The sequence below is a fragment of the Cavia porcellus genome, unplaced genomic scaffold (assembly GCF_034190915.1).
Source record: "Cavia porcellus strain 051 isolate PalLab524CR breed Dunkin Hartley unplaced genomic scaffold, mCavPor4.1 scaffold_11, whole genome shotgun sequence".
Lineage (NCBI taxonomy): Eukaryota > Metazoa > Chordata > Mammalia > Rodentia > Caviidae > Cavia > Cavia porcellus.
Genome location: NW_026947494.1, coordinates 60,007,683 through 60,129,120, shown reverse-complemented (window position 1 = coordinate 60,129,120; position 121,438 = coordinate 60,007,683). Strand labels below are relative to the sequence as shown.

Genomic DNA, 121,438 nt, shown 5'->3' with positions numbered 1-121,438 from the left:
AATTAGATAACAGACATTCTAACAGCAACACGGTATGTGTGTGTGTGGGGTACTTGTGCAATTGTAAAAACTGAATGTTGTGTGTATATCCCTGAACCTTTGCAAATATCACAATAGCTATTCTAGATATTGGACAACAAATCAGTGACATGTAAGATTCTAAAATCCCCTGGACCTCATCCTTATTCTCCCTATGGGAAGCCATTATTAGCTCTTCATGGTGGAAATCTCTGTTAATTGTACTCATAATTATCCTTTTTTTTTTTTTTTGTATCAGGGATTGAATTCACAACCTTGCATTTGTCAGACAGGTGCTTATGCTGCTGAGCTAGATCTTTGGCCCTAATTCTATTATTTGATCCATGCATATTTGTTTCTTTTCCTTTGTCTCTTCTAGACTTGAACTATATGCCTACCCAAGATAAAAACACCTGATATCTATTGAGGGCCTTTAGATAGATGCTCTGCAGAGTATCCCTGACTACCCGTCAACTAGAACCCCCTTCAGCCTGAAGAAGCTTGATAAGTCATCATCCATTATTTCCTCACGGCACTTCAAGTTACTTCTTCAGAGGGAGTACTGTTATATGCAACTGAATTAGATAAAAAAATATTACAGGCACTCAGCCAGAACTAGGCCCTCCAAGGAGCCAGTCCAGAAGGCCAGACAACTTGTAATCTTGGAGGGGACATTACACTTCCCACTGTGGGCCAGATCTCAAAACAAAAGGCAAAACAAATGCAAGCAACCCTAAGTATAAACATCAGGGGTTGATATTTTAAGCAGGTATGGATCACCTTGTGGAAGCCAGGAGTCACCATCCCAACCCCCTACAGGAAGAGCCACTGCTCTTTAAGCATGCCCACTTGCTACATGGCTCACTTCCCCATTTGTCCCTGAATCAGTCTTACCTGAACAATTAATCTTATTGGTTAACCATAGTTCTGTCCCACTTCATGCCCACCTGCCTTGTGAGTGTCCACTTTTTCTCCATCTTGGACCCGCCTTACCTCATGGTTTTACTCTATAATAAAGTCCATCGAAAACACAGTCTTTGGTAACCCACTCAGGACCCCTTCTATCTTTAAGACAGAAACTTTCTTTTTCTCAACAAATATATTCTGCTCCTGAAACACACACACACACACACACACACACACACACACACACACACACGCACGCACACACACGCGTGCACACAACACAAACACAAACCAGAAATGAATTAGTCACCTAAAATACAGCATATGTACATCTGAGGTGGGCTCCTTATCCGGTGATTTTTAGATACAATAGCTAGACATTAGGTCATTCTTAGCTCGTCATGCCTGTTAACCTGGAAGGCTGCGTGGCCTCTAGATAGAGATTCACAAAAGGCGGACCTGTGCAGTTTAGTGCTTTAGATCCAAAGTTAGTACTAAATACAGACTGGCAAGGTGTCTTTGGATCCAAATCAGGAATAGGGCAACAACAGGCCAGCCCCTCAGAGCTGACCATTCCCTAACTCTTACCAACTACCATGAGGATAAGCATGTTTCCTCATCAAATGATTTTGATCATTTGATGATCGAACATTTGATCAAACATTTTGCTAACTAATCATTTTACCTAGGTCTCATGATTTAGAAGACCTGGTTTTCAGATGACTACTAACAAGGTCACATTTCTAGAACAAGGGTATAGCTAAACATTAGACTGTTCCTGTCACCTTCACTCTTGGACAAGGAAGTTAAGTCTTTCTTGCAATTAATTGAAAGGCATAACAATGAGTGGTAGGTTTAAAGTTACAAATTAACAGAGGATTATAAAAAGCTTACCTAAGGGGCTGGGGATTTAGCTCAGCAGCATAAGTGCTTGCCTTGCAAGCAGGCAGTCGTGAGTTTGATCCCCGGTACCGATAAAAAGGAAAAAGACCAAAAAAAAAAAAAGAAAGAAAGAAAAAAGAAGAAGCTTACCTACCTATGAAGGTAGGACACACAAGTATTTTCAGTCAAAAATCTCCATGGAGGCTGGGCATAATGCCGCATGCCTGTAATCTTAGCACTTGGAAGGCTGAGGCAGGAGGATCATTCTGAATTTAAGGCCAGTTTGGGCAATACAGTGAATTCAAGGTCACCCTGAACATGATAAGAAAAATTCTCCATGGAGATCTTGAGTGTGGCTCAGCATTTGATTCCCAGCACTCACCAAAACAAAAAAAAATTCACAGGGCACTACTTGGTACCTGTGACTTACCTAGATGATTAGGAAGCAGCAGTTTATCTATGGAAGTTAATTTTACATGCTGGGTGTGGGGGAAGGGGCAGTTTAACACTTCATTAGGGAAAACAGCTCTTTTCTGGTTTCTTTTGGGAAGCTGACTTCAGAGATATTGATGATATCTAGTTATTTTTCCTTGACTGCGCAAAGCAATTCTAGCTGATATAAAGGTTTTGCAGTTATTCACATGACAAAATAACCAGAAGTTGACATTTCTAGGACTTTTATAATAAACTAGATAATATCTGGAAACTATTGAAGCCATATAAAATATGCATGCCTTGGAATGTTTATTAGGCTCCAATATTACTTCTGGTTACTGAGCTTGAAAATATTTGTATTTTAAAATTCCTATGTATTTGTGGCCCAAGGTTTTTTATCTTTCTCATAGTGTGCCTGCCACTCAAGCTCCTATTTTCAACTTTACAAATTTCATACAATGAAGAAATAAAGAAACCTGTTCCCATATGAGTCATTAGTAATGCTGCCTTGAAGAAGCAAGGGTACTACATTTGACTTCCAAGTTCTATAATTTCTGAGAAGTTGGGCTGAAAAGAGGCCATTATTGGTAATTACCTTGTAGATGTGTGAAATGTGTTTTTGCCGTGAGGAGGTTGAGACAAGATTTTACTATGTAGTCCAGGCTGGCCTCAAACTTGTGATCATGCTGCATCAGCCTCTTGAGTGCTGGGGTTACAAGCAAGCATCAACATGATCAAATGAATTATGCAAATTTTGAGGTGCTCACTGACCTATATACAGTGACATCTTCGGGAATGCTGACTAATCTTCAATTGGAGAACTGGCTGGGGTCTTTTTGTATCCCTGGGGTCTTTTAAATACTGGTTGCCATCAGCTAAAGTTGCAACTGTGCATGGACAGGATTCTGAGTCTGCTAAATACAATCACCAAGAAGCTTAAAGGCTACCTTACTTAAGCAGCAGCTGCAGTCTATCAGGACAATATGAAGTATGCTTAAGTAAGCCATTTGAATTGGCATGAAGATAGTTTCAAACTGCACTATTCACTTTCTGAAATTTTAAAAATTCACTCAATATTTTTAACTAATGAACTATTTGTTAACAGAAGGGAAAATAACATAAAAGCTAGGCTACTTTGTCTCCCCCCCACCCCCGCACAGTATTAGGTACTGAAGGCAGGGAATTTGTACTGCACTATATCCTCAGCCTTTTATTTAATCATCCATTTTGAGACAGTGTATCTCTAAATTATAAAATTCCCAGGCTGAGCTAGAATTTGTGATCCTCCTGCCTCAGCCTCTCAGAGCATTGGGATTACAGGCATGTGACACCACTCAAGGTTTGTAAGCTCACTCTTCAGGTTACTGTTGGGAATTTTGAAGGTGCAAATCAGTCACTAATTCATTAAGGTGAGAGTATTAAGGTTCTGAACTTTAAAAGGCTCTCAATTTTTCCTAAAATCTATCTTGTTTTTTTTCTCTGAATCATACTTTTTCTAAGAGAGTAATTTGGACTTGGGTGTGGGGGCACACACCTGCAGTCTCAGCACTCTGGGAGGCTAAGACAGGAGGATTGCAAATTCAAGCCTGGCTTGGCCAACTGTCTCAAAATAAAAGATAGGGCTGGGGATATAGCTCAGTATAAAGGCCTTGGGTTCAACCCCCAGTATTCCCCCTATCCCTCAAAAAGACAGGCAAGCAGAACGGCAAAATGTATTCTCAGAATAAACAACTGGTTCTGCACTCTTACATGAAATAAATTATGAGAGTTGGCCTTGAGACTGAAAAGGAAAAAACAGAAGAATGAAAAAGCAGCAAGAAAACGTCCATACTTAAAAACACCAAAATGCCATATACAATACTGGAAGACCAAGTGGAAAGCTAAGGCAGAGATCAGAATAAGGAAGGTCTTTATGTGAAGAGATCTTTGTATACTGTTTGTGTTAAAACAAAGTTCCACTCAGTCTAAAAGTTTCGAAATACAAAGTTCCTATAAATGTAATATGTACTCATGCAAAGTAAATGTAGACACACCAAACATTTACAGAAAAAAATCCCACTAAGTTCAGACACAACAGCCTGATGAATGTTTCTATAAAGATATATTCTGTCAATGTGTGGATTTCTATAATTAAAAATGGCCTATTCTCTTTTAACATTTAGCAATAATGTAGCAATATTTCAACATCAATGCCTATAGATTATTTTAAAATCTGCACATTTAACTCTTGCCAAATCTTTGTATACATGTTTACTTATTTTCTCCAAATATATTCCCCAAAGAATTACTACACATAAATTTAATAAAAAAGAGGTGTTAGAATCAAAACTGTTAGGTTATATCAATTTATTATCCTAAAAATAAAAAACTGAAACATTTTCAAATTCAATCTCATTGCTAAGTTTATACTTAAAAAAAATACTAAAACATTGTCTCTGCTTAAGCCATTTTTAGTTTTTTTGTTACCTGAAGTTAACATTTCTGACAGATAAAACTCCATATCAAAGATAAACAATGGTTTCTGGTTATCACAAATGATCATTCAGAAATAACTATTAGAGGAAGCATGGAGAAATCACATTTAAAAATAGGGATTAAAAACTACATATAACAAGAAAGTGTAGAGCACCTACAGAAACTTACAGAAAGCCACAGACACCATTAAACGCACATTTAAGGCAGGAACAGGGAAAGTAACAAAACAGTAGGGTACATGATAGAAGACTACTCTGTTTATCAATATCCTGTTTTCTTTTCCTCTTGAGCACATAATCAAACACCTCCCATTTTAGCATGTAGGTGATTGGACCTACAAGTTCAAGTTTTGGCTCATGGCAAGTGGATGGAGTCATAATCCTGTGCTTAGCACAAATAAAGCTTCTTTCCCCATTGCTGACCAAATGGAGAAAATCTGGCATAGAATCAGGGAATGGGAGGAGCCCACTATTTTATGAAGCAGAGCATACTTAGGATTATGATGTGAGCAAAATAGTATTGTGATCAGCACCTGCAACTGCAGGGTTATCATAGGCACTAGCACTCTTTCTTCCAACAGAAGTGACACTGGGAATAAGGAGAAAAAAGAGGATAAAGTAGAAAACCATAATGGGGGATATAGTATGAATAAGAGCACTATTTGGCCTTTTTAGCAAAGTTTCAATTTGACCAAGATAACTGTTCATATCTATATAGAGATTTGACAAAACTTTAAATATTTAGGACAAATAATTGTTTTTCCTGGTAGGGCCCCACCCAGCATCTCCCATCATGGGAGAACCCACCAGAAGGTCCCTCCAGGCCTTTTGGGCACTGCCCAGCAATCTCCAAATGGCCTGCAGGACATCGCTCATCACTTGAGCCTGGTAGGGCTCTGCCCAGCATTCCCCATCACCAAAGGACCCTTGGGAAGGTCCCTCCAGGCCCAGTTGGGCCCCATCCAGCAACCTGAATGCCTGGGAGCCACCTGGTAAGGCCTGACAACCTCCACTCCACTGGAGAAACTTCCCTGCAGTAGGAATAGGTATTCTCAACCCAAGAAACAACGGAGACCTTGCCTTTAGCTTCCCTAAGGGAATATAGGAAAATACAACCAAAGAGCAAAAGGAAATCTTAAACCTTCAGCCCATCCCAAGCAAGCCTAGGAGACATGGACATAGAAGAAAATGTAAGCACACCCCTGAACTCCTGAAATGATAGTGACTTAAGTAAAGAAACGACTCTGGGAAGCTATAAAAGAAATTAGGTCAGAAATAATCTCCCAGTTAAAAGAAGAAATAACTGTAATGAAAGAAATACTGAACACATCTAAGAGACAGTTAAAAAATTAGAGGAATACTACAAAAAGATGGAAATCTTGAATGAGCAATATAAGAAATAAACAATGCATGAAACAGATTCAAAGAGATATCTAGGAAATCAAAAATTCCATTGAAAGTTAGCAAAACTGCCTCAATGAAAGTGAAGATAGACTTTCAGACCTCGAAGACAAGATTGCAGCTAGTGAACAGGAAAGATCTTTTAAAAGTAACAAGGAATCAGGAAATAAAAATTCAACATCTGCAAGATGATGCAAAGAAAAACAACGTAAGATTGATAGGGATAAACGAAAAACGTGACAACACAAAATGGTATCAAGAGACTATTTACAGAATAGCTGAAAATTTCCCAAACATGAGAATGGAAGCTGACATATAGATCAGTGAAGCATATAGAACTCCAAATAACCATATGCAAAATAAAACTATACCCAAACATATAATAATCAACATCTCAAAAATCCAACATAAGAACAAAATAGTAAAAGCTGCTAGAGAGAAGAAACAAATCATCTATAAAGGAAAGCCTATCAGAATCAAAGCAGACTTCTTCACACAAATAATTAAGTCAAGAGCATGGAGTGAACAGTATTTCAGATCTAAAGGAAAACAACTTGTAACACAGACTGATGTACCCTGGAAACTGTCCTTCAAAATTGATGGACAAATAAGATACTTCCACAACAAAGAACAGCTGAAGAACTTCATGACCACCAAACCAACGCTAAAAGAATACTGAAGACATTCTAGATAGACATAGGAAAAAATCACGAAGCAAGGCAAATAATTAAAATGAGGGGAAAGGTAAAGAACCAACAGCAAAAAGATAACATGTCAAAAATAAACCAACTTATATCAGTTATAACCATTAATGAATAATGGCCTCAATTCACTAATTAAAAGAAATAGACTGGCAGAATGGATCAAGAAACAACATCCAACCATATGCTGTATACAACAAAGCCATCTAACCCAAAAGAAAACTCATAGACTGAAAGTCAAAGGATGGAAAAATGATACTTCATGCAACAGGACCACCCCCCCCCCAAAGAAAGCAGGGGTAGCTATTCCATTTGCAGACAATGTGAACTTCAAACCAAAAATAACCAAAAGAGATAAAGAAGGTCATTATATACTAGTTAGGGGAAAACTTTAAGAGGAAGAGATAACAATCTTAAATATATATGCACCAAATTTGCGAGCACCCAGCTATACAAAACAAGTATTAACAGAAATGAAAAATCAAATAAATAGTAACACAATTATAACAGGAGACCTTAACACCTCATTAACACAAAGAAACAGATCAACTAGACAGAAAATCAGCAAAGAAATAACAGAACTGAAAGACACCTATGAACAAATGACGTAGTGGACATATACAGAGTGTTCCACTCCACAATATCAGAATATACATTCTTCTCAGCAGCACATGGGACATTCTCTAAAATAGACCATGTACTAGCTCACAGAACATGCTTAAATAAATGCAAAAGAAATGAAATTATCCCATACATGTTATTGGATCATAGCGCTATGAAACTAGAAATGAATGAAAAAAGAAACTGCAAAAACTCCATAAACAGATGGAAATTAAATAATACACTCCTGAGCAATCAGTGGGTCATAGAGGAGATTAAAGAAATTAAACAATATCTATAGGCAAATGAAAATAAAAATATAACTTACTGGAACCTGTGGGATGCAAGGAAAACAGTCTTCAGAGGAAAATTTATTGCAGTAAATTCCCACATCAGGAAAACAGAATGAACACATATAAATAAACCTGATGCTACACCTCAAATATCTAGAAAAAGAAGAACACTCAAGCCCAAAGCCACAAGAAGGGAGGCGAAAACAGAATGAACACATATAAATAAACCTGATGCTATACCTCAAATATCTAGAAAAAGAAGAGCACTCAAGCCCAAAGCCAAAAGAAGGGAGGAACTTATAAAGATCAGAGTGGAAATCAACATTATGGAGACTAAGAAAACAATACAAAAAAAATCAATGAATCAGAGTTGGTTCTCTGAAAGAATAAAATTGATAAGCTCCTAGACAACTTTATTTTTAAAAAGTTAAGAAAAAACTCAAATTCATGCAATAAGAAATGAAAAGGGCGAAATCACTACATACCCTGTGGAAATACAGAAGATTTTCAATACCTACTTTGAAAACCTTTACTCTCATAGTTTTGATAATCCGGAAGAAATGGACAGATTCCTAGAAACATATGAATTACCAAAGCTGGGTCAAGATATAAAACTGCTGAATAACCCAATTTCAATTGATGAAGTTGAAAATGTAATTAAAACCTTACCAAAAAGAAAAGCCCAGGTTCTGATGGATTCACTGCAGAATTCTACAAGAAATTCAAAGACAACACTGACACTCCTCAAAATCTTCAATGAAATTGAATGGGAAGCAATTCTCCCTACCTAACTCATTCCTGGAAGCAAGTATTACTTTAATACCAAAACCAGAGAAAGATCCAACCAAAAAGAGAACTACAGCCCAATCTCCTTAATGAGCATAGATGCAAAAATTCTCAATAAAATACTAGGAAACAGAATGCAGCAAATCATCAAGAAGATTACAGACCACGACCAAGTGCAATTCATCTCAGGAATGCAGGGATGGTTCAACATAGGCAAATCAATAAATGTAATCCATATCAAGCCAGCCAAAAATAATAATCACATAATCACTTCTATAGATGTAGAAAAAGCTTCCACACTCATTCATAGGAAAAACTCTACAGAAAATCAGAATAGTCTTTACCTCAATATGATAAAAGCCATCTATTACAAATCAACAGCCAGCATCATATTAAATGGCCAAAAACTGAAAACTTTCACTCTAAAGTCAGGAATAGGGTAAGGATGTTCATCATTACCACTCCTATTCAATATAGTGCTAGAAATACTAGCCAGAGCAATTTGACAAGAAAGAGAAATAGAAGTAGTTAGGATACGGAAAGAAGTTGTTAAACTATCATTATTTACAGATGACATGATACTCTACATAGAAGACCCCAAAACTCCATTAAAAAACTCCTAGGTATAATAACTAAATTCAGTAATGTAGCTGCATACAAAGTCAATACTTAAAAATCAATAGCAATCCTATACATAAACAACAAACTCCTTGAGAAGCCACAGGCTACACAACATCATCCAAAAAAATGAAATACTTAGGAATCAATCTAACAAAAGAAGTAAAAGATCTATTCAGCAAAAATTATAGGACTTTTGGGAGAAGATGGCGGATAAATAACAGCAGCCATGGAGGCTCTCTGAGATTATCAGTTTAGAATCCAGGAGCGGTGCCGTGTGAGGAGTCCTACGTGAAGGGAGATGTACCCTGCTGACCCAGGAACAAACTAAGCTGAGAGAAACCAACTGGAAATAAATCCTGATGCTGTAACAGGATCAGATAAAATCTTAGTGCAGAAGCTGGAGCCTACGCCATTGGAAGCCGCGATTTGAATTTCCTGCTGCCGATACTGCATCCCAATCCACACAGCAGGGAGAGAGACACGCGAAAGCTCTGAGAGCTGGAACCGGTGAACCAAACAGCATTGAGAGCGGGACTCTCAGGGAGCCCTGCATCGACCTGTGGTGAGTGAGAGAAATGGGGACCCTTTCATAGACAAGGAGGCTCCAACAGAGGACGTTCTGGGAACGAGCAGACTAGCCAGAACAGGGCCCTGCAGTGACTTAAGTCGCATAGTCCTCTCTCAAGCGGGAGTGGTGGGGAGCGCTTGGCCTGGTGACACCACAGACTAAGATCCAGTAGGCTAGCCCAAATCAGGTCCCCGTGCCTGGCGGTGCACCCTAGCAGTGAAGCATTCAGTAGGTTGACCTGGAGGGGCAGGCCCAGCAGAGGCTGCCCAGGTGTGTGTCTCCCTAGTACACTGCAGTGGGCGGGAACACCTAGCTGGCAGATTCAAACAAACTGTAACAGACAAAGAGGAAAAAAAAAAAAAAAAACTGGGCCTCCTACATATGCTTGTATGGAAGGAACAAGAAGTATGGGAAAAGGGAGCAACAAGAAAGGGTCCTCAGTCTCCAATCCTGAGATCACTGATGCAGGAAAGTTAAATGTAAAAGAGAATGAAGACAGAAAACATGCAATATCAAACATGGAACCTATAGACATAAAGCAGTATCTCTGGAGCCTCATAAACGAGTTCAAAAATGAAGTATTTAATGAAATAAAGCAAGAAATAAGTAGAATAGTTAGAGAAATGCTAAGCACCACCCAAGAAAAAAACAGATGGTGGAATGGAAGAACAGAAAAAAAGGGGAGAATTGTTTGATGGAGAAAATAGAGAAAACATAGAATATGTGAAGCAGGTTCAAAGAGATTACCAGGAAACTAAAAACTCTATTGAAAGCTGGCATAATAGCTTGAAAGAAACTAAGGATAGATTATCAGAACTGGAGGACAGATTTGTAAGGTGGGAGCATGAAATGAAAAACTTCTTAAAAATAACAAGAAAACAAACAGCAATAATACAAAGACTAGAAGATGATAAGAGGATCTATAACTTAAGAATTAAGAACATAAAAGAAGAAGTAGGGACTCAAACAAATGAATTACAAAAGCTATTCACAGAAATAATCCAGGAGAATTTCCCTAATTTAGCAAAAGGTAAAGACACTCATGTATGAGGCATACAGGACCCCAGCCACCTACAACCCAAACATATACTAATACACCCAGGCATATAATAATCAAAATTCCAGAAACCCAATATAAGAACAGAATATTAAAAGCCATCAGAGACAAGAAACAGATCACTTACAAGGGAACACCCATCAGAATTACAGCAGACTTCTCGGCACAAACCATTAAATCACGAAGAGTGTGGGGGGAAATCATTCAAGCTTTGAAAGATAATAACCTCCAGCCAAGATTGATATATACTGCACAACTGTCCCTAGAAATTGATGGAAAAACAAGGTGCTTCCAGGATAAAGAGGAACTAGGGGAATTTGCAACCACCAATTCAACTCTACAGAGATTACTGCAGGATATTCTAAAAATGAAAAATACCAAGATTCCAGAAACAGTGGCAGAGAGGCCACAATGAATGGAGCAGAAAGCGAAATGAAGAAGACAAACTGACAACTAATGACAGAAAAAGAGCTCAACAGACATGAGGCAGAGAAGGTTGGATGGTAGGAACAGCCATTTTGGAGAAAACAAGATTTAATATCCTCTTGTTTTGAAGTCCCATCAAGCTTTTGTTCTTCTGTCTCCATCGGTTTTAACGTGTTGTATCTTATTGGATTTTATTAATGTGATAATATAAACAAAAAATTTTAGACAAGGAGATTATACATAAACCATTGTTCATTTTCTGTTAGTTGATTCTAAATACCCTGTAATACTGTCATTCTCTTGAACGGTTTTACACTGTCTTGATATGTTTGATGCTACAGTATACGAAGTTATATCCAAAGATTTTAAGGGAAGAGACAGTATGGTAACTACTATTATGTCGAGATTATCTTGTGGTGAAACACTATTTTGCTTAAATGGCAATGTTTTGACCTGCGCTGTTTTGTTGTTATGCCCTCTTTTTTATCTCAATCTCCTTTTTATTATCTATTTTTCATTTTTATCCTTTTAATTAAGGGAAAAATAAATAAAAATAGCAGGATATATTATAGTAACCCACTTTGATTTCCGATTAACTTGACTTGAAATCCAGTATTGCTCTCACCATCTTGTTTTGACTGATTTTCCTCTATTCTGTTATGCTAGATAGTACCAAGTTTGAAAGTATAGGCAACAACTATGAAGACAATAAGATTCATTGTGACACCCATTCTGGTTGACTATTATCTTCTTTTGAAGTGCTCTAATGTCTCCAATGTTTTGGTTTTATTGGTCTTATTCTTTACTGTTTTTTTCAATTTTATTATAACTGTTATATAGGTAATTCTTTTTAAGATAACAAGAGGCATTATGGTAACCATTGTTGATCACCTTGTATTTTGTTTTTACATTATGTATTATGTCCATCCTTTTGATTTGACTGACTCTGTCCTGGTATGTCACATTTGGTTTTACTTTCTTCAAAAAAAAAAAAAAAGTAATAAGAACTGTGGGAGTGCGGCTGGGGATTTAGCTCAGCGGCATAAGCACCTGCCTTGCAAGCAGGCAGTCGTGAGTTCGATCCCTGGTACCAATAAAAATGAAAAAGACAAAAAAAAAAAAAAAAACTGTGGGAGTAATAAAACCCAAAATGTGTAATTGTCATTGTACAAAAGAAAGAAAAAGAAAGTTCTCTAAAAGATATAACTGCATATATATTTAAGTGTATAAGATAGATAACCATATTACTGAGTTTTGCTGGATCATTGAACAAAACTGTTTGCAGTCTTACTGTTTGAAAGTCTTCTCTATATGCTTTAATTTTGTAACTTCAACAACTATTTCTTTTTCTTTTTTTTTTTTTTTTGTCTTTTTTTCATTTTTTATCGGTACCGGGGATCAAACTCATGACTGCCTGCTTGCAAGGCAGGTGCTTATGCTGCTAAGCTAAATCTCCAGCCCCCTCAACAACTATTTCTAAGACGACAATATATAGTTAATTAGTGATTTCCTACTGTTTTTTTCTGAAATTCTGTATAACTTGTACCCTTTTTTCTCCTTAAATAAAATTTAAAAAAAAAAAGAAAAGAAAATTATAATACCCTGAAAAAAGAAACTGAAGAGGATCTCAAAAAATGGAGACATTCCTTGTTCATGGTCAGGAATAACAAATATTCTGAAAATGGTCATTGTCCCAAAATTGTTATACAGATTTAATACAATTCCAATCAAATACAAATTATTATACAGATTTAATACAATTCCAATCAAAATACCACTACTCACAGATGTAGAGAAATCATTCCTAAAATTCATCTTGAACCAGAAATGGCCTAGAATAGCAAAGGCAATTCTGGGCAACAAAGGCAAGGCAGGTGGCATCACAATCCCTGACTTGGAAGTTATACTACAAAGCTGCAGTGATAAAATCAGCATGGTACTGGCAAAGAAATAGACCTGAGGATCAATAGAACAAATCAGAAGATGCAAACACAACTACAAACACACTGAGCCACCTTATCTTTGATAAATGGGCCAAACATGTTCACTGGAAGAAAGATAGCCTCTTTAAAAACTGGCTCTCCATATGCCAAAAACTGAAACTAGACCCATGTCTATCACCATGTACTAAAGTCAAAATGGATCAAAGATCTAAATATTAAAACAGAAACACTAAATCTGCTAGAAGACAAAGTATGCAGTAATCCTGAAGACATAGAGGTAGGCAGAGAATTCATGAACAAAAATTAAACTGCATGGGAAATACTTTCCAGAATCAGTAACTGGGATCTTGTCTTATTAAAAAGTTTTTGCATGTCAAAAGAAATCTCCAACAGGATAAAAAGGAAACCCATGAATTTTGAAAAAATCTTAAGTCAACTGTCCCTCAAAAGACTTCTGTCTAGAACATATAAAGAATTAAAACAAACAAACAAACAAAAAAAAAAAACCAGACCTCTGACATTCAAAGACCCAATCCAAAAATGGGCATTTGAGATGAAGGCACAGTTCTCAGATGAAAAAATACAAATGCCAAATACATGAAAAAAGATTCAGCATCATTAGTCATTAGAGATGTAAATTAAAACCACACTGAGATTCCATCTCACTACAAAGAATGGCCAGGATAAAGTAAACTACCAACAACAAATGCTGGAGAGGCTGCAGGGAAAAAGGAGCGCTCCTGCACTGTTGGTGGGAGTGTAGACTGGTGCAACCACTGTGGAGGTTAGTCTGGAGGTTCCTCAAAAAGCTGGGATTGGAAGTCCCATTTGACCCAGCTATTCCACTTCTGGGCATATTCCCAGAACTGAAAACATTGTATCACAGTGATATACATGCATCCATGTTTATAGCAGTACAATTTGTAATATCCAGATCTTGGAAACAACCTAAATGCCCATCAACTGAAGAATAGATAAAAAAGATGTGGTACTTTTAAACAAAGGAGGACTACAAAGAATACAAAGAATGTTCACATTGAGATTTTCATAAGTAAATGGATGCAACTTGAGACCATATTCATAAGTGAAATAAATCAAACTCACATGTGTAAATACTGTATTGCCTCCCTAGTGTAAGAAATGGTAAGAGTACATAAGATACAAAATACTCAATAAAACTGCTAAAGGGTAAGATTCAGCTCAAAGGGGAAAAATAGTATCTCAAGGAAAAGGAGAAAAAAAGGAAGAGAAAAGAAAATACGTCTAAATTTGTATAAACATACTTAAGATAGCTAAGATGATTGTGCTACAAATTCTATTAGTTCTTGGAACAAAACAGTTAACATTCATAGGACTGGGACAATTCTGCATGTTTGTGTCTGATGATCTGAGGAATTCTTTCAAAGATCACAATGTAAAATAACAACCTCGGTTATGTTCCTGCCACCTTGTTTTGAAGGCCTATATCATCACAGTTTTGGGCTGTTTGCTATTGTTGTCTTTCTTGTTTCTCTAGTAATTTGTTTTTGTTTTTCCCTCGAATGCAGAAAGAACAGGTATACATGTAGAGGCTTATATATGCCTAGAACTTCTAAACAGTTCATGAGAACCGACTGTATTATGCGTGATGAAATTAATAACTACTTTAAAGAAAAACAGACATTATGGTAGTCATTGCTGATTTCCTATTGTCATGCTGTGAAATCTAGTAATGCTTTTATTCTTTGTTTATAGTGGTTTTAGTCTGTTGTGTATTATTCAACATACATGAAGGTATGCACAACTATTTTGAAGTGAACAAGAGACATTATGGTAGCCATTGATTTTCTTACTGTCTAGTTTTGAAGATCTGTAATGCCTTGATTATTCTGTTTTGATCAGTTTTATACTATTTTGTTTTGTATGAATTCATTGTGTGAAGAAAGAGAACAACTGTTTAGAAGAAAACAAGAGACACTATGGTAGCCACTGCTGACCTCTTGTTGTCTTGCTTTGAAATCTGTGTTACAGTTTTCTTCTGATCTACTTTGTTCTGTTTTATTTTACCCTCTTTAAAATAAATTTTTAAAAATTCTTATTTTTCCTTTTTTTGCTTCCCTTTAAATCCACTGTCCTGGCTTGATAGTCTTGACTACATCTTTGGAACTATGATTTTTAAATTGTGTCAAGAAGAAAGTCTCTGTTAAAGCATAACATCAATTTAAATATGTGTAAAATGAGCCCCTGAAAAATAATTTCAGTATTTTACAAACATACTCCAATGAAATTTTCTCTGTAACTAATGACAGTTCAATCTGTCACAGGTATAAAGTTCAACCCCAGTTATTCATTTCTTGCCCAGATTGCACTGTCCTAAAGCCAACAACACACATCAGCTATCAACAGTCATACAAGACACATACGCCAAATGATAAATTATATATTACATGTTTATTAGGGTACAACTTTTATGTAAAATTTACATTTTATGAAAAAATCAAAAATATTTACAAAATTTTGGAAGATAGATGTGCATTGTTCTAATTACAACCCAGAGTAGTAAATAATCCCTAAAAACATTTGTTAAGAGTTCTGTGTTTACAAATTCTTGGTTAAAGAGATAGCTACAAAGTTTTATTACTACACATAAGCAAGAACCAGCTTGCTAGATACATTTCCCACTGAAAATCTACTGGTCTTTTTACATACCATTAGTGAATTTTTAAGTGAAAAAAAATTCAATAAAACTCATATGGCTTCAAAATTGTAACCTGTATCCAATATAAATTTCTGTATCAACACTTGGTATGAAGACTGGTAATTAACAAAGTGCAGAAGTATAACCATTTCACTAATTTGTACTTTTTTAGGTAATACTTGATTTAAAAAAACATGGTGAATGTAATAGTGTCTGATTTCCAAGAAAAAAATAACTATCCAATAAAAGCAGTGTGATTGCAAAGTAGATTTACAGTTAAAATTCCAGTAAAGTTTGTGATTGGCATTTAAAAGACAATAATGTAAGAGTTAGAAATTCTAAATTTGCTATTCAGTAAAGACTAACATTTTAGAAAACTGGTTTAGGTACTGTTTTAGTCAAATCTAAATTTAGAACTGGGCTAATGCTGAATATATAAAAATACACATGCTGTGTTATATATTGGGAAGGAGTGAGTTTTCTGCTATATTTACTATAGCAAGACATTATATAAATGTCTAGGAATAGGGGTTCTATTTTCTGTAAGGCTCAACAGAACAATTAGTGGTTTATATAAATTATCTTATATAGCACAAGTTATCACTTCAACTATGCAAAATGAAGGAAACTGGTATTTATCATCATAAATAATTTGCACCTGTGGATTACAAAACTTTTCCTATAACATGTCATTTCTTCGATTAACCAGAATTTGCTACCAAGTTAGGTTTCACACTATTTAGAATGTGCAGCCCATTTTAAGAAATGCTAAAGATCAATCTATCATTTTAAATAATTTATCATGTAGGAATTGAGTAACTACAAAAACACATGAATTGATAATTAACTGTTGAAATAAGTACTTAATAGTACTTCTCCCCCGTTGCCAAAATTAATCTTTTTAAAAAATGTATTCCTCATAAAATACTACAGAACTCATGTTTCACAATGTAATTAGTAAATAAATGTATAAATTTTCAATGGTAAACAAAGACAAGGGAAAAGGTAAATCGAGAGTTTAAATATCAGTTACTAATTTGCCATCACAATTTTTCAGAATTTATGAGTTTAATTTACTTTTGGTGAGGTTAATGTCAAATATATGAAGGTAATTTTTTTCACCAGTAAACATACTCCATTAGGCTTATTTCTCTTTTTTGTGGCTGCAGTGTATCACTAAAGAAGCGAGTCTTGGTTCTTAAATTATCCTTTAGCTATTTTCAATTCCCTTCCCAATTGCAGGCCAAAAGTATTCACAAAAATTGTAAATATCCTGCGAAAACTATTAGACCACTATAAGATTCTGAATAGAAACTGTAGACTATGAGAAAAAAAGTGAGGCACATTAATGAACACAAACGAGACAGGCACATTTCTGGCTTCTGTTACTGTTTTAAAAGGCACATATTACGCAATCCATATAAAAATAAATTAAATCTACAGCATTAATTCATCAAAACAATCACAACTTCTATAAAATTAATTAACTGCAGAAGTAAATTCTCTGCTGTCTTTTGCAAGCTTATTTGAAAACACATTGCACTTGAGAATTTTTTTAAAAATCATATAAAACACCATTTACACTTTATTAATATGAGAATCAAATTATACATTTTTTTGTATACCACACATACTCTGTTCTGATTAATTTATGGCACATAACTCAATCTGATTGAGTGCTGAGTCAACATATCTAAACCTTAGAATTCACATTGTTTGTATCCATTCAATATCAAACTTATGAAATCTCAAAACTATTTCTGACTCTAAAAATTTATGGAAAGCTAACAATTTTGTGCTTGCTCTCCTGAAATTTTAGGTTTGATATTACATTATAATCCCCTTTCTTCAATATAGACACCGAATTTAAAATTTCAGCTTATAAAAACTTCATTTTTATTGAGAATATAAAGAAATGTGCTTCCTGAATATTGCATCTGATCATCTGCAGTGTAAAAATCATTTCAGTGCTATATCTTTGAATGACTCACTTTAAAAGTGCAATTTAATGTTTGTAGTAAGTTCTCAAATATGTCTAAGTTTGAAAGACATATACAAGTTAGAATAGTGTTTTGGAAAGAACAGGTAATGCAGAATGGCAGGTTTGTACTACTCCCTTGAGCCACCACTTTCCCAGGTTGATCAACAATCTGCCAAGTATCGTCCTGAAAAACATCAAGAAGACCTTTGCAATTACTGGTTCAAATACACATTTCTCACTTCAATCACAAAGAACCCTAGTTCCCACCTGCTGTTTACAGTATATTAGAATCATATCACAGGTGTCTGGCTATAACAACAATGGAAATTCTTCTTACTAGGTGTGTCTGTAATTTGGCACTTTATACCAAGAGTCAAAAATTTTTTGTCATACCTTTAGATTATGAACTGCTAGACAACTGTTTAGTAACTGTTAGAATATGACTGTTTCCTACATACATTAAAAGTTCAAAACCTCCCAACTTACCAGTGGCAAATCGCTTCTTTACTAAGGAAAGTCTGTAGCCACTGCCAACAAGTTCAATATCAACTCCTGAGAGGGTACTTCCCTCGCTGAGAAATTGTACTGCAAGTGTTGTGGGTTTACTGGGGCCTTCTGAAAGATCAAATTTTGCTCTGAGGGATCCAGAACCTACAAGGAAAAAAAAAAAATAACTTACATGGGGGTGAATATACTCCAAATCAAATGAGCACAGACACTAAATTATTTCAGTCAAATGCTAATCATGAGATGTGTAAACAGTTTATTTCAAAATCAGATTTTATTCAGTGAGTCTAAATTTTCATTAAGTATGTAATCTTAATTCTTAATCTACCTTTTCTTTTACTTAATAGTAATCTTCAGAGATGTTTACTTTTTGTGACTCTGCATGTTTAACTGAATTAAAAAGAAAAAAGTAATTGATGACACGGAAATCCTGCTGAGTAGGGAAGGAATAGGCAGAGAAGGAGAAGTGGGCTCCTGTCAAGAAAAGCTGGTTAACATTACTGATTTTCTGTTTGCCTTTCTTTTTAAAATTTTAGTTGTCTGACTTTATGCCACACACACACACACATGTGCGCACACATGCATTTAGGTGGCATACCTCAATCTAAGAGCATGGCATAAATAGTAAAATAATAAAAATGAATGTAATAAATGCTGTGGAGGAGTTCTCAAGAGCTGTAGGCACAATAGCACAGATCTCTGTTGGAAGCTTTAAGTGGTGCTGGTGATGATGGTATGTATTTAAGGCGTAAGTAACTATAGATACAGAGAGTAAGGATTTATGCTACGACAACACATTTATAACTCCAACTATACCAGAATAGCTGGACAATGGACCCCAGTAGAAAACAGCAGCAGAAAAGAACAGCAGGAGAACATGGAACAGGCCATGATAAATTTAAAATGTAAGTATAGGGAGTCACTCAAAATACAGAAGAAGAGAATCTCTGACTAGTGTCCTAAAAGGGAGTGGAGGGGCAAGATGAAAAGTTAGGAGTCAAACTGCAAATCAATGAAACAATTTAGGACTTCAAGTAACAGGAGAAAGGGACCTGAACTAGGGCCAAGGAAAAGAAAGAATGTGATACGCTGAAAGATAGCTAGGAGTTGGAATCAAGAGGTAAGAAAGAAACAGGAGTTTACAAAACAGGAGTTTTGCTGATAAGACAGGTAGGCAGAGTTGCTGAACCTCTACAGAGAGGTCTGGCACACAGGGCAGTGTGGAACAAGATATAACACTCCAATTCACCTTATATTACTGTGCCTGGTGGCATACATCAGAATGGAGAGGAATTACTGCACTGTCCATTCTTAATAAGCAATTCAGTTCTGTCTAAAGTTTACCATGTGCATAAAGCAGACACCTTGGCAATCCTTAAACTTTGGAATTACATCCTGTCCCTTTTCTGGGAATAGCACCAGAATAAAAAGAGATTTCCATTTTACAGTATGTAAAGTTGGATTTTTTCTTTTTTTTTTTGCAAAGGCTCGACTAACCATATCAAAATCGTATTTTTAAGATTTTTCCACTTCCTTGCACAGACACATCTCATACCTGAATAGTAGAGGGAAACAATTAAAATATCTGGTTAGGAATCATACGTTAGGTTTGGGTCTTATAACTGACAGAATAAGTTCCTTTCTTGGTTAAGAATTTATAGTTACAGTACTGTTCTGTTAAATAGGGAAACATTCTCTCTCTTACTAGCTAGCTGTAAGCTGTCAATGCAAGTAAGATTTCTGATTTACTTCCAGTTTAAACTCAGAATTTCAGCATGGTTTCCACAAAGCCATAGTGCTAGGGTGTAAATCAATACATCTGATCACCTAAAAACTAGTAACCTTTAAGTATCAAAGAGCAAAAAGAAACTGCAGATAAGCTTAGTTATTTTACCCAAATTATGTCTTAGTGAGTAAAAATATGATTCTTCACAATAGGTACAAATGCCACAGACAATACAAATATGTTCATGGTCCTTTATATATAAATTTTAGAAAAACTTCCAATGCTACACTCAAAAGTGTTCAAAAAAGAAATCGCTGAAAAGCAAAAACAAAAAACTCTATTTGATAGAAATTACTGGACGTGAATTAGGCATTCAAAAGGACTCAAGAGGTTTATCTTTTAATTAAGAGAAAATGAGATTATCTACTGTTAAAAGATTTGATTGTCCTGGGAATTAGGTTCTAATTTTACATTGAGTAAGAGGAGATACTAGGAGTAATCAGCTAGCAGACTTTTCTTTTGCATTATAAACATAAAAAATTCAGGTTTTGTACGAAGGAGCAAGTTACTTGCTTCTCCTTAAAATATAATCATAGAATTGAAGCTCTTGATGTTAGTTCTAATGTGAGAAATAAACAGAGGTTCTTCTTAGCAAGATGTGACTAGTCAGGAGGCTTTTTAAAGCCTGCAGTTTCTCTTGGGATTCAGGAGGACATCACTAACAGAATGAATTAAATAGTGTGTTAAATCAGTTTTAACTAGTTATGAGGTTACCTGCTTGGGATAGATAGTTCCACGAGTCTACATTTACTTTATTAGGTATTTTTATTAATGTTGGCACTTAAATATAAGATGAATTTATATACTATTTATAAATAACAAAACAAGTTCTCTTTCTTTCAAAGAAAGCATTTTTGGTCTAGAGAGGAAAAATATCTGAATTTTAGCTGGTTCATTTCTTTTTTTTTTTTTTTTTAAAAAGCTTGTTCATTCTTATCCAAGGTATTAACTTCCACCTAGTGGTCAGTTCTAGAATTGAAGGCATGAAGCAGGAAAACACTTCCATGAAAATGCTGCTTGCGGAAGAGTGAAGCCAGGCTGATATTTCTCAACATGTACTAAATTAAAATTTTTAAAAATCTGATTAAAAATAAATTAATTAAAATAAAAATGGATCAAAGATCGAAACTTTAAAGCAAAAATATTAAACTTACTGGAAGACAAAATAGGTAAAACACTTGAAAACTTAGGTGTAAGAAAGGACATTCTAAACAGAACTTCAACTGCATAAGAAATAACAGCAAGAACTGACGAATGCTATATCAGATTAAAAGCTTCTATACAGCAAAAGAATCAACAAATACAGTGACCAGACAACCTGAAGAATGGGGAAAAAAATTTCCAGCTTCTCTTCAGATAAACGAATAGTATTCAGAATATATAATGAACTCAAAATAAAAACCATCTAAAATTAAAGACCCAGTCAAGAAATAGGTAGGTGAAATTACCAAGAACAAGCACCAATGGTCAACAATTATGTGAAAAAAATGGAGAAATGCCATTGTAGAAATGCAAATTAAGACAACACTAAAATTCCCTCTTACTCCAGAAAGACTGGCAATCATCAGGAAATCAAAAAATAATAAATGTTGACATGGCTGTGGTAAAAAAGGAACCCTCTTATATTGATGGGAATATAAACTAGTACAATCATTTATGAAGATTTCTCAAATAACTAAAGTTAGAAATGCTACATGATAAGCTATTTTCTAAGTATCTTCCCCAAAGAGTTTAAGATATCATATTACAGACACACAAGCATTCAAATGTTTATAACAATAAAATTTAAAATACTACATAATAAACTGTCAACATAGCTTTTTAAAAAATGCCTTTAAAGAAAGCAATCAGGCTTTGGGTATAACTCAATGGTAGAGTACTTGCATGGTATGTAAGAGACACTGAGTTTGATACCCAGCACCTAGGTAAGGGAAGGGAAGAGAAGTGGAGGGGAGGAGTCATAAGTGGAAGGGGAAAGAAGGAATGGGAGAGAGGGGGAAAGAAAGGGAGAGAAAAGGAAGGAAGATGAGAGGAGGGAAAAGGAAAGAGAAATACATTTTTTGTGATTTCACATTGCAAACAGAAATACATTCACACACTTACCTCCATTTTCTGATTTTTCTGAAATACCAGACAATTTCCAAAAAGCTTTCATTTGTTCTGCATTCCTGTAATAATAAGTATCTTTGGATAAAGTGTCTAATATAGTACTTTAGACATGGATGAGCATTTCCAAAATAAATGCATTTAAAATATTTTCACTGCCACTATAGTAATCAGTTTAAATAGTATGATATGATAAAAATGTATTTGATATCATATTGAGTAAAACGTTGTATTTTTCTCAATTAATGAAAGTTTTATCAAATTATAGGACTCTTTTCATTTCTCCTGGTCAGGAAAAGAAAAACAGCATGTGCATGTGGATGAGTATCTTCATTAGCCAAGAAAAACACTGTCATGAAATAGTAGAGCAAATACAAAGAGTTGTTAGAATGAATAATAGTATTTCTAGAGGGAACAAGAAAGGTATTAAGAAATGAGAGTATTAATACTATTTAACTCTAATAGGTACTTCTACAAATATGCCAAACACTACATTTAGCCCTGTAAAAATAATTATCATTAGTTTTAAGAGGTTAAGCAATTTATTTAAGGGAAAATTAGTAAAGAACCACTCAAATATGGCAGTACTTACAGTTTTGTTTACTGTGGATTGAGGCATATGGTGGCTTGACTAATAAAATTAATAATATCTTTTATAGCATGGATTCTATGGGAAAATGCACTAAAACTTTTCAAAATTACAACTTTTACAACTTGGATTTTAAAAGTAGGGAAATGATGGGCCGGGGGTTAGCTCAGCAGCACAAGCACCTGCTGGCAAGAGCATGGTTGTGAATTCAATCCCCGGTACCAATCAACCAATCAATCAATCAATCAACAAATAAATATAGGGAAATAAAACAGAAATGTAGCATGAATTCATAAATATATTTATTTACCATACTGCAGGGGGAAGGGACTGCATATTTGTGACTCCTCCATCCACTGGAACCACCACCTGTATATTGGAAAGCACACTAGGAGCCATCATGGCTTCTGGGTTGTATTTATAATCCACTCTAAGATCTGTGGTGCTGGTACTACATTTCCAATACGTTGCAAGATTCAAAGGAGTAGACTGAATGCCATTTGATGATACCTTTAAAGAGCAAAACCAAAAACTGTCTTTGGTTTGAAGGTAAAAAGTTCATTTCAGGACATAGACATTTGGACATAAGAATTTTACAGAACCAAAACTATCTAACAGGATTATCTGTTGCTAGGCAGAGTAAAAGCAGACTCATCTCAAAGAAGTAAAGGTTACCTCATTGGAAGGACCCAGGAAGATCTACATCAAAACTGCCATGGTGCTTGTTTAAAATGTGTGTTCCATGGGATTCAAGTGGAGAATATCCAACTCAACAGTTGAACAGTGGCCTAAAACTGGCATGTTATCTAGTGATTCTTATTTAATTGTGCAACATCTGAGAACCTCTCAATATTCAACATAGTATTCTAAGACTATGAATTACTAAGAGAAAAAAAGAAGGTTCACCATTTAGTTCCACAAGCCTGGAATTAGAATATTTTAAATATTTAATCATATGACCTATGATAAATAAAATAATTCCTCCCATTTCTTCAGTTCCTTGTATGGCTCCTTTTCAACTCATTTCAAAGGCCACTCTGACCTGGTTTAAATTTTCCAAAAAAATGGAATGTTCAATCTCCCTAATCTTACTTTTTACTTTTCCTTCATACCACTTACTTACTAACATGCAACATTAATATGTTTACTATCTTCCTGTCCTACTCCCAGCAGTTAGGAGGCACTGAATAATGTATATCTGCTCAATGAAGGAATAAAATGAATATTTTATAATAAGCTTCAAGTCAACTTACATGACAATGTTCTTTACTCTTACACACAGTATTCATTTTCTAAAGATATGCTATTTTAATTTAATTACCATATTTATTTCTTGTCCAACTTGATTTGCAACCCAAATCATGGGAAGAATTGAGCTTGTACACTGAGGTATCACTATGTATTTCTTTCTGTTTTTTATTCTGAGTATTTTTCTCTATTTTCTTTTTTAAAAGTTAGTAATTTTAATACTAATTTCCAAAATGGCTACTTTTACTAAATTCTATGTCATAATAGTTTTTCAGTCAGTTCTGAGTTTTCCAGAACTATTATCTCCTGCAAGTGACAATTTTGGGTCCACTTTTCCAATGTTTATCACCATTTATTCTCTTACCTAACTATATTGCTAAAACATCTGGAAAAACCTTCGATCTTGTTAATACTAAACAAATAATGAGTGTGTTTGCTATCTGACTTTAATTAACTGTTGCTATCTGACTTTAATTAACTGCTTTAGGTGTTTTGTTATTAAGAATGATTTGTAGGTCTTTGTGGGTTATGCTAAGTATAAATTAATGTACTTAGGGGTGGGGGGATTTAGCTCAGTGGCACAAGCACCTGCCTGGCAAGCATGAGGTTGTGAGTTTGATACCTGGTACCAAAAAAAAAAAAAAAAAGGATAAATTAATGTATATATCTACTCATGTCTATATAAATAATTTGGGGGGGGGGCATCTTTTTGAGACAGGGTCTCACTATGCAGTTCAGGATGGTCCTGAGCTCACTTTGTAGCCCAAGCTGGTCTCAAACTTGCCAGGATCCTCCCACCTCAACCTCTCAAGAGCTGGGATTACAGGCATGCACCACCACACCTGGTTTATCTATTCATTTATTAACCTTTTCTAATCTTGTAAAATTTCTGAACTCCTGGGATGAACTTCATTTGACAGTGGTGCATTTATTTAGTGATATGCTAGCTCCCAATTGTTAATGTTTTAATTTAGGATTTCACAAAAACGTGCTACTCACCTGATACTTTAATACATCTACATTATAATAGGAGGCAGCTGGATTTTGCTCAGATAGCTTCTTGAGGTAGAGAGTAACAGCCTGCATATTCATCCAAAAATCTTTTGTGTTGGAATCACACTGTGATGGGTCACTGCACATGTGAGAAACATTTTTATTATTTTACTGACTTATGTTTTTTCGTTTGCCTCTATGTAATAATTTGGTGATTTGAAAAAGATTAGTACAAGTGAGCCAAAAAGAAGGATAACGGAAAAGTAAGATTAGAGGATAAAGAATGGAACACAGCAAAAGCTTGCCTGAAAGATAAAGACAGAATGATACAACATAGTTTAAAAGTAACTATCACATCAAAAACAAAAGAACAGTACAAGGCTGTTTAATAATAATAACAACAGATAATTTTGGTATTATCTCCCATTGAATATTATCATTTCAAAGAAGGAAAACATTTATACAAACCTGAATACTAGTTGTGCATTTGGAAGAATTTGCTCAAGTCTGCTGATATTTTTCACCCTGAAGCACAGCACAGCCGGAGAGGGATTGCTAGTGAAGACTTTAATAACTCCACTTGGAAATGATATTGTCACATCACCAGTAATCTTCACAATACACCTGAAATTGAAGATATTGACAAGTTATTAAATAAGATGCTTTAATCTCCACTTAATGGATAAATAAGCAGAATTATGATGAAGAATATGTATATATTCATTTATTCTACTTATTTCTACAATTTAATTATAAAAAATATGCTGTGTAAAACGGCACACTCACCCAACATCATCTCTTCCTGGAATTAAACTCCAAACATGAATACAAGCACACAATTTGACTTTTTTGTGGTACCCATTTCCTGGATAACCTGTCGTCACTGCTCCCCTGATAACATTGTCCCTAGTTGTAGCTATTTCCCCCTCTTCCAGGCCACACAGAGCTGATGGTGGTGGTGTGGCTGTTTCCCTTACTACTCACTGCCTCTTCCAGCCTAATATTTCTTCTTTCTTTGAAACTCGTGTATCAGACCACACTACTCATGGTCTGAAGATGTAGCTTAATGGTTGAATGAGTGCTCAGCACGCCTGAGACATTAAGTTCAATTCCTAGCACCAAAAATGAAACCAGCCAACCACTCAACAAACCCCCCAAAACAATCAGATATTATTCACTAACCCTTTCCTTTTAATTCATCTTAAACACTTACTTGAGCTCCTGTCTCACTGCCAATGTCTCTGCTCTACTACTATCATGTTTAGTGATTTCAAATATATGCCCAAATGGTCCTTTCAGTAGTTATCACTAAGTTTTTCAGCCTTTTATCTCTAAATCCTGTCTTTTGGCTTATCTCACCCATGCTGCAGCCCCTCCATAATCTCAATTTCACACTTTCAATTCATCTACTCACCACTTGTCATTTTTGTAACTCATTCTGCCTAATACCATATCTTTAATAATTCTCTAACCTCATCAAAATCTCCACAATCCATTGTTCTTATCACCGTTTTCATTATTCTTCACTCACCCATCAAATCCTTATTTCTTCCTATCTTTGAATTCCCAGGTCCATCAGTAGACATTCTCCATTGCTTTTTCCACTGTGCTTGACCAAATTAAAGTCTTAGCTAAATCCAGCTCCCTACCCACATCTGAACAGCTGAATGTACTAGAGAAAACCTGACTGCATAGTCTAAACTCTTAAACAGCACGCATACTGTGAACTGTTAATTCAACATGTTGTCTGATCATTCTTCTGCCTTTTTTCACAGCTTCTCTTTGTCTTTTAATCTGCAATATCCCCTACTCTCTCTCATTTGGTGATTTTTGCTTTTAGTTTTATTGCAGCAGAAAAAGCAGGGGGAAAAGCCCCTTCTACTCTCTCTACTAAATTCCCAATCTACCTGGCTCTTCATTTGTATTTTCTGCCTTCCTGTTCAACAGATGACAGGTTTCTGTACCTATACCAAATCACAGAGTGCGCTCTAGGGGTCACCTCTCATCACATACCTAAAGCCTCCTCACTCATGCATTGTCCATTTTCCTTCCTGAAAAATGCTTCCAGGTAGCATTTTTCCCATAAATACTACATATTTCTCATTAGCACACCGACATGCAGAGACATATACCATTTGTTCAAAAGTTAAAATCCTCCTCTGATTCTGCTATCTCACTCCTTCCATTTCATTTCTCAGCTTTCTTAGAGCAAACATTCAAAGAATTACCTACATGTTTTTCTCAAATATAGTTATCTAAGTCTGTGTCACCTGTTCCCTTACTCACTCCAAGCTTTCATCTCCACCGCACTTTTACAATTGCTCTTGTGAAGTTTACCAGTATTTCATATTGCCAATAGCCAATTTTTTCTTGATCCGTTGGAAGCAAGATACAGCTGTACACCTCCTTTGATGCAATGATTTATGCATTTAACCTCTGGATAGTGTTGTATTGGTTCTTTCCTTCCTTGTCTTGTTGCTGTTCAAACCCCTATGCTGGGTGATCCTTGTCTTTCTGTTTTTAGCTCTGGAGAGGCAAATACTTAGTTCTCCAATCCCTTTTCCCCTTACTCCTGAAAGACCAACTTTAAGTAAGCATTAAGTATCTTTTATCTCTACTGACCAAACTCCAGAATTGTATATACAGCTACCTATTCAACATCTCCACTAACATCACAACAATTAGTTCAACTTACCATTCTAAAAAAGAAAACCAAACCACATTCTACTTCCTTAACAAATCTTGACAACTTTTCAAAACATATTCTGAATCCCACTCCTACTCACCACGTACTCTGCTAACACCCTTACTCAAAGCAACATCACCTCTCACCTGGACTTCAGTAACCAGTCCTCTAACACTCTGCATCTGCTCTGGGTCCTTCCAGTTTATTCTCTACACATGGCCAGAATGCTCCTTCAACACACAATCATTTTAACACTTCTCTGCTCCAAGTCCCCACTGGCTTCCCACCCGACTCAAACTAAATTCCAAACTCTTTATCATGACCCACAAGCCCAACTTGATCTGGTGTCACTCTGCATGCTCTTCATCTCTCCCTCTCGTTCACTCCAGCTCAGTGACATGGCTCTCCATGCTGTATCCCAGACATGCCAAGCATGCTTTTATGTCAGACCCCCACCCCGCACTTATTGGTTCCTTTTTTCCTAGAATGTTAATAGTTCCAGATTTTCATTGCTTGCTCCTACATATCTGTCAAATATTTGGTTAAATTAACCTCAAAAAAGTCTTCTCCTGTCATTCTGTCTAAAATAATAGCACTCTACCATTACTCTGCCTTCTTACTTTGGTTTATTTTTCTGTCAATATACAAACATACAGGTATCTGTTTTGAGTATTCTTTTTTCTTACTAATACAAGCTCAGCAGGAGCTTTGTTTTGTGGTGAAGAATCCTTAGCATTTATCACAGAGTCTTACATATAGTAGGTACTCAAGTATTTAGTGAAAAAAATATGATTTTCTTAAAAGCAAGCGATGAAATCACCTTTGCATTAGTCACACATTACTTTCCAGATCTTTCTGGGCATTGTGACATTTTCATCAAATGTGTCACAATGGTCAAACAGCCTGGGCAACAGTGTAAACAGAGTGGGGGACAAGCCATCACTTATTGCTGATTATAGTGATTTTTTTAAATCTGAAAGACAATCCCTACATAACTAAAGAGAAAGTAAAAAGCAGGTAACAAAGAAAATCCTAATGTACAAAAAGTTAAAATATAACTTAAAATTCACCACCAAGTCCCTTCTCCCAGCCCAAAATACGTATTACACACATATATATTTAAAAAACTAACTTGCTGGGATCTGCTCCTTTAAAGTAGGCATTAACAGATTCTGTGAGGGCAATTGCCACAGGTAAGGTGTCCTGATTCCCAAGGCTGACAGGGCTGGGACCTCGTGACACACCTAGAATACATACAATTCATTTGTTAAATCCTTCAGAAAGATAGATATTAAATACCAAAACAGGTTTACATTGTTAAATTATCACAAATGTTCCTATTACTAGTTTCAAACAGTATGAGCCAAGTAGAAACCCAGAGATTAATAAACACAGCTTAAAACAAATTGAAACATACTACACAGGGAAACAGAAATCAGGAATACATATCATACTGACTTAAATGGAAAGACACAGGATGGTTAAAGAACATCAGAAGGAAAAAGCCTTTAATTTAGAGTTAAAATTACCACTATGACTTTCAGAACCTTCAAATGCCAAATTCTTTCTGGTTGTATTAATCACATACTTCAGGGTATTAAACTAAATTTTTTGCATATAAGTTATTTCTGTCCCAGTAGTCATATTTCATATGGTACTCATATTCTAAAAATTTTCTTAAATTTGTCTTTGATGCTTACATAGGCTGAGTAGTCTTCATCTAAAACATTCTGGATCAGATTTATTTCAGATTTTGCAGTTCTTCAGATTTTGGTCAGATTTTGGAGTATTAACATAGAATTTACCAACTGAGCATCCTTCATCTTAATATTCAAAACCTTAAACTTTGAATACTGTAATATTCAAAAAGTTTCCAATTTTGGAATATTTTAGACTTCTAATGTCCAAATTAGAAATGCTCAGTATGTATTATAATCTCACATTATCTTGCCTCAATATTTGGTTAATTCCATACACCATTTTCTGGACTATCACCCCCAAGGCTCAGTATGCTCAGAGATGAGGCTTGTGGACAGTGATTAGATTATGGAGGAATTCAGCTGCTTTGCTATTAAGAGGTGAGTCCTTGAGGCTAAGATCTGAATAATTACTCTCTGCTTCCTGGCCACCATGACCCTCAGCGGCTCCTCTGACCTAGTCCTTCCAGCCTTGGAGTCAGCTGACTATATACTGAAAACATGAAACCAAAACAAACCTCTCCTTTACACTGCATGTATGAAGTATTGCATCCCCATGACAAGAAAATAACTCAGACAAACCAGCAAAAGGGAGTTGGAGCAGGGGTGGGTGCAGATGGGGGCAGAGGATGTGATTTTTCAAAAATTTAAAAGTTAATCCCTAATATGAGCTCACTCAGATAAGGTGCCTTTACAGTCAAAAATATCAATGTTATTAAAGCATAATAAAGTGAAAACAAATTTAATCTATGTATCTGTTCAACATTAAACCTAGATAAGTATCTCCCATAAAAGCTGCACTGCCTTTATCTTCACAAATGCACTCTTCCCATGTATGCTTCATGACTCTACTGATTTTCCCAAGCAGAGCATTTCTTCTCATGTACAGTAAAATATACAAGAAATTTTATAAAAAGTCAGTCAATAGTAGTTTTTAAATATAATTATTGATTCATATTCAAAGAAGAAAATAAATGAATTGGGTCAACACCTATCTCTGAAATGTATTTCCTTTTTGTACAAATGTTATAGAATGTTCATGTCACTACATGACTCTCATGAAAGAATGAAATTACTGTTAAGACATGGTGCTCTGGTTTGGATGTAGTTTGTTCCCCAGGGTTTTGTATGCTTTTAAACATGTGGTCTCCCAAGTGGTAGTGCTGAGGTGGTGGAGCCTTTTAAGAGGTAGGGACAAAAAGGCTGGTCTCCAAGAATGAGTTCCACTGAGAGCAAGTTGTTATAAAGTGCATGCCCTGTCTCTGAATTCCTCTCTGGCTTCCTGTCTCACCATATAATCACTCTGATACATGCTCCTGGCCATAATGATTCCTGGTGCCAGGAGGTCAACATCTCAGACTAATCAATCCAATGAAGTCACCTGATTTTTGGACTTCCAGTCTCTAAAACCATAAGCTAAATAAATTCTTCTTTATAAAGGACTCAGTCTTTTTGCCAACTGTCTCTCAGCAAAGGACTTTTATCTAGAATGCATGAAGAATTGAAAAAAATCAGCCTCCTCAAATTTAAAGACCCAGCCCAAAAACGGACATCTGAGATGAATACACAATTCTCAGATGAAAGAAATATGAGCAGCAAATAAACATATGGAAAAACATTCAACACCACAGGTCATTCAAGAAATGCAAATTAAAACAACCTGAGCTACCATCTCACTCTAGAAAGAATGGATAACATCAAGAAATTAACCAATAACAAAAGCTGGCAAGGGTGAGGGGGAAAAAGAAACCCTTCTCCATTGTTGGAGTGTAGACTGATACAACCACTATGGAAATCAGAACGGAGATTCCTTAAAAAACTAGGATTAGAGGTTCCATTTGACATAGCTATTCCTCTTCTGAAAACATCATACCACAGTGATCTACGTGCACCCATGTTAAAGCAACACAATTTGTAATAGCCAGATCTTGGAAACAACCCAGCGGCTCATCAACTGAGGAATGGATAACAAAGATGTGGTATTTTTATATAACGGAGTACTACTCAGCCATAAAGAATGATAAACTTGAGGCTTTTATAGGTAAATGAATACAACTAGAAATCATACTCATAAGTGAAATAAATCAGACTTGAATGTGTAAACACTGTATTGTCTCACTAGTGTAAGAAACTGAAAGAGTAAATAAGATCCAAGAATTACGATATACTAAAAATGAAAGAAACTGCTCTAAGAAAATTATATTGTTTGATCAGTTTTGCATGCCTGTATGTGGTAGCCTAAGCAATTACTTTTATGTTTGTTTGGCTTTTTTGGTACCGGGGATCAAACTCAAGATGGTGCGCTTGCAAGGCAGGCGCTTATGTTGCTGAGCTAAATCCCCAGCCCAACTTTGAGGATAACAATAGGCCATATAACCATCATTGTTTAATTTCTATTATTATGTTTTGAAACCCTATATTGCCATTGTTTTTGTTGTTGTCATTTTGCTTTTGCTGTTATTTCTTGATTTTTGTTTTCTCTTTAAAACAACAAAAAAATAGTACTTAGGCACTTGTATTTTGTTATGGTAACAAAAAACAGACTAGTTCACCTGGTAGACTGATGAAAATCACTACAAGCTGACACACTACAAACAGTTATAAAAGATGTTTCATTAGCATGAGTAGTCAGGAAGATTTTATGGTATTCCTGATTTTCAAGGAATTTTTATTCAGAAGGTTATTTATAGATAGAAAAAATACCTCACTAATGAAAAATGCATGTAGTTAAGAACTGCTGTTTGTAGGAAGGAAACTCCAAAATGAAGAAACTTAAAATTTCATGTGAAAGTAACAAATTCAATAATATAAAAACTTACTTACAAAACCATAATCATAGCTACTATAGACTATCCCTTATCTTAAATATATGAAATATATGAATCCAAAAGTATTTTAGATTTGTTTTTAATACATGCACAGACTTTACCAACTAAACATCCTTAATCTGAAAATCCAAAGTGCAAAATGTTCTGAAATATTCTGATTGAAGCTTCAGTGTTCAAAGTACTTAGGATTAAGGTTATTCACCTAAGGAGACATGAATCACAAGTTTTGCAAAGCACAAATATGTTCATGACTGAGGGATGGGCAAGCATACTAAAAAACCATAAAGATGAGAATGGAGTCATTTGTGATCAGATCAAGGGATGAAAGACCTTTAGTTTTATCCTTTCAGCACTAAAACTCTCTGACATTTAAAAGTAACATTATCAGGATTTTAAAAACTTTAGAACTATCACTCTGAATATAGAATGTACACTGTGCTGAAGAGAAAAACAAATGCTGACAAGACTTTAGTTATAGATCACGTGAGAGAATTTTAGATTAGGCAGAAGATAAAGACTTGATCAGGAATTAGTAGTTTTAGGGTACAAGCATGAAAATACTAAGAAAAAAAGTAGACTATTTGTAAGTTCACTGATCATACTGCATAAATACACATTTGTATACGAGGAAAATTTCACTGTAAACCTAGAGGAACATCAGAAATTCAAGAATGCACAGTTTCAGACAAAGATGTAGGCTACAATAATCTTTTCTCTTAATTTTTTTGTTTTAGACATAGGGTATCACTATGTAGCTCAAGCCGGTCTTGAACTCATGGCACTCCTCTGGCCTCAGCCTCCCAAGTTCTGTGATTACAAGCATGTACAACAGCTAATTTTTTTTACTGTGGCAAAAGACACATAATATAAAATTTAGGATGTTAACCATTTTTGAGTGTACAGTTCAGTGGTATGAAATATATTTATAATGCTCTCCAATTATCACCACCTTACATCAATTCATTTTATAAAACTGAAACACTATGTTCACTAAACAATAACCCCCTTCTCCCAGTCTTCTTTCTGTCTCTATCAGTTTAACTACTCTAAGTACCTAAGTGGAGTCAAACATTGACAGCACAATGTTCTTAAGGTTCATTCATGTTATGGCATGTATCAAAATATCCTCTTTTTCTGAAGCTAAGTAATATTCCACTCTATGTGTCTGTGTGTTTATACTTATATATAATATTCTGCTATCTATTTGTGACCATTAAGCATCTGTCAAACTTGACTGGCTTGGGAACTGCCTACATTAGCTTGGAAGCTGCCTAAATTAGTAAAGTACACTTCCAGGGGTTCTGGGTGGGTCATGGAGGTGTGTCTTTGGGATCTATAACTTGTCCCTGGCCCCTTCCTCTCTGGCACTCTTCCCTGGTGCTCTGCTTCCAGTCACCACGAAATGAATGGCTTTGCTCCACTATACCTTTCTGCCAGGCTATTTCTGTATTGAAGCCAATCAATCAAGGACTGAATCCTTGGAAATCAAAAGCCAAAAATAAATTCCCCTTCCTATAAATTACCGATATTGGGTAGTTAGTCTCAGCAATGGGAAAGCTGACTATTACGTTACTCATCTATCAATGAACACTTAGGTTTCTTCTATTATGGTTCACTGTGACTAACACTTACCATGACACAAAGGTGTAAAACTTTCTGAGACCTTGCTTTCAATTCTTTTGGGTATATTCCCACAAGTGGAATTCCTAAATTACATGGCAAGATTATTTAGAATTTTTTTGAGAAACAATCATACTTTCTTTTTCCACAAAAGCAGTACCATTTTACATTTCCACCAACAGTGCATAAAAGATCCCAGTTTCCTTCCATCCTCACCAACAACAGTCATTATAAAAAGTTTGGGTCCTCTTTCCCCATTATTGGGTATCCAAAGCTTCATGCATGCTAGACAAGAGCTCTATCATTAAGTAATACCATCAGTCAATAAATCTTTCTATTAGAGAAGTATAGAGTTGACCCTCCAAATACTATACACGGATTCCATATCTGCAGATTCAAATGTGGACTGAAAAAATTTGGCAGGAAAATGGTATCTAATGTATATGTAAAGACTTTTTGCCTTGTCATCATTCCCTAAATAATGTAATAGGTATCTATATAGAATTTACACTTTTATGCATAAAAACTAATCAAAAGATGTTAAAAGTGTACAGGACTATGTGTGCAGGCTATATGTAAATATTCTACCATTTTATATAAGATACTTGAACATCTATAGATTGTGGTATTGCTTAGAAGACCCTAATAATCAATCTGCTGTAGATACTAACGCTACTTGCATTTTCTTAAGTATAAAATTTAGATTTTCCCTTGAGTAACTCAGATAAATGAGTATTTACACGTAGTCAAGGATTAGCGTTAATGTCTGCTTTGACTATAGAAATAAAAAGAAACCTGTAAGGGTGAGATAACGCATAGTTGTAGAACGCTTGCCTGGCATACATGAAGCGTCATTCCTAGTACTGTTAACAGAGAAATAAAAAGAAACCAATAGTTATTCTTCTAACCCTCAATTTGAGCATCTACAATGAGAATTCTTGAAACCGTTTCCCCCATAAATTTATCATACCTGCTGAATACCAGCAAGTGAAATGCTGGAACATAGGGGAAGATCTAAAAGTTTACTTAACAGATGACATATCCACTTCTGTATTTTTTAGTTTTATTTTTTCTTTTGAGATCATATTTCACCTGTATTCTTGCAAAAATTAATTTAAATAGAAAATATTTACTCAAGACTCTAAAAAATTAAATTTATACTGATTACTCTATTTTTTAAAAAAATGAAAATACTTTGTACTCTTAATTGGAGTCTTCTTGTGGTGTTTATGTGAAATTCCTTTCAACTCAAGAGTACCAACCATTTCCTCTGTCTGTGCTTTCTAACTTCAGCTCACTATTCATGATTTTCCTATGACAGTTCTTCCTCCAGTACTTTAGGTATTACAATTTTTCAAAGCTGACATATTCTTTCTGGTTCTTTACTAATCACATTTTTCTTTGATTCTGACAATTTTAGAGTTCAGATATACTGATACTTCTTAATACTGAAGGAAGGAGAGAGCAGGCAAATGGAAGAAAATGCAAAACAACTATTATATTTTTGTAACTAGGAATTTGATGTCAGTAGGTCTTGTTTATTAACCAGACATAATTAGCACAAAACTAAGACAGTTAATCTTAGCATTATTCTTTATTTCTGAGATACTAGATATTGTAGAAAAGGAAAAACTAGGTAACAGAACACTTTAGACACATTTTAGGATCATTAGTCAACATGTATGTTTGTGTCTGATACAATACCTGAGGATGTCTCACAGTGCTTTTCGATTTGAGAGAGTGTCCCAATCAAATTATCATCTTCTATCATATTTAAATGAAACAAAACATTGCAGGAAAAAATGTTTTCAAGAAACAAAAAAAATGTTTTAAACAGAGTTGAATAAACATTGTGACAAAAAGGGAAAACAAATTTTGGCCATTCTAGGTCCTTGGGCATGCTAGGTAAGCACCCCCAGCCCTGAGCTCCACCCTCAACTCTAAGATCATGACCAAAAAAAGGAAAATTTTCTAGGTACAATTACAGAACCTCTGTTGTACAAAATTCACATTAACATGCCTTGCCTGTTTCACTACTGTCACCTACTGTTAACACTTGCTGAAACCATAAACAGGTACCTACTCAAATAAAAATTCACTGAAAAGTTTCTATCACAAAAAGAAAAAAAGCCTTCTGAATAACCTAGCCAATGAAACAGAAGTAAAGCTCATTTTGGTCACCCAGACTACTAGTCTGATTTCTAAGAGGGCTCCTCTCACATGTTTATGACCAAAATATAGACACTACAAGAAGAAAAATTAATAATGCCATACATACAAAAAAAAAACCCCATTAAATCAAATAAAAGGACAAACTTATTTATATATATTCAGTTTACTGAAAAAGATGGGGAAAATGTCATATATGAAGATATATAAAATAACACATTATTTTGTTTTAGCCTATGCTACTTACATGCTATTTTTATAATGGCCACACAGACAAGATACTTATCTCCTCTGTGGGCTCTGACAAACTAAACTAGTATAACGAAATCAGCTTTAGGGTTGTCACTCTCCAACTGGCATTCATCAGTATCCTATGTATCCCACAGCTTGGTAGCCTTCTCCCAGAACATGATTTTAAAATCTATTTCTAATAAGTACGAGGGGAGGCATCTGCTACAGATCCAAGGACTACACTTTGAGCACTACTGAAATAGTGCTGCCAGTGCAAATCAGACTGGCATTACCAAGGCTAAAGCGCTCACTACGTAGAACTAGCAACAAGAGAGCATTACTGAGAAGGTGTCTGATGAGAAGTTAACCACTTTTCCTAACACACTGTTGCTGTGTTTAAGTGGCTTTGTGCTTTTATTACATTAACCAGCAGTGAGAAAAGTAATGAACACCTGTACAAAAATCTGTGCAGATAGAAAACAAAAACTAACAAAATCTAGATGTATAAAATACTGAATTTGTTTGATGAGATGTAGGATTATACAATTATATGTTAATAGCTTTAAAATCTTAATTTTGATTTAAATTGATGGAAAAATATAAGTCACTGAAGTATAAAACCCCTTTCCTTTCATTCAATCAATTCTTTTTATTAAATCAATTCTTTTCAAAACACAAGTTTTTAAACACCACCTTTCTTAAGAATGCAGCTACCAGCTGACAGCAAAGAACTGCATTATGTATTTCCTTCAACTGTTTATACCGACAAATTGTTGTAAATTTCACTGATTCATCCTGTGCGTGCGTGCGTGCGTGTGTGTGTGTGTGTGTGTGTGTGTGTGTGTGTGTCTGTCTGTCTGTCTGTCTTTTTGAGACACACTATGTAGTTCAGGCTGGCCTTTGGCTCACTTGTAGCCCAGGCTGGTCTTGAACTTGCAACGATCCTCCTGCCTCAGCTTCCTGAATGCTGGGATTACAGGTATGCACCACCACACCCAGCTCTTGATTCATTCTTAATAATGCTAGCCACAATTAAAATTCTCCTATAGAAATAATAAAGACTGAAATAGAAAAGGACATAGTGCCAGTATGATATCACATGTGTTTCTAGAAAAATAAAATTTCTAACCTAAATTCTTCACTATATTTAAAAAATATATAAGCCTGATAATACTTTTATAAATTTTATAATCAATGATAAAACACTTACCTACTGTTGGAGTATTGGCAGCACTCAATGAAGCAGATGATGAAATAGAGGAAGAACTTTCTGCCCGGGCTAAAGGAGCAACGGGAGGTGGGCTGGTGTTGGAATTTACCGGTGGGCTAAATGGTCTGGGCTTAAAAGCAAAGTTATTTATCAAACACTACAATAATTTCTTGTCAGAGATTTTTATATCAGTGTAACTTTAATGCACCAAATCAAATTTACAGTTTCTTGTAACTTAAACTCAGATATGCCATATGTCAAATTGTTTTCAAAAATATACTGAAAGATGAAAGGTTATATTAAAATAATGTCAAGAGGGTCTTTGTGTATAAAATATTTTCTGTGCTTCAAAGAGTAGGGCCAGGGATACAGCTCAGTGACATAAGTGCCTATATGGCAAGCACAAGGTCCTGAGTTTGATTCCAGTACCAAAAAAACAAAAAGTATACTTAGTATACATTCTCAGATGCTAAACTACTAATTTAAATAGAGTGAAGGTTCTTCACATGTACTATGAAATGGCTTCCCAAAACAGTCACTTTACTGTTACACAGGAAATTATTTCTCTGAACTTTGTCAGAAATGAGTCACAGAAGAAAAAAATAATTTAAAAATTTTCCAATTTGATAGATGTATCTTTTCATTTTTATGAATTGTCTGATGTGAAACACTTTACTAATTCTTTACCTTATTTGTTACAAATATTTTCTTCTTTAAATACTATTTGTCACTTCTGATGTTTATAAATCTGTCCACATTTAATTCCTTATAAAGCTTCATTAATAAAGCTCACCTCATAGAGAGGGTTAAGAAAACTTTAATTGTTGCCTTTTTCACTTTTTCAGTTAAATATAAAAACAACAGAAACATCTCTAATTTATTTACTTTTTACCTGTGTGAATGGACTTTTTATTTCCATTTTTTTGTTTTTTTTTTGTTTTTTGGTACCAGGAATCAAACTCAGGACCTTGTGCTTGCCAGGCAGGCACTATGCCACTGAGCTATATACCTGGCCCTCCAAATTCTTAACTGTTCCAGTAACACACTGGCAATATTTCCTCAGATGTTTTACTTTTTTTTTTAAAGGCATATTTACCTTAATTAAAAATAATTGTACTGTGCTTCTAAAAGTAACAAGTAATTATTCAGTGACTACTATATGGCAGCCCTTGATTAGGTGCTAGTGAACAAAAAAGACACTGTCCTTTCTTATGAAAGACATAAAAAACAAACACATAAAACCTATAAGTAGTCCTACACTAAATTAATCAATTTTTCATTATATTAATATCAATGTACAGATACTTTCATGAAAATCAGATATTTAGCAAAGTATTTTATCACCTACCCATTTAACTATTTTTAAACAATTTTTCTAGAGTACAGCTTTCTAACACCATTACAGACAAATTAAAAATACATCCAGGTTGTAAAAATGCAGCCGTATATTTATATAGACAAAAATGGTAAAGGGCTGAACAGATAGAGAATTCAATAGTTCGCCCAAAATTTAAGCCTAGGAAAACATCTTGAGATCAATGACTGTGGGGGATTAGTCTCTGACTGCAACATGGCCAACATGGTGAATATGATGTGGACACATTTTTATAATGCATTTTACAATTCTTAAGGAATATCCAGAGGTAGCTAAGTGGTTGTATCCTATTTTCAGAATTGTGCTGTCTGGTACAATTGCCATTACAACTTGAAATGTGGCTAATCAAAATTAAGATGTGCTTATAAGATTATAAAATAGTCAACTTGGAAGATAGCATATATATAGAAAGAATATAAAATCTCATTCATTATTCTAAACATGTTTCCTGATACATAGGGTAAATAAGGTAGAATGAATTTTGCTGTTTTTAAATGTGGCTACTAGAAAACTTAAAATTATATATGTTGCTTGCACTGTATTTCTACTGGGTAGTATTGCTCTGAAACAGAGGTTATCAAAGATTAGTGTTCATCAGAATCACTTAGGATATTTTAAATAAACAATTGTTGGACTCCTCCCGAGTTTCTGATGTATCTGGAGTGGGGCCAGAGAAATTATTTCTACCAAATTCTCAGGAGATGATAATTCCACTGATCTGGGACTCCTCTGAGTGCAACTGCTCTAGAACAAAGAGGGATTCCCTTAGAGAGTAGGAAAGGTATGGCTCACTAGTAGACAAGAAGCAATAATTACCAAGAATCTTTTAAAATGCACACACCACTTAATTCATGAATTTCATTTTAAAAACCTTTTACTAAGAAAATAGTGTCTTCAAAGAAGCAAACATAACATTCCTTAAAACATAACAATGAAAACTTAGAAATAAACTAAAAGTTAAACAAATTTCTAAAAAACTTTTAGAAATTTAATTCTGATAACCATATAAAAGACAATGTTTATGCACTAAAATACTCTATCTACTTCAAATGTTGCTCCCTGATGCCCTCAGGTTAGTTTCTAGAAAGATCTCAGGGAAGAAGGCTGATAGGAAAGGAGGTTGATGTGAATGATTCAACTATAAAAGTCTGACTTTATTTTTATTTTACTTTGGAGAGGTGTGATGATACAGGGTCTTGGTATGTAACACAGACGGGCCTCAATCTCTCAATCTCTCCCTCTTGCCTCAGCCACCTGGATTATAGGCTTGTCCACCATGTCCAGCTTGACTTTATTTATTTTAATACATTTAAGTGTAAATTATTTGACAAAGGATTCTCTTGAAAACCATGAAACAATAATTCATGATTCTTTTTTATGAGACAGGGTCTTTCTGTAAGTCCAGGTTGGCCTCAAACTCACAGTGATCCTCCTGCCTCAGGCTTCTGAGTGCTAGGATTACAGGCAAGCGCCAACAGGCCCAGCAATAATTCATCATTTAGAAAGTCATTGCCAAAATATTTTCTAGTGAAAAACTAACTAGAAATATGAACAATATAACTTTTAATATTTAAAAATACAGGGACGGGGGCTGGGGATTTAGCTCAGCGGCATAAGCACCTGCCTTGCAAGCGCATGGTTGTGAGTTCAATCCCGGGTACCGATAAAAAATAAAAAAAAAAAATTAAAAAAAAAAAAAAACACAAGGTCTGGGGATTTAACTCAGTGGTGTAAGCACCTCCCTTGCAAGTACAAGGTTATGAGTTAGATCCATGATACAATAAATAAATAAATAAATAAATAAATAAACAAATACACACACTTTTCTAACCATACTGCACTTGACAATGTCATGCTTGACACTTGTTAAGTCATTTAAATTTCACAGCAACCTAGTATTATTATATGTGTTTTCCCCATGATCAAATGGGGACTCAATAAATAATGTGCCTAATGTTGTTTGGCTAATATGTGCCCAGTAAGTCTGTATTTTTATCAACTTTATTCTCTGGACAAATGCACATTCAGAATACAATGAAAAGAAATAAGTAAGTATCTTAACAGAATTATCTTTGAGTAATAAGATAGAACATTTTAAATGTTTTATGTTTTCTATATTTTCCAAATATTATAACATATTCAAGCACTATGCTTTTGTAATCAGCATAATTTTGTATTAATCAACTTACTAAGGTATAGTAATTCTTATATTACTTAAATAATAGCCATCTTGGCAGCCTGCAACTTGTTTTTCATTTCACTTCCAGTAAGTCATCTCACTCAGGAAAGTAAAAGAAAGATGACATTATGTATAACATGTGATGCTCAAGCCTTTTCATTTATTCATTGAACATTTTCTTAACTGTGGCCCATGGGACAGGCATTATTCAAAATACTGAGGATATAAAATTGGCTACAGCAGGTCAGTAGGAAGAACATAAAGAAAGACAACATAATGTGCTACATGCACTAGCAGAAATATAAGTACGTATATGGGAATAAGAGAATAATTAAATCTGCTGGAGTAGTGCTGGAATGATCAAAGAGGGTTTTATGTAGGTGATGATATATATTATTGGCCTTAAGTAAGCCAATCTGCTACAGATAAAACGGAAGGAACATTAAAATAAATGGATGTATCAAAAAGCATGATGTAGCTTAACAGCACAGGCCCTGGGTTTGATCCCCAGCACCCACACACACACACACGAAGAACAGCACATTTGGGAAATACTGGAAAGTTTCAAGTGGCAGGAACCTTGGTTGGAAACAGAAAGTTGGGCAGTTAGTATGGTGATGAAAGCTGCTGAGGCAGCTTTACAGAGTATTATACATTCAGTTAAAATGGTTACCCACTTGAAATGGGGTGCAATGGGAAGCAATGGAATAGTAGCAGTGGGAATACATACCAAGGAAAAAATAAGATAATGTTTGATCTTTAGAAATTTAATTCTGGCAATGACACTAGCAATTAGTGTAACAGAAGCAAAACATAACAGATCAGAAGCAAAAACGCTGGGAGGCCTCACTTGGAATATAGCCCAGTGATATTCTTACTGTGACACCCAGCTCTCCCCATTCGCAACCTACATAAGTTCTTTTATGTCAATTAACTGACGGACTCCAGTTTCCTACACATAGAATATAGAAAGCTGAATCAGGGGGCTGGAGATTTAGCTCAGCGGCATAAGCGCCTGCCTTGTAAGCAGGCAGTCGTGAGTTCGATCCCCGGTACCGATAAAAAGGAAAAAGACAAAAAAGAAAGCTGAATCAGATACATATCAGGATCCTCCTGGCAGTATACTTCTAACGCATAGTAACACAACCATTTCTTCCTTAATACTCAACATTAAGCAGAATTACATGAAAATTGCTTTGCTATTGTGGGACAACAGATACTGAATGGTATTTTTGTTAAGTGCCAACTTTCTCAGAAATCTTTTTCCTCCTGGACAGTGTTGTGAGTTCATATGTATGACTGATGAGGTTCTAAAGGAGAGCAAAGAATGAATCTGTTGGAGAAATTTTTCTGTATTTTGTGGACTCAAGTAGAAAACCAAGCAATTAACTGTACAAGTATATAGAGAGAAATATCACTTATATCTTAAATCAAAACAGTTATATACTTTAAAAGAAAAAAACCCTTGAGTACATACTATTTCATTAATTCCACTGAGTTTGCCTGAAGTAAGCTTTGGTCTGGAAGTAGGTCTTGGAGGTGGGACAATGGTGCCTACAGGAAGAGGAGTTGTGGGCCTGGCTGGTGGGGAGAAGGGAAAGAATTTGAAGAAAACCATTAGCATATAACAATTCTTACAATAAAGATAGTCTATTATATCAGAACTGTTAAGATTCATGTTTCTTTTCCAGGAGACATATATGTGTTAGTTAAAATACTGGGAACCTACCCATCAAATACACTTTTCTTAAAGCTATGATATTTCTGAAAAAAAAATCACTAACCTTTGAAAAAATTGACACACATACACAACTGTTTCAAGTATTTACACACATAAAATGCTAAGACTGATACATTTACTCCTGAAAATAAACAAGTTTTAGGCCAAAGGTCTTTAGTTTCTACCATACATATATACTTAATCGACAGTAATAAAGATCTTATTTTGTAACATGAATTCTACATAAAACACCTCAATTAAACTTCTTAATCTGATTTGCGTTGAAACACACTGTAACATTTTCAGTAATAATTAAGAGCATTAAAAATATTGTTTTCCAAATGACTAAAATTATTTTGCTAAATGTTCATGTTAATCTCAATTTTTCTTAAATCCTATACAAATTTAGGATTCACAGTTTTGCAATGCCATTTACAAATTTAAAAATTTTAAAAACTCATAAAAGGAGGCAGGGGTTAACGTGAGGTCATGAGTTTGATCCCTGGCGCACACACACACACACACACACACACACACACACACAGACTAAAAACTCATAAAGAAATTACTGAATGAAAGTCAAGCATACAACACCAAAAGTCACAAGTATTTTAGTAGAAAATGAAGAATGGAGGTAAACATGCTTAAATTATTGTTTTTTTTAATTTAAAAAAATAAAGGAGATTAAGATAAAGAAGACATAACACAGGTCAGAACAGAAGCTTAAATTATTTTTATAGAAATTAAAATGATTTCAAAACTGTTTAGTCCATTCCAAAATATGGCCTATCACTCAAAAACTAAAAAAACATAATGGGAAGAAATAGAATCGGCAAGTTTACAAACATGCAACATAAAAAACATCTGAATGGGCGTAAATATATACACAGGGAAACAAGCAATCAAGCTGAAGGCCTCTGTAGAAACAGGGATAGTGGCGGAGGTAACCTCAAGGTAAAAGAGTCATCACAGGGCTAGAAGGATGAATGGGAGGTGAGAGGATCTTTCTTTCTTCTTTTTATTAGTACATGTTTGCACTACATAATTGTAATCATTGTGGGACTTCTCTATACAGAACAAATCTGCATTTGTTTTTTTTCCTATCCTAACCTCTGTCCCCCTGCCTCCATCTCTTGGTCCCCTTCTCTTTTGGAAAAGCTCTATCTTCTTGTTTCTCATTATCTATCTTGTTTTTGCTCTTTAATTTACTGATTCTGGGTTTCTCATACAAGAGAAATCATTCAATATTTAAGTTTATGTGTCTGATTGAAACCTTATGGTCTAAAAGTGCATTCATTTTCCTATAAATGACTCATTCATCCTTACCATACTTTCTCTATCCATTCATCTGTTGATATACATATAGACCACTTCCAACTTAACTACTGTATTATGAGTTGTGCTACTATAAACATGAGTAGGCATGTATCACTGTAATAATGATGCCTTTAATTCTTTGGGAAAGACACCTAGAAAGGTAATAATTTCTAGTTTTAGTTTTGTGAAAAATCTGTATACTGATTTCCATAGTGTACTAGTATACATTCCTATCAACAATGTAGAAGGGTTATTTTTTGGGGGAAGTGGGAAGTCACTGAGAAAACTTATCACAGTTGGGCAGGAGGGCCCACACCTGTAATTCCCGTATTCAGGAGGCTGAGGAGGAGGATAGCTATGAGTATGAGGCCAACTTGGGCTACAGTGAGTCTGAGGCCAGCTTGGATTACACAGCAAGACCCTGTCTCAAAGGAAGAACGAACGAACGAACGAACGAACGAACGAAAAGAGAGAGAGAGAGAGAGAGAGAGAGAGAGAGAGAGAGAGAGAGAGAGAGAAAGAAAGAAAGAAAGAAAGAAAGAAAGGGGATAAATGATGCAAACACTATTCAGGTTTGCTGAAAACAGTAAAAAACAGTAAGATATCAAGCTTAGATTCTGAGGCTGCTGCTTTCTTCTGGTTAATACCAGTCCTTTCACACTGCATGTCACTCTTTACCTGAACAAAGGAGAGACTAATGTAGATCCTAAAATCAATGACAAAGGTAAGTAAACTGTGTATCTACATAGCCACATAATTCCCTTCTTTCATTTTAATTACCTGAAACTAGAAAAAATAATACACGGAACAGCACAAGTTCAAAAAGGTGTTCTTTATCTTAGTTTTTCACAAGACTAGAGATAAAACCTACGGCATCATGCATGTTTGGCAAATTCTACCACTGAGCAACTTCCTCAAACTTTATACTAGCAGAGGGAAATAAGTACAAACAAGAAACAGTGTATATTAAAAAATGAAGTCCATATTTATTTAAAACTGAGGGTCCAAAAATTAGATAGTCAAAATTACTCATTTTTTCAGAGGAACAAGGTAACCAGTGAGATTTGACAAGATGACAAAGTAATAATATTCATGTATATATGATACTCAACAAAATTTTTGACCCATAATAAAACTGTCATAGGAAGTTCCTTCAAGTAAATCAGCATTGAATTATTAAAATGAGCTTTATTTTTAGTACTGGGAATTAAACTCATGCCCTCATGCTTGCCAGGCAGGTGCTATGTCATTGAGCTGTATCTCTGGCCCAAGCTTAATATTTTAAAAGATAATTTTAAAGGATCTTAGCAGAATACAAGAGCTCAATTTATGAGCAGAGAATAAAACAGTCTACAGGGCACTTATCAAAGAGAAGGTAGGTATGAAACAGTTATATTTAAAAACATACACAGGGCCGGGGATTCAGCTCAGCAGCATAAGCACAGCTTGTCAAGCATGAGATCATGAGTTCGACTCCCAGTACCAAAAAACAAACAAACAAACAAAAAAACATACACAAATCTTGGCATTTCATTATGTTTGAAGTAAACATGTGCTTACTTATAGTGTGTGGCACAAGATACAACAGAAACTACTTCTCAACCAAACTCTATGCAACCTTTTCAACCTTATTAACTGATGGAATTAAGATTCTGAAAGATACAAAGCAAAGTAGGGAATGATCTCACAACCTGAAACTTGTGAAAATGGGTACCTGATACAGAGATGTTAAGACAGGGGAGACATGCACTGCAAAAACTGGTGGAACAAAATTTGAGATAAAATGTACATTTCACAATTTTACTTAGGGTCAGTTTATAAAATAATAGAATCACAATATCATATCAGTCATTCTGACCAACAATTATACTCCATTCACGTGAAGGCATAATTATTATATAATACAATTATCTTTTTTCCCTCCTAAATCTTTTCATGATATCTTTTTCTGGGGAAGAGTACTGAGTGAGGACTGAACTGAAGGACTAGCACATACTAGGTAAGCACTGTTCCACTTATACAGAAAGGTTTAGAAACACAACCAGTAGGAGGGCACAGTGGCACATGCCTATAATCCTGTCCACTTGAGAGGTTACAGCAAGAGAATTGCTGTGAGTCATACTGGGCTACTTTGCTGAGTTCAGGGACAGCCCAAACTATAGTGAGATCCTGTTTCTAAAACCCAAACAAAAAGGGCCAGGCATAGTGGTGCACATCTGTAACCTCACTAACTGGGAGGCTGAAAAAAGAGGATAACTGTGAGTTCAAGGCCAATCTGAACTACACAGTGAGACCTGGTCTCAACAAAACAAAGAAAATTTAAAAAAAACTCCTGAAACCAAACCAAACCAAACCAAACCAAACCAAATCAAACATAAATACACAACCAGCAAAATGTTAATAGATTTGTCATTTCCTAGCTGTTAAACGTCAAATGATAAAAATTAACTGCTTTTCCCTCAAGTAAAGGTGATATGAGTAAAATATTGTTTACATGGGTAAAGAGGAAGAACTTTTTTAAAAAATAGATTATAATTTTAAAAAAGAAACAATGAGAATTATGAAGCAAACTGCTATATAACTAAAGTCCCTGAGACACCAACTTGAAAATTTTCATTAAAGATTTTTAAGAAATAATTCATAAAAGGAGGGTAACAAATTTTTTACCCCCCTTTTTTACCCAGATTAAGAGTCCCTGGGGATGGTGACAGTAACTCCTGAAATTGGGTAGGCTGAGACAAGTTCATGGCTACCCAGGGCAACTGAGCAACACTGTCTCAAAAAATAAAAAAATCTTAAAAATGGGTTGAGGGATGTGGCTCAGTGCTATGCAGAGCCCTTGCCTAGCACATGTGACACCCTGGGTCTTACCTTGAGCTTCATTTCCTGGCTCCAATGCAAATTCCCTCAGTAACTAACACACACACACACACACACACACACACACACACACACACAGAGCTTAGGACTTCTCATTCTAAATACAAAACATCAATCTGATATGTTTACTAAACATAGAAGAGACCTCTGTAATTACTTTCCTTACATACTTGTTAAGTTAGTTTAACAACACTAAATAGGCACAGATTACTGCTGAGAAAGACTGTCACTTCAAGACATGTTCAACTATCAACAGACTTTTTTTAAAATAGTAGGTACAGATTACACCTCCTCAAAATTTCAAATATTGTTTAGAATTAAGATATATAATGCACTTATAGTTCCTTTTTAAATGTCTATTGTTAAGTAAAAACAATTTATTAGTAATTATAAAATGTTTCAGCCTAGCCTTTTGTTGTTGTTAATCAGCTAGAATGGGACATACAGAACAATGATTATAGATTTAGTAAACTCCAAGTTGAATCTTGTTCTCTTTTATTTTCTAGCTATGTAATCTTGGAGAATTTACTTAGTATCTCTGAGCTTTACATTTCTCATCTGTTAAATAGACAATAAAAAGGACGTCATGTGAGATAGTAATGTAATGTGAGATAGTAACGTGAAGAAATTAAACAAGTAGTTACTAGAAGACTGACAACATGATCACAACAAATTTAAGTTATATTCCTAAGATTTCAGTACTCTAGCAATTAATGGTCTCAGAGAACAGAAAGTCAACTTAAAGTAATTTGATTTTCTTTTTCTGAACAGTAAGTGGTATTTGTTTGGTTTTTTTTGTTGGTACCGGGGATCAAACTCACAACTTCATGTTTCCCAAGCAGGCACTTACACCGCTGAGCTAAACCCCCAGCCCACAGTAAGTAGTTTTATATTACATGCATTTTTGATGCCTGTTTTGATTTTTTTGGCTTATGAGAACTGTGTATTTCAAAGAAAAGAGAAGCAACCTATTTTTGCCAACATGACAACTAAAAAGCATTCATCAAATTCTTTCATATATTGCTTGGAAAGTATTAAATCTCTTCTAAAAAAATGGTTTAGCACAAAGTATCTGTGAGAGATTGACAACTGCTGGTCAACTTGTAACACCCATCTGAACTGAATCAGCATGGTGCTGAGTGTGGAGGGAGGGCCCACCTGAGGGTTGTTGCCGACAATACAAAAAAGAAAACTGAAGAGGAAGAAGTTGGTTCTCCTGGAGGAGTTTGCTATGCTGGCTTTCCTGATAAGAATTTGGTCTCATCTTCGGAGGAGCTTGGGACCTCATTGTTGCTGAGGATGGCTGCAGTACTTTTTGGGATGCTCTGGTCCTTACCTTAGGCTTCATTTCCTGGCTCCAGTGCAGATCCCTCAGCCTGCTGGCACAGAACCTTCAATCCACTGGCACAGACTTTCTAGCTTCCATCACTGACCTTTGGGTCTTCCCAGCTCAGATCCTTGATATAGACTTGCATGAAACATTGTCATGAGCCCTAGGCCTCCAGTTGGACTCGCGAGGGGCACTGTCATGGGCTCTAGTCTTCATCTGGACTTATGCAGGATATTGCCATGGGACCCAGGCCCTCACCTGGATTCTTTGGGTCTCTAGTGTGTGGAGAAATTTCTTGTACTTTTTTGTATTTGACTCTTTGGGAGACTATTATAAAATAATCCTGTAAGTTATATGTCCCATATAAAATTATTTTCCTTGCAAACTCTGACTACAATAGTATTAATGAACATATCTTGTGACCCATACATTTAATATTATCATCACAAGGGTATTATGAGATGCACACAAAATTTATTTCCACTGATATACACAATGGAAAATGAAACAGAACTTGAATGTCCATTAAGAAAGGACTAGTTTCATTAATACCTGACTGTATTTGAATTACTTGTGAACAAACATTATTTGGGTAATTATGTGGAATGATGACTAGAGATAAACGTATCAATTTTAAACCTTCTTGGTATTTGATGACTTTATTATTTAAGCTAAGGGCTCTTCAAGCTAATAAAATCAGTATAAAATTATTTTTATCTGGTAATATGATCACAGGACAAGTTAAAAAACTTTTATACAATATACAAGCTGTAAATATATCAATTAAAAAAGTTACAAAGTTAAAAAATATACATGTACTTACCTGATGATGATGAAGTTAGTGAAGTTGAAGATGATGGATCAACAGATGGTCCAAATAGGGGGTCCCATGCAAGCAAATCACTTGTCCCTTTTCTACCATGCCATTAAAAAAACAATTTTAACAAAATAATTTTTTAGTACAAAATTGAGCCACCTACTTTTATTTCACAGAATTCTAACAGCTTAATATACACAATTAAAAGGCTGGATATACTGCCAATGGTTTATGTAAGTAACTTAATAGACTTAGCAGAACCTAAAATAATAATATATGATGTTGGCAGAGTGGGGAATTATTTCCCAGATCATATCTGATTAGAGGCTAACAGTGCTGGGATGCTGTCAAAATGAGAAGAACGATTTTAGCTTTACAAATGAAGGAAAGCAGCACAAAGAGTCTAAATGAGCTGTCCAAAGACACACAGCTAAATTGAGTCTAAGACAGTCTCAGCTTTGCTGATTCACACGGAACATCCAAGCTCGGAAAAAAAGCTGAAGTGGTATGAAATCCACCACTTTATAAAATTTTATAAAGCCATAGTAATTTCAAAGATGGAGATAAAGGGCAAAGGATTTTTTTTAAAAAAGTCTTCTGAAGTACAGAAAGACAGTTTGAATATTTTAATACGTTAAAACTGCCATTTAAAAAAAATCTTAAATCTTAAATAGAAGGCAGGCCCATTATATTGAAAATGTTGCAGTTATCTGAAAGTAGCTATCTACTTTTTACTCTACATTTTATGATAAAGTCTACTACTATAACTGCATAAAATTTCCAAAAGCAAGTTTTAATGCAACAAGTTATCTCACAAAACTACTCAATTAAGTCCACCTTTTATTCATGTAAGAAACATGAACTCTTATACATGTGGGATACAATAATGTTGGGCCATTGTAAACTGAGGTAAGTGACTATATCATCTCTTCTGCATGGTCTGGACACTGCTTGGCAAAAAAAAAAAAAAGAAAAAGAAACATGAACTCAAAGTACTCTTACAAACAGAAAAATAAACAGTGATTCATGCAACATCAGCTAAAATTTCTTATTCATTTTAAAGAGAGCTGGCAACCTGCCATTTGGCCCTCTGCCTTTTCATCTTGAGACACCTCATTTTGGAGCTCATGAAATACAGTCTATTTTATAAAGTTGTGGGCAAAATTAAAGAAACAAAATTCCTCTGAGAACAACTAGTTGAAATACAGACATACATAAATTTAAGATTGTATCATCATTTATTTAGAAGCACTGAAGCCACCACGGCCAGCTGCAGTTAAGTAATTTTTTTTTAAAAAATCACTCTAAAAATACTGTCAAGTGAAAAATAAAACATCTAAAAACTCTAATTTGACTTTTCATAATTTAGAAAACAAGGTGATTAACATTTTAATAGCACTGCAACTGCAGAGGTAATTCTTTAGAAAGCTCTTTGGAAAGCACAAGAACATGATACTTAAAATCTAAGTATGACAGTAAGCCTGAGATAAACAAGCAGAGAACAGGGGATGTTAAAACACTTTGTAGAAAGCTACAATGGTGGATACACGTCATTGTGTATTTTTCAAAACCCAGAACACACAATGCTGACTGAATCCTAATATAAACTAAGACTGGGTAACTATGAGGCGACAAAGTACAGATGCAATTGCTATAACAAATGACCCACTGTGGTGAGAGATTTTGTTGGGAGGACTGGAAAAATATGGAATACATCTATGGCTTATATTTAATTTTGCTCTGACCCTAAACTCAGTCTAAAATATGTCTCTTTTTAAAAATGGAACTTACTCATGGGGTGGAGCAGACGGCTTTGATTTTGTTAACTCCTCATCTAATTAAAAAATAAAAATATTATCAGAAAATTCATAATCTGAGAAATACAATATTTTAGCAAAACAGGGAAACTATATACACATCCCAATGCTGTGAACAATTTGAAAAATTTGAAAGTGATAATGTTAGTATAAACAGAGAAAAGTACATAGCTGAATTTCTGCTGAATCTTGATTTCTTCCAAAAGCTTTTTCCAAAAGAAATTACTCATTATCCACTAAACTATAATATAAATTTATTCAAGTTACTGTTTAAAGGAAAAAAAGGCTGTGACTTTCAAAAACAGAAGGCAATGTTTAAATATATAAATTTTGAACAAAAATTTTAATTGATGAATCACAAAAACATTTTCAAGTTCTAAGAGGTTTTTTTCGCATTCAAGAATCTTTATATTTATTAGTTACACTTCTTTTTTTCGCATTCTCCTCCTTCCCTTCAACCTCCTTGTCCCCTCCTTATTACAAAAGCCATATATTAATAAGTATTATATTTGCCAAAAGTTATTATTAACTCTTGAAAGAAGTTCTATTTTGGAAAATTAAAATTTTTATAGCAACCTGGAACAACAGTCTGTTTTACTAACTTCGGCAATTGTTGTGTGTCTCACTTTATAAGCAAGTGATAAAACAAGAATAGTATTAGTAATACAAAAGTCATTGTTTTGTATAAGCAACTTGCCCTGCACCTAAAATTATGTATCACCAAGAAATAAATACCTATTCACACCATATTTTTCCACTGGCTGTTTGTGCTGCCAAGAGTGCTTGTTGTACTAATCATTTTTCTGTACTCTCCCCTCATCCTTAAAACTCAAGATTCTCCATTCATCCCAATTTTGACTAAAACCCCATCATCAAGCTACCACTCACACTTCTGTTTAATGAAATAACTTTATATTTGATAGTTATGATGAATTTAATAGGTCTTTTAAATTATTTTAATTTCAATTAAGACTGATGTGTTTTTTTCTCAGACATTCTGTTCACAACTTTACATAGCTTTTGAGCTGGCTGTCTCAACTCTTATTTTTCCAATAACATTATTTTTAATGCACAATTTTGCAAAAGATGTTAATATCCTAAAATTTTTTGTATTGTTAAACTACTGTTTTCAAAAAGATACAACAGAAATTGCAATTGTAATATAACTAAAAAATATCACTCATTTGATAAATGCTTTCTGATTCCTGCAACAGAGCATGCCAAAGAAATATTTTAACATTCTTAGTCAGCTACTTATCAAATACCATCTTAACATTTAGCTTTCTTAATTTCTGAATATTTTTATAGCTGTTTATTAAATTTAGTGCTCAAAAAAAAATCCTCCTGAGGCTAACAAATTGGTTAATATATTTTAACAGACACAATAATCACTTCAAATGTCAGACTTACTAGAGGAATTTCGATTCATCTGTACCTAAAATAGAAATGCAAAAACTACCATTAAACAAATAATTTGATAATAAATATTTAGTAAAATGTAAATACTGAAAATCTAGTTTTCATTAGATTTAATTGTTTTTAATATATTCACTCAATTTTAAATTACATAAAACACACAGGAAAAACTTCTGGCAGTTTTTGCTTTATATTTTAAAATAATACATGCATATTTAATATCCAATGAAACTGCAAAATATTAAAACAGTATCTACACTAAGATACTACCACAAGCTATTATAATAACCTAGATTAGCAGATTGTGAGTATTTTGAAAATCAATACTCAAACATTACAACTGCTTTTTAATGACTCAGGTAAAAACATAAAATCTTTTACTTACTGGACTGTGTCTCTAGTAGTACATGGAAAAGAAAAGAAAAATAGTTTTTCAGAACAGAATTTAAATCATCCTATTTTTCCATTTTAATATTTTGGCTATTCCCTTCTAAATCACATCTCAGATATATTGACCTTAAAACACACATGCACTGTTATGGTGGAAAGTATTTGCCAAGCAAGCTGGGCGACAATATCTTGGGTGACAACATCTTTCAAACCCCAGTATTTTCAAAGTATGAAATTAACACACATTCATTCAAAAAACAGAAAAGAGAGAAAGACAAAAAATAAAAGACAAATGTTACAATGACAGACTAAAAAAAAAAGCAAAGGTGGAGAGCATGGCTCAGTGGCAGAACACTAGCCATGCATATGCAAGGTCCTGGGTTCAATCCTCAGTACGAACAACAAAAAGAAAACAAGAAGCAAGAAAAGCATACAGGTCAGTAAGAGAGCACTTGCCTAGCATCACCCAAAGCCCTGGGTTCAATCCCCACCAATGCAAAGAAACAAAAGGCAAAGATATAATCTTTAAATTCATTTTCATGGAAATTTTTTTGACAAAGTCAAGCACCCATTCATGATAAAAACCCTACTAAAAATGGAAACAGACACTTTTGATCTCAATCTGATAAAAGCCATCCATGACAAACCAACAGCCAACATCATACTAAACAGACAAAACAACTAGACAAGAGAAAGAAATAAAAGGAATAAATACAGGAAAGAAGTTAAACTATCATTATTTGCAGTGTTATGACACTACTTAGAAGACCCCAAAAACGCCACCGAAAGTCTTCTAGATTTAATAAGCAGATTCAGTAACATAGCTGGTTACCAAGTCAACACTCAAAAAACGATTGCCTTCCTATATACAAATAACAAACTCAGAGAGAAATCAGGGAAACAACACCTTTCACAACAGTATCCAAAAACTGAAATACCTAGGAATTAATCTAATGAAGGATGTAAAAAGACCTTTACATTGAAAACCAAAGTAAAAACAAAACAAAACTAAAGTACTCTGAAACAAGAGACAGGAGGATAATACAAAATGAAGGGATATCTTGTGCTTTGGGGTAAAAAGAAACAATATAGTGAAAATGGCCATACTTCCAAAATTGTATACAGATTCAATGCAATCCCAATCAAAATTCTGATAGTATAGCTCACAGAATGAGAGAAAACAAAGCCTAAAATTCAGCGGAACCAGAACCAGAAGAGATCTAAAGACCTAGAATAGTAAAGGCAATCCTGGGCAACAAAGACAAGGCAGGGGCATCACAACCTTTGACTTGAAATTATACTATAAAACTACTGTGATAAAAGTTTAAAAAAAACAAAACAACAATAACATCAAAAAAACCCTACAGGGCATTGGCAAAAAAAAAAAAAAAACAGAAAAAACAAACAAACAAGCAGATCCAAAGGTCAATGGAGCAGATTAGAAGTTACTGAAACAACAAAACACACCAAGTCACCTTATCTTTAATAAAAGTGCCAAATAGAATCACTGGAAGAAAGCCTCTTTAATAAATGGTGCTGGAAAAACAGGCTCTGCACATGCCAAAGATTATAACTGCACACATATCTTTTACCATGCACTAAGCTAAAATCAGAGAATAGATCAAAGATCTTAATAATAAAACAGAAACATTAAATCTGCTGGAAAATAAAGAGTAGGTAAAACTGTTGAAGATATTGGTGTAGGCAAGACTTTATAAACAAAATCCCAATTGCTCAGGAACTACTATATCACAAAGAATCAACAACTGGGATCTCACTCTATTGAAAAGTTTTTGCACAGGGAGAGAAACCACTAACACAGCAAAGAGACAAACCACAATGTGGAAGAAAATGTTTGCCAGCTGTTCCTCAGACAAAAGATTACTGTCAGAACATATAAAGAACTCAAAAACATCAGTCCTCAGCTGGGCATGGTGGGTGGTGCATTCCCATAATCTCAGCACTTGGGAGGCTGAGGCAAGAGAATCACTAGCAAGATAGAGACCAGCCTGGGCTACAAACTGAGGCCAAGGCCAGCCTGAACTGCATAGCAAGAGCCTGTCTCCAAAAACAACAACAACAAAAAAGCCAGTCCTCTCAGATTTAAAGATCCAATCCAAAAATGGGCATCTGAGATAAATATACACGTCTCAGATGAAAAAATATGAACAGCAGCAAATAAATATAGGAAAAAATGTTCAACATCACTGGTCATTCGATGCAAATTAAGACAATATTGAGATTCCACTTCACCCCAGAAAGAATGTTTATTATTGAGAAATCAAGCAGTAACAGATGCTGGAGGAACTGTGGAGAAAAAGGAACCCTTCTCCACTGTTGGTGGAAGGGTAGACTGGTGCAACCACTGTGGAAATCAATATGGAGATTTTTCAAAAACCTAGGACTAGGGTTCCCATTTGACCCAGCTATTCATCTTCTGGGTATCTTCCCTAAAGAATTAAAAACATGATCTATGTGCACACGTGTTTATAGCAGCACAATTCCTAATAGCCAGATCTTGGAAACAACCTAAATTTCTGTCAACTGAGCAATGGATAAAAAAAGATGTGGTATGTTTATACAATGGAGTACTATTCAGCCATAAAGAAGGATAAACTGGAAACTTTTATGGATAAATGACTGCAACTTGAGACCATACGCATAAGTGAAATAAATCAGACATGCATGTGTATATATCATATTGTCTCACTAGTATAAGAAGCTGTATTGGTTAAGACAGTTATACTACTGATTTCTGTAAGTTCAATGAAGAGAAAGATTTGTGCCAGTATTTAATGTTTAGACAACTGAATGCAAATGTCTTGCTCTCTGGATGAATAATTTGGGGATGACAGCAGGGGACATGTGGGGGCAGACTTTTCAGAAGAGTATGAATCTAGAGTTTGTGATTGGCTCACTGTTTAGTACTGGGATTGGGAATATAAGTGCTATACCCACTCTAGGTGGGTATCCTCCATACAATGTAAGGGAGGAAAAGAAGCCTGCTTCCCACTTTTTGTTTGTGTTGGTTTTTCTCTCTTCCACCACCATTAACCATTGCCCCTCTGCCATGCCATTCTGCCTTGGAGACAGCCAATTATGAATCAAAACCCCCACAAATTGTGAGCCAAAGAAACCTTTCCTTCCTGGTTTTGGGTATCAGGTACTTTGTCTCAGCAATGAGAAAAGTAACTAAGACAACAAGAAGATCCACTGTCATCATTCCTGTTCAATATAGTAGTCAAAACATCAGCCAGAGCAATCAGGCAAGAGAAAGAAATAAAAGGGATATGTATAGGAAAGGAAACAATTAAACTATCATTATTTTCAGGAAGCATAATCCTTTACAGAGAAGACAAAAAATTCCACAAATGACACTTAAAATTAAAGAACAAATTTAGCAATACAGTGGGAAATAAAAACAGCATTCCTATACATGAATAATGAACTCACTGAGAAAGAAATTAGGAAAACAGTGTCATTCACAGTAACATTAAAAAAATTAAATATTTAGAAATTAACCAAAGAAGCGAAAGATCTTTATAACAAAAAGTATAGTGGTCAGAAAAAGACAGAGAATGACACCAGAAAATTGAACTATATTCTGTGGTCCCAGATGGGTAAAACCAGTATTGTCAAAACACTAACAATATAGAATTAATATACTCTCAATCAAAATGCCAGTAGCATTCCTCACAGAACTAGAGAAAACAATCGTAAAATGTGTATGAAACCAGAAGAAACCCAGAATAGTAGAAGCAATCCTCAGCAACAAAAACAAGGCAAAAGGCAATACAAGTCCAGATTTCAATCCACATTACAAAACTACAATGATACAGCATGGTACTAACACAAAAACAAGACATGCAGATCAAAAGAAAAGAAACTATGATACAGAAATAACTCAAGGTACATTCAATCATCTCAATTTTGACAAGCCAAAAGCATACACTGAAAGAAAGCATTTTTAACAAAGGGTAGTGGAAAAACTGGTCACACACATGCAGAAGACTGCCATGCACAAAATCTACTGCCATGTCTACTATCATGCACAAAAATAAAATCACAATGGATAAAAGACCTAGATATTAAAATATAAAAATCTTTTGGTATATAAAATAAGTGAAACACTTAAAGCCACAGGCATAGGTAAAGACTTTCTAAACAAATCCCCAATTACATAGGAAATAACTGATTATACCAAATCAAAAAAAATTTCTGCACAGCAAAGGAAACAACCAACATAGTGAAAAGACAACCTACACAATGGGAAAAAGTTTTGCCAGCTATTCCTCAGAGGACTAATATATAGAATATATAAAGAACTCAAAAGAAGTAGACCTCCCAGAATAAAAACTCCAATTAAAATCGGCAGCTGAAATGAACTTCCGAAAAAGTAGAAAAGGCTAATTAATACATGAAAATATGTCTAACATCTCTAGTCAGAGAAATGCAAATTAAAATAACACCGAGATGTCACCTTAATCGAGAAAGAATGGACGTCATCAAGAAAACAAACAACAATAAATACTGAAAAGACTGCAGGGCAAAAAAGGGCACCCTTCTACATTGTTGGTGGAAATGTGAACTAGTCCAACCACTATGAAAATCACAATGAATAATCCTCAAAAAACCAAAAACAGAAATTCCATTCAATCTATCTATTCCCCTTCTAAGTATCTTCCTTAAAGAATTAAGGACATTATAATATAGTGATTTATCTATTCCAGTTTGCAGCTACACAACTTCTAATAGGTAAATCTTGGAAGCAGTGTATATCCATCAACAGATGATAAAGAAAATGTGGTGTTCATATACAACAGGGTACCAGTATACCATAGAGGACAAATCTGAATTGTCTGTAAGGAAAATGGACACACCTTAAGATCATATTGTTAAGTAAATCAAATACATAAACTAGCAAAAGAAAAGACAGACAACAGGAAATCAAGATAAATCTTTGGTAAAAAAGGGAGAGCTTGAGATGGAAGGAAAAAGAAGGAAAGGGGATAAAAGGAATTAAGATGTGTTATACACATGTACTTACGAATATAATCACTGTAGTCACAAGTACAAGTACACATGTATTTATGACTACAATGAATGCAAACATACACCAACAGGAAACATTTTTATATACACTTATGAAATATTTTTCTCACCCAATGTGCTAAGTGGTACTTTACTTTTTATTAGTCTTGCAAGTAACCAGTTGGAAGAAAAGGACATAAATAAAAGAGTATAAATTTGTTCATGCTCTTACTTACAGATATTGCTGGAGAGAGTGTTATATTTCCTATAGATACTTTTAATTCATCCAAAGAAGCCATTGTGTGATGTGAGTTGTTTGGAAGCATAGGCTTGATTTCTATCCGAATCTTCTTTGGTTCTTCATCTTCAGAATCAGAATCAGTAGATGAGTAGAAATGGTTCTCTTTGGTATGTGAATCATCAGTTAAAGAATTTAGCCTTAATATCTTAGTATATAATCAGTTTTCCACACATTTATAAGAAGGAAAAAAACCTTTAAAGGTAAAGCAGATTAAGAAATAAACCATTTTTATTAATAAAACTTTGTCCAATGAAAACAGTCACATTTTAACTCTAGGCAGTTAAATTTGAAGAGGTTTTAAGTAACACTGTGTTTTAACTATCTACCTACATGTTAATGCAATCCCTAAAAATACACATACAACAAAAGGATATCATTCTGATTTGCTTCTGGTTTAATACTATAACCTTCTTCATCCACATCAGGAATGTTCTATAGGAAAAAAGAAAAAAAATTACTGTAATGATAATTCCAAGATACAAAACTATTATAGATTAGCAAAACAGCCTTAACTATTACTGAAGAACCAAATTATTTATCAAGTACCAACATGTTAAAATTGTTAGCACTATGGAAAATTGTATCTTTTTATTTAATTAGCTTCAAATCATTCTCCATGCTTTGGAGTCTGAAGAAAAAGCTGCAAAATGAAACAGGAAAACATAATCATCATTTCAGGGCAAAATTGCCAAGATGAAGACCAACTCAAGAGTGCTCAAAATCTATAGATTCTAATGTGAATCAGACAATATGCGATTGTAAAGTATCAGGATAAATATTCTCACAGCTATAAGAACTATACAGATATAAAAGGGGCAGTGTCTTTTTAAAGTCTAGATGAGCTATCTAAGACAGTGCATCAGTATCTGCCCACATCTCAACAAACATCTATTGTGTCTCCTTAGAAAAGACTCTGTTAAAAATATAAACAGAACTTGAAACTGAATCAAAGTCTCTAGATTCAAATGCCATTTTCTATAATATGGAGACATAGAACAATACACTATGCAATCAGCAAAACCCTGACTAAAGTAAGCCACAAAACAAACCATTCAGTATCTTCAATAAATAAACAGAAACAGAGATAATGACCAGTATAAACACTGAAAGGTTACCTGAAAATATGAAGGAGTGGTAATATGATTACATTTTAGGAATATATGTGATATATATATATATATATATTGCTAATTATAACTATAATACCCAGCCAAACTATATAAACAATTATCTGAAAGTACTGGAGACTGACTTAGACCAACCACTCAAAGAGCTCCACAAAGTGGTGTCCAAAACTCCATAAACAAATAAAAGTGGAAGTCTAAAAAACATTCAATCTATAGGAAGCAAGAAAATGAAACAAAAATGTTAAGGTGCGGGGGTGGGGTCAAAGAAAAAAATAAAATGCCAGACTTAAACCTTGACAGCATTAAATATAAATGGTTCCAATATGTAACTAAAAAGCTTCTGCAAAATAAAAGAAACAAGAAACAAAATTCAGAGACAACCTACAGAATGGGAGAAAATATTTATAAACTATTCACCCAAAAAGGGATTCATATCCAGAATATGTAAAGGACTTTATAATAATTCAACAGCAAAGAATCAAAAATAAAATTGTCAACCAATATAAGAAAAACTATAAATATCAAGGAAACACAAATCAAAACCATAATGAAGTATCATATCATCCCAGTTAGAATGGCCAGGCAGTTGGACTCTGATGTTTATTACAGTATTATTTATAGTGACAGCCTAGATGTTCATCAACAGATACAATGATTAAAAAAAAAAAAGGAGTATTATTCAGCTACAAAAAGGGAATGAACTTCTGTCATTTCTAATAGTATGGACAAACTTGGAGACATGGTAAGTAAAGTATTTCAAGCATAGAAATACCAATTAATACATGTTCTCACTTATACGTTGAAGGTAAAGAAATGATTTTAAGGTGATGAAAACGTCAATTACCCTTATCTGATCATTACATTATAAACATGTGTGAGATGTCACACTATGTTCTATACATATGCATGATTACATTGATTTTAAAATATAATTTTAAATAAAATTACAATTATTAACAACTAAAATTAATCATAGTATTAAATATTGAGACTAACAGAATGAATAAAACATATGACCCAACTATAGGCTGTCTATAATAAAATCACTTCAAATATGATGATATAGGTAGACTTAAAGATGAGATGGAAAAATATACATTAATAACAACACTAAACAGGTAGAAGTGGCTATCTTAGTATTAATGTAGATTCAGAAAGAAAATTAACAGGGCAGAGACAACTTCCACACAAAAACCTGTGTTCAGAGCCACTTTACTTCTAACAGCCCAAAACTGGAAATGACGAAAGTACCCTGTAGTAAGTGAATGGTTAAACAAACCCTCATACATCCATTACAGGGAATACTACTCAGCAACAAAAGAATGAACTCTCTACGTACTGTATAAAACAACTTAGATGAATATTCAGAGAACTGTGTGAAGTGAAAAAAAGGAAATCCCAAAATGGTATTATATGATCCTTCTGGTAAAGAAAATGTTGTTTGGACTGAATTGTATCAATATTGTAGTTGTCAAACTACAGTTTCGCAATATTGTAGTTGTCAAACTACACTATCAGGAGAAAGGAATGACATGTACGTAGTATTATTCTATAATATCATTGCAATCTTTTGTTAATCTGTAATGATTCCCAAATAAAATATTCTTACAGCAGTGATTCTAAATGTACTTACTTTTCTATGCTAGAACTACTCACAGAAACTTTTCCATATGTTCTTATATGTATCATTATTCTTACACTTGACCTTGCATACAGCCCACACTACTGATATGAATCAAAAAGTGGAATAAAGAACAGCACAGGCACCTTCACCTACTGATTTTCAAAAGCAGCTGTGGTGTTGACTTTTTAAAGTTCCTATCAGGAAGCTCAAGAGTCAGTGATATGTCTCATACTCTCTGTTTGGAATTGGGGATATTGGCCAAAAAAAAGGCAATTCCTATTTCCTTGGTCCTATTCCTTCACAAAATGTCACCCTTCCAATTAACATTTTTAAATGCATAGATCTTTAAAAAAATAAGATAAAATGAGGAAATGAGCAATAGTTTCTCTCCTGATACTTTAAAAAATAAGGCCATAATCAGCTAATAAATAATAATTGGCCATAAATAAAGGAAAATAAAAAATAAAAGTCCTTTCCCTGCTATTCATTATAACCTCTGTCCAAAGATAACCACAATTAACAATTTAAAAAAACACATACATACATATTTATATTTATGTTTAAAACAGCATTTAAAAGGTCTGTGTCTCCTTTTAGCTAGGAAGTTCAGCAAACAGATCAACCTATTTATAGTATCTATTATCTCATCAAGTGAGTATTTAAAAATTTAACCAGTTATCATTTTCATGGATGCTTTTGGTGTCTCTCCCTTTTCTCTTACATACATATCTTGACCAACAGTGTATATTAGTATAAATGCTATAGAGATGATGTATTGTGAATACATTTATAACAGTAAACTCCTCACAAGAGATTATAAAGTCAAAAAACATTCATATCTGTGTAGATGCTGTAAAGTATGATGTACTGTGAATACATCCATAACAGTAAATTCCTAGCAGATTACAAGTCAAAAGGAATGTGTATTTATTTGAGGTGATACAGGCAATTACCTACAAAACATTATATTGATTTATATTATATAAAAACTATGAGATATCAAAATTGACAGTATGACTACAGTAGTGTCATTTTAATTTGTATCAGTTTTCAGTAATATTTATTATGGTTATTTACCATTTTTATTTCTAAGAATAGAAATAAACTGCCTGTTTTTAATTCTTTTTCCTATTAGACATATTTGTATGAAAAACTTTTAAATAAAAGTAGTCCTTTGTTAGATGTCTTGAAAAGTTTGTCTTCGATGATTCAAAGTCTCTTTTGTTTAATAACAAAATTACATGGCGGGTGGTGCATTCCCATAATCCAGCACTCAGATGGCTCGAGGCAGGAGACAGCTGACTTTGTTGCCAGCTTGAGGTACAAAGTAAGTTCAAGGCCAGCCTAGAGTACACCTACATAGTAAAACTCTGTCGCAAACCACTACCCCACAAAATTGCATGGTGTATTTTATTATGTCCTTTCATGATGTAGTTTTTCTCATGTGTGTATAAGAAAATGATATATTGTGTTTAACCATTTTCTACTCAGATAAATACTGTCTACAGTTCAAAACTTCATAAAAATTGATCACTATGGAATATCATCAATAAGCTGAAGGAACTAAAATGTTTTAAGGAAGCATATATAAAAGAAAATATGTAAAACATCAAGTAATAAAGGCTTTCATTCCATGTTGTACTTATTTCTCAAAACGAAATAAAAAACAGCTTGGGTTGTAGCTCAGTGCTCCCTGGATTCAGTCCCCAGTATCCTCCCTCCTCTCCCTACAAAAACAAAAATATTAAAATACAAAACAAAAACACTACTGTAGCCTAATTTACATAAAACAATGTTTCACAAAATATTTTTAATTCTTTATTTTGGCATACCACTATATTGCAAAAGGTCAAAATGTTTTATGCCAAACAGCAGTTATGCAAGCAAAAATAATAAGCAAGAGGCAGAGTATCTGAAATTCTTACAATTAAATACAAGCCATGTCTTATGAAGAGTTTGAAAATATGCTGTTCATACATTATTTACAGTATGTGATAAATCTACTCTTCAGCTGCACCTCTCCCCAGGAGCTCCATTTTGTATCTTCTTTAATTATATATAAAGAAATAATTTAACTAAGAACAATGAACAAATCTCATTTAAAACACAAAAATACTGAGCATGGTCACTCTTGCTATTATTTATAAAATGAGAACCTCAAATAAAAATTCAAATGCAAGAACAGATAAGCCTGAATTTTAATAGGGCTAAGGTTAAATAATAAACATATGAAACTTTAAAATGAAATATGCAGATTTATTATCTGGCATGTTTCCCAAGAAAGAACACACTGATATGGCGTCATTCTAATTTTAAAAGTAAAATGTCACCTCTCCAAAGGTAGTTAGAAATACTAGTTAACAAGAAAACATCCAACAGTGTAAAACCAAAATACATCTTTGAAATAATTTTAATAGTGAATTTACAATAACATTAGCATTTGTCTTTTAATGGCTGCTTAACAGATATGCTAAGTTTTTTTCCAATGAAAAAAGCTAACTTAAATTGATTGTATCAAAGTTAACTCTACTTACAATTGAATCTGCATCAGGGCACTCCCTATAAAAAACAAAGAAATTATCAGGAACATCTGAGTATTGAAACTGTCGGCTAATTACATCACCTTTAAAGTATTTACCTTACTATTTAAATACAACTTTTATTTAAAGTCTAAAATTACTTAGAGAAATCAAATCATAAAGATTAGACTATACCAAATCATGATCCTATACCCATTAATACCTGACAAAACAAAACATAGCTTGCAAGTATTCTAAGAACTATTTTCAAAATTACTTCTCTTCCATAAATATAGTACTTGTACATCTTATCAAGGAACCTGTCAGTTCTCTTAAGACTTTCCAGTGGCTTTTTCCTCATTACGTAAAGAAAGTTTACTTTAAAAAGATTTCCTTAAGAAGAAAGCTTGACTTTAAAGAATGAAAGCTATATTTAAAGTGACAGTCTTAAAAATTTATCCAGTAACAGTGGGTAAATTTATACTAATTGGTATACTAATTTTTTACTTAAAAATTTTATGGCATCTCAGTTCCGGCAAAATCCTTTTTATAACTTAAAGTCAAAACTAGTTTTCTCCTAACGAATGAGTAGACTTATAGTTGGAACACTTTCTAGTTAAATATAAAATGCAGTTGTGAACTTGAATTCTATTCTTGATTGGTTTTGTACATAAGCTAGTAAAACCATTATTTTAAATGTACAACTAAAACACAAAGACCAAAACACGTAAAATTAAGGCCACTGAGGTCACAAGAAATACGGTTATACGATCAGAAACTCAAAAATTAAGAGTGCAGATCTAAAAGGTATTTGGATCTCTCACTTGAGACAATTAATGCATAGACTATCAGAATACTATAGAAACAGGTAATCACTATCTGCCCAAACACAAAGCACAAAACAGAGAAACTTACGAATTGTTTTGTTAAAGATTTAAAATTGAAAAACCAAGATGACTACAATACTCTTAATACAAACTAAAGTATCAAAGAGACAAGATAAATAAAAATGCCACTTAAGTTTATATGAATTTATAAGTTAGTTTTAAAAAGCCAGGCACAGTGGCATACGCCTTAAAATTCCAACTTCTCAGAAGGCTGGGGTATGGAGATTGATTGAGCCAAGGAATTTGAGACCCTACTCAGAAATGTAACACAAGCAAACACTGTCTCCATAAAAAAGAGGAGGAGTCATTTTAAAAACAACTGATTTTGAAATGCAGTTTCCTTATTGATAGATGGGGAATACTATATATGGGAGAAAAATCTGTGTTGGCTTTGAAGAAATATTCCAGAAATAACACAATAATGAATTAAATCCTAGAAAATTAATTTGATCAAACTTAGAACTTTCGTACTTTCTCTTTTTAAAAAGACAGTTTAATCAGGCAGAGTGGCACATACTGCTAATCTGAATACTCTCGGAAACTAATGCAGGAGAATCTCAAATTCAAGTCCATCTTGGGCAACTTAGTGAGATCCTGGTTCAAAAAAGAAACTTTTTTAATGGACTAAATTTAAGACAAAGCTCATGGGTTCAATCTCTCAATCTCTAGCACCTTCCCCCAAAGAGGCAGCTTTAACACTTTATATTTCTTTTTATGTTTAAAAGCCTGTGGCTTTGAGGCAGACACTTGTTATGTGGTAAAGCACTCATCTATTTGTCTTCACAGTGACCTGCAGAGATTAAGCCCCAAGAACAAGATCTGAGCAGGACCCATCTTCCACAATTGCTGGCAACTTAGGGGGCCAGAGATACTGTTGTGACACAAGTGCCTGTCTGGCAAGTGCAAGGTCCTGAGTTTAATTCTCAGTACCCCTCCCCCACCAAAAGTCTCTAGAATCTGAACCTGATAAATAAAGCATGCCAAAAACCACTGGAATTTCATGCAAAGTGAATTCTGACATTTTTCCTGATAAAAAGTTTTAAAGAAGATTATGACAGTACAACAATTTAAGTGTTGGCTTTTGACTGTTATATTCTCAATGGCAAAAAATATTCCACTATTTGGGAAGCTGAGACAGGTGGGTTGCAAGTTCAAGGTCAGCCTAGGCAGCTTTGCAAGACCCTGTCTCAAAATAAAAAGGGCTAGGAAGGCTGTGGAGTCAATCCCCAATTCGCTTCACCCACCACCCCTCCAAAAAAATGAACAGATAAATTGAAAACTTTTTTTCCTTTGAGACGGGGTCTTGCATGTAGCTCAGGTTGGCCCTGAACTCACTATATAGCCCAAGCTGGCCTTGAATTCACAGCAATCCTCCTGTCTCAGCTTTCAGAGGGCTGGGATTACCAGCATGTGCCTACCTGGCTAAATTGTTTACATGTTAAAATTTTACTTATAAATCAATTGGTTGGCTTCAGTGTGTATTTCCATAATTGTAAAAATAAATTAGATCATGTTCTTTTAGCAAAGTATCCCTTCATAAGTGCTAAAGAAAGATATCAGAAAAGATGGTGTCCATAGACATAGTAGATCTCTTTGCAATTAGTCTTACTTGGGTAACCAAACAATATTTTAGAAAGAAGAGACAAAACAGGAAAGAAAAAAAAAGCTGAGAAATTCAGATTACACAAATATAAGCAGGTAGGAGTCAACAATTCTTATGGCACATTTTTCTCTGATGTTGGAAAATATGAGCACTCATCAAAGTATCAAACCTCGTAAGAGTTCCACTGACTATGCTAAAGTAACAATTTTAAACTAATTTTCAAACACTTCCTGGATGAACAAATCACTTAAGATTCTCAATCTAAACTTAGTAATAAAATTATGGTGAAAAAGATTCTTTTGCTTCAAGTTTGTCACTGATTAATCACAGTTTGACGTTTCTCAATCATAAACATATATTAGGAATCACACAGTACACTGAACAAAAACTGTTGCAGTTTCACACCCAGGGAATCTGGTTTAATTGGTCTGAGCTATGGCTTGGCTGGCATGTGTACTTATTTTAATATTCCAGCTACCTCAAGACTTGAGCCAGGTGTGGTGGCAGACCTGTGAACCCAGCATTCCGGAAGATTGAGGCTAGAGAATGGCAAGTTTGAGCCCACCCTGGTAACTTAGGAAGATCTTGTCTCTAAATAAGGAAATAAACGGTTGGGGATGTAACTCATTGGGAAGGTCCTGAGTTTAGTCCCTATTATCAAGACACATAAAAAGAACAGTCTAGAAGGATTTTCTTCAAATAAGTGACTGAAAGTATTCTCTTAGTAATAAGACTGATACAGTTTAATTTGCTCTTCACTTTTAAGTTTTTAAAGTTTGAATTATTTCCAAAAGGTTTAATTTAATTCAAACTAGCAGTTTTGTTCTTAATCACTTGCAACACTGAAAATAATGCTAACAATATTTGGAATACTTACACAGATTCTGCATCCTTTTCCCTTTTAATTATTCCTGGCAAAGCAAAAGTCTTCCTTTTCCTTGGCTTTATACCTTTAAAATAAATGTATAGTGTTACAAAAATATAATTGCTGTTCATGAATATATTATCCTTAGGAATACTTTTATTTAGAGATGGTTTGTTCATAATGGTTGATGCTAGATTTGGATGAAAAGAAATAAAAGTGTCGACCTCTAACTCTAATTTTTAAATCACAGTTATAGTAGCAAAGATTTACGTTAACATAAGCAATACAGTGTATTATTCACCAAAAGATTACACACCACTAATTTAATGAAATTACTTTTTCTCTCCTAATTTACCTTAGGTAAAAACATCATATGTAAAGCTTCTAAGTTTTCAAAGAAACTAACCACTCATTATATTAGATTTTGTTATACATGTAGGTCAAAGTATGTTGCCTGTCTATAGGGTCACAAAATTTAAACTGTTTAAAAGATGACCTTGCTGACCTATTAGAAGTTCAACATGAAAATTTACCACACATCCTTCTTTGCTTTCACATGTTATCCCTAGAATAATGTTAGAAATGGAACCCACCATATCTGAGAAGGAAAATCATCTTTGTTCTTCCTCTTCCTACATAGTAAGTTGTGCTTGAAAGTCATCCTTTTAGTAATGATGGAATTCAACACTGAAACTTTATTAGCTTCTTTGAGAAGTGAGCAGTAAGACATCGTGAGTCACTTTCACTACTTACATATGATGAAATTCAAAGGCATTGTTTTTGTTCCCTCACTCAACAAGAACAAGAATCTAGCTGTCATATAGTAATGAACTTGCTATCAGCTACATATTTGCACACCATATTGTGGTACTTTAAAAATTAACTACTTTTTTTTTTTAATGGCAGTGCTCAGAACTGTCTTGAGTCTGGGCCTTCGTACCAAGTAATGTTTCTAGTCTTTTTTTCAACACAGGGTCTAAATTGCTAAGTTGTCCAGGTTGAGCTTGAACTTCGAATTCTCTTGCCTCAGCTTCCCCAAGTGCTAGGATTATACAGGTGTGCCACCACGATGCAGATCTTTTTTTATTATTCTCACTTTAGGATGAAAAGTTACACTGAGACAATTTAAATAATTACTGCTCCTAGTCAAACAGCTACTGAGAGCAAGAAGCCTAGGTTCCAGGCCTACTGATAACAATTTTTTTTTTTTTTTTTTGTCTTTTCGAGACAGGGTCTCACTTTGCAGTTCAGACTGGCCTTGGGCTCACTTTGTAGCCGAGGCTAACTTGAAGGTGCTATGAGCTTCCTTTCTCAGCCTCCTGGGTGCTGGGATTACAGGATTGCACCACTATGCATGTCCCCTTACTGATAACTTCAATACTGTAATTAATTTACAAACTGTAATAAGTCATTTTTTCAAACCCTTTTTTTTTTATCGGTACCAAGGATCGTACTCACATCTGTGCACTTGCAAGGCAGGCTCTTATGCTGCTGAGCTAAATCCCCAGCCCTTAAATTCTTAAAAGAGATTGGAAAAAGATCACTGATTTCAAATTATTTCTATTAGCTCACCAAGTGAGACATAAAAAATATGAACAATAACAGAAGGCATCGTCCAGATCTCATTCTATGAAAAATACCTAAACAGGTTGCAGACTTGTCCTCCAAGTCTATTTATCATCCATTCTGAATGGTGATAATTTAATAGTAAATTCACAACCTCATTAATCAATGCCCACTGTGGAGTAAGCACTTCACATTACTGTGTAGTGATGGTTTTCACAATTCATGACATTAGAAAATTTAAGGCTAGAGCTCAATGAAAAACAAAATCTGAATATATATTTGAAAAAAAAAAGACTACATTTCACCTTTTAAAATATATTTATTTTGAGCTAGGGTATGGCTCAGTAGCACAATGTGCTTCCCTAAGATGCATGAGGCCTAAGGATCCTCATAAAATATGTATTTTAACACACTTGTATTTCTTTTGGCAATCTGTTGTTTAAATAACAATTGGCAGTTACAGGCCTTCAGACCCCATTTTCAGATTTTTATGTTACTCCACAGACAGGCTGACACCTGTGGATGGCAAGCCCTTTTTATTTGTTCAACACACAACACAGCAAGCTAGGCACCACATGTGATACATTGTAAGTAGTTAACTTACCTTCAACTGCACTTGCAGGGTCACATTCTTCAAATTCAATAAGGCCTGAAAGGGGAAAAAAAACAACTCCTAGTAGAAAACAATTATCAAATAAGTTCATTATACTATACTTCTACTGACTTTTAAAATTTAACATCCAATACATCTTTTTAATGATTCTGTAATATGTTCCACTGTTATCAGATAGTTAATTAAACTAAGTTTTTAAAAAGTAAATAAGTTTTTAAAAAATCCAAAAAAAGAAAAAAAAAACTGGGAATAGTCTTATTTTGATCTCAGTCATTTACTGAACATCTTCTATATGTGATACCACAGAAGAGACAGACATAACATGTAGTTTCTCCTTTCAAGGACTTTGCAGTGCAGTTTTTAAAAAGCACAGTAAAGGGGTAGCTGCTAAATCCTTGGTTGTGCTCGTTGGACAATGAGGATACCAAGATAGTAAACATTATTAGAATATAAGGTTGGGGCCTCAGACTACCAATGACTAAGAAAAAAAAATACATTTATCACTTCTACCTCAAAAAGTTTTAAAGGGTCAGAAAGAATACAATTAAAAGTTTATTCAAGTCCATTCTGAGAAATCATTTAATTAAAGGCCTTGGAGCTTTTTCTTAAGGCTCTTTTATAAGAGGTCTGTAACAATTTACAATGAGATGGGAATAGACAGATCAATCAGGGTAAAGAATTTAATTATGTGCATCTCATAGTAAGCAACTTTTTGCTTGATCTTAAGATTATGAAGAATGAAAAGTCACTAACATAAATTACCAGCAGCTTATTATGTACTACTGGGTTTTTCTAAACAACAATAAAGCATAAAAATTTGAGTTTACCCAAAAAAAAGGCAACCAAAAATGTGGTTAGTCAAAATTTTCCTACTGCTGCATAGCACATTTTGTACCAGTAGCTATTTTCAGAATCTCTAGGCTATGGGCATAATTTAGAGAGCAAAAATACATAAAAATAAAAACACACCAATGGCAAGCAAATTATAAAAGATACAATTTTTTAAATTTTTAAACTAGAAGGGCTTTTACAACATCATCTTAACAAATACAAAGAGAAAAACATTTAAAGATTTTTGGGTGATTTAATTTATATGAAAAGAGTAAAGGGATTCCTTAACTACAGAATTAATACCTTCAAACAAAAGTTTAAAGTTTTCTTCAGAAACCTTTCCTGTGTAGGGATTGTCTTGATTAATTTTCCTTTATCTTTTCTAAACATCTTCTTAAAATCTGTTTGGGATAGTAATGGGCAATGAAAATACTACAAATAAAAACTTTTTAAAAAATAAAATGCCGGGCTGGGGATTTAGCTCAGTGGCACAAGCGCCTGCCTTGCAAGCAGGCAGTCGTGAGTTCGATCCCCGGTACCGATAAAAAGGAAAAAGACAAAATAAAATAAAATAAAATAAAATGCCAAATTCTTTCAAATCATAAAATGTATCTAAAATTGAGTACCACCTACATAGATTTTTCTATTAAAGACAAAAATAACATGTTTCTAGTATAATGAAACCAAATATACTTCTTCTTAAAAAATAAAACAAAACAAAACAAATTTTAAATCATGCACATAGGAGACTTTCTTTCTCCAGTGGTATATGCTCCACATGCTCCTTCACATGGCAAAGCTTTGCGTGCCTGGCGCAGGGCCAGCTGACAGCTCAGCTGGATATCAATGCATAGTCTGACCTCCCTTGTAGCATGTCACTTTTGAACTGTTACACAAGTGGAAAGTTTATTCAGCAATCTCCTTCAAATGAAGTCTACTGCCCATTGTTCTGCTAAAACAAGTTATTTTTTTGACAGTACTAAAGCCAAAGTGAGTCTTAATGAACAGTTTGCTACAACTGGAATTTCAACTGTTTTATACTCAATTAATTCTGTTGTCAAAATAAATAACTTCTGTTAGCACTGAGATTTTATGCTGGGTCACATAAGGGCAATTTAGTTTGTATAAAAGTAAATAAAACCATTTTGACTCTGTTTCCTAATGCTCTTATCACACATTATCTAAAAATGCCACTATGAGTTCAATTAAACTCAGAAAACAACAACTACTCCAGAAAGTCATTATTTCAAAACAAAACCATTCTTAAATATGACCCTTTGATCAGCTGGTAGGAATATATTACTAGTTTTTTATTTTTTAAAAGGCTATCAACCTAATGAATCCATCAAAGGCTAATTTAGATCAAAATTTAAGAAATGGTAGATGAGGAAAAGCAATTCACTTAACATAACCTTTAATTACCACAAATGCTTTGTGGAAGAAAGTAGCAAACAAAATATGTGAAATATTTCATAGTCTCCACTGTTTTGGATTCGATCCTAAATCTCAAGTCATCAACAGGCCAACTTTGCAAGTTAAAAAAGTGACATTAAAATTCGGTATGTCTGCACTATTCAAATCAAGTGTATTTTTGCAGTTTCAACTTAAACCAAAGAATACCTAATTAGAGCCAAGGTCAAACATATAAACATGTTCAGACACAAGTCTAAAGAAGGAATAAATGGGATGAGGTAGAAGATGACTAATAATAATTTCAGTCGATGACTGCACTTTCAAGCTTGTTCTTGGGCCCAAGGAATGTAATACAACCACATTCCCACATGCCTGAGATAAGTAGGCAAGTTAACACACAAAACAGCATCAAACTGAAACATGGTGATATACAAAAGTCAGTGAAGTTTAAGTTCTTGTTATACAACTTGCTTGCTAGCTGACTGCTTTAAGACTAGTTACTTTACCCTTTCTGAACTAGAATGTACCATTTAGAAAAAAGGATTGATATAACATCAATTTTTTTGCCATATATACTTTCTTTTGCTATATATGTCCACAGAATTTCTTCTAAAGTTTAAAAGTAATGAACAACACTGCTACTTTAAGAGTATCTATTTTAATGAAGACTTGTAGAATCAATTTCAGTTCAGTGGTTCCAAATCCAAACTATACCAGAAATGACTAATGTAGACTTCTCAACTGAATCATGCACAGAAGAACCTGCAGGACTAATAAAACCACACAATACCAGGCCTCAACCCCAGAATGTCCTATTGGGAAGACCAAGGGTGGTGCTCTGTAATATGCATTTTTGTGGCACAAAAATCATATTCTGAGAACTATACTCCTAGTTCTAGAGCACTGCCAGACATTCATTAAGTCTAGACAGTGCTCCCTCAAGTACAGTGTATATATAAATCACCCTGGAATCTTATTATAATATATACTCTGATTTGTTAGGTCTGGATACAGTTTGAGATTGACATTTATAGCAACTTCCAGGTCACTTAATGCTACAGGTTCTCCACAAGAGTACATGATAAATTAGCTGAGGAATGTTAAAATATATAGGTCCCCCATGTTTAATCAATGGTGCCAGAATTTCTAGAGTGATATAGTTTGTATACTTGAAAAAAAAAGTTAAGAGAAAGGAAAGAAATCTCCATGAATGATTCTCACATGTACCCAAGGCTTGGAAATCAGCAATGAGGCACATTTAGAAATTAGGTCTTAAGTCAAACAAACAGTATTTTAACCACAGATTTCAGTTATTGAAGAAGTCTTCCAAATTTTCACCTAGTTCTCCAAACACAGAATCACTGAAACATAACCTCTCCTACATCCAAATTCTGTTAACATTCCCATACTACCAGTTTGAATCATGCTTTCATTTGTTTCGATTTTGACTCAGAATCTTGTTTAATTAAAAAGCAATATATTAATTTTAGCATTTACCTCAGTAAGCCTTCCCTTCAACTAATGATAACTCTACCCATTAACTCTTGGTTATTCAGGCTAAACTCCTGGAGTGAACCCTCTGCCCCCATTGAATAAGCTACACATATAGTGGGTACCTCAGTTCACAAACTTGATTCTTTGCATGATTGTGGTCACAAAACAAATTGAACAAGAACCAAATCAGACTCATGGTTAGGTTTAATGCTGACCTCATGGGGAAATTTGGTTCAGTTCTTATCTACTTTGGTTTGCAATTAAAATTGCAGAAAGAATTAAGTTCGTGAACTGAGATACCAATGTATTTAAAAAGTACAATTTGTTGAATTTTAACATGGGTTAAATTTGTGAGTCTAATAGTATGAACAGATAACACAGCCAGCCATCTCATGTTCCCCTTTGTAACCCACTCCACTCATCCCAAGGCAATCACTGATTTGCTGCTGCTATAAAATGATTCATTTTCTAGAATGTTAAAGAAATAGAATCATGTTATATTTTTTTCACCCTGCAAAATTATTCTGAGATTCATCCATGAAGCTGCAACTGTGAATAGTTCACTTTTGGTGAACTCACTGGTCATACAACAATTTGATTATTCATTCATCTGTTTGGTGTTAATTACAAATAAAACTACAATGAACAATTATTTATGTCTTTCCATGAACATGTAAATTTCTTCTCCTTTGGGTAAACACCTATGAGTGCAATGGCTGGATCATATGGTAGGTGTAGGTTAAGATTTCTAAGAAACACCAGGCTGTTTTCCAGAATGGTTGGAGTATTTTATACTGCCACCTGAAGTACAAGTAAATTCTAGCTCTTCTGCAGCCTTGGCACTATTTGACACTGTCAGTGATGTTCATTTTAATCATGGTTTGTAAGTGTGCAGTGATATCTATGGTTTTAATTTGCACATTCCTAATAACTAATGAAGCTCACTATCCTTTCATGTACTTATTTGCCATTCATGTATTTTGTGGTTTAGATACCCAAATCTTCTGGCCATTTTTGATACTAAAATTTATAATTTCTATTTTGAAATAAATCCCTTATTCAGAAGTTTTTTTAATAACTGTATGGACCGATGGATACTTATTTTATTCTTTGGGTTACAATTCGATACATTACTTATTACTTGAAGTCATTCCAGAATTAATCACTCAGAGCTTTTCAGGTTGTCATCTAGGTCCTTCTAGAACGATAAAACTTCTAAGCTAGGCACTGCAGCATATGCCTATAATCTCAGAACTTGGGAGGCTCAGGCAAAAAGATTGCTACAAGTTGAAGGCCAGCATCAGCTACATAGTGAGTTTCAGGCCAATCTGAGCTACAGAGCAAGATCCTGTATCAAAAAAATAAAAATACATAAATAAATAAAACTGCTTAAAAAAAAAAAAAGAAACCTAGAAAATTAGGAGGTTAAAAAAATAACCCACTGTGACCTTGAGTTAGGCAAAGCCTTCTTAGATATGACATCAATGACAAAATAATATATATATATATACATATATATATATACAGCAAGAAAGATTTCATTAAAATTAACTTTTGTTCTTCAAAATACCATAAAGAAAAAAAAACACACAGAATAAAACACTTCACAAATATCAGATATATGGTTCATATATAGAATACAAAAGACAATTCAATTTTAAAAGATCAGATTTTAAATACTCAGACAAAGAAATTATAAATGAAAAAAACTTCATTTCACTGAACATGAGTCATTACAGAAATGGAGATTAAAAATCACAATGATCCAGCTACTTGGGATGCTGAGGCCAATGGATCACAAATTCAAGGGTAGGCAGGGCAAGTAAGACCCTGTCTCGAAATTTTAAGAGGGCTGGGATGTGGTTCAGTAATAAAGCACAGGCTTAACATTTGTGTGGCCCTGGGTTCAATCCCCAGCATCACACACAATGCACATCCCAGAATGGTAAAGTATGACTGTCCTACAATGCCTGTATTCAAAAGACACCTAACACTGTACTAAGTCCTAGTACAGATAAGAAAACTGTGGCTCCTTCATGCATTGCTGGTGGTAATACTACAGTGCTACAGCCACAATGGAAAACAGTTTGGCAGTTTGTGAAAAAGGGAAACATATACCTACTGATAAGAATTAGTTATTCCACTCCAAGTATCTACACGAGAAAAATAAAAACATAGGTCCCACAAAGATTTGTAGCTTAAAATTCATAGAAGCATTACTCATAATGCTTAAATTACTCATAATTAGCCAAAACCTAATGTAAATACCTATTAAAGGTAACTGGCCAGCCAGGTGTGGTGGCACACATCTGTACTCCTTGCACTGAGGCTGAGCCAAGACTGCCATGAGTTTGAGGCCAGCCTGGATTATAAAGTAAGTTCAAGATCAGCCTGGGCTATACAGCAAAACCTTGTCTCAAAAAAGTAAAAAACAAAAACAAAGCAAAGCAAAACAAAACAAAAAAAAACAAAAAAAAACAAGAAAAGGAGAAACCCCCAAAAACAAGAAAACCAGGCAAGTGGCTAAACTGTGGTTCATCCATGCAACAGAATGCTATTCATTAACAAAAAGGAGCAAATTCCTGATATCTGCAATAATGAGGATAAACTTCAAAAACAGCACACAAAGTGAAGCAAGACACAAAAGATTACATATCTTATGATTCCACTTTAATAAGATTTTTAAAGCTAAGTATGGTGGTACATACCTGTAATCTCTCCACCCAGGTGGCTAAGTCAGGAGGATCACTGCAAGTCTGAAGGCCAGCCTGGGCTACATAGTTAGTTCAAAGCCACCCTGAACTACTGAACTACATAAATGAGACTTTGTCTCAAAAAAAAAAAAAAAAAAATTCTAGAAAAGTAAAAAAAAAAAAGTAGTAAAAGCAGATCAATGATGATTGTGTGGTAGGAATGACTGCACCAAACAACGGAAAATTTTGGGATGGTGGATAATGTTTCTAAAATTGTATTGCGGATGGGTGCACAACTGTACAAATTTACTAAAATGCATCAAACTATATACTTCCCACGGCTATATTTCATATATTATAAAGCACACTTCAATGTGCCAAGCAGAATAATGTCCTCACTCTCCCAAAGAAGTCCACATCGTGGGCCAGAGATATAGTCCAGTGGCACAGCACCTGCCTGGCAAGCACAAGGTCCTGAGGTCAATTCCCCATACCAGAAAGAAAGAAAGACAGACAGACAGACAGACAGAGAGAAAGAGAAAGAAGTCTACTCCCTCATCCCCAGAAACTTATGTTATGATAGGTTACATGGCAACAGGAAATTAAGGCTGAATATGGAGTTAAGGTTATTAATCAAAAGGCCTTAAAATAGGGAGGTTACAAGGATACTCAAGTGGAAGACAGAAGAAGCAAAGTTATGCAAAGTGAGAAGAAGTTGGCTAGTTTGCAAGCTCTGATGATAAGAAAAGGAATAACCCTAAGAATGTGCAGAGCACAGCTTCTAGAAGCTAAAAAACACAAACAAGATACACCTTCTGTGTATCTTCCCAGAATGATTGAAAAACATCACACCACAGTGACATATGTGAAACCATAAGGTTCAAAATATACAATAGTCACTGTGAAATGGAAGGAAACTGTTTAATAAAAAGAAGAAACTAAGATAGGAGAAAAGAGAAAGGATAGAAGGGAAAAGAAAAAAAGTACAAGTTAGTTATACCATTAGTGTCACTTAGTTCACTGAATAGGAAAGGTTGTGCTAATATTGATTGAAGTAATTTTTATGTCCATATTTTGTACTTGAGTGACTAAAGATAATGTTGTATAATTTATTAACAATTGTTACTTTTTCATTATTTTATTGTGAAAATGTTTTACCTTTTCTTCTTAATATTAATAAATAAAGTTATCTAATCTAAAAAAAAACACAAACAAATAGATTATCCTCTGTAGTCTCTATTTAGTCTTGGGGACTCCTTGAATTTTGCTTATGGCAAGCTTCTGACCTACAGCATCACATGATAACCAATTCATACTGACTTATACCACAAAATCTGAGATTTGTTACTATAATGTTGATAGATATATGAAAACTGTTTATAAATGAAATGCAAACAACTAAAACAATCTTGAAAAAGAAAAATTTAGATGACTCACATCATTCAATTTTAAAACTAAGCAAAATTTTCAGTAATCAAAATAGTATCTCAATCACTTAAGGTTGTGATTGAGATTTCAGAAATAAACCTGTACACCCATGGTTAACTAATTTTCAACAAGGATGTTGTAACAGTTTAACTGGAAAAGAATAATTTGAACAAATGACTCGGGGATAACTGAACTTTCACATGCAAAAGAATGAAGTTGGAGCCTTCCCTCTGCTTTATACAGTAATTAATGTAAATGAAAGACCTAAATAAAAAAATGATTCTTAAAGCAAAGGGGTAAATTTTCACAACTCTCAATTTGACAACTGTTTATGAAAACACAGCACAGCCAATAAAAGAAAAAAATAAACTGAAGTTCTTCAAACAGAAACCATCTGCACATCAAAGGACATTTCAAGAAAGACAACTCACATTATAGTAGAAAATACTTTCAAAATCATTTATCTGATGAGAATCTAGTAACTGGAATAAACTCTTAGAACTCAACAATGAGAAGAGAATCCAGTCTTTAAAAGGGCAAATTGGGCACAATGGCATCCAGAGTTCCAGTACTTTAAAGGGAAAGGTGGGGTCCCTTGAGCCTAGGAGTATGAGACTAGTCCAGGTAACATGATGAGATTCCAGGACAACTTCAAGAAGAAAAAAAGTGAAGGACTTAAGAAAAGATTTCTCCAAAGACATACAAACAGAAAACACATGAAAAGATGTTCACTGTTAATCGTCAAGAAAATGACATTCCAATTTCCACCTCCAGAAACTTTTATCTCTCAAGGGCATGACTGCAGGAGATACTTGGGTAATTATGCTGAGTTCACGATAACCTCTTTTTAGCGGAAATTAGCTAAACTTTTGTTAAAGTTGTATGAAAGGTAGAATGATTACAAAATAGGAAACACTAAAAATCTGAATCTTAATATCTTTTAGCAAATGAAATACATGGCTAGGCTAAGACTACTAGGGTACTAACACTAGAACATAAAAGGATATTTAAAATTAAAAAACACCTGTTTCTTCATGATTATTTCAGGACACTCTAAACATCCACTTATAGTAACTATAAATTCCAGAGGAACCAGGCAATCACAAAAAGTTGTCATATACAAAGTCTGCCAAAAAGTGCATAAAAATAGGAGAAGAAAAACCTGTATAATATTTTAATACTAAATTTACTGAGACATCATGAGATTAAGAGGTGCTCAAAGTGGTAGCTACCTGTTGAAAAACAATACCATTTTTCTTTTCCTGAAGTATATATACATTTTTGGTGGACTCTGTATAATTACTATAATATCTTAATGAGTAGGGTAAAGTTTTAGTACTCAATGGATTTGACTTACATAGAAAAACTGCAAAGAAAAAGTGACAGGTTGTATCTTACCACAGGTAACTTACTAAAGATGAACACATTTCCGCCAGCTTGAACCACAAGTGGTATATGCATGATGTCCCATAAGGTGGCTTGCATCCACGGTGGTACAATAAGATCTAATCATTTTGTTGGCTTTTTAACCAATGAAATCAATAAAAAGTCACCAGATGGAACAGTCATGCAAATACTAATCAGACCTTCAAACCACTCAGCAGTAAAACATACAATAGAGTCATTTTTCAGCATCAAATGTGCGTTAACTTTTAAGTGCACAAAGTTCAAGAAAGAAATGGGTCTCTTGTTTTGTAAAACAAGAACAGAACTAAGACCAGTTTAGACAGGAACTCATCCACCAGAGGGTGCCCTTACAAAACAAGAGAAATAAAATGTTAACAAAAATGAAGTTTAGAATATATCTTAAAATTCAATTTTATGTACCTTCTCTTCAACTTCACCAGACAAGTAAAATTCATTGCTTCTACTGTGCTCACACAAACCTCTTTTATTCAAAAGTTAAGTTTTAGGATCATTTTTTGAAACCAGTCACAGTATCAATGAATAGGACCTAATACTAGGTTTAATGACTCTAGGAAAGCACGAATCACCACTCTTGGACTCCCTCTTACTTCTTACCATTCAGATAATAGGTATTTTCTACATGTCCTAGTATATCTATTAATCAGGGAACATAGTGGCTTCTGAAAATAGTATTTATTAAATACTTAATAATGTCCCAATAGCTCTTATAACTCTCACAATAAGCCCAAGAGGCCGGCTCTACTATTATTCCCAATAACAGATGATGGCACACTCAGGGCTCAGTAATTACACCATTACTTCACTGTAAAAGGAACAAAACACACATGACCCATATATCTGGAACTTAGAATCAGGCAGCTAGCTTAAGGATTATTTCTGCTATACAGCAACTTAAAAAACCTAACCCAAGGAAGAGAATTTATAAAATATGTGGGTAATGTGTTACATTTTTTCATAGAGAATGTATTTGTAGAACAAAATGAATAAAATAGTTCAGCAATCCTTGCATAATGAGTTAGCAAAATTTCTGAGATGACAAATCTTTAATTAACCCTGACATCTATATTAAAAGAAATCAGTGGCATGTTTTGGTAAATTGGGTATATTTCTAGTCAGCACAGTAGCACATACCTATAATAATCCCAGCACTGTGGGAGGCTGAGAAATGAGGATTAAAATTTTATAGTAGTAGGATTCCACATCTGAGCCCAGTCTGGGAAATTTAATGACAACCTACCTCAAACATGTTTTTTTTTTTTTTAATGGTGAGGATCTTTTTGAGACAGTCTCGCTAAACAGTTCATGCTGGCTCTGAGCTCACTTTGTGGCCCAGGTGATCTTGAATTTTTAACAATCCTCCTGCCTCAGCCTCCCACGTGCTGGGATTACAGGTGTGCACTACCACACCCACCTCAAACATGTTTTTTTAAAAAAATGGGAAACAGAATGATACTGGCACAAAGACATATGGATCAATGAAACAGAACAGAGGATGCAGAAACAAGCACAGGCAGTTTAGTTATCTTCTCTGTGACAAAGGGGTTAAAATCATACACTGAAGGAAAGTTAGACTTTTTAACAAATGGTACTAGGAAAACTGGTTACACATATGCAGAAGACTGAATTTAGACCCACATCTATCATCATATAAAAAAATAAAATCAAAATAGATCAAAGACCTGGATATTAAAACAGTAGGTAAAAGATATACAATCTAAAGAGAAACCAGAGTATAGATATTAAAATAGAAACAATGTGCTACAAGATAACACAGATATAAGCATAGGTAAAGACTTTTTGAACAGATCTCAAATGCCTAAGAAATAACACTGAAACTCAACAAATGAGACTACACCAAATTAAAGGTTTCTGCAAACCAAAGCAAACAACTAACAGAATGGGAAAAATCTTTGTCAGCTACTCCTAGACAGTAGACTAATATCTAGAGTATATAAAAAACTTTAAAAAAAAAGGATCCCCCCCCAACAAAAGTCCAATCAAAAAGTGGACAACTGAAATAAACAGTGACTACTCAAGTACAATTGGCCAATAAAAATATTTAAAAATGCACACTATCTCTGACCATTATGTCATTTGGTTCAGATATAGGATATAAAGTTAAACCTACCCTTTTCAGACATTTAAAGGCAAATATTTGTTATTAGATGGGAAATTTGACAATGCTTCTTTGCAGTTTATCACCTTACCAGGTCTTTCCTTTCCAGTGCTTTTTGACTCAGCAAATTTCTGTATCAAACTTTCAACTGTAGTATTAGCCATGTTATTTATAAATTCTTCTTGAACCTATTAAACCAGAATAAAGATAACATTTTCCACAAATACTTGTACTGTACTTCAGAAAAAAGAAATTAAAATTAAAAATTTTGGATGCAAGGGTATTTGAAGTTTCCATAGTTGACATGCTGTTACCTCACAGTGTAATCAGGTCCATAGGGAACAACCATTGCTTACCTTTATCCTTTAAAATATGGCCTCATGGCCTTTGAAGTAAAGCAGTCTCTTGTACTCATCTCAGTGTTTTAGAAACAAAATTCTTACAATAATTAAAACTTATACAAACAATGAAAATACTTTTAGATTTTTAAACTAGAATTCACCTTTTTGTACTGAATTTCAATGCACCCAAACTATCATAAAGTTCTTTTAAATTTCTAATACATTTCACCAAGTTAAGCTCTCTTATTAAAGTTGCTGTCCTAAACTTAAAAACAGCAAAACTTGAAGAAATATTCGAAAATGGTAATTTAAAATTGCAATGTAAAATGGACAGAACATGGTTAATTTTAAAAAGCAATTTGAATTTTCATGCATGGTGGCCATCAAAGAATACATGTACATACATTGTTTAACTGAAACAATTCAGAACCGTACTTATGGATTTTAGGCAGAGTGATTCAATATAAAATTTTCATGAATCAATTCAGTGTAAAGTAAAAAAACTTACCTGTCCAATCTGTAAATGTATTTCCTTCACTGCGTTTGACAAGGATCCTATAATTTCCTTTATGTGAATGAGATGAGTTTCTTCAATATCTTGAAATTTCTGGGTAGCAAATATATAAAATTATATACCTACTACAAATAAATACAAATATACATTCTGTAGCCAAAAAATTTTAGAAAGTTCTTCAATACAGATAACCAAATTAAACAAATTACCATAAGATTTAAACAAATAGGTCTAGCAACTGAGAAAAGTTAAATTTTCATTGTAGTATTGTTTTGGCACTGGCCAAGGAACTTTGAACATTTTTTAGAATGTGAAGATATATGTTAAATAATCATGATTAAAGAATGAAAAGAAAGCAATCCAGATGAGAAAGGAGATCCCAAAGCCAAAGAATTTCCAAAACTGAAAAACAATTAGCTTCTGAAAACTTCATAGTCTGCTAAACATTCTAAAATGACTTTTGAACCCTGAAATGTTAATACAATCCACAAAAGAGGTAATCTATGTTCAAAGAAATTTGGGAGAACCTACACACTATTGTAGCAGTTTTCAATGGAAAGTAAGGATACATCAGATTACTAGGGACTTCAAAATGTTTGAAACAAAACATAAGATCTTCTACTACTGTAGGGGAAAAGGCAGCTGAATATTCAAAAAAATTTCCAAGTTACTGGAAATTCAAAAATACTGAAATAACAAAACTTGTTTCACTTTGCTTCGTCTAGCATTTTCTAAATTTCTTTGACCTCATAACCTTTTTTTGTTTTTCTTTTCCCCTAAACATTACTATCTCACAGAACAATAATACTCAAAACAGGACCTGGGAAATGCTGAGCTACCCAGTTTAAAACAAAATACATTTATCATTTCTACTGCACAAACCTGATTATCCTTTTTTTTTTTTTTTGCATTTTTGCCAAATTAAATCAGTTGTAAGGAATCTACCTCATTCTATTTTTTCCAGTTCACTTATTAAAGTAATTTCTCTCGCTTCCTATTTAATGTCCACATTTCTTTAGTAGTAAGTTACACAATCAACAATCACCAAGCCAAATGATATCTACATGTGTGTAAGTGGCATGAACTCCTAAAAAAATCAGTAATGGCAAAATTACACTTTGGGTAGTAACATAAGAATAGTCCAAAAACTTAAAATCAATTTTATTCCAAGTTAAAACAGAGTGCTTGTCACAGTGATTAATGTTTAGCAAGTCAAAGAAAGTATCAGTATTTTAAGATCTGGATTTACTCAACTGAAGAATATTTAGAATTGAAGAATATTCAGCAGGTTGATTCATCTAAGTTCATATTGTAAGAAATGATTCTCAATGTAAATTACAACAATTTAATGAACAAGATACTTCAAGACAGAATTGAATACAGTAAAACTGGGTCATAATTCTATTAATTTCATATAGATGATCATTACCTATAAGGAAACAGTATTTCCTTTTTTTTCTTTTGGGGGGGGAGAAATGGTATTTTCTTTTAAAACAGGTACAAAATGGTAAGTTATTGGAAAATATCTTGCAGCATGAATCTATATAAAATTCATAGTGTAATTTAGACACAATTGAAATTGTGACAGTTTCTGTGCAGAAGGGGGCATTACTACCATAATTCCTCAAAATCAGCAACTATTAAACTCAGTAATTCAGCAATGGAAAAATAAGCAGCTTGTCTCTCAAATGTTTAAGTATAAATGTACTTCCCTACACTAATCAGATAGAATTTTCCTCCTTGTAACGTTAAATTTACCGTGTTCACATATATCATTATTGTTTTTAAAAGAAAAATTCTGTTAGCTACTAAAGACATATAAAAGTAATTCTAAAACTCCTTATCTGACAAAGCAGTCAAGTCTCATCATGTTCCAAATTTTTTCAGGTACCCTATGAACTAATAGTGGTAAAAAGTGTAAGCATAAAGAACAGCTACAATTTCAGCTCTTCTTATTTTCAACTCAAATTAAAAACTTAAACTCATAAATACCCTAAGTAAATTCAAACTTCTCTCACCCCAGGGTCTCAATTTCTTTCTCACTAGCAAATACAGGACCTACCACCCAACTCTGATCCTCACTATACTGTGAGGTTCTTCCCCACTGGGATAGGGTAGCATGTGTGACCTGAAAAACAATGAAAGTGGAGAAGCAAAAGGATTCTTTTGATTTCTACATAAACAGAATTAAAATCTACTCTTTAAAAAAAGATAGCCTATTTTCTAATGAAGAAACAATAGTTCCTGCTGGGCAGTTGTGTGTGTATAGGAGATAAGAGGGAGAGAGACAGAGAAATAGAAAGGCAATCCAATTAAAAACACAAGAAAACAAGTTAACACATGAACAATGAATAACACTATTTTTCATAAGTCCTACATCTATTCAGATAAACTAGTATTTTCACTTTGACACAGCAGAATTAAAAAGTAAAATGCTACTTTGAAAAAAAACAAGACGACAAAAAGATGTCCATTGAAAAGTTTTCTAAAATATCAACAAAACAAAAAGCCTTGATCCTAGCAAACTCTAATTTTGATTTTTCTAACAATTTCAGGGCAAACACTTTGATCAGTAAAAATGTGCAAATAAAAAAAATAAGAAAATAACAAATCAGCAATTATTGCCTTATAAATAAGTGCTCCTTAACAGGAAAAGCTATGAAGATAGAGAGTAGCTCAGTGGTCATCCACATTTGGAGGGGAGGGGTTGGGACATGACAGAGAGTAGGTAGAGTATTTTGTTTCCAGGTAACAAAAATAATCTAAATTTGATTGTGGTCACGGCTGTACAACTCTGTCAATGTGCAAAAATGTACTGAATCTTTAGAAGTTTCTAGATTGTGTGGTATATGAATTTTAGCTCGATAAATCTGTTATTTTTCAAAATATTTTTCAATGAGTGTTCCCAAGGATTTAAAAGGCCAACAATACTAGTGAAATCTTCAATGACCTCATCTGCTACAAGAATTTAAACTTTCTTTCTCAGTAGAATTGGAACCTCTTTTGACATTAACCCTTTCTTGAAGCATTATCTTTTCATAGCTGCCAAGACATGACACTCGCCAGTTTTTTAATTTGGCATCTATTCGCATGTCAGCATCTTTTCCTCTACACTGTCAGTTATAAGTCTCTCAGATATTAGTACTAAAGTCCTTTCTCTCCCACACACTAACAAAAGGCAAAGTCATCATGGCTTTATGTACTGACATTTGTTACGGTTTATATTTGGATGTCCCCCAAGTGTCATGTGCTCAGAGGCAGGGTTTTTGGAAGAAGACTGGATTAGTAAAGCTCTCCTCCTTTAAGTGCTGAATATTTTGAATTCTAGTTCTTCTCCTCCTTTGGGTGTTGGATATTTTGTCCTAATGATGAGGAAAGCAACTAAGACAACACTCTATTTTAATAGTCTCATAATCCTTTATTCAAAATCTTTGAGACCAGTCGTGCTTCCAAATATAAAATTTTTTCAGTGTTTAAAATAAAGATGCACATTATTTTAAAAAGTATATATTTTATAATACTATCAGCAAGAAAGGCAATAGCACCTGTTTATTAAACGTATTTATCCAACACTAACACTTTTAAAGGAAAATGTATGTTCAGCGTAAGCAACAGAAGGACTATAAACTGTTTCATATTATTTCAGGTCGGTTTTATTACCTAATGAGTTAGAGAAAAAAATCAGTTTTCAGAACTTTGGAGATTCAGAATTGTAAGCGACTATGAATAAATACATTCTGCCTACTTAGTATTTTTCTATAGGTACCTCATAAACATCTCAAAATTAATATGCTCAAAACTGAACATCTGATTCCTTTTCTACTCATCAAACTAACAGCTGTTTATCAAGTCTTTCCCATTTCGCTCCATTCATATAAACCTGTAAGTCAAAATTTAGAAGTTACTTTATCTCTCTCACATCTCTACTTACCCAATCCCTGCCATTTCTAATACATTTGCTTCTTTCCTCCTCCAAAATGACCATACGGCCCTTCTCATCTATCTAAACTCAACCCCCAACTCACCCTACTATAATCTATTCTTCACAAAATTGTCACGTTTCTTTCTTTCTTTTTTTTTGTCTTTTTGAGACAGGGTCTTGCTATGCCATTCAGGCTAGCTCTGAGTTCACTTTGTAGCCCAGGTTGATCTCGAACTTGCAATGATCCTCCTGCCTCAGCCTCCCAAGTGCTGGGATTATAGGAGTATGCCACCATGCCTGGCTGCCAAGTTTCTTTTAAAAAGCAGATCAGATTATGCATGTCTTATCTTTGCCTAAAACCTTACAGTGGCCTTCAGCATTCTTTAAAGAAAAACCTAAATCCTTGCTAAAATCTATTCTTATTTCTTCAACCATTTTCATTTCTCATTTCTCCCCACCATATCCCCATAATTGTTTTACTATGTCTCCTTAACCCCTGTAGGCCTTTGTATCCATGGTCCCAAAGCTTGAACATTCTTGTCCTTAGTCTCCCACTCATTATTCAAATTTCAGTTTTAAATGTCACCTCTACCAAAAAAGTCTTCCAGCTCCCTAACAAGTTAGGTCACCCCTGGGTATTCTATCTTATGGAGTATAGTCTTTTCCTTTAGTATATGTTTAGTAATTTGTAACTTTTATGTTTAAGCAAGTATTTAATATATATGTCAGTCCTCTACACTTTAAATTCTATCTAGAGCAAGGAGTTGTGTTGCTTAACATATACACTGAATGTATCAAGCATCTAGCGTAGTGCCTATGCCATCTGTAGGTACAGATGGATGCCTGCATACATATAAGCACGCAAGCCTTTTGGTTTCTGAGATGTAAGTCATTTATTTCTTCATATGAAAAGAACAAAGAACTAGAATTCAAAATATCAGATTTATAAAGTTTGTCTTTCATACTTACTGAATGCCCACCAAAGCTGAAAACTATCCTAAAAACTGAGGCTATGGCAGCAAACAAATCAATCCCTGCTCTCAATAAAACATAAATTTTGCTGCCTGGCAAGTATAAGGTTGTAAGTTCAACTCCTGGTACTCCCTCTCCCCCCAAAAATACACATATACATTTTGGTGGAGAATAAGAGGCAAGAATGTGCATAAAAGAGGCAGTGAGCTTCTCTATTTATAGCCCCGAAGACACAAAGAGATTCCAACTATTAAGTTCTGTACCACAGTTGCAGCCCACCATGATGAACACACAGTGTTGAGAAAGAAATCTTTGATGCTGCAAGCTACTGAGATTTTTTAGGGTATTTGTCAACTTAGCATACCCAATCTGCCCTAATAACAAAAAAATGAATTTACTGGTATCTTGGATAATAATAGCTGCTAAGGAAGAAAAAATTTTTAAAAAAGGGTAAAAAGGATGGGAGTAGAAATGTTAGGCACATACTTTAAGTCTTGAACTAGAACTCTAAAAACTTCAAATTAGATATAAATTATCCCAACCTTACAGAAAAGCATTTTTAGGCATCTTTTTTTTTTTTTAATCGGTACCGGGGATCGAACTCACGACCATGCACTTGAAAAGCAGGCACTTACGCTGCTGAGCTAAATCCCCAGCCCCAAAAGCATTTTTATCATCTATCTTTCCCTCGTAAAATATAAAGTTCTACGAGAACAGGGTTTTTACATTATTTTACTTACTGGTACAAAGTTAACACTGAGTCACTCCCAGTTTTCTTCTCAGGCAAAAATAAATCTTAAAATCAACACACAAGTCTAACAACATTTATTTATCATCTACCAATGCCTTCATTTTCCTCATTTATCTTTCAACATTCTCTTCTGATCTATCTGAATAATTCCTTATGACATTACCATTATTGAATCTTGGTCTTCAATCTCACAAACAAGATGCAAATTTTTAAATAGCATTTTTAGAACATCAAAATTATGTCTTAAAATTTCTAATACTAAAAAATTATGTAAGAGAAAAGTTCTGTTTCATTAGTACACAGTAATGTTAAGTATTCTGATTTCAATCTACCGCATTAAAAATACCAACCTGAGCCGGGGGTGGTGGCGCACTCCAGTAATCCCAGCATTTGGGAGGCTGAGGCAGGAGAATCATTTGTAAGTTCAAGACCAGTTTGGGCTACAAAGTGAGCCCAAGGCCAGCTTGAACTGCATAGCGAGACCCTGTCTCAAAAAGCCAAAAAAATACACAAAAAACAAAAAACCAACCTGAGCTGTTTCTGTCATTTTCTGTTCAAAATCGGCTTTTGCTAATGCATATCTTTCCACATAGAGTTTATAGGTATCTGTAGCTTTTTTAGATTTAACAGCTGCCTGCAACAGAAAAAAAACATTTTTTAACTGCACATTAACCTTTTTTCTCTATATAAGTTAATGCGAAATAACAAAATATACTTTAGGTGTTCAACATGACACACAACTCACTTTAACACCTGGGGTCAAGCCTGCCTTAATCATGTTTTTGTTGTACCCACATATAACTCAGAAATTAATGACTCCTCTTTCTGTCTGATGAAACATACTGTGAGAAATTAAAATACTGATTTTTATTACGCAGAGTAAAATTATATAACCACATAATGGCACAGTGCTACTAAGCATATTAACACACTGAAAATAAATTCAATATACAAAAATGTGACAATGCCATGAGAACATGTCTGACACACTATACTGATGAGTCTTTCTTCTTCCCTACTTCAAACATACACATACTCCATTTAATGTTTGATTAAAGTCCACATATCTAGCTTAAAAGTTAAGTATTTGGTGTTTTCTAGTTTCCATTATGTTTCACCAACCCAATAAAACTTGTTCTTGATCAATCTTTGCCTATTTTTTAGGCAAAAAAATTTTTTAAATTCTTACTGCAATATTACAGCTCTAGTTTTATCAAAGAGACTTAGTCAATAAAAATGTAATATTACATTAAATATGAGGAATCTGAAGGAAATCATAGAGCGGACTTTCCATAAAGGATTTCATAAAGATCAACCTACACATGAACAGCCATAAACAGGTAGAAAACAATGAAAGATGATAAATTCCGAGGAAGAGAGATTTGCATAGAGAAAAAAAGGATGTGTAGCTTGTAGGATAGGACTCATGGCTATCAAGAAACATGTTTTCAAAGGACTGCTTCAGTTTAGACACAGGAAGAACGAGGGTGTTAGTAAAGAATTTGAATAAATAAGAGTTTATACCAAAGGAGCAAAGACAGACCAGTTGAAGAATCTCTAGATAGGAAGATTTCCATTTTCTTTATGAGGTAACAGGACATCTACGAAAGGAAAAAGTAGGCTTGGGACCTTAATGAGAATGAAAAATGTTTTAAACCATGTTGTGGAGGACACAAGAGGTAATATGACTAGGTGATTAAAAATATTGCTAAGGAGAAAAAAAAGCCAAGAAAAGCTGGAAACTAATAAATCAGGGTACAGTTGAGATATATATATATATATACACACACATGCATACATATACATATACAATTATCTTCACCTACAAAGCATCTTAGAACAAGAATTAAAAGCAGAACATTGCCTGAGGCTTGAGATTGGTAAGTAAATTTATAGTGTTCCTGTGTAAATAGTCAACTTCGTAACTTCTCTAAAATATATAAATGTGTATGTTATATACTTTTCTATCTTCTTAAATACATAATGCCAGGGTGAACATGGTAGTGTACGCTTGTAATCCTAGCACTAAGGAAGCTAAGGCAGGAGGACCACTGTGAGTGAGGCCAGCCTGGGCTACACAGTGAATTCAAGGTCAGCCTGAACTGCACAGCGAAACCCTTCTCAAAAAGACAAAAATAAAATAAAATACAGAATGCTATTTAACCATGCAGTGTAAGTAAAAGTAGTCTTGGATCCAGGAGAAATCAAAATTTCACTTCTACCATTTATTACCTATTTGACCATATATTTGAGATTTACATTGTCCTCTCATTCTTAAAATTTGAAGGGGAGGAAAGAGGAAGTAAAAAGAATTAAGATGTGTTATATATACATATCTATACAAATTTTTTTAAAATTAGGAATACCATCTATTTTTTAAAGCTATAGTAATGATGAAATCCTTAGATAAAATCCTTGATTAGTTAAATTTACAAATCAAACAATATCATCTATTTTTGCTGTTTTCTAACAAGGAATATAAAAAACATGCATCATTAAATTTTGCTATTATATAAAGATATAGGAGCTACTGATTTTCATTGAGTTATCCAGTTGTCACTTTCTCTCAAAGTGACTAAAACCTGTAACAATTTTCTCCTTTGTTTCTGTAGATTTCTTTTAAATTATCATTGTAATTATTTTTCTGTCTAGCTATTTCACATTATTTTATACCACTGTTACTATTCTTTCTCTAACATCCTATTCCTGTTCAACCACAATTAAATGAGATGGTTAGAGTTTACTAATAAGCACCTTCCCAGGAAACACAGACAATCACGTTCGCTAGAATTTATTTTAGAAACAATTATAAAAAACATATTATATGGATTTTCTTTTGGATTTTCCTGATGCAAGAAAGATTTCATATGTTTCTTAAAACTACCTACATTTTCAGATTGTACAAAAGCAATCAATAATCTACAATACATAGAGTAAAATTTTTTTGGATACAAGGTCTTACTATGCAGTTTGGGCTGGCCCTAAACTTACTATATAAGAGGCAATCCTCTTGCCTCAGCCTCCAGGCATGCGCCAGCATGCCCAACCCCCACAGGGTAATTTTTAGTGATAATCTAGCAAAAATAATAGCTACACTAGTAATCCCTTGAGTATTCCTCATCCCATTCATTTTCTCTGCTGCCTATTACTGCTTAATAATTTAAGGGTCACCTACTCATGAAGAGTACAAGTTGTGATCATTCCTGGAGCCATATATAATTTGCAAGGAGAATCCAAATGAAAAGTTAAAAAAAAAAACCTGTACTATCTATGCTTTAGAAGTAATTCATTTCATGAAATCTTTCTTACGATCTCTCTTTGTAAGGCAAGAATCTATTCTAAACATACAGCTCAAATAAACTTAAAGCTGAAAAAAAATCAAGTATCTTTCTATAATGAGTTTTCCCAAATAAATACATATGGTGTATTATGGATAATAGCTTTTTGTTGACATGTAAATTTTTTGTTGCTTTTGAAACAAGGTATCCCAATGTAGTTCAGGCTAGTATCTGCCTCAGCTCCTGAGTGCTGGGATCACAGGCCTGCGCTACTATGTTTGACTAGAACTTTATAAACTAAAAGAAATAAAATATGAATTTCTGAAGAAACATCTAGAAGACCTGCACTTCTAGGCTATAAACAAAGTAATTATTTCACAACACTGTACATCACATTACATAGGAATGTGTGAGAGAAAAAAAAATCTTATTTCTTATTATACTCAGATAGTCTCTAGAATTGTTAACAGTTTCACTACTTGGAGCTGGGGATTTAGGTTAGCGGCATAAGCACCTGCCCTGGCAAGCATGAGGTCATGAGTTCGATTCCCAGTATCACACACACACACACACAAATAGTTTCACTACTCAAGTCATTCTTGAATTAAGAAAGGTAAAAATAATAACTTAATATTTTTACACCAACGAATTTTTGTGACTTTTTTTCTTCCTACACTATTCTCACCATGAATCTTAGTCTAGTTATTCACCTCAGCATACAAACTTACTGGATACAAACTTAATAACCACCAAATTGTCACCTCAAAGTTGTAAACAGGGACTCTCTGTTACCAGGAAACTGTAAATTTTCACTTATCTTTATTTGAAGAAAGAGAGAAGGGGCTTTAAATTCTATTTTTTTTCATAGTAGCTTTCACTCTTGAAATGTAACACCAATATGCCAAAATTTATGGGAATTACATACCAACTTTAAAGAAGCATCCTGGAAAACTAACTCAAAAAGCACTTACTAAAACATAAAATTTTAAAAATTAATAAAAATGTAAAAAGAATTTGTTGATTTACAAGCTGTTTTAACAATGACAATATCAAATTTAAAGAAAACTAGGGATATCATATAAAAGGATGCAGAAGCAATTTTAGAAAGTAATTAGGAACTATATCTATATATTTTGCAAACAAGAAATATCCCTTGTAGGAAAGAAGTATTATACATAGTGTGCAACAGTAAATTATTAACTCTCTCCCTTTCCCTCTCTTTCTAAGACATGGTCTTGCTACATATCTCAGGCTGGCCTTGAACCCTTGTGTAGTCAAGTCTATGGTGGCCTTGAACTCACAGTGATCTTCCTGCCTCAGCCTGATGGGATTACAGGTATGCAGTGCCGCATCCAGCATGTTCTTTTATTCTTCAGTGATACAATCATACTTAAAAGCAATACCTCAATTTCTTCCCATATTCCAATTATTAAATTTATTGGCTGGTTGTTTCAGCATTAGGTCTCTTAGATGTGCTTTTAGGAAGGTCTTTGATTCTTTTTTTTTTTTCTTTTTGCCCCCTCTCCTGTCTGCACAGCATCTACTATAATGTAAAGAGCACCTCCTTAAATTGTTATGCTTTATCCTTTATGCTTTTCCATCCCTATCTAGCAGTTCTCAGGATATCTCCTGCCAGCCCTCCAAAGACCCAATTTAGTCTCAGTCCTAGAAGCAAAGTTTTTAATTACTTCCTGTAATACTGCGGACATGGGCAAAATAGTCGTATTGGTTCCCTGGCTTGTTTCTGCCTCAGGATTATATTTTTATACCTTGTTTCTCTAAATCCTCAACCTCCCAACAAGGTTTTAATCTAGTCAGCAGTCTAGTCCTCGTTTTTTACCCACGGAATGAGCCAGGCTCTTTGTGCCTCTGCTCAAAAGGAGTATCTGGCATACATTTGTAATTCTAGTACTTGGGAGGCTAAGGCAGGAGGGTCATGAGTTCCACACTAGCCTCAAAAAAACAAAACAAAACAAATAAACAAAAAATAACTAAGGGGAACATCTGCTCCTTTATGCACCACCACATCAAATTTTACTGCCTACCTTAGGACTTACACATGCTTATATAATCAGTCTTTACATGTCATTTTGAATGTCTGGACCACAGAAATAATAATCTTCACTGTGAACCCTGTTAATTTTGTTTTCTCTTTTTATGTTTTACTCACAAGCACTGGGTTTGAAACAAAGAGTTTTTCATGAACTTAACTGTACCTCTTCTTTTCCCTTCCACTCCCAATTTCTGCTTAATATACAAACATTAAAGGAAATACAGTATACCAAATTCCATTCCCTGCTGACTTTCCTAGTTTTTGCCCATTGTATATATAATTTTACAGTCATAATCACACTATCAATATAATTTCTTCTTTTTTCACCAATGGTTTAAATACTGTATAAAGCTTTCAAAATTATCACTCCCAATGGCTTATTCCTAAATGGAATATACTATTCTACAGCAAAAAACAGTATTTTTGAAGGGGAAAAAACAACTACTTTCAATTAAAATGTGAATGGAAGAAAAGGTCTGTTCTTCATCACAATGTAACATAAATGTGTTCATAGTCAGCAATCAATCATCTACAACATACATGTAAAGTTTATCTTCAAGTTTCTATATTTTTCTAAATATACTAAAATACTGCTTCAAAAATTTTTACCTCATTAAAACTCATACCAACCAATATTACCATTTATTTTTCCATAAAAAACATCTTGCAGGGGCTGAGAATGCAGCTTAGTGGTAGAACATTTGTCTAGCATGCAAAAGACCCTGGTAAAATCCTCAGCCCCCCAAAAAAATTATAGAGTAAATAAAAATATCTTGTATATATCATTGAAATAAAAAATTTCATATTTGCTGTTTACCATAGAGAATATATTTAAAAGATTTATTCCTGTAAGTCACAAGCATTGTAAAATGCAGTGTCATTATCTTTAAAATGAGATCACTTTTGATTGCCAAAAGAATAAATGCACTCTTGCATATTAAATACCTACAAAATCACAGAGGTGGTATTTTTACTGTAATTACCTTTTCTATTTCTCTTTGTGTCGCTCCTTCTTTTTTCAGACGCTCCTGTTCTACACACTTGGCATTGTAATTTTCCTTGGATTTCTGGAGAGCCTGAGTTATATTCTGAATGGTTTGGACAGCTTCCAGAGTTCCTGCAACTTCTTCTTTAGTCTGTTTGGTATGAAATGATTCATCAAAATGACTGAAGTGTAAAAATGACTGACCAACCAATCCTTTAACAAGAAAAAAAGATACCTTTTTATGAGACTTTACTTGCTCTTCTCCATACTTTTGAACTTCCTTTATTAATTCCTGTAATTTCCTAACAAGATCCAAGTGACAATTTGCTAATTTTTCCGTAGAAGTTTTGAACACATCCCATACTGGTGCAAATGTTCTAAGTGAAAACAAGAACATGGGAATCACTTACTGAAAGAAAATCAAAAGTTTAAAGTTCTAAGATGGAGCCAATAAAACTATAATGCTATATTCAGCAATTTTATTTGGGCAAAATATTAAATTTAAATAAAGTGAGGCAGGCACAATGGTGCACACTTTTAATACCATCCTTCTGGAAGGCTGAGGCTGAAAGAGTGTAAGTTCTAGTCCTGCTGGAGAAACCCAAGGAGACTCTATCTTAACATTTTTTTTAAAAAAATGGATGGAGATATAAGTTAGGTCCTAAGTAAAGGCTCTAAGTTAATGGTAGGAAAACCTATGACACATGTACCACAATGGGCACACAGAACTCTCTCTGTCAGCACACAAGCCAAGTCACCCCAAAGGCTGAGCATCAGATAAGTTTTTCTTTTTCCTAATTTAAAACCTCAGGTTAAACTGCAGTGCTGGCATTCTGTCATAAATATGTGAATTTTGAGCTGCAATTTAGATACTTGGTAACTTAAAAGGTTCCCCATCACTGCCCTAGGGTCAACTGCTAGTATCACACACACACAAAACAAGTAATAACATGACTGAACTTCCTTGTCTTTTTGTTTTGTTTTTTACTCTACGATTAGTGGAGATCACAGGTACACAAAATTGGATCATTTTCATGTCACAGGCCTCCATAGCCACTTCTATCATATTGTTTTCTGAGCTGATTTTGGTTAGACTTGTATCAGATACCTATCAGTCTATTATTAAAAACTATTAGCAAACTCCAACTTAACACTAGTACTCTGGTTAAGATGCTTTAAAGTTTCTCTGGGATTGGGAATGTAGCTCAGTGGGACCAAGTACTTGCCTAGCATGCACAAAGCAAGTACCACCACAAAATAATAAGAATTTCTCTCAACTGAAACCAGTAAAAGTCAAAATTTTATACATGATTGTGTGTGTTTAACATTGTGTAAGAATTATTTTAGAGCAGTTACTTGAAATCTTAAAAGCATTATAATTTTATCTCCTATGTTCTTCAACAATCTATGAGTCTCCTTTCTACTACAAGGTATGGGATGTGTCAAGTTTTCTACCACTTTTCCCCAATATTAAGGATTTAAAATGTTCAGCAGGCTCAAGTGTATTCAAGAATTACTACAGTATCGTATTTTGAGTAATACTTAGGTTAGCAGTGCTTAGTGTAAATCAGTTTAGTCAATGGAAATGATGTAAAGATAATTCATGCTTTGTTCAAGAACTGTACTTATTTTCAAGGGGGCATTACAATAAAATTTCTAAGAGAAAACCAACAGCAGCAATCATCACTAAGGGAACAGATTCTGTGATTATTTATTTTAGTATGTGCTCTGTGCCAAACTATTTCATTTCTTAACTATTAGAAAAGTTAACTGGCAGCAATCACATGCAATAATGAAGTTCAAAGACATTAATTGCAATCCTTAGCATATGTCTATTCTGCTTAGATCTCATGACATACTTTAAAATCTAATCAGTGCTTAGATAGAAAATTTCATTAATGTACCAAAATACATACTTTCCCTCGTGTAAATCTGACAAATAATAGTATAGATTTCACAAAGCAGGTAAGATGGAGTGTCCCTTTTACTTCATGAACAGATTCTTTCATAAAATCTATTTTTTAAAAATGGATTCATCTTTTAAAAGTTTGACATACCCAATTTTTTTCTGGTCAAGCAACATATCATATACATTAATAAGTAGTTAAGAAAGAAAACTGAAATATTCAAAGTATATTTAAATGCAACCAAACATAAAATCCAACTTCCTTGCAAAAATACCTAAAAGTAAACAAAAAAATATTTATGATCTTGAATAACAACACAAAGTACTACTTATTATTTATGAAAAGCACACATTCAAAACACATGAATATTAGTAAATAGTTGAAGTCAATCCATGTTTCCTTAACCAACCATATGAAACTAACAATAAGGTAGTATCTTACATAATAAAATCAAAAGCTAGCTTTTATTACTCCAGTTATATTTTGGCTTCTCTAATATGATCAGCAAGGAAGAAGTTATGCTTTAGAAGAGGCATATCAATACAGGGACTTTAAAAATGAGAATGTGTCCAAAAAAGTGAAAGTAGAAACAGGAAAAAAAGAATACAGTTATAGCAAAGGGAGAAATGGAAGTTAAGTGGAGGACAAATGAGGAAAAAAAATCTGAAAGAGTTACAAGCCACAGCACCCACTCTTGATGTGAAACAGGCAGTAGCTCCCAGCCTTTCCAGCCTGTGTACAAAGTTGCAAGAGGGCTTTACATTTTGTGGGCTGTTGGTACACACTTAAGCACAGGACCACTACACTGAGGGGGAACTAAGATTCCAACCATCCGTCTAGCCCACAGAGTAGGAAGTAAAACTCATGCAACCAACACTACAGAACATATATATAAAACAATCACACTCAACCTCTTTTGACAAAGTCACAAATTCATCTATGAATCTGATAACTTGTATTGAACTTCATCACTGCAAATATAATCTGCAAACTTATACATGAAATTTCAGAGGATTCACAAACTTATCAGAAGCCTAGACATAAAAAAATCTTTTATAATGACTGAAAAAAATCTTGTTAAGACTAATTATTTCAACTTAGCTAAAATTATAACTTTGTCTCAATTTTTAGATAATTAACCATTCCTACCAGTTATTTTGGTTCAGATTTATATAATTATGAGCACATTTTCATTTTAAATACAGTCCTTAATTTTCATTTTTCAAAAATACATTTCTTCAATACAAATTTTGAAAAGATTTAATGAGTTAATAAAATGATAGGAGATATTTAATGGATTTTAATTATTTTAGGGCAGTTTAAGTTTTTAAAGTTCACTGTTAAGCTACAAAAGAATTCAAATAAATTTACAGAAAACAAATTTGCATAAACATACTTAATAATCTCAAATTTATACTATTGAATGATCACAGAAAAGTTTTATTATCTTTCAATTATCATTCACAGAAAGTCAAGAATATACCCATATTAAAATGGATACCTTTTAAATACGTACAGAATTCAGCTACCAGTAAATACTGACATATACACTAACATACTCCAACACACTGACAGGAGTATTGCTGTGAGTTCCAGGCCAGCCTGGGCTACAAAGTGAGCTCAAGGCCAGCCTGAACTGCATACCAAGACCCTGTACAACAGTATGTCACTATACTTATAAACTATTAGATTCATGATAGAAATTTAACACGTTCAAGAACTTTGCCCAGAAGAACACAGAAAAAGAAGAAGAAACTAACTCACCCAACTTGTGAATAGTTGCTTGCAGATTTTGCTAGTTTTGTCATTGATCTGGAATATGCCTCTTCTATTGTTGCTCTGTTGAATCAAATTTCCATATTTTAGTATCACTTATTTATGACCAAAAACACAGAAAAATTATCAAAATATAATTAAAAATGCAAAAACAAAAATATACTTCAAATTATATGTTAATAATCAGTAAGTAGAGTCACTAACTCATGGCCCATCTTTTAGTGCCTTTTGAGCACATTTAAAGACTGGTCTGGTATAGAAACTAAATAATTTATATCATAAAAAATTTCTGATGAAGTCACTACATTTGTTATCTCTGGTACCAATGGATATATGAACAGGAAGTATAAGAGTATTTTTATTCTTGTCTCCCCTCTCCCTGCCATATACACTGATTTACCATAAGTCATTTGTATTTAGTATTTCCTTAATATACTTAACATAGTTTTAATCATCGTTAACATTATGATGCATATGTGAAAGATGAGATTAATGATAATATATGATAATTTACACAAAACTAAATACGAAGTCTAAATTCCTACATTTGGGGCTCCACTTATTTTGTAACTAGGTCTTAAATATTAATGTGTATTTAATACTAAAAAACATTTTAAACTTAAAAAAACAAGATTATTAGATATAAAATTTTTTAAAAATGCAAATTATCCTATGGAAACATGACCTATAAATGTTTAGTTTTACATTTCTCATAATTGTTAGCCTTTTCCGTATACACTATCCTTAATAGCAAAATATTCTATACCCACCATTGTCCTTTTTATTTTTAAAAGGTCCAATTTTCAGCTTCTAATGGCAAATCCAGATCTCCGCACTGTTCTTGCCCAAAAACATTTGTTCAATATGTAACTTTCCTAAGCATAACTAAGATATCTAAATCACCTCAAACTCAGAATATCCAAACTTAGCTCATCTCCAAACTATTTGCCAATGCAACTCCCACCAAAAGAAGTACTCTAACAAAAAATATTAATAGTGCCAGGCCTGGTAGTGCATGCTTGTAATCCCAGCATTCAGGAGGCTGAAGCAGGAGACCATGAGTTTCAGGACAGCTTGGGCTACAAAGCTGAGTTCGAGGCTACCCTAAACTGTACAGCAAAACCCTGTCTCAAAACAAAATTTTTTTTTAAAAAGTAGCTATTCAGACTCTTATACCACTGTGCTAGTTTTCTGTACTTAAACTGTACTTTTATATTCATCTTCTACTAAAAGAATAATAGGTAGAGAGCATCTTTAAAAAGAAAAGTACAGGAAGAAATATTATTATCCTAATGGTTAAGTTTAAGAGCAAGAAAAAGCATTTACATTTCCAGTAATAGAGAATACGAGTATAACAAAACTGGCTACTGATAAAAACTAGAAAATCAGGGCCGGGGTTTTAGCTCAGCAGCATAAACACCTGCAAAAAAAAAAACAAAACCTAGAAAATCAGAAGATGGGAAATGACTGAAATACATCAAAGAATGAATGAGCCATTAAGAAACAGTAGTACAAAATGCAAAAGAAGGATATCCCAAGAAATGAATCAGGAATGGGAGCAGCTAGAAGAGGCAGGTAAAAAGTTGGGAAGTGGAGCAGAACTTTTCACAATCTCATTGGTGGGAAAAAAAAAAAATCTTTCAGTTCGATGGGAAAACACATCCCCCTCTTACATCCAAAATGTAATACTGTACAAAAATAGAGGAACCAGAAGTAGACAAGCATTCATAGGAACTGTAAACAGGATCCTTTTAATCTCTGATGCTAGATTTTGTACAGACACCTTAATTTATATTCATAAAATCACCAGGTATATTAACGAAATGAGCATAAACAAAAAATCAACAGGAACAAATCAGTAGGATGCCAAATATTAAGATGATAAGGCTTAGCTTTTTTGAGCTTATATACTACGTTAAATACTATGTTTATATACTATGTACTAAATACTTGAGTTTATGTACTATGATAAATCAGATAAAAAATTTCAGTAGAGAACAGGTAATTACTTAAAAAGAAAGGAGAAAAGCACCCCAAATTTCAAAGAAATGTAAACTAAAATTCTGAAAAATACAATAATCAAAATTAACATCTCAATGAATGGGGTTTCCAAAAAATTCGATACTTTAGTGAGAATTAGTTAACTGAAAGATAGACTAAAAGAATCTATCCCAGATTAAAATTCCAAGACCAAAGAATGGGAAACAAGAGATATAAAGAACAAAGCAAGAAAGTATAATGTGAATAAAGACAAAGAATGGATCAGATGAAATACTGGAAGTTATGATGGAGAATTTCTCAGAACTGATAAAAGATATCAAACTATAGACAAACTATGGCCCCAAAAAACTTTGAAAGGATAAATAAAAAGAAACCCACAGGGCTGGGGACATAGAATGAGTGCTTGGTATGCATGAGGCCCTTGGTCTTGACCACACCACCACAAAGTCTTCTACTAACAAATGTGATTTTCAGAGAAGTGCTAAGACTGATTGGTAACATCAACAGTAATGGAGTGATTTTCAATAGGTACTTAAAAAAATCTACCAAATAGAATTCAATATCCAATGCAAGTACAAAGAAAAGTAAATTTCTAAGGAAATAACTGTTTATGTAATGATCACCAACAGCCACTATCACAAAACAGAGATAACTGGATATTATATGATGCACAAAACACCTATGAAATATTATTTCCAAAAACTGAAATTTGATCAAGACTTAAATAATTTATAATTTATAATAAATAATTTATAAGAAATATAGTGGTAACAGAAAATGTTAAGTGAAACCACAGATAGGCAAATAGAATATTACAGGACTTGGGACCTCAGGTAAAACAAATAATCTGACTTATTTAACAACAAAAAGAAAAGATAAGGGTGTTGGAGATTAAGAGATACAAACAAGTTAGCGGGTATAAAGTAGAGATCTTGCTAAGATCCTGATAGTAAGAAATCAATTACAAGTGTGTGTACAAGCACCTGACGCAAAATGAGCATTGATTATACTTGGTGATATTAAAAAATTAATATTGCATCATTAACTGGGATAATATAATGTAGCTATTTTTAAATCCTTTATCTCCTACAGATAATCCAAAATACTAATAAACAAAGTGAAATTTTTCTGAACTGATACTAGCTTTGTAATGATGTCAAGAATTGGACGGAATGGGCTGAGGATTTAACTCAGCAGCATAAGAACCTGTCTTGCAAGTGCACGGTAATGAGTTTGATCCCCAGCAAAAGAACTAGACGGAATAAGTGATCTGCTAACTGTTGAAGCTGCTCATAAAAGTTCGTTATACTAAGATCATAATTTTTGCATAGGTTTTATTTTTGAAATTGTGCCCATTAAAAAATATTTTAAATGAATATAAATTAAAGATATCATTAGACTAACAAAAATTGAGAATTTATCACCAAAAATCCACATGAACTAGAAATTAAAAAGATGTTTTAAAAATAAATTACCCAAGATAGAGAAAAAGTAATTTTAATAAACCTTGCTAATGGACAGAGAAAAGATGACGGACAGACAACAGCAGCTACGGAGGCTCTCTGAGATAGCCAACTTAACATTCCAAAAATAATACAGCATAGGAAGTCCCAAACAGAGGGAGATACACCCTGTCGACCCAGGAACCAACTAAGTTGAGAGAAACCAATTAAAAATACAGTCCCGGTCCTATGACTGAAACAGCTAAAGTCTCGGTGCCACCGCTAACTTGCGGCTTGAATACCCTACCGCTGCCGCGCCTGAATTGGCACAGCCGGATAGCCTGCTACTTCAACTTACTGGAGACGAGAACGCTGTGAGAGCCGGAATTGGCGAACCGAATTGAGAGCAGAGCTGGTAGGGAACCCTGCACTGACCGGCGGTGAGTAAGGGGAATAAAAACCCTTCCACAGATAAAGAGGCTCCAACAGACAACATTCTGGGACAGAGCAGACTGGCCAGAACAAAGCGCTGCAGTGACTTCAGGCAGATATTCCCTTCTCAAGTGGCACTGGTGGAGAGCACTTGACCTGGGTGATGCCACAGACTGGGGCCCAATAGGCTAGCCCTATCTAAGTCCCTATGCCACACAGTGCACCCTAACGCAGTGAAGCCTTCAGTAGGTTGAGCTGGAGGGGTGGGCCCATCATAGGCTGCCCCGGTAAGTACCTCCTAATACACTGCAGTGGGCAGGACCACCTAGTCAGTGTGCTTCAGTCAAACTGAAACTGACAAAGAAAGAAACTGGGCCTCCTATATACGCCTGTATGGAAGGAACATATGAGAAAAGGAGGCAACAAGAAAGGGTCCTCAGTCCCCAATCCTGAGAACACTGATCCAGGAAAGGTAAATGCAAAGAAGAATGAGGAAAGAAAACATGCAATATCAGGCATGGCACCACAGACATAAAGCGGTATCTTCAGGACCTCATAGAAGAGTTCAAAAGTGAAGTATTTAACCAAGTAAAGCAAGATATAAATAGAATAATTAAAGAAATGCTAAGTACCTCCTGAGAAAAAACAGATGACAGAATGGAAGAACAAAAAAAAGGGGGGGGAGAATTGTTTGATGGAGAAAATAGAGAAAACATAGAATACATGAAGCAGGTTCAAAGAGATTACCAGGAAACTAAAAACTCTATTGAAAGCTGGCATAAAAGCTTGAAAGAAACTAATGATAACAGCTTGAAAGAAACCAACAAGATTATCTGAACTGGAGGATAGGTTTGTAATGTGGGAACATGAAAGGAAAAACTTCTTAAAAATAACAAGGAAACAAGCAGTAACAATACAAAGGCTAGAAGATGACTAGAGGATCTATAACTTAAGAATAAAGAATGTGAATGAAGAAGCAGGGGTACAAACAAAGGAGCTACAAAGGCTATTTACAGAAATAATTAAGGAAAACGTCCCAAACATGAAAAGGAAAAGATGTTCAGATGTATGAGGCGTACAGAACTCTAACCACCTACAATCAAAACAGAACTACACCTACACTAATAATCAACATTCCAGAAATCCAATATAAGAACAGAAAATTAAAAGCTGTCAGAGACAAGAAACAGATCACTTACAAGGGAAAATCCATCAGAATTACAACAAACTTCTCGGCACAAACCATCAAATCTCAAAGAGCGTGGGGCAAAATAATCCAAGCCTTGAAAGACAATAACCTCCAACATTGATATATCCTGCACAATTGTCCCTAGGAATTAATGGAGAAACAAGGTGCTTCCAAGATAAAGAGGAACTGGGGGAATTCACAACCACCAATCTAACTCTACAGAGAATACTACAGGACATTCTAAAAAAAAAGAGAAAAGTACAAAGATTTCAGGAACAATGGCAGAGAAGCCCGAAAGAATGGAACAAAAAGCAAAATGAAGAAGACAAACAGACAACTAAAGACGGAAAAAGAGCACAACAGAAATGAGGCAGACAAGGTTGTATATAATTTCTAATATGGATGGCCTAGATACACTAACTTAAGGGAAAAAAGAGAGAATCATAGGCAGAGTGGATCAAGAGGTAGGGTCCAAGAGGCTATAGGAAATATAATTAACCTAAAGAAGGTTATGTGGACCAAAATCAAATATGAGAAAACGGAACTCGATGTGATAGGGAACCAGGGAGTAACAGGGGTTAACTGGACCAGTATTTATGGATAGGTTGATCAGACAGGCTTTAATAAATGAAGAAATATAACTAGAAATCCAGTCCAGGAGTGAGAAAATTCGGTAAGAGGTAAATTGCAGGTTGCCCCCACAATATAAAACCATGAGTGCTGGGGAGACCCAAAAATACAGAGTTCATCCTGGGGGAGTGAAAGAGGAGGAAAAGTCTTTAAAAAAAGACAGCAGAAGATATAGCTAATAGTGTATCAGGAATGAAAACCTTTATTACTCACACCACTCTGCTTGGATCGAACTTGTTCCATCCTAGTTTGTATACAAGCACTGGATCTGAGGGTACAGACAACTGTCCCGAAAGATATCAGGACATAGCACAGTGGTCATCCTTAATTTCCTGTTAACTCAATTAGGATCCCTGTATGACTTATACTGCTGTATTATGACTGATCTTAGTTAAATCTGACTTGTCTGATTGCTGCTTATTATTGACAGATTTTATTCAAAACTGTTAGGTTGCTGGTATCAAGTTGAGGAGTATAGACAACTATACTGAAAACAACAATGATTTTTTTTTTTAATCGGCACCAGGGATCAAACTCACGACTGCGTGCTTGCAAGGCAGGCGCTTATGCCACTGAGTTAAATCCCCAGCCTAAAATGACAATGATTCACTTACGATACCCATTCTGAGTTGATTACTACCTGTTTTTGTAGCTCTACACAAAGTTGTATTTCTATTAATTCTGCTATGTACCGATATATTCAATTATACTTTATCTAATGATACAGCCAATTCTGTTGATGATAACGAGAAACAGCACAGTGACCATGGTAAAACTCCTTATACAGCAGTTTTATATGTCTTTTTAGTTTTATGTGTCTACAGGAATATGTTTAGTTCTGGCCTGCTTTGTTCTGTTTCTCCCTCTAATATAGAAAGAATAGAAATACATGTTAAGACTCATGCCTGCATAAAACCTATAAACAGTTTATGAGAACTGATCTTATGACACATGATGAAATGAACAAATATTCTGAAGGAAAGAAAGGGGCACTGCAGTACCCAGTGCTGATTCTGGAGTGTTATGATGTGAAATCCAGTAACATTAATAATCTTTGTTCGGAAGGATTTTAATCTAATAAGTTTTGTTAGGTCTCAACATAAATGAAGGTATGGATAAATGCGTACATGTCTAAGTGTATAGGATTGATAGCCATATTACTTAGTTTTTGTTGGATAGTTGAACAGAACTGTTTGCAGTCTTCCTAGTTGAATTCCCATTTATATGTTCCACTTTTGTATCTTGAACAACTATTTGTGAGGGGACAATATGTATACATGAAACTAGTGATTTATTACTGTTTATTTCTTTTCTTTGAAAGTATGTACTATTTCTGCCCACTTTCTGGTTTTTTTGTGTTTCTTTAAATAATAATTAAAAATTTCTAAAAAAAAAAACCTTACTAATGGTCATATGAAAATACTAAAAATACAGAATAAATTACATTATGAACAAATTAAGTGGCTCAATTATGAGAAAATAGTTTTAAATTATTAATTTTGTTAAATAATAATGTAATTATTTAAGTCCTTAGTTATTTCAAAATATATAACCTGATAAAATACTAAAAATGCTAAAATTGTTATTATACTTCATTATTTACTAATTAATACATTTCCTATTTGTTTGAAATGTTCCTAAGAAAAAGTTAAATATATACAATAAAAGATATATAAATGTATATCTTAAAATAACTTTTCAAAAATGGAAGTTTTTTCACAGTATTATAGCAACTTAGTTTTCAAATTGACTAATATTCTAAGACACTTGAGACAATCACATTTTATAAATTTTAAAATATATAGTTAAGACTCTTCAATAAAAGTTTTGATAATATAATTAAACTATGAATTCAGAAAATGGCACAGTAGGGGGATATGGTGAACCAAACCCAGAGGTGTTCTACCACTGAGCTATAGTCCCATTCCTTTTTATATTTTTATTTTGAGACGAGGTCTTGCTAAATCACAGAGGCAGGACTTGAATTTTCAATCATTCTGTCTCAGCCTTCCTCAGTGCTAGGATTACAAGCCACCATATCCAGCTCAGAAAATAATCTTTTCAAATTATTTTAACATTTATTTAAAGAAATGGTAATATTTTATCCTACAATATTGCTCAACTTTTTCCTGCATCACTCTAGCACACGCAATAAAAAATAGGTAAATAATACTGTCAATCAGTAATTTCTAAGTCGGAATTTAACAATATCACTTTGAGCCATTATGCAGGCTTCATGTGCACAGATGATTTTTTAAAAACTACTTTAATATATAATTACAAAGTGCTTTTTAAAAGTGCTTTACTTATTCCAAATCCAACTAAAATGTTTTAATTTTTAACAATAAACTGTTAAATAAGTAACATACATATTTCATACCTTTCTCTTACAAAATCCGCTAGTTCTTTTGTTGATATCTGTCCATGTTTCATATTATGGTAGAGAACATCAAAGCCACTATTTTTTTCTCCCTAAAAATAAAAAAAAAAAAAAGAGTTTAACAAAAAACAGATAAAAATGACTTAATACAAAAATTCTATATCTAATTATTTTTCAATTTTTATGCTCTGGTAAGTTGTTTTTCCATAACCATTGTTATCTGTCCTATGATTTTAAACTGCATCAAAGCAATTCTACATGGTTTAAGACAACTTGTGTATAATAGTACTATTAAAGAAATTAAGTCCAAAATTTTAAGGACTAACACACAGCATAATTTAGAAAAGATAAACAGGGACCTGTTAAAATACATACTGAAATCCAACTCCAATGTCTTTTATGCACATTAAAGGACTCTTGATTATTTAAATTAGTTTGTCCTCTGAAATAGTTAAATCTTAATTTTTGAGTCAAGACAGCATACTACTCATTATATAAGCATTGAACAGCACAAAACACTTTGTAATTCTTATTTTAAGCCTTCCTGTAAATTTAACTTGTAGATAAAATTTTAAGAAAAGAAGAAAAAATGTTATGTACTTACTGACTATTCAACTAATGAGGAATTAATAAAATCTGATCACTACAAGCCTAGGAAATTTTTGAGCTATTTAATCCTACAAATTTTAAATCAGTAAACCATAACAAAACATTAGAGATGTCAATATAATCAAGGAAATAAAAGAATTATGTTTAACAACTCTCTTTATGGCTTAGCTTTTATCTTTCTTCAGTGAAAATAATGAGGGCCAAGGACATAGCTCAGTGGCACAAACATCTGCCCGGTAAGGTCATGAGTTTGACCCCTCGTACGCTGCCCCCCGAAAAAAAAGAAGAAGTGAATGCATGTTAGAAAGAAAATCAATACAAAAGCAAACGTTATACCTTTTCCAACAGTTCACCAAAACCAAACAACAAAGGAAGTTCCCATTATGTGGGTGTCTAACAAACTCACCAATTTAACATGTAAGTACTGTTACTTCTTCACACATACAACAAATTAAAATGACATGTTTGTAATTAAGCAACATAAACAGTATCATTTGAACACCCTACTTAATTCCTACTTCAATAAGACTGTAATATAAAGTCACAATCTCTTAAGAATCCAAACATTTCCACTGGCCTTCTGTAACTTTTGAAGATAAAGAAAAATTTATTGTCTCACTTTAGTTTTTGCTTATGCTGAGTTTTTCAAGCAACTGTATTCCAGAATAGTCTTTGAGGAAAAAATTATAATTTATTTACAATAACAAATGTAACAGGCAAATTTATAAATAAAATTTCAGCCAAAAAAACAAGTATAGCAATTCTCCTGCCTAAGCCTCCTAAAGTACTCAGAGTATAAGTCAGCCAGCTCTGCATTTGCACACAATTCTAACAAAGTAGGGTTACCTGGGTTACCAACATGCATTATGAACATGTAAAAGGGTGGCTTAAGGGTGTAGCTTACTGGTAGAGTACAAGTCTACCAAGTGTAAGAACTTGGGTGCAATCCCTAGAACAACACAAAAAACAAAATAAAATACAAATGAGAAGAGGGGAAAAGTGAAAGACTACTACAAACAAGCACAGAAAGTATTAGAAGTCATATTCACTAGGTTCACAACTCTAAAAAGACAAAAACTTGGAGGCCATATAATAAGCAGGATAACAAGATCCGGAGTATTTGAAATACTATAAACATTAAATGATCAAGAAAAGGTTGAGGCGGCAATGTGACTTAGTTGTACAGTATCTGCTTACCATGTACAAGGCCCCAGGTTCAATCTCTAGCACAAAAATTAAAAACAAAAAAAAGATTAAAGTACATTCTGAATTTATCTTCTAATTAAGAAGCCCTTGAAAGAGTAAGCTATTTTGAAATTTGGATATCTAATTAACATGTTACTTAGAAATCCTAGGGAGAATGAGGTTCATTTATTTACTAAAAAGTATAATATTAATATAGTAACAGTAATATACCTCAGAAAAGAGTATTAGATACTTCATTCCTTAAATTCTCATTGGAAAGGAAAAGGAAAACTCATCTAGGGATTGTGATGCAGAGGGTAGCTACTCAGGAAGCACAAATGACTACATATAAACAACCTTGTATGATTACACATCCATTTGCCACTGCTTTTTATTTCTAAATTCATTAACTTAGGTAAAAAAAAAAAAAAATGCAGTGAGTCAGAATCCAGGCACCATTTCCCTTAATATAATTTCACAACATTATTACCATTAATCAGAAACTTTTTCTTTGACGTTTCCTAAGTAAAAAATTTAAATACTTCAAATGAGATATATACATGCATATACACACGTACCCTAACATGATATGCTTGGCGCATATATATATATATATATATATATATCTTTAAAAAATAAAATAAAATTTCAGGCCAGGGATTTAGCTCAGCAATATGAGAGCCTGCATGGCAACACAAGATCATCAGTTTGAACCCCAGTACCAAAAAAATTTAAAAATTTAAAGAAAATAAAACTTCAAATAACCAAGATTTTATGCATCATCTCGAAAACTTACTATAGTCTTGATGAGTGATGACAGTATATTAAATACATACATATACATATCTACAAACCCAAATGGGTTGGTTTTAAGAGTCACTCATCAGTAACAGGCATTTTCAGCAGCTTACTCATTAATCTGATCAACATGTGAGCTAAGAAAATATATAACGGAGGGCCGGGGATATAACTCACTGGCGTAAGCACCTGCCTGGCAAACGCAAGATCATGAGTTTGATTCCTGGTGCTCAAAAAAAAAAGTATGCCCACAAAGAAAAGTGTGTTTATAGCAACATCACTCATGATAGTCTAAAGACTGCAAAAATGTGACATACCCACTTGTTGTAATATTACTTGACTGTAAAAAGGAATGAAATACCATTCATCACTTTTAAAATTGATGAATCTTAAAAATAGTAAACTACGCAAAAGGTAAGATCACACAAGACCACTATTACTACATTATTTTTTCCTTTCACTGAGCTACATCCCCAGCCCTTTTTTATTTTTATTGAGAAAAACTGTGTTGCTAAATCATTAAATTTAGCTATGCTCAACTTGCCATCCTTGTGCATCAGCCTCTGGAGTGCTAAGTAACACAAAATGTTATTTTTTAATATGAAAATAACATATCATGCATGTGTTTTACACTTAAATTATCAACTAAACACCAGCTTAAAATTAACTTAATTAACTTAGAAGGTCAACAGGACACTGAAAATGTTTAATATTTTTTCTAGTCTAATATGGAGATAACATGTGAGACAATCTTGAAATTCCTAATATAAAAATTTAAATAAGTCATTAAGCCTTTTCTGAATCCAAAAGGCATCTTCTTTACAATGTTATAACTTTATACTTCAAAATGTATATATTATAACTTTTCCACTTGAATTAAAAAACATGATTCTCTCCTTTAATGAATTTTTCTAGTGTCATTAGAATTTATTGCATAAGGCTAAAAAAAAGGAACCAGAAACCAAAATTTTACCCTTTCCAATATCAATTTTTCTAAAATCCTCCCTCTGAACTTGCAGATTAAATCATTATCAACTCTTTACTTCCAAATTTCTCCTAAGATTTAGGCAAAAACACAAAACACCCCTCCCCAAAACTTCAAAAGGTGCAAAGTAAAATGCAGCACAATTTGCTATGATTACATTACAAATTTAAAAACTAATTACATCAAGTTTCCTTTTTAATTTTTTGAAAGTTTGTGGAGGAATAAAAGTCAGGAAGTACTTCTAGCAAAATATTAACCACATTCCTACATTTTCAAGTCCAAACTGACTCAAAATAAAAAATAAATTTCATTCAGACTATACTTCCCTTTAAGCTTTTACTGACACTGATTAGACAATCTTACACCAGTCACTGCAAAATGTAACATTAATATGAGTGTGATCTAGTTTCAATCCTGAGTTTCAATCCCATGCTCCAACGAAATGCCTAGTAGAGAGTCTTCTGATGGGAATTCAACAAATTTGCAAGGACAACCCTGCCAGGCCAATTTTGCCTTGAAAACTGCTAAGAGGATAAAATACATGCAAGCAGATTTTCCATAAGTAAACAGGGCTTTCAAGTTATAATCCCTTCTAGTCATTGTTTTGTTTATACACTAAAATTTTCAGTCATGATCACTAAAACTATTTTGCAGAGCTAAAGCAGAAAATAATGATTAAAATACATATAATGACCACTCCTCAACAGTTAGAATCAGTTGATGAACATATAAAAGTGACTATCATCCCAATTTTGGTGTATCTGCTGGAAGCAAAACAAAAGAGACTCAAATATGTCAGTTGACCCCAGAAACAAAATCTTACTACATTTTTTAAAAAGTTTTTCTTACCTCTTAGATAATTCTCCCTAATCTTTTTAATTATAACTCACCTCCTTCAGTTAGTTAAAACCTTAAAGACACCTTAATACCTATGTATAGGTTCAATGAAAAACAACAGAAGCAAGCAGTAATGAGATAATTTTATTTTTATGTCTTCTGAATTTTCTGTGATATTCTATAAATAGAAGCAATTTTCAGTCCTTCCAAAGGAAAAAAATAAAAATTTATAATTTCAGCTTTTTCAATTTATGCTTGCAAAAAGACAGAAGAGTACTTTCTTCACTGACATTTTGTTCACATCAATACTTAAATCTCCAGTCCTTATATTGCATAAGTGGGGGGGGTCAAAAACACAAAAAAGACAAGTGGCCTCAAAAAAGAATTTTATAATAGAACTCATCCTAATTTTGTATTTCTTCTTTTGTTTGCTTGTTTTTTGAGACAAGATCTCCCTTTGTAGTCCAAGCCTGGCTTGAGCTGACTATGTAGCCCAGGCTGGTCTCAAACTTGCAGCAATCTTCTGTCTCAGGCTTCTAGGTGCTAGGATTACACATGCATCAGCATGCTCCCCTTTGCATTTCTAAAAAAAGTCAAAAAGCTGATGGGAAAGCTATAGGTAACTTTTATTCTTTATTCTATGTTTTGCCTAATAATGGTTATCCTAAAAGAGAAAACTTTTTGATTAAAGTTATTGTTTCAACCTTGAAATTAAATACTCATGTTCCTTGCTTTTATGGCCCAATCACACCAATTTGCTTCACTCTTCCTATCTTTCCCTTTAAGTCTAGCATGTCTCCTTGTTAGAGCTTCCATAACTTTTATTTCTGCAGTTCCATCAGAGTACCAGAATATTTCTTCAACTGCATCACACAGTTCACTAGTCACTTCCCAATTTCATGCCTCCTTCTAGCATCTTTACTATGGTCTCAATAGCTGTTACGCTGTTTTTTCTGCCCCTACCCACATCTGACCAATTTATGTTTAAGTGAGGACCACAGTAATAATCAAATTCTTCCAATTCTAATATCCTTTAATCTTCCACACTAAAAAATTTGATAGGCAGGCACTTATTCCTTAATTTTTGAAGTGTCCACAGTACCATATTTCCATTTGGATTTCAGGTGTCTCTGTAAACTGTTCTGGAACTGTGATATCAGGATGGATAATATTAGGAGATATTCCTATGACTTGAAAAACTATGTCCAAAGGTTTACTTTTTTCCAAGTGTTTATGTTATATGCAAGATGACTCAAAGCAGAACAGTTCTACCATCCTTTGCTTAAATAAGTTATGAAAGAATCAGGACATTTAGGATTCAGTATGCAGGGCTAGTAAAGAGCTCAGAAATCAAAATGTTATCCTTTTCAATATCAATGTTCTCAAATCCTCTCTCTGAATGGAGCTTATGCAGAACCAATCACTATCAATTTTTCACTGCCAAATTTTTCCTGATTTGGGCAAAAATGCAAACAAACCACCTCTTCCCAAAATTCTAAGGGTCTTACAATAAAAGCTCAATTCAAAAAATTCTGGTTTTAGTAGCCAGGCGTGGTGGTGCATGCCTGTAATCCTAGCACTCAAGAGGCTAAGGCAAGAGGATCCTTGTGAGTTGAAGCCTGGCTATAAAATGAGCTCAAAGCCAGCCTGCACTGCAAAGTGAGACCCGGTCTGAAAAAAGGCAAAAAAACAAAAACAAAACAAAAAAAACCCTCTAGTTTTACAATCTGTACTTGTTAGATCTGACTGAACTAAATCTATAGTTTGCATTTTCAGGTTTGCTGCAATTAACTTGGGCATGGCTAACTAGCTAACAGTTATATAATAATACACTTTTCACTTAGTGTATTTCATTTGCTTATACATAATTAATTATCTCTAGTCAGCTAATAAAAAATTAGGAAGAGTGACTTCTTTTAGGGAAGTGTGACAGCAGAAGAAAAAGATACTTTAAACTATTTCCATACGTTTGAAATATTTAATATTAAATATTTCATACTTTTGGAATATTAAACAGTATAAAATGTTTTGCATACCTGTAATAATATATAAAGTAAACACCTGTATACAAGTTGGGCATGGTAGTGCACACCTGGGATCACAGCACTCAGGAGACTGAGGTAGGAGGATTGCAGTGAGTTCAAGGCCTTCCTGGGCCAAGTAGTGAGTTCAAGTACAGCCTGAACTATATATACAGCAAGACTCTGTCTCAAAAATAAAAGATATCTATATACACATATATGTGTAGTTTAAGTACAAATTATCTAATCAGATCACATTTTTAGGATACATGCCAAACTACAGTATTTAAGAATTTCAGGTAATAAAACAGCCTATATTTTGTGTTTCTACAGTCATCTCAACTAATTTTCCAAAGATATGCATTTTAAAATTTTCATATGGATAAATAATCCCAAAAATGTGTGCTAATCTGGAATCTATTAAATTTAAATTAGATAATCAAGCAAAAACATTTTACATTTTAAAATTCTATTAACAGCAATTCCAGATTTTTATAAAATATTTTAATCTTCCTATCTCATCCAAGTAATGACAGACCAAATTTTGGATACATACACAAATGCTCCAATTTATTTTTAAATATTACAGTACCCATGAAGTGATAATCCACTGTGCCACTGGCCCGCAGTAACATTTTTTTTTTTTTTTATTGGTACTCATGACCACCTGCTTGCAAGGCAGGTGCTTATGCCGCTGAGCTAAATCCCCAGCCCCTGAAGTGATAATCAAAGTGAGACTTTTTTTACAGGTTAAAATGGAAAGAAATAAGGAAAAACTTATGTATTAAAAAAATCTGTTAATAATTGAGGTGCTGACTGGAGATAATCTCTTAATTATTATGAAATTCATTCCTTTAATGTTTTTACCACTGAATTAAATTCTCTAGGTTTATATTTTAAAAGTTATTTCAATTACTATAGTATAATATCAGTACAGATACATCAAAAATATTGTAAACTAGTATTCACAATTCTTCCTTCAAAAAAAATACAGCTTATAGAGACACTTCCTCCTTGTAATACTGCTCAATATCCTTTAGTTACATAACCCTTTATTTTTACATACTAAAAGACAATGTTAAAAAAAAAAAAAAAGACAATGGTATGGATTTCTATCAAAATTTATTTGGGGGCCCAGAGATTTAGCTCAGCAGCGTAAGTGCTTGCTTGGCAAAAGTGAGGTCCTGAGTTCACTCCTTGGCACCTCCCCCCAAAAAGTTATTTTTGCTATTCATTTTAACAAAAAAGAACAGCATTTTCAGCTTGATTATCAATGACACTATACTTTGTGGCAACTGCCTTATCAGTAACAAAACACCTGCTGAGGAAATTATGAACAGTTTTTTTTCATCAAAGCATATTATGAAGAGCAATTTTCAATTCAGTAAAACCTATAAAGAAAAAGGATGTGCTGCTTTCAAAATAACTTGAAGACAGTTTCAATGATTCAAATTTTCCTCTAACAAAATAACACAACACCAAAGTTTGCCTTTACATACCTGAAGGGATACAATAGGTTGTTTGGTTAGAAACCTAAAACTTTGAATGTTCCCATTACCTCACTTCAAAGAGTTTTTTAATTGGCAAAAACTTATATATTTACCATGTACAACATGTTTTGGATTGTAACAGGTTTTATTTCCTCTTACTGCCACTTTAAACATTAGGGAAGAGGAAGAAAAATTAATGTTGTAAATTCTCTATTTTTTGTAGTAAACTATTTTAAAGAATTATTTCATAAATGATTCTAATCTACAAATTTTGAAACTCTTTTAAACAGACAACTATCATATTCTCAGAAGCTAGTTAGTTCTTAGGCTTTTCCTAGCTCATTTAACATCCTCTAAAGCAAGGAGGGAAAAAGAGGTGGTGGAGATTAATCCAACCAAGGCCTTTGCAGTGAACCACCATCTCCAGCCCTGTTTGTTGTTGTTTTGTTTTTTGACAAACCGTCTGTTATGGATTAAGAACTGGTGGTCAACTTAACGCCAGCTGGATTACATCAGCATGGCATTGAGCGAAGATGCTCCACCTGAGGAAAGTTGCCAGGATAAATAGGTGGAGAAGAAGGGAGGCATTGTGGGTTCTCCTACAAGTTGCTATCTGAGCTGCTGGTTCTCCTGGAGAAGCTTTGGTCCTCACATCAAGCATTGCTTCCTGGCTCCGGAGGGGAAGACATGTGCTGCTTGGTCTCCAGGATGAACTCCTCACACTGCTTCCTGGCACATACCCAACTGTGCTTGTCATCGTCGGAGCTCAGGGCTTCCATGTCGCTGAGGACAGCTGTGGTGCCTTTCAGGATAGCCCTGGTCTTTGTTGTGAGTGTGACTTCTCGGCTCCAGTGTAGAACCCTCACCCCACTAGCACAGCTCCTTCATCCTGCTGGCATAGACTTTCTGGCTTCCACGGCTGACCCTTGGGTCTTTACGGCATGGATCCGTAAAAGAGACTGACATGAGTTCTTGTGGGCTCTGGACCTCCAGCTGGACTAGTGGAAGCATTATCCTGAGCTCTGGATTTTTATCTGGACTCATGTGGGACATTATTGTGGGGTTTAGGCTCTTGACTAAATAATCTATGTCTTCGGTGTTGCAGATAGATTTCCTGCATTTTCCTGTGTTAACTCCTGGTGACCATTATAAAAATAATATTATAAACTCCACGTCTTGTTTTCTGTGTACAACCTAATTGTTTTCTGTGTACAACCTCTGACTACAACACTGTCTTACTAAAATGCTACAGTGTTAAGCCTGGCCTGGAACTCATTATCCTCCTGCCTTGTCCTCCCATAGTGCTGGGATTGCAGGTGTGCGCCTTCGCACCCATCTCTTCTACAGCTCTTGATACTCCAATTTAGAGCTTTCACCCCTAATTTCTGGCTTTCCTAGCTGGAAAATAAAATAAAATGGTAATCTTTACCATTTGTTCTCATTAGTAGAAATGATGGCAAAAACTGAAGCATAAATTAAATTCTCTGTATATTTTCAGATTTTCAAGTTTATTCTCATTTCTCTGTTAACAGGAACAAGCAAAAGCACCAAAAATATTCAGAAAAGCATTATTCAAAATAACAAAAAACATGGGCTGGGATTTAGCTCAGCGGCATAAGGGCCTGCCTTGCAAGCGGGCAATCATGAGTTCGATCCCCAGTACCAATAAAAAGGAAAATGACCAAAAAAAAAAAAAGATTATGCCCAAAGCTCAATTTTTAAAAATAACTTTTAAATGTTAAGATACAATTTAGAATTAAGCCAAGAAATTTAAATACATTAATACAATAAAAAAATATGCAAAATAACATCCCAGTATTCAGGAGGCTGGGCCAAAAGGATCACTCCAAGTTTGACTTAGAGGCCAGCTTGGTCTACACAGTGAGTTAAAGGCCACCTTGAACTCTACAGCAAGATCTTGTCTCAAAAAAACTGAATGAACAAGCAACAACAAAAAACTCTAAAAAAGCAAAACATTTCAATAACATCAATTTTTTAAACAATTATCATAAAAGTGTTTATAAACTGCAATTGGAAAATCTGATATCTAAAACTGACAGGCTAACTCTAAAGTTCATATGGAAAAGCAAGAGATCCCAAATAGTCAAAATAATCTGAAGGACTCACTTTCTAATTCCAAACTTACTACCAAACGTTACAGTAATCAAAACAGTGTGGTAGTGCCTGTCATACAGACAACCAAAGTAATAAGATTGAAAATCCAAAACACACATACATCTCTGGTCAATTTACACTTCATAAGGTGCCACAACTCTTCAACTGGGAAAGAAGAGTTTTTTTCAACCACTGGTATTTCAGAACAACTGGATACCTGGATGCAAACAAAAGAAATTGTACACCTTTTTGTACCACACACAAAAATTAACCTTAAATGTAGTACAAACCTAGAGATGAGCTAAAAATAAAAAGCACTTGTAAGAATACATAAGAGGGGGCTGGGGATTTACCTCAGCGGCATAAGCGTCTGCCTTGCAAGCAGGCAGTCGTGAGTTCAATCCCTGGTATCGATAAAAACGAAAAAGACCAAAAAAAAAAAAAAAGAAAAGAAAAGAAAAGAAAGAATACATAAGAGTAAAGCTGTTAAATATAACACACAAGTGATTTTTAAAAAGCCCAGAAAAGTTGAACTTCATCAAGATTTCATTAAAATGAACAGTATATACGTCAAAAGATGTTATCAAGAAAAAAAGACAACCTGAAGAATAGTAGAAATATTTCCAAATCACTTAACTGACAAGTAAGTGTATGTAGAACACATTTTTAAAACCTCATATAAGCCTATAAAAAGACAATTCAAAGGGCTGGGGGTTTAGCTCAGCGGTGTAAGCACCTGCTTGGCAAGCGAGAGGTTCCAAGTTTGATCCCCAGTACCAAAAAAAATAAATAAAAATAAAAATCACAATCAAAAATGGGCACTACATCTAAACAGTTGTCCAAAAATAAAAATGGACAATAATTGTGAAAATATGCTCAACACTAGCCTTAAGACAAATGAAAATTAAAATCACAATGAGATGTTATTTCACATCCATTCATTATATTGTTACATTAAAAAGACAGATTACAGCCTGGCATGGGGGCATACACCTGTAATCCCAGTATTTGGGAGGCTGAGGCAGGAGGATTTCAGGGAGCTTAAGGCCAACCTGAGCTAGATAAAGATCAGTCTTAGCTTTGTAGTGAGACTCTATGTAAAAAAGGACTATAACTGCCTTAGTTATTTTCTCAATGCTGGAACAAAATACTCAACACCCATAAGTTAAAGCAGACATCTATTTTAGCTCACAGTTTTAAAATATTTCAGTCCAGAGTTGGCTGGTTCCAAGGCAGGACGGTATGGCATACAGATACGGCACAGGACAAACAGTCTATAGCATAGCAGGCCGGAAGCAAAGCAAGGGATTGAGGGAGTAGAGGTATATATACCCTTCCAGTATACTGTATATACACCCTTCCTTCCAGGCCATGCCAATAGTGATCCACCTCTTCCCACCAGGTTTCACTTCTCAACATGGCAACCAATCATATACCCATCAGTAGACTAACCCAGTACCACATATCCATGATCCTGTCACCTTCCAGAAGCCCTATCTCTGAGCCCATGAAGCTTTGGGCGGACATCTACATATAAGCTATACACATTAGTGTTGGCAAGCCATGTAAAAACTGCAACACTAAAACACTGCTGGTATCGAAAAATATTACAGCCACTTTGGCAGTACGGCAGTCCCTTCAGATGTTAGTTTTTAAGGCAATTCCATATGCAAACACAAAAACATATTCACACAAAAGCTTGTGCAGAAATGTCCATGGCAGGATCATGCACAAAACACACACTATTCACGACAAGTAAGTAAATAATAATGAAAAGGGAAACCAAATGCCCATAACTCATGAATGTGTAAGTAAAATACAAAGTGGAATATTATTTGGCCATAAAAAGGACCTCGGTACTGCTTACATGATTTTATACTCAACCTTGAAAACAATAAAAAAGCCAGCCATGATGGGCCTAAACAGTAAAAAACAGAACAAACATCTATAAAGGCAGAACGGTAGATAAGCTGTTTAGTGCTGGAGCAAAGGGAAAATGGGGAGTGACTCCTGATGAGTATAGGATTCTTTCTGAGATGATGAAATTTTCCTAAAATTAATTATGGTGATGTCTGCACAACTCTGAACACGATATCATTCTGAAATGTATTATTTTATAATGGTTATACTACATGGCATGTGAATTATATCAATACAACTTGTAAAAAATGCCTTACTACATGTTTGCGGAAAACACAGACTATTCACGACAAATAAGTATGATATTATTTCATTACTATGCTTCAACCATTACTTCATGGTTGAAGACCTTATAATCTGGATACGCTCCTTACTAACTTAAAGACTATTTCTTTAAACATTTCTAGATCCTAACTAAAAAGGAACTGCGGTACTTGCAACTGTCAGAACATTAAAATGAGATTCGCCCAAGATATCTTAGTAAAGATGTTATTTTCCTGTACGTGCTGAACTGTACTTCCCATTAAAACAAAACATAACTGCAGAAAAACATTCCACAGGGAAGCTTGCGAAGTCATTCTCAGAGAAGAAACTAATACTAGGAGGAGGGGTGTGGAAAGAACCAGGAAGGGGGAAGACGACTAAGGGAATTTGCCCTGCATTTTTAAGCCCAGGGCTCAGTTACATGAAATCCAACTTTTTTACGCTTTGTGAGCAGGCCCAGGGGCAAAGTCCTGGGCGCAGACCCACAGCCGAGGGCAACGCCGGCTGGTAGAAAGCACAGGGGCTGCTACCCAGCCCCGCGCGGGATTCCGCGTGGAAACCGAAGGGGCCAGGACGCGCGCGGGAGGGCCCGGACGCGGGAAGGCGGCAAGCTCGGCGCCCGGAGTCCTCGCCCGGCGCCGCCCCGGCCCGCGTCCTCCGCGTCTCAGCGCCGCGCACGCCCCGCGCTGATCGCGCCGGCGCCGGGCGCCTCCGGTGGGGCTGGTTCCCGACTCCCGCCCCATCAGGCGCTTTGTCCCAGCGCCGGCGGCGAGCGGTCCCCCGGCGTCTCCGCCGTGGCTACCGGGCCGCGCTGACAGCCCCTGCGGCCTGGAAGGCTGCGAGACCCGAGTCCCGGCCGGCTGGCGACCCCGGCCAGGCGGGACGCGGCAAGCGGCAGTCCGAGGACACTCGCCCTACCCCGGGAGCTGCCGCAGGCGCTGCCCAAAGCGCTCACAGGCCGAAGTCAGGCGCTAAACGCCTCGCACTCTGAAAACCACACCATTTCCAACATCCTCTGCTTACCCAAAAATTCTCGACGAAATGCGCCATGACCATCGTGCCACCGTCGCGCCGGGTTCAGCGTCCGCACCCGCCCGCCGCTGTGTAAACACGGACACGGCCCCACAGCACCCCCGCCTTTCGCCACCACAGCCACCGCCTTCTCACAGATCGGCCCGCGCCCTCCAGGGCGCATGCGCCACCTAGCGGCCGGCGCCGCGGGGCGAGCACTTAGAGGAGGCCTCTGCGCGCGCATGCGCCCGGCTCTGCTCGGGGGTGGATCTCCCTAGTGCAGTACGGACGCGGCTGCGCTGATTATCCTCCTGGGAAGTGTAGCTAGCTAAGTCTCTGAGGGGTAGATGAGGAACTGTCTGTGCCGTATACGTTGCGACAGACTCCGACCTGGAGACAGAGCGAAGGGGACGACTCTGTCCACTCATTCCTCCTCGCCAGGCTCGTGTGGCCGGCCCTCGAGGATCTCCGACAGACCCAAGTGTGAGCAGGCCCGGGTTAAAGAGACTTGGCTGCCGGCCACCCTGAAGAAACAGGGAAGCCTTTGGTCATCGGGTGCCTTTCCTTGACTAGCAGCTGAGAACCCAAACAAAAGTTTCCGAGGCCGGAAAGGAGGAAACGCCCAGTGTGTCCTCTGCGGGTGCTAGTGCTGCGGGACGGGCTGGGGGCAGACGCCAGCGGGCCGCGAAGGCGCCGCGCCTTCCAGGCTGCGAGCGTCTTCCAGGCGGCTCCCCGCGCCTGCGACCCGGTGGGGAAAGACGAGGCCGCCATGTCTCAGCCCGACGGAAGCGCCACTGCCCCGCGCTCGCCCTCTCCTGCAGTTCTCGGGCTGGACCTCACCGGGTCAGCGGCGTCCCAGACCTCCCATTGTAGAAGACAGACCCCACAGATAGGTTCAGTGTAGTTTGACCCATGTCAGACTTGTAACACTTCCGCGGATGTTTTGATTTCAAACAATGAACGTTTTAAAACACTTTATTATCAAAAGAAGATAAAAGCTATGTAATGCCTTTCACCTAGAAGAAACCATAAACCGTTTTTGTCAATTGGGGAGCGAGTGGATAATGGTCTTGTGATTATATCTGTTTAGAATGGCTTTGAGAAATATGTATCTTAGAAATCAAGTGATGTGTTTTAAATATATATAAAGATGAGACTTCCAGGGTTTGCTCAGATGTAATTTGTGGAGGATGGGGAGGAAAAGCAAGAACATAGACGAAACAAGAGGCCATAAATTGATACTAGAGCTGGGTGATGGAAATGATAGTTCATTGTACTATGCTTATTTTTTTGTTAGCTGTTCTGTTTATTGAAAAAGTTACATAACACTCTTTCATCATGTTTTGAGGAAAGTGAGGGGTATGTTACAGTTCTCTAAACCATCGAACTAACTAGATCATCCTCGATTCTGAAGAAATCCAGCCATGTAGTTCACCCTGCAAATGCACTGGGCATTAACTTGCTATTATCACAAAGAACTGCTCCCCTTATATCGGGTCAAGAAAGGCGCCTATCTTGGACCTCGTTCTTCACAGAACTTTGCATATATACACACAGATTTATTTAAAAATACATGCATGCCTGTTACTCATGAACACTGACCCATAACCATAAATCCCCTCTCCTATGAGCATTATTCAGCCCCCAGGGAAACTAACTGGTATCTCTTGTCCTATACACTCAAAACAAAAGATGAACTCCAAATGCAGTGAAAATGTGTGGCTATTACAGCTGTCTACATCAGAAATACACTGCTTTGGAACTCAGATAAAATTAGAACATCACTTGTCAAATCTTTCCTTTCAGCTTACATTACACAGTATTGTTTCCCAGTGATGCTAAGCATAGATTTGCCTTCTCTTAGTGTTCCAATTTTTTGGTTACAAAACTAACATACTGTTCACAGAAGTTATATGCTACACCAGCCTCCGTTTGTATTCTTAACCTCTGGTTACATAAACGTTTGGAACAAATTGGACATAAAGATAATTCGATTTCAGGTATTTGTAAGGACCAAAACACCATGTATTCAAATTGACTGATGTTTAAATTATGGAGCTTTATAAATAGTGATTAAGGTGACTAAATTCCAGGAAAGATGGTATAATGTATGAACAATGTGAGTAGCCAAGCTTCATAGCACATACCTGTAATCCCAGCACTCAGGAGGTTGAGACAGGTGGATCATTGTGAGTTTAAGACCAGCCAGGGTTACAAAGTGAGTTCAAAGCTAGCCTGAACTACATAGTGAGACCCTGTCTCACTCAAAAAAAAAAAAAAAATGGGAGTAATATCTCAGTTATATGCCTTTAAAGTATATATGTCGTAGACATTTAGCCCTTATTTGTCCAAATACTCTTTGAAACTTAGAAACTAGTATGATAACATTGTACAGCTCATTGTCTGTAAAACCTGTCAGCTAATAATCACTCAGTAAATGTTAACTGAATGAATGATTAAGCTCATCAGAAATGGTCTTTAGGTACACAATAACTCCATTCTTTCAGCATGCTCTTTAATTGGTACTAGATCCTAGAGCTTATAGAAGATGTCATTAAAGCCTACTTCATTTAATTTTCTCACATTATTTTCAAATGAATTATTTTGGGCTTGAGCATACTTCTTAAAGGATAGAGTGCCTTTTGTAATAAAAATAAAATTGAAAAAGTATTCAAGATTTGGGGCCGGGAGTTTGGCAAGCACAAGGTCATGAGTTCAATCCTCAGAACCAAAAAAAAAAAAAAAAAAAATTCAAGATTTGCCTACCAAATGCTGGGGATACAGCTCAGTGGCTCAGTGCCTGCCTGGCAAGCATGAGGTTGTGAAAAGAAAAAAAAAATTGCCCTACAAGAGACCTTTTAGAAGTGGCTCCTAAATAATTTGGTTTTTCATTTTAAAGTGTCCCCACCACCAGATTTATCTTCCATTTAGGATCTGTCTCTTACACCTAATTCAACAAGTCAACTTTCAAGGGATACAGTTGTTTCCCAGTTAAACTTTGATCCAAGCATGTATATTATAATTCAAGGCATTCTTGGACTGTTAAAATAACAAGTGGTATCAAACAGAAGGAAAATTTACACAAGATAAGCTAAATCTAGATTCTTTGGTTTACAAAATAAGGCTTGTCTCTAGTATCTAAGAGCCCAGTCTCTTGGGCAAGGCACCTAGAGCACTTCCACCTTTCAATTCCTTAATATAATTTTCTGTTTCCAATTCCGGGTTCACAGCTCAATTCTGCATTCACAGCTCAAAGCCCATGAGTCAACATTTGACCCAAGGGCCATTTCCTCGTAACTGCATTGGAAACTAGTTCCATTCCAGAAGAGTTGGCTATAAAGTAAAACATATTTTTTTTCATTTGTCTTCAATGTCATTTTGCAGATGTACTTCACTTCTTCCCAGGATGTG

The 121,438-nt window shown here is 34.6% G+C and overlaps 1 protein-coding gene across 2 annotated transcripts; it reads right to left on the bottom strand.

Annotated features, from left to right (window-relative positions):
- Positions 1–15,522: 15,522 nt before the first annotated feature.
- On the bottom strand, positions 15,523–118,199 carry Fcho2 (FCH and mu domain containing endocytic adaptor 2). Of its 2 annotated transcripts, XM_013158196.3 has the most exons (27): positions 118,040–118,198; positions 104,793–104,884; positions 96,707–96,781; positions 93,271–93,412; positions 93,034–93,186; positions 87,249–87,353; positions 81,069–81,167; positions 80,311–80,407; positions 68,808–68,852; positions 66,650–66,722; positions 63,298–63,322; positions 58,387–58,444; positions 57,948–58,123; positions 52,676–52,687; positions 52,285–52,309; positions 50,849–50,891; positions 49,064–49,155; positions 42,471–42,574; positions 37,440–37,569; positions 35,534–35,593; positions 28,817–28,928; positions 25,467–25,622; positions 25,005–25,137; positions 23,068–23,267; positions 22,166–22,230; positions 18,256–18,420; positions 15,523–17,953 (listed from the first exon to the last, which is right to left on the bottom strand). In XM_013158196.3, exons 1-27 carry the CDS (start codon positions 118,070–118,072, stop codon positions 17,931–17,933), a joined length of 2,493 nt encoding a protein of 830 aa, XP_013013650.1. In that variant the 5' UTR covers positions 118,073–118,198; the 3' UTR covers positions 15,523–17,930. The 2 variants fall into 2 exon arrangements, 1 of the variants encoding a protein (XP_013013650.1); XR_010050559.1 differs by lacking the exon at positions 22,166–22,230 and having other exon boundaries at positions 118,040–118,199.
- Between the last annotated feature and the right edge of the window lie 3,239 nt (positions 118,200–121,438).

Bases quoted from the DNA above. Each gene is read 5' to 3' on its own strand.
- Fcho2 (XM_013158196.3), bottom strand. From the start codon at position 118,072: ATGGTCATGGCGCATTTCGTCGAGAATTTTTGG. The intron at 58,124-58,386 runs ATATCCTTTTGT...CTGATGATTCAC, and splicing joins ACCAGAAGCAAATCAGAATG to ATACCAAAGAGAACCATTTC. The intron at 37,570-42,470 runs GTATGTACTCAA...TTTGCTTTTAAG, and splicing joins TCAGTGGAATTAATGAAATA to CCCAGACCATTTAGCCCACC.